The sequence below is a fragment of the Gobius niger genome (genome assembly GCF_951799975.1).
Source record: "Gobius niger genome assembly, chromosome: 5".
NCBI classification, from domain to species: domain Eukaryota; kingdom Metazoa; phylum Chordata; class Actinopteri; order Gobiiformes; family Gobiidae; genus Gobius; species Gobius niger.
Genome location: NC_136856.1, coordinates 86,669 through 229,379, shown reverse-complemented (window position 1 = coordinate 229,379; position 142,711 = coordinate 86,669). Strand labels below are relative to the sequence as shown.

Sequence of the window (142,711 nt, the reverse complement as noted above, 5' to 3'; positions counted from 1 at the left end):
GTCCGACACCTTCATGTTCGGGAGACTCCAGAGCTTTGTAGCAGCTGTTCTCTTAATCTGATGTGTTTGTCTGGCTGAAACCGTCCTCATTGTGCCTTTATCTGCACAAACCAGGGCCTTTATCACAGCTTGCGGCTTTAATTGACTTTTGTTGGAATTGTTGGCCAGTTTTAAGCATAAAGTGCCTCATTTTTATACAAAAACAGGACATTACACAATAGATGCGTATCTACATTGAAATCAAACAACCAAAGTGACGATTATCACTCAAAGCTGCGTGAACAAACTGAAAAACTGAAAAACTGAAATTCTGAAAAACAGTAAAGTACAGATTCTCCATGTAGGTGCACTACTGCAGTAGATGTAGTACTTAGGTGCATTACTGCAGTAGATGTAGTACTTAGATGCATTACTGTAGTAGATGCAGTGCTTAGGTGCATCACTGCAGTAGATGTAGTACTTAGGTGCATTACTGTAGTAGATGTAGTACTTAGGTGCATTACTGCAGTAGATGTAGTACTTAGATGCATTACTGTAGTAGATGTAGTACTTAGGTGCATTACTGCAGTAGATGTAGTACTTAGGTGCATTACTGCAGTAGATGTAGTACTTAGGTGCATTACTGCAGTAGATGTAGTACTTAGGTGCATTACTGTAGTAGATGTAGTACTTAGGTGCATTACTGCAGTAGATGTAGTACTTAGGTGCATTACTGTAGTAGATGCAGTACTTAGGTGCATTACTGTAGTAGATGTAGTACTTTGACCACCTGTAACTAACTCCCGTGTTCCTCCGCCGCCTCTGGTTTTGTCTTTAGTTAAACCCCCTGTTTCCCGGTTCTCTGTTTCAGCCATGTGGAGACCGAGCGCAGCGCCCTCAAGAGGAGAGAGTGGGAACGGCGCACGCAGGAGGTGCAGCAGGACGACGACCTGTTCTCCTCCGACTTCAACCTGTTCGGAGAGCCCTACAAAGTGAGTCAGATGCCCTCCCGCCCTGATGTAGTTAACCTCCTGACCCGCACCTGAACCAGTCTGTCTTTACCCAAATCTAACAGCTTCTTGAAAAAAACCTCAAAAAGCCCCAAAAATGTGACACCACGGCAACAGGCAGGGAAAAGATTGTCTAGATCAGTCTTGGTCTTAGCTTTCAAATGAGGTGTTACACTGGCCTGTAGACTTGGGTTTGGGTAAAGCCAAACTGGAGAAGATGCACTCGGTTAAGGCGGGGGTCAGAGGTTAACTCACGTATAAAGTCATTCATTCATTCAGGCTTCATTAAAGAAACAGAACCTGATCATAGTGTTAAAGAAACAGAAGAATGAACTTAGACCTGATCTGTTCATTAATGATCGTGTTCACTGTGTCTGTGCTGCTAATCCTCAGTAATCCTGTTAGGACCATCACTCCCCACACATGCACTGTCCCCTTATCCTCTCTCTCCCCCTCTCTTCTCTCCTCTCTCTTCTCTCCCCCTCTCTCTTGTCTCCCCCTCTCTCTTCTCTCCCCTCTCTCTTCCCTCCCCCCTCTCTTCTCTCCCCTCTCTCTTCTCTCCCCCTCTCTCTCCTCTCCCCCTCTCTCTTCTCTCCTCCTCTCTCTTCTCTCCCCCTCTCTTCCCTCCCCCGCTCTTCTCTCCCCCCTCTCTTCTCTCTCCTCTCTCTCTTCTCTCCCCTCTCTCTCCTCTCTCTCCTCTCTCTTCTCTCTCCCCCTCTCTTCTCTCACCCTCTCTTCTCTCCCTCTCTCTCCCCTCTCTTCTCTCCCCCTCTCTTCTCTCCCCCCTCTCTCCTCTCTCTTCTCTCCCCCCTCTCTTCTCTCCCCCCTCTCTCTTCTCTCTCTCGTTTATTCATGAGCAGACACAGATAATGTATTCAGTGTGAAGTTTGGTGTGAGCTGTTAGAGTTTTCACAAGTGGCATCTGTTTGGATTCCATCAAATTTCTCTTTTCTGCAAATTCATACTGTGGTCCTTTTTGTCCTGGTTTAGTCCCGGTTTAGTCTGACTTTGGTCTAACTCTGGTTTCTGTCTTTAGTCAGTTTTAGTCAGTTTTTACTGTGTTTTTAGTCTGTTTTTAGTCTGTTTTTACTGTGTTTTTAGTCAGTTTTTACTGTGTTTTTAGTCTGTTTTTAGTCTGTTTTTACTGTGTTTTTAGTCTGTTTTTACTGTGTTTTAGTCTGTTTTTAATGTCTTTAGTCTGTTTTTAACTGTGTTTTTACTGTGTTTAGTCTGTTTTTACTGTGTTTTTACTGTGTTTTTACTGTGTTTTTACTGTGTTTTTACTGTGTTTAGTCTGTTTTTACTGTGTTTTTACTGTGTTTAGTCTGTTTTTACTGTGTTTAGTCTGTTTTTAGTCTGTTTTTAGTCTGTTTTTACTGTGTTTTTACTGTGTTTAGTCTGTTTTTACTGTGTTTAGTCTGTTTTTAGTCTGTTTTACTGTGTTTTTACTGTGTTTTTACTGTGTTTTTAGTCTGTTTTTACTGTGTTTTAGTCTTTTTTCAGTCTGTTTTTAGTCTGTTTTTACTGTGTTTTAGTCTGTTTTTAGTCTGTTTTTACTCTGTTTTTAGTCTGTTTTTACTCTGTTTTTACTCTGTTTTTAGTCTGTTTTTACTCTGTTTTTAGTCTGTTTTTAGTCTGTTTTTACTCTGTTTTTAGTCTGTTTTTAGTCTGTTTTTACTCTGTTTTTACTCTGTTTTTAGTCTGTTTTTACTCTGTTTTTAGTCTGTTTTTAGTCTGTTTTTACTCTGTTTTTACTCTGTTTTTAGTCTGTTTTTAGTCTGTTTTTACTCTGTTTTTAGTCTGTTTTTAGTCTGTTTTTACTCTGTTTTTAGTCTGTTTTTAGTCTGTTTTTACTCTGTTTTTAGTCTGTTTTTACTCTGTTTTTAGTCTGTTTTTAGTCTGTTTTTAGTCTGTTTTTAGTCTGTTTTTACTCTGTTTTTAGTCTGTTTTTAGTCTGTTTTTAGTCTGTTTTTAGTCTGTTTTTAGTCTGTTTTAGTCTGTTTTTACTCTGTTTTTAGTCTGTTTTTAGTCTGTTTTTAGTCTGTTTTAGTCTGTTTTAGTCTTTTTTTAGTCTGTTTTAGTCTGTTTTTAGTCTGTTTTTAGTCTGTTTTTAGTCTGTTTTTAGTCTGTTTTACTCTGTTTTTACTAACTGAACCCTGGTTCTGGCGCAGACGAACAAAGGCGACGCGTTGGCGAGCCGGGTCCAGAACACGCTGGGTTCCTATGAGGAGATGAAGGACCTTCTGACCAACCAGACCAACCAGAGCCATTTAGTGGGAATCCCCAAAGGAACCGGGACGGGAACCCTCCAACCGCCCACGGCCCTCGAGCAAGACACTCCCCCCGCCGACAGGAGACCGGGGAACCCCCCCTCCACCGGCTCCAAGAAGTCCCGGAGCGGCGGCTCGGACTGGAGCAGGAGTCACGCGGCCGGCAGAGGAGGGAGGGCGTCGGGGAGGGAAGAGCCCAAGCATGGACGAGGGGGGAGGGGGTCGGAGGAACAGCCGGGCAGAGGGGGGAGGGTGTCCGAGGAACAGCCAAAGCACGAGGAGCTGTTCAGAGAAGAGGCCAAAGGAGAGTCCAGTCCCTCCTCCTCAGCGTCGTCCACTTCCTCCCGGAGACTCGCCAAGCCCCTCCCACTTTCTGGTGAGAACTTCCTGTTATCTCCTCACAACCACACATTAGAGAAGTGTCCTGCCCCGAGGCACAACAACAGGAACCACACACACATTAGAGAAGTATCCTGCCCCGAGGCACAACAACAGGAACCACACACACATTAGAGAAGAACCTCAGGAGGTCCTCACTGAGACCTGAGTGGAGGGTGTAGAACCTCAGGAGGCCCTCACTGAGGCCTGAGTGGAGGTGTAGAACCTCAGGAGGCCCTCACTGAGGCCTCAGTGGAGGGTGTAGAACCTCAGGAGGCCCTCACTGAGGCCTAATTAATTAATAGGTTGTAGATTAGCCTTAAATTTTAACGGGGCACCAGTTCGAAAAGCGAACAAAATAAAAGTAAGAATAGGAGGCTAAACTACAGATTTATCTGAAGGAAGGAAGATCTTTAACGATACACATGGACCCTTAGTCTGGAATAATAAACACAGACATTACCAAAGCAAACTGTGGTTTATGGAGGTTTAATTATCAGAATCAATTAACAGACGGCATTAAATATTAATATATAAAGTGCAAACAGGATAACCTAGAAGCCTAACAGGATGAATAACCAGATCAAATGTTCTAAAAGTGTATCTGAAAGTCAGTAGGTGATGGTGGTTTGTGTAGACGTTCTGTGAGTCTTATTGATCCAGGTCTGTGAGATGCGCTTACGACCGTGAGAGAAAGGTTTTCCACAGCGCCAACTGTGGTCCGGCGTTCCAAAGTCCTGGTGTCGGCCTGTGGTCGTGGTCTCTCGGGTGGCGATTCTCAAGCTGATGCAGGCGCGGCGGGGAGGGGCCTGTCTCCAGCTCCTCTGGGCCCTGGGCCTTTAGCTTGACAAGCTAGACTCAAAATGGCTGCGCTGAAAGCTCAGCGATCAAAAATGTTGTTGTCTTGTAGGAAAAATGCAAATGTTCTTAAAAGAAGTAACTGATAGGTACAAATCACGTCCAATGACGGCTCAAACTTAAAGATTCTTGTGGTCCATCTGAGACACAGAGAGGTCAGAGTTCAGCGGGGGAGGCGCCATGTGCTCATCCTTCCGTCTCCAAGAGAAACTTCCACTGTCCAGCTCCAACTCAAGTCTTGCATTTCTCACAATTCTCACATTTCCCTTATTTCTGTCTAACTACTTCCTGTACAATTTTTTTGCCTCGTTAAACTTGTCACGCCGTCGTTTTTCACTCACCTCCGTCCTTGTCCAAAACGTCCGCCATTTCTGTCCTCGGCCTCGTCCTCGTAATGTTTCAGGATCGTACAGATGTTCATGTGGACGAACCAGCTGTGCCTCAGAACTCTCATGTCCCGTCTTCTGCACCGACAAGCAAGTCAACATTGGATTCTCCGGCAAATTAACCCCACCCACAAAAAAGCTTTTAGATTGGGGTAAAGCCAAACTGGAGAAACTGTGCTCGGTTCGTCTATGGAATGAGTCGTGTTATGTAAAGAATAAATCCTCCAGTTCAAAACCGCTGTGAGGTCAGTTCATTTCACACAGACCTGGCTCTCGCTCGTCCAGCCAGGAGACATTTGTGAGGCTCCGCCCTCTCATTTTCTGACAGAGAGTCCTCCATGTACTCGGACTTTACTTCCACATCCCCGGGGTCACCTCAGGGTTGTGTCCTCTCGCCGCTGCTGTTCATCCTCCACACAGACGACTGAAGGTCTTCACAGAAAAATGTCCCTGTAGTGACACGGACGACTCTGCGCTCCGGTCTTTTCTCAAGAAGAACCTTAGAGGCAATGTTTACTGAGAAAGTTGTGTTTTCCATCCGTGTGTCGTTTTGGAAACACTAAAGTGAAGGATGTTTGATGGATGTTTTGCTCCTCGCAGTCGTCCGAGTCACTCCCAGATGTTTCCAGATGTTCCACGAGGATTCGCTCCGGTTTTGAAGCCGCACGAGGCTGATCATTAACGTCGTCGTTCTTTCCATCTGTTTCCTCCAATATTTCAGCGTCAAACTCACTAAACAAACAGGTGTTTTTGAAATGAGATCAAGTCTGGGAAACTCTTAAACTTCCACAGACCAGTCGACTAGTTCATGAAATACTTTACAAGTACAGATATTACTGCAGTACAAGTAAAAGCTCAAAATACTACTAAAGTGAACGAGTATCTGCTGTTGAAAATACTTCATCTTTCGCAGTAGATAGTTGTGTTTTTGTGAATAATAACTTGGTTTTATGGCCATGGCTGTGGCCGGGCGGCACGGTGGCACAGCGGTTAGTGCTCGTGCTTAAAGCATGTTCTCCCCGTGTCTGTGCAGGTTTCCCCCGGGTTCTCCGGTTTCCCCAACCACTAAAACATGTACAATAGGCCTGGATGAACGAGAGTGTGTGTGAGAGTGCACATGGGGGACGACGGATGGAAATGAGCCCACGGCTGCGATCCGGCTCGTTTACATGCATGAGACCCATGTGTGTTCATGAACCTGCACTGACCCGAACAAAGAAACCAATAAACAAATAAAACAACACAAAAACATGCCTGAGCAGCGATTGGTCGACTAAAAGGGGGCGTGGCCGATGCTGACAACACGACAAACTGCACTTGAGCTGAAGCGACTGTTTATACAACGTAAACACTTTAATCTCAGACTCCAGCTCCCTCACACGTCCACACATCCATGTAATAAAGAGAAGAGCCGTTCTCCCGCGAGCTTTAGAGCCGCTGACTGAGCCGCTGACTGAGGAGGCGTCACATAATAAAGAAAAGAGTCGTTCTCCCGTGAGCTGTAGAGCCGCTGACTGAGGAGGCGTCACATAATAAAGAAAAGAGCCGTTCTCCCGCGAGCTGTAGAGCCGCTGACAGAGCCGCTAATAACGATAAAGAGCCGCTGACTGAGGAGGCGTCAGACTCACGGGTCATATTTCACTGAAGAACCCGGAGGTTTGAGGTTTAAACAACTGTAGAAGTCTGGCCTATAGAAGGAAACATCGCCGAGACACAGAGCTGCTAATAACGATAAAGAGTCGCTGAATAAAAAACTCTTGACCAATACGACTGAACGACCGGAGTTGGCAGCAATCGTGCAACATGAAACATTAAAGTGGGTAAACAAATAATAAAAAATGAAAAAACATGACATACATTTGCATTTTATTCTAGAAGAAGAAGAAGATCTTTATTTATATAGTGCCTTTCACAGACATGGTCACAAAGCGCTTTACAGACGAGACAGTTGTACATTCACTCCACACTCGGTGTAAACTACGTTTGTAGCTTCAGTTTCCCCTGGGGGAGACTGACAGAGGCGCTGTCGCGACTACACACGTCTGCGCCAACGGACCCTCTGACACCACCATACATTCACTCACACACATCATTCATCCTGGCCTATTGTACATGTTTTTAGTGGTAGGGGAAACCGGAGTGCCCGGAGGAAACCTACGCAGACACGGGAGAACATGCAAACTCCACACAGAAAGGCCCCGTCCAGGTGGGAATCGAACCCGGACCTTCTAGCTGTGAAGCACGATCGCTAACTGCTGCGCTATCATGCCGGCCATTTTCTATTCTATTCTATCTGTGCAAATCACGTGCAACATTTAAACAAATGCAGAGTTTGGCTTTAGTCGAACAAAACCCAAATAAAAAATCTCAGAAATGTATTAAAAGAATATTTTGAAACTGGACTGTGAGCCATAATGATCCACATTATAACAGTGAGTCTTTATCATATATTAGTTTTGCATTTTAAGTTGAATCACAGACTCACTGACCACCTGCAAAAAACTGCTGAAAACCCACCTGTTTCAGCTCAACTACAACAACAGCTCTGCCATCTTTGTCTGTCTCACTTGTAAAGCGTCTTTGTGTCTCCTGAAAAGCGCTATATAAGACTTATGTAATATTATTATTATTGTTAAATAGATGCACTTTTGAATGAGTTCCAGCTGTAAAGTGCAAATATAAAGAGTAATAAAGAGTAATCTTTAACAGTCTTACACCAGTGAGACTTTATTATTAATGTGACGGTTTGAGCCCGTGTGTCCTCACTGTGAGTCAGTGAGTTGCAGAAAAGAGTTCTTTACTTTAGGCTGTTGAGGTTCGGCGAGTGTTTCGGCGATGATGAAATCGGCCTCCACGACCCCGGCTCTAAAGTCTGCTAAAGTCTGCTCACAGATGGAAGTGAGTCTGTAGTTTTACTCTGGTTTGTTTTACTTTGTGACTTCGTACTGATCAGTGTCAGGGCGACGCCTGTATCTACAGGGACTTTATTCATTTGTTCACTCAAAGAAAACGCCACATTAGATCACATTAGATCACATTAGATCACATTAGATGGATGTCGTGGATGTTTTTGTCTTGAGGCTAACGCGGCTAACGCGGCTAACGCGGCTAACGCAGCTAACACAAAATAAAAAACAAAACTAGCGCAAAGCTTTGAACGAGCCTGTGCAAAAAAGGATCGTCCTGTTAGTAGTTTAAATAATATTGACTTGTTTACATGTTATATTATCATTTTTTAACACTAGCCTTTAGCTCTAGGATAAAGCTCCGCCCCTCACGAGCGCTGGCGTTTCCTTTGGGGCAGATTCACAGTGAACATGATGTTTGTGACACGTTTCTGTGACTCCGTCAGTAACTCGTCTTTAACCAGATCCTGAGCTTCTCTGTATTTGTGGGACCTGCTGTGAAAGTAAACGATCGCTGACAGGAAGTCCAGGTCTGACTGTCCAGGAAGACGTCACGTGGGGAAACTGAGCATCAGCCTCTTCTTTATTAACACAGACCTTTGTGGACGTCGTCGACCTTTGCCATAAAAGTCTTCAAACTGGGAAAGTCGCTGCTCCGATGCTCCGTGATAAACACCGAGCACAACAGAGTTTCCTTCCCTTTGCAGGAGGAGCGAAACAGCGCCCCCAACACACTGGTGGCCACAAGGTGTACTGCATGTACTGTCAGGGCTTCCCTTTGAGAATGAATGGGTAACGTTGAGAGTTAGGATTAACCCCTGCATAGACAGTAGAACAGTGCACCTGCACAGCGCCCCCTACTGTTCAGGACGGTGCATTGTTAGGCTTTTAGAAAAAACAAATGTACTGTTTAATTTGGAGCCTTTATATATATATATATATATATAATGTAGTGTTTTTATCAATGTCAACTTTATTTGTGCTGAACATTTACAACAAAGACACAATATAAACAATGCATTTGCTCTTGTTCAGCTTTACCCAAATCTAAAGGCTTTACATTTGGATGATGTGATGATGAGTCTGATTTGAAATGTTTGTTTTTCAGAAGGAGCCGCGTTCCGTTCTTCTTCTTCTTCCGCTCTGGACGTCGGCCATTTTAAGTCTTCCTGTGAAAATGTGGGACTTTTTACCAAAACATCGCCGTTTGAAAACGACTCTCCGCTCGCCTCCACCTCTCTGCTGGCCACGCCCTCTTCTCTGCTGGCCACGCCCTCTTCTCTGCTGGCCACGCCCTCTTCTCTGCTGGCCACGCCCTCTTCCCTGCTGGCCATGCCCGCCCCTGCCCTGACCACGCCCTCGTCTCTGCTGACCACGCCCACCGCGGGCCTGACCACGCCCACCTTCCTGCCCGGCCTCTCGCTGAAGCCGGCGGCGCTGACGCAGAAGCCGACGGCGTATGTGCGGCCGATGGACGGGCAGGACCAGAATCCCAGCGCCTCCCCCCAGCTGAAGCCCCCCCTGCAGGCCGCCGAGGGGTACAACAGCGGGGCCAACGCCAAGAACAGACTGCCCAAACTCAGCCTGGGACACGCTGCGGAGGTAAGAGATCTCCTGCTTCGATCACAGCTCATTTATGTAGAACTTTACAACAACACAGAAGAACAAAGTGCATCACTGGAAGAAAAAACTATAAAACACAACATGACGACGTCTTACACACATTTAAAGCAGAACTCAGTAACGTGTTTACCTTAACAAATCCTCACGCACTTTCATCTCCCCCTGGTGTCTCTGGACAGAAAACCACAAGAAGAAGCTAACAGGCTAACTGTGGGCTAGCACCACTTAAACAGTATTTACAGCCACGTTTGACTGACAAATATCTCCATTGTGTAACTGATGAACAACATCCCTCTGTCCCTTTGTCTTTTCTGTCAGTGTAGGATTTACTCTCACGGACGATTAATGAGTAAAAAACACCACATATACGACACCTGCAGTGGCGCTTACGGCCTCTAGGGGCAGGAGTTACTTAGTTCTGCTTTAAGTGGGAAGTACGTGGGGAGGAGACACATCCAAAGGTCAATGGTCCAACCAGAGCCCACAGCCGGGAAGGGGAGAGGAGGAGGGAGAGGGGGGGGGGACTCGCTCCACAGCGATGCCGGCTGGAGCAACAACTCTTTCTCTGAAGACACAGACACTGTTCAGCTCACGATGGAGTTAATAAAGTGTTCAGTTTGACCTGTGATGCTTAAAGGGACTTTACAGAGTTTAAAACATGTTAAAACCATGTGTTTTCCTCCCATACATGTTCCAGTCATGTTAGAATGAGCTCAGACCTGTTCACCACCACGGCCTCTGAAGTCCTGCAAAGGCAGCGCCATGTAGACCAGCTCTCACTGCTGCTGTAGTAAACCCACCTCTTTGTATAAACCGCGCCCTCTAGTGGCGCCGGCACAGAGCGCACTGTCCCTCTGACCCCCGGCCTTCATGACGCTGCTGCTTCATCACGAGTCAGAGCGTCGTCTTCTAGACAGGGTTCCAGAGGTTAAGACAGTTCAATAAAGGGCTCAGACTGATCTACGTGTAAATAAATCAAGTCAAACTGTACAGACCACACAGGTCCCTCATGTGAGTCACCCAGCGGGGGGGGGGGCAGGTCGTTCACTGTGAAGAACCTGCTCACAGAGCGTGTAAATGATGTTATTGTAATGTTAGTGTTATTGTAATGTTAGTGTTATTGTAATGTTAGGGTTATTGTAATGTTAGTGTTGTTGTAATGTTAGTGTTGTTGTAATGTTAGGGTTATTGTAATGTTAGTGTTGTTGTAATGTTAGTGTTGTTGTAATGTTAGTGTTGTTGTAATGTTAGTGTTATTGTAATGTTAGTGTTGTTGTAATGTTAGTGTTATTGTAATGTTAGTGTTATTGTAATGTTAGTGTTATTGTAATGTTAGTGTTATTGTAATGTTAGTGTTATTGTAATGTTAGTGTTATTGTAATGTTAGTGTTATTGTAATGTTAGTGTTGTTGTAATGTTAGTGTTGTTGTAATGTTAGTGTTGTTGTAATGTTAGTGTTATTGTAATGTTAGTGTTGTTGTAATGTTAGTGTTATTGTAATGTTAGTGTTATTGTAATGTTAGTGTTATTGTAATGTTAGTGTTATTGTAATGTTAGTGTTATTGTAATGTTAGTGTTGTTGTAATGTTAGTGTTATTGTAATGTTAGTGTTATTGTAATGTTAGGGTTATTGTAATGTTAGTGTTGTTGTAATGTTAGTGTTATTGTAATGTTAGTGTTATTGTAATGTTAGGGTTATTGTAATGTTAGTGTTATTGTAATGTTAGTGTTATTGTAATGTTAGTGTTATTGTAATGTTAGTGTTATTGTAATGTTAGGGTTATTGTAATGTTAGTGTTATTGTAATGTTAGGGTTATTGTAATGTTAGGGTTATTGTAATGTTAGGGTTATTGTAATGTTAGTGTTATTGTAATGTTAGTGTTATTGTAATGTTAGTGTTATTGTAATGTTAGTGTTATTGTAATGTTAGTGTTATTGTAATGTTAGTGTTATTGTAATGTTAGGGTTATTGTAATGTTAGTGTTATTGTAATGTTAGTGTTATTGTAATCCGGTTATGTTCCTGTGCTGATCGAGAGCTGGGATGTTTCCGGTATATATCAGGGGAATGGGTCATGTGACGTCACACGCTGACCTGGGACACTTTTCCACAGCTGAGTTGCCGGGAGCTGACCTTTATTATTACATTATAACCTGTTTTGGAACTGAATCATCCATGACGGAGGTGGAGTAACGCTTCACGGAGCTGCTGGGAGTGTCTGGTCCGACTGCAGGTGCACCTTAGGGCAGCTCGGGTTCTGTGAGTAAGCTGGTTAGCGATGGCCACATCGCCGGGTTAATCACATATAAAACCTTTAGTTTTCACGCGCCTCAGTAGGGTTTATGCTTGAGCGTGGGCTGTGTCTAAATACCACCTGTAATATACGGCTTTAAACTAGAGCAGGGGTGCCCAAAGTGGGGCCCGTGGGCCAAATTTGGCCCGCCGAAACAGTTCTGTTGGCCCGCCAGAGAGTGACCTACTTTTGCGCTGTGTGTGGTTAAAACTAACTTACTCTCTTCCATTCATTCTCAATGGTAAATATGGATGCAGTACACTTTTTGACCACCAGCGTCAAATTGGGGGCGCTGTTTCACTCCTTTCACAAAGTTAAGGAAACACTGTTGTGGTGTCTATTTATCAATTACAGAACATTGTAGCAGCAACTTTCCCAGTTTTCCAACTTTTATTGCAAGGGTTGTTGACGTCAACAACAGTATATGTTAAAAATTGACTTATAAAAGAATTGATGCTGAACTGACACTTTCAAAATACTGTAATGTGGCATTTTCTTTGAGTTAACCTCTTAACTCCCGCCTGAACCGAGGGGATTTTTTTCCTCACGTCATCAGATTCTTTTTCCATCATTTTTTTGTTGGGTATTTAACTCATTATTGTAACTTTTTTGTCACATTTTTGTCCTTTTTTCGTCAATTTTTTGTCATTTTTTGTCACATTTTAGTCATTTTTTTCTTCACTTTTTTGACAATGTTTTCTCACTTTTTTCTCACATTTCCATCATTGTTTTCGTCTCAGTTTTGTTACTATTTTCACAGCTTTTTTCCAGAAGCTTTTGGACTGGGGTAAAGCCAAACTGGAGAAACTGTGCTCGGTTCAGGTGGGAGTTAAGGGGTTAACGAATGAGGTAAAGTTACTGTAGGCGCTGCAGATACAGGTGTTTTTTTTTGGCACTAAATGCTACAATTGGCATAGTATACCATTTGTTTTAATATAGCATGTTATTTGCAGTTATATGTGTTTTTCGTGCTTGTCATCGCTGTGTTTGGCCCGCGACTCACAGGCACTTTTTAATTTTGGCCCTCGGAGACAAAAGGTTTGGGCCCCCCTGAACTAGAGCCAAAGTGATTTCATTTGTTTGTTTGTTGGTCGTTCAGCCCTGCTGGTCACAGATCCGCCCGGTACCTAAACGAGCGCAGTCGCTTTATCGCCTTGGAAAAGACAGGTGGATATTTACAACATGGATTTAAAGGATCAGAGAGTCTGGTTATGGGTCGGGCTGGGCACCGTTAAAGAATTGTTGCTCAGACGATTGTGGATTGTTGGTTTTGCTTGATTTTGTGTGGTTTCTGAGCAGCCGATTGTGTTTCCTCTGTGGTGTTGGTACATCCTGTTCTGCAGAGGCTGCTTTGCTTCGGCTCATTGAGTTTTTAATTGCAGTGAATGGAGCACACGCTGGATTCAGGCTGAAAGACTGAATTAAAACCTGATTACCCCGATGACGGGTGTTCTTCAGGTAAATGTGTCTGTGTTTTCTGTGAATCTGCTGAACTGAGCTCTTTCCTAAAATGGTTCCTCCCCCTGAGAGAGCGAGCTGACAGCCGGGGCGCCTCTGTGAGTTTCTGTGAGTTTCCTGTGAGTGTTTGGGCCTAATGAGCTCCTCCGTGTCAAAAACAGCTCACTTTTTAAACAGATTTAAAGTTTGGGGAAAGTCTGGCTGTGAGTTGGGCTGAAGCCGACAGACGAACACTGGGTAATTACCTTCACTCACACGTGTGGATCCAGTGTGTTAAGGCTCTTCTCCTGCTTAAAGGGGCAGGTTTTAATGCTTTGGCAAATATCACTTATTAAGATGGAGAAGGTCTGGTAAAAGTCGTTTATTTCAGTGAAGCAGCAACTGTAATATAGAAATGTTTGGTTATTTGTATTTGAATGTTTAAGCTCCTGAAGGAAGTGACAGATAAAGGTAAAGTTCAGTTTGACTCATTTCCCGTTGACTTCACACGGTCGGCTCGGCAACAGTTTAACGTGGTTTGCCTCTGTGGATGTCACTTCCTGTCAGTCCATGAGGAAGTGAAGCTGTGTGGTCTTCAGTGTCACTTTTTAGGTTGGTTTGTCAGACACTGAGGTCAGAGATGTTAAAGATCTTTTACCTTTACATGTTTCAGCGCCATCTGCAGGCCGTCATCAGAAGTATCACCGGCGTGCGGTGACGTGTCACAGATCAGCTGTTCTTACTTCTGAGGCGTGACCAGTCTGACGGTCCCAACAGGTCCCACAGACTGGCCACGCCCCCTGACGGTCCCAACAGGTCTGACAGACTGACCACGCCCCCTGACGGTCCCAACAGGTCCCACAGACTGGCCACGCCCCCTGACGGTCCCAACAGGTCCCACAGACTGGCCACGCCCCCTGACGGTCCCAACAGGTCCGACAGACTGGCCACGCCCCCTGACAGTCCCAACAGGTCCCACAGACTGGTCCCGCCCCCTGCCACCAGGGGGCGTGGCCAGTCTGACGGTCCAACAGGAGGAGCGTTTCTCCTGTCCCACACCTGGGACCTCCTCCGATGACCACGCCCCCTGTCGCCCTGAATGCACCGGGCGGCAGGGGGCGTGGCCAGTCTGTGGGACCTGCTGGGACCGTCAGACTGGTCACGCCTCAGAAGTTAGAACAGCTGATCAGTGACACGTCACCGCACGCCGGTGATACTTCTGATGACGGCCTGCAGATGGCGCTGAAACATGTAAAGGTAAAAGATCTCTAACATCTCTAACCTCAGTGTCTGACAAAACAACCTAAAGAGTGATACTAGAACACAAGTAACACAACGTTAGGAAGTTATACGTGATGTTCAGTGTCGTCCTGTCACTTCCTTCACGTCCTGACACAGTTTGTCTAAATGAGACGTGAGAGTTTCTGCAGCTGCGGCTTTGACAGTGAAGTTTGTGTCTTAATGAGGCTGAAACATATGGTCTTTCACAGCACAGGGAGAGAGAGAGTTTCAGTGTCTAACAGAGACCGAGCAGAAAGTATCACCTGCTCCCTTACAGTGGAGGCAATGTGAGTGCTGTTCCAAAACCACCGGGAAGCAGCAGCAGTGTTTGCGCTTGACCATCGTGCACGTTTAACCCTTAACTCCCGCCTGAACCGAGCACAGTTTCTCCAGCTTTACCCCAATCCAAAAGCTTCTGGAAAAAAGGTGGGAAAATAGCAACAAAACTGAGACGAAAACAATGATGAAAACTTTGACCAAAAAGTGAGAAAACTTTGACCAAAAAGTGAGAAAACTTTGACAAAAAAGTGAGAAAACTTTGACCAAAAAGTGAGAAAACTTTGACCAAAAAGTGAGAAAACTTTGACCAAAAAGTGAGAAAACTTTGACCAAAAAGTGAGAAAACTTTGACCAAAAGTGAGAAAACTTTGACCAAAAAGTGACGAAAAAATTGACCAAAAAAATGACTATAAATGTATTTTAAAAAATGACAAAAAAGCTACAAAATGAGTTGAAAACCCCCCCCAAAAAAGATGGAAAAAAATGTGATGACGTGAGGAAAAAGATCTATTTAGATGAGTGTTTTGTAGATCTTAGCTTTCAACTGAGGCGTTACACTGGCCACAGGATTTGGGTAAAGCTGAACTGGAGAAAATGCCCTGAGTTCAGGCGGGAGTTAAGAGGTTAACTGGAGAATCAGGGTCTTCTTCCTCCTGTTTAATCCCTGTCTTTATTTTAGACAGAGGAATCACCCACGGCCCCATTGGCGGCTTGAGAAAAGTCAAATGAGCCCGTGTAATGATCGGTTTCCTCCTCTTCGTGTTCGCTCAGGTCTGCACGCTGTGGAAATGGAGTTGATGCCACGAATGTCTAACTAAATCTTGACTAAAACTCTTGACATTAAAAGTCCAACTGTGGTTTGATGCCACGAATGTCTAACTAAATCTTGACTAAAACTCTTGACATTAAAAGTCCAACTGTGGTGAAAACAAACACTGTGAGAATGAGAAAGGACAAAGGTGTGTCTGAGTCTGGGTTTGGGAACAGAGTCTCGGTTTAACAGGGGACACAGACCAAGGACAAAAGCATCATTTTCATATTTGGAGCGGCTCGATTAGCTTCAAACGCCGGTGATAAATCTGACAGAGCGACGGCGTAAACTCCACATGGACCTTCAACTTCCTCAGACTCTCAGGGCCGACCTCAGAGCTCACTTCAGCAAAGGCTTTACCAACACTTTCAAGAAGGAGACTTGACTTTGTCGTAGTTTAGGGTGAACATCTCACTCACTGCTGGGAGAATCTACATGAAACAAAACGTGGAAGTGAAACTATAAACATCTCAGAGTCAAAACAGTATTAATGAATTTGTCCAAAAACGTATGAATATTTGGCTCTGCTGGTCATTTCTCAGTGAAGTCTGGTTTCTCCAACAGCTGACTCATTTACATATCATGGCGCGGGCTGGTCTGCAGATTACCCACAATGCCGTAGCGCAGGGGTGCCCAAAGTGGCCCGCCGAAACAATTCTGTTGGCCCGACAGAGAGTGACCTACTTTTGCGCTGCGTGTGGTTAATATAACTCTCTTCTATTCATTCTCAATGGTAAATATGGATGCAGTACACTTTTTGGCCACCAGCGTCAAATTGGGGGCGCTGTTTCACTCCTTTCACAAAGTTAAGGAAACACTTGTGTCTTGGTGTTTATCAATCACAGAGCTTTGTAGCATCAACTTTCACAGTTTTTCAACTTTTATTGCAAAGGTTGCTGACATTAACAAAGGCACATGTTAAAAACTGACTTATAAAAGAATTGATGCCGAACTGACAGTTTCAAAATGATCTAATGTGGCGTTTTATTTGAGTTAAATGAATGAGGTAAAGTCACTGTAGGTGCTGCAGATACAGGTGGTGTTGTTGTTTACATTTTGCACTAAATTGCTACAATAGTTGATTTTGTTTGACTAAAACTAGGCTTTTGCCATAGTTAACATTTGTTTTAATGTAGCATGATATTTGCATAGATAGAATCAAATGCAAATGTATATCAAAAAATAAAATAAAGTAACTATTATTATTTGCAGTTATATGTGTTTGGTCCGCGACTCACAGGCACATTTTCATTTTGGCCTCGGAGACCAGAAGTTTGTGCCCCCCTGCCGTAGCGGATCACACTTTACCCCGGCCTTAAACGACGCTGTGTCCGGCTGCAGACACACTTCCTGTCGGGGCATCTGGACTTATATCTGCTGGTGTTTCCTTTGCTCCTCGTCCTCATCGTTCTCATTGAATAAAAAGCGCGTCTTCGTTTTGAAACAGAATAACCAATGATCAAATGGCACACGGATTCTTCAGTGAGAATCTTAAAGTAGGAGAAAAACCAACAGGAAGAAAAGCCTCTCCAGACTCTGACCTGAACATGAATAAATCTAAACAAAGTCAAACCACGATGATCAGTGAGACATTATTCATCGTAGAGGATTTTAAACCCTCATGTGTCCCGTGATGGAAGGGCATCAGGCTCAGCAGAGAACAGGAGTGACGGGATCCTCCAAACACACGTGTCTCTGAGACGCTTTAATTGGACTGTAAGTCACAGCTTATCTGCAGAGCACAGCTGTGAGCGAGAGGAGGAGGAGGAGGAGGAGGAGGAGGGAGAGGGAGAGGAGGAGGAGGAGGAGGAGGGAGAGGAGGAGGAGGAGGAGGAGGAGGAGAGGAGGAGGAGGAGGAGGAGGAGGAGGAGGAGGAGGAGGAGGAGGAGAGAGAGAGGAGAGGAGGAGGAGGAGGGAGAGGAGGAGGAGGAGAGAGAGGAGGAGGAGGAGGAGGAGGAGGAGAGAGAGAGGAGAGGAGGAGGAGGAGGGAGAGGAGGAGGAGGAGGAGGAGGAGGAGGAGGAGGAGGAGAGAGAGAGGAGAGGAGGAGGAGGAGGGAGAGGAGGAGGAGGAGAGAGAGGAGGAGGAGGAGGGGGAGGAGGGGGAGGGAGAGGAGGAGGAGGAGGAGGAGGAGGAGGGAGAGGAGGGAGAGGAGGGAGAGGAGGAGGAGGAGGAGGAGGAAGAGGAGGAGGAGGAGGAGGAGGGAGAGGAGGAGGAGGAGGGAGAGGAGGAGGAGGAGGAGGAGGAGGAGGAAGAGGAGGAGGGAGAGGAGGAGGAGGAGGAGGAGGGAGAGGAAGAGGAGGAGAGAGGAGAGGAGGAGGAGGAGGAGAGAGAGAGGAGGAGGAGGAGGAGGAGGAGAGAGAGAGGAGAGGAGGAGGAGGAGGGAGAGGAGGAGGAGGAGAGAGAGGAGGAGGAGGAGGGGGAGGAGGGGGAGGGAGAGGAGGAGGAGGAGGAGGAGGGAGAGGAGGGAGAGGAGGGAGAGGAGGAGGAGGAGGAGGAGGAGGAGGAGGAGGAGGAGGAGGATCACTGTGTCAGACTGTTTGTAATGCAGGCTATATGTTACCATAGACATGCACTAGCCTAGCACTAGCCTAGCACTAGCCTAGCACTAGCCTAGCACTAGCCTAGCACTAGCCTAGCACTAGCCTAGCACTAGCCTAGCACTAGCCTGGCACCAGTAAACTCTTCAAATATAAGGACTGCAGGAATTTGAAAATAGATATATCTCCATGATCAGCAACACTCTGGAAAACTAGGAAATGAAAGTCCTGAAACCCTTTAAGCTCTAAACCCCAGCACACTTTCTCCAGGTCGGCTTTACCCAAGCCTGAAAGATTCTTTATAAAAAGCGTCAAGTTAGCGTCGAAAAGGACTTTTTCAGACGTGTTTTGGATCTGGTTTAGTTTGAAGGTTTTAAGGGTTTGGAGTCGAGTCTCTCTTAAACTCCTGTAAATGAGCGTCGCTGTTATTTATTCCTCTGCTCTTTTCCAGGTGGGTCTTCAGAGCGATCCCAGCTGCGTGGAGGAGATCTTACGGGTGAGTCAGATCGTGAATGAATCCATGAATGAGTTTGTGACCTCATCACGCTCCCATCGCCGTAGAAACGGCGTCAGAGCGAGCACGGTGATGTCATAGGGCTGTATCCTAGCAACGCTGCATCCTCTCCTCAGCACCAGACACACACACACACACACACACACACACACACACACACACACACACACACACACACACACACACACACACACACACACACACACACACACACACACACACACACACACACACACAGAGAGAGAGAGAGAGGACCAGGAGAGTTTATCATTATTATTAAAACAAAGACAGGAAATCACATCAATCCATGTTTTCATTCATTCACCTTTTTTCCAAAACGGTCACTGTCCAACTCCAGTGAAGACGCTCTACCCTAACGTGGCAGCTACAGGTTCATCCGTTTCATGGTTTAAGGCGAGACACTGCAGGTGAAGAGGAAAAAAAATGTATATTAACAGATATTCATTTGAAACTGTTGCTGTCGATCACTGGCATAAATGTGAGAAAAAAATCCATTGCAAGTTTTCTGTGATTTTATCTTTTCATATAAGAACAAGGTGTTTTATGCCTAAAAATGCCCCAAATTTCCCATTTTTTTGGCAACGAAATCTGAATAATGGACAGAGCTACATTCAGATTTATTGCTTCATTTTATTGATGAATGAGTTGCCGAGACTTTCTCAGAGGGGATTCAGGATTTCTTGTTTAGTTTTAAAATAAGCTGTTTTTTAGTGTAAAAATGTGTAAAAATGTAATTTTCGCCTCATTTTTTGACATTGAAAACTCAATAAATGGGGCTTAAGGGATTAAATAATAAAAAATCCCTCTGAAAAAATCTTCCAAATATAGTTCAGTCCAAGGCTGGAAAATGTGAAGTCTTTAGGTCCGACTGACGTGGACATAGTGTCGCCGCAATGACAGAAACATGTGTTTGGAGAAAAAGGCCCTTGAAATTGTGTTCTCCCATATAAGTCTATGGGGGAACATTGAATCAGCGCAATATTTAAACATGTTATTGTGAAGATTAGGCATGTTTTCTGTTTCCGGGTGAAGCTTGTATGTTCAGGGACCAATGTGGCCCAAAACCTGAAAACTGAAAAAAATAGAGTTTTGCATCAACAAAGTATCGTTCAGGCACCGGTTTCAAAAACGCCGTGTGGTTAAAGTCCTGGTATCTAATAAACACCAGTCCCGGCCCAGACGTGATGACTCCACTTCTCTGAGCCACACCTGAGCACTGGACTAATGTGTCTTCACTCACATGATGGTGACGATGACGTGTGTTTCCAGGAGATGACTCACTCGTGGCCTCCTCCTCTCACGGCCATCCACACCCCGGTCAAAGCCGAGCAGACCAGGTTCCCCATCCCCTACAAGGTACTCCCTCACAGTGCACATCTGTATGTCCTCCAGTTACACATCTGTCCTCCAGTCACACATCTGTCCTCCAGTCACACATCTGTCCTCCTCCAGTTACACATCTGTCCTCTAGTCACACATCTGTCCTCCTCCAGTCACACATCTGTCCTCTAGTCACACATCTGTCCTCCTCCAGTCACACATCTGTCCTCCTCCAGTCACACATCTGTCCTCCTCCAGTTACTGTACACATCTGTCCTCCTCCAGTTACTGTACACATCTGTCTGTTCCTGCAGGAGCCGCTCGTGTCCAGCACCGGGTTCAGCGCTCAGAGTGAGTACCCGTCCTCCTGAAGACGCTCACTGTTGTTGTGCCCTTGGGCCTCAGTGTGTGTGTCCTGTTGTTGTGCCTTTGGGCCTCAGTGTCTGCGTCCTGTTGTTGTGCCCTCGGGCCTCAGTGTGTGTGTCCTGTTGTTGTGCCCTTGGGCCTCAGTGTCTGCGTCCTGTTGTTGTGCCCTTGGGCCTCAGTGTGTGCGTCCTCTGGTGTACGAGCTGAATGAAGGAGAAAAGCTCTGTATAAGTTGCCATGAACTCTGAGTTATCCAGACTGGTCCGAGTTCAGACACAGATGAAACTGTTGCTTTTGATTCTTCAACATTACGTTTGTTGCATGTTTTTAATTAGTTTAGTTTTTGTCACATTTTACTTTTTTCATTAAAAAAGTCAGAAAGCTCTTTCCGCGCCCAGGGGCGTCCAGCGCGGCCGACGCTAGAGTTGGAAATGTTGAACTTTTTGGCGAAATTGGCGAGTGTCGACCAATCAGGAGCTTCCCCCACAGTGACGCAGCTGAGCCCCCGGGGCAGATGTTCAGCCGGCCCCACAGATGTAAACAAGTCACGGAGGTTTAGCTTCATCATGAACCGGAGCTACAGCAGCTCTGGGACTTTCACAAAGACACATCAGTGTTTCTTTACCGAAACACCAGGATTAAAAGACAAGTTATATCAGAGGCTGAATCTGCACTAGGAATGTGTTTGGGCCTCGAGGAGCCTGTTGTAGCATTAGCACCAGGGAAAGCTAATGCTAAGCTAAACCTCCGGTCCTCACGTGAAAACAAGAAATATGCACAAACAAAAGCACCATCTACGTAAAGAACTGTTTAACAATGATCACACACTGAGCTGGGCTGAGTTTGTAGTTTATTACTCACATCATCTACTGTTAGCTCCGGGAGAAAACCATAGCTTGTTAGCTCAGTTAGCTCAGTTAGCTCAGTTAGCTCAGTTCCCTCACTTAGCTCAGTTAGCTCAGTTCGCTCACTTAGCTCAGTTAGCTCAGTTAGCTCAGTTAGCTCAGTTCGCTCAGTTCGCTCAGTTAGCTCAGTTAGCTCAGTTAGCTCAGTTAGCTCAGTTAGCTCAGTTAGCTCAGTTAGCTCAGTTCGCTCAGTTCGCTCAGTTCGCTCAGTTGGCTCAGTTGGCTCAGTTAGCTCAGTTAGCTCAGTTAGCTCAGTTAGCTCAGTTCGCTCAGTTCCCTCAGTTCCCTCAGTTCCCTCAGTTCCCTCAGTTCCCTCAGTTCCCTCAGTTCGCTCAGTTAGCTCAGTTGGCTCAGTTAGCTCAGTTAGCTCAGTTAGCTCAGTTCGCTCAGTTAGCTCAGTTAGCTCAGTTGGCTCAGTTAGCTCAGTTAGCTCAGTTCGCTCAGTTGGCTCAGTTAGCTCAGTTCCCTCAGTTCCCTCAGTTCGCTCAGTTCCCTCAGTTCCCTCAGTTCCCTCAGTTCCCTCAGTTCCCTCAGTTCCCTCAGTTCGCTCAGTTAGCTCAGTCAGCTCAGTTAGCTCAGTTGGCTCAGTTAGCTCAGTTAGCTCAGTTAGCTCAGTTCGCTCAGTTAGCTCAGTTAGCTCAGTTGGCTCAGTTAGCTCAGTTAGCTCAGTTCGCTCAGTTGGCTCAGTTGGCTCAGTTAGCTCAGTTAGCTCAGTTAGCTCAGTTAGCTCAGTTCGCTCAGTTAGCTCAGTTAGCTCAGTTCGCTCAGTTCCCTCAGTTCCCTCAGTTCCCTCAGTTCGCTCAGTTAGCTCAGTTAGCTCAGTTAGCTCAGTTCGCTCAGTTAGCTCAGTTCCCTCAGTTCCCTCAGTTAGCTCAGTTAGCTCAGTTAGCTCAGTTCGCTCAGTTAGCTCAGTTCGCTCAGTTCGCTCAGTTAGCTCAGTTCGCTCAGTTCCCTCAGTTCCCTCAGTTCCCTCAGTTCGCTCAGTTAGCTCAGTTAGCTCAGTTAGCTCAGTTCGCTCAGTTCGCTCAGTTAGCTCAGTTAGCTCAGTTAGCTCAGTTCGCTCAGTTCGCTCAGTTAGCTCAGTTAGCTCAGTTAGCTCAGTTAGCTCAGTTCGCTCAGTTCGCTCAGTTAGCTCAGTTCCCTCAGTTCCCTCAGTTCGCTCAGTTCCCTCAGTTCGCTCAGTTAGCTCAGTTCCCTCAGTTCCCTCAGTTCCCTCAGTTCGCTCAGTTAGCTCAGTTCGCTCAGTTCCCTCAGTTCCCTCAGTTCCCTCAGTTCGCTCAGTTAGCTCAGTTAGCTCAGTTAGCTCAGTTCGCTCAGTTAGCTCAGTTCGCTCAGTTAGCTCAGTTAGCTCAGTTAGCTCAGTTAGCTCAGTTCGCTCAGTTCGCTCAGTTAGCTCAGTTAGCTCAGTTCCCTCAGTTCCCTCAGTTCCCTCAGTTCCCTCAGTTCGCTCAGTTAGCTCAGTTCGCTCAGTTAGCTCAGTTCGCTCAGTTCCCTCAGTTCCCTCAGTTCCCTCAGTTCGCTCAGTTAGCTCAGTTAGCTCAGTTAGCTCAGTTCGCTCAGTTAGCTCAGTTCGCTCAGTTAGCTCAGTTAGCTCAGTTAGCTCAGTTAGCTCAGTTCGCTCAGTTCGCTCAGTTAGCTCAGTTAGCTCAGTTCGCTCAGTTCCCTCAGTTCCCTCAGTTCCCTCAGTTCGCTCAGTTAGCTCAGTTCGCTCAGTTAGCTCAGTTCGCTCAGTTCCCTCAGTTCCCTCAGTTCCCTCAGTTCGCTCAGTTAGCTCAGTTAGCTCAGTTAGCTCAGTTAGCTCAGTTAGCTCAGTTCGCTCAGTTCGCTCAGTTAGCTCAGTTAGCTCAGTTCCCTCAGTTCCCTCAGTTCCCTCAGTTCGCTCAGTTAGCTCAGTTCGCTCAGTTCCCTCAGTTCCCTCAGTTCCCTCAGTTCGCTCAGTTAGCTCAGTTAGCTCAGTTAGCTCAGTTCGCTCAGTTAGCTCAGTTAGCTCAGTTCGCTCAGTTCGCTCAGTTAGCTCAGTTCGCTCAGTTCCCTCAGTTCCCTCAGTTAGCTCAGTTCCCTCAGTTCCCTCAGTTCGCTCAGTTAGCTCAGTTAGCTCAGTTCGCTCAGTTCCCTCAGTTCCCTCAGTTCCCTCAGTTCGCTCAGTTAGCTCAGTTCGCTCAGTTCCCTCAGTTCCCTCAGTTCCCTCAGTTCGCTCAGTTAGCTCAGTTAGCTCAGTTAGCTCAGTTCGCTCAGTTAGCTCAGTTAGCTCAGTTCGCTCAGTTAGCTCAGTTAGCTCAGTTCGCTCAGTTCCCTCAGTTCCCTCAGTTAGCTCAGTTCCCTCAGTTCCCTCAGTTCGCTCAGTTAGCTCAGTTAGCTCAGTTCGCTCAGTTCCCTCAGTTCCCTCAGTTCCCTCAGTTCGCTCAGTTAGCTCAGTTCGCTCAGTTCCCTCAGTTCCCTCAGTTCCCTCAGTTCGCTCAGTTAGCTCAGTTAGCTCAGTTAGCTCAGTTCGCTCAGTTAGCTCAGTTAGCTCAGTTCGCTCAGTTCGCTCAGTTAGCTCAGTTCGCTCAGTTCCCTCAGTTCCCTCAGTTCGCTCAGTCAGCTCAGTTAGCTCAGTTAGCCCAGTTAGCTCAGTTAGCTCAGTTAGCTCAGTTCGCTCAGTTCCCTCAGTTCCCTCAGTTCCCTCAGTTCGCTCAGTTAGCTCAGTTCGCTCAGTTCGCTCAGTTAGCTCAGTTAGCTCAGTTAGCCCAGTTAGCTCAGTTAGCTCAGTTAGCTCAGTTCGCTCAGTTCCCTCAGTTCCCTCAGTTCCCTCAGTTCGCTCAGTTAGCTCAGTTCGCTCAGTTCGCTCAGTTAGCTCAGTTAGCTCAGTTAGCTCAGTTAGCTCAGTTAGCGGTGTGGACGCAGCATTAGAGTTGGGATGCTCAGGTTGTGCTGAGCTTTCGACAGATTTCTCCACAAACGGCAAAACAACACGGCCTTTCTCGAGAGCGGCCGCTGATCGTTGCTTCGTCTGCACATTCGTTCATCTACACGTGTTCAAACTGCTGCAGTCTCCAGTTACGTTAGCCACTTTATCGTCATTAGAATAACCTAATGATCTTTTTAAAATAGCCGCTGGTGTGACCTGAACATGTTGCTTTGATCTCGGGTCAGGAAACGACTTTAGCTTTAGCACCATTAGCTTTGTCCCTGACCTGGTCCTCTGTGCAGACGCTCTGCTTGGGGATTATGCAAAAGCAGAAAGTAGAAATGAAGCTGTTGGGTTAGAACCAGGACAAAGGAGTGAAAACACATGTGTGCAGCTGCAGTCAGAGTTTCCACAGCGTTTAAACGCTGACACACAAACTCCACACACTCTGGATGATTCACTGCTTTGGAAAGAAATGTCCACAAATGTTACAGATTAGCTCCACAAACCTGCCGCATTATTCTTCTGTTTCACAAATACTGTGGAGTCGCTGATTCTCACGAGGCACCGGCGGCTTCATGGTGGTTTTATGATGAAATGATGAAAGTGTTTTTACGAAATACAGGAGGATAAAATTCATTTACAACTTAGAAACATCAACCAGTCGTACATTTCATTCACTGACCACAGCTGCACCTGGGACTAAATATTGTTTTGGGATAATAATAGTTAGGGATGCACTTATACCAATACCAGTATCGGGCCGATACCACGTGCTTGTACTTAATAAAACAGGAGCAGCTCCAGGAGAGAAAATAAAACAAACTGGAGAATAGTTTAGTGTAAATCCAATATTCCACATAGAGCTGACTTTATTACAGACGACACTCCCTAAACCAGAGTCTGAGCTGGATTTAACCAGAGCTAAACGTCTGCAGAATTTACAACATACAGGCTAATGATGCTAATGATGCTAACTAGCCACTAACTCACGGCTAGCAGTTCTGGTGATTCTTACTCCAGGGGTTTATTCATCTGAAAAACTAACCCTGCGACTAAAAAGTCCGTAATAAAGAGATCCAGCATGTTTATATTGAGCCAAAATGAGCAAAACAATGAAAATGCTGAAGCTCCTGGATAAGTTACTATAAACACAGGAGAAAATCCACACGGAGCTGAAGTAAAGGAGAAAAGAGAGCATTTATCTGCAGTAATAAGTAACATCTCAATACTATTGTTCAATACAAATACATAAATGAATAAAGCACAAGCACTGAGGAGCTTTAGGACATGAGCTGTTCTGAGACATAAGAATAAAATGTCATCTGTTCCATTCTGATATAAGGAAATGTAACTGAGTAAATTCACTAATTACAAACCGATCTGTGTGAAAAAGTCTGATGAAGAAAATGCCTCGTACTCGTGTCAGTATTCGGTATCGGCGAGTACTTTAATCCAAGTACTCGTATGTGTTTTATAGAAAGTGGTGTCGGTGCCTCTGATAATAATAACATGACCTCAGACTGACCTCAGACTGACCTCAGACTGACCTCAGCCTCAGACTGACCTCAGCCTCAGACTGACCTCAGACTGACCTCAGACTCAGACTGACCTCAGACTGACCTCAGACTCAGACTGACCTCAGCCTCAGACTGACCTCAGACTCAGACTGACCTCAGACTGACCTCAGACTCAGACTGACCTCAGCCTCAGACTGACCTCAGCCTCAGACTGACCTCAGCCTCAGACTGACCTCAGCCTCAGACTGACCTCAGACTGACCTCAGACTGACCTCAGCCTGACCTCAGACTCAGACTGACCTCAGACTGACCTCAGACTGACCTCAGACTGACCTCAGCCTCAGACTGACCTCAGACTCAGACTGACCTCAGACTGACCTCAGACTCAGACTGACCTCAGCCTCAGACTGACCTCAGACTGACCTCAGCCTCAGACTGACCTCAGACTGACCTCAGCCTCAGACTGACCTCAGCCTCAGACTGACCTCAGCCTCAGCCTGACCTCAGCCTCAGACTGACCTCAGCCTCAGACTGACCTCAGCCTCAGACTGACCTCAGCCTCAGCCTGACCTCAGCCTCAGACTGACCTCAGCCTCAGACTGACCTCAGCCTCAGACTGACCTCAGACTGACCTCAGCTCCAGTTTGGGTAAACGTTGTGTTGTGTTTCCAGAGCGCTGCAGCGTCGCCGCGAACAAGCCGTCGACCAAAGCTCCTCAGAAATCGTGAGTTTTCTGTCTTTTTCTGTCTTTTTCTGTCTTTTTCTGTCTTTTTCTGTCTTTTTCTGTCTTCTCCTTATTCCACAACTTGCGTTGGTTATAAAAGTTAATCCACTTTGATTCAGGCGAAGGTTCCCCAAACATCAGAGACAGTCACAGAAAAACACTATTTTGGCTAATAGTCGCTAGTTACGACAGAAATAATGAAAAAGCTGTTTTACAAATTAAAATCAGGCTGTAAGACATTACATTACAGACGTGGAGCACTTCTGTTCCGCTGTGACGACACAACTGAGCAGGTCAGTCGTTCACCAGGAGAGGGCGGAGCCTCAGAGAGCAGGAGGGAGGAGCCTCAGAGAGCAAGAGGGCGGAGCCTCAGAGAGCAGGAGGGCGGAGCCTCAGAGAGCAGGAGGGCGGAGCCTCAGAGAGCAGGAGGGCGGAGCCTCAGAGAGCAGGAGGGCAGAGCCTCAGAGAGCAGGAGGGCGGAGCCTCAGAGAGCAGGAGGGCGGAGCCTCAGAGAGCAGGATTCAGGAGGATTACTGAGAGCTGCGTGAATGAAGCCACAAACCACTCTGGGGGTGTTTTTGATGAGGAAATAGCAGAACAACATGGCTAAAAGCTCCAAAAAGTGGATTTTGCAGGATATAGGACCTTTAATAATGACACAGAACTAGTGTTGTTTCTGACAGATCTTAGTTTGAGTCTTTTGAAGATTCCTTTTAGATTTAGTCACATTTTGGTAATTTTGGAATGAGTTTGTTGCAGCGCCAGATGACAAAGAAAAGAAGGAACGGGAAAAAAAGAGAAATTAAAACGAACGTCAGCCGAGCACAAACAGATCAGAGTTAGGTGGGCAAACAAGCTAATACTAGCCTGAAGTTAGCAGCGCAAACAAGCTAATATTAGCCTGAAGTTAGCAGCACAAACAAGCTAATATTAGCCTGAAGTTAGCAGCACAAACAAGCTAATATTAGCCTGAAGTTAGCAGCACAAACAAGCTAATATTAGCCTGAAGTTAGTAGCACAAACAAGCTAATACTAGCCTGAAGTTAGCAGCACAAACAAGCTAATATTAGCCTGAAGTTAGCAGCACAAACAAGCTAATACTAGCCTGAAGTTAGTAACACAAACAAGCTAATATTAGCCTGAAGTTAGTAGCACAAACAAGCTAATATTAGCCTGAAGTTAGTAGCACAAACAAGCTAATATTAGCCTGAAGTTAGTAGCACAAACAAGCTAATACTAGCCTGAAGTTAGTAGCACAAACAAGCTAATACTAGCCTGAAGTTAGCAGCACAAACAAGCTAATATTAGCCTGAAGTTAGCAGCACAAACAAGCTAATATTAGCCTGAAGTTAGCAGCACAAACAAGCTAATATTAGCCTGAAGTTAGCAGCACAAACAAGCTAATATTAGCCTGAAGTTAGCAGCACAAACAAGCTAATATTAGCCTGAAGTTAGCAGCACAAACAAGCTAATATTAGCCTGAAGTTAGCAGCACAAACAAGCTAATATTAGCCTGAAGTTAGCAGCACAAACTTATATCAGTTCAAAGGTTGTGTGAAACTATGAAATGATTCTGACCCTTGAGTAAAACTGTAGAAAATTAACAGGACTTTTTATAACTTTAACTTTGTCCAGTTTCATCAACATTAACCAGCACAAGTGTTCAGTGTTTCAGTTACAAACAGCTTTGTCATTATTTAGACTTTGTCATTGTTTAGACTTATTATCTAGACTTTGTCCCGTGTGTGAATGTGTGTTTCCTGCAGGATGCTGGAGGACGACCTGAAGATCAGCAGTGATGAAGAGGAGCCAGAGCAGCAGGTGAGCGCCCCCTACTGGCCCAGAACATATTCAGTTGTATGTCACAGTCTCTGATGGGGCCGACACTCCTGACTGTACATGTCCGGTCCTGAAGTTAGTCCTGGGGCAGTAGTTATGTGGACTTCAGAGTGTGTGTGAAAGTAAATATAGCTCCAGGTACAAATCATCTCAGAAAAAAGTATTTGAAATTAACTTTATTTAATTGTACTAAACATTTAATCGTTAATTGCTATTGTTTGCTATTTGTTTTGTAAAATCAATGATAAAAGACTTTAGACTTATTCTTTGAAAAGAATGAATAGTAGCTAGAGGGATATATTATATTGTATCACATAAACGTGCGTCTCTGGGGCTGTTTTTAACTGTTATTTTCTTGAGCAATGATTATGAAAACATAAAAATGTCAATCAGTTGTTTTTCATCTTCATCCTGAGGAGAGATATTACTACCTGTTGTAGTACTGCATAATTCTGCTTCGGTATCAAAACTACTTTGTGTGATGTCATTGGTAGCGTATGTATAGAGTGCAAAGAGAGCTTTGTCCGAGTCGTGACATGAAAGGCGTTATTTATATAACAAGCAGCACCTCCCTCTCTCTTGGTACAGCTGCGTTTTACCTTACTCTGCGACCACATTGTTTTACTGGATACTTTCGTCCGCCTTTGCCGTGTTTTTGTGGAGGTTATGAGCAAAAGACATTTGAGACACAGCTGCAGCACAGAGGAGGCGTCACAAGAGGAGCTACAGGAAACGAGGAGGTATCCGGGCGAGACTCACAGCTGAGCCACACATGCCCCTATTGTTCGGGCTGATGGACGTTCACTGGAGAATAAAACAGATGAACTGCTAAGCTCTTCAGAAGATGGTGAGAGACTGTTGTGGAGCGGAGGGAGCTGCACAGGAGGAAGGAGGAGGAGCTGACCAGTGCAGGACACCACGCTCAGAAACAGGCACAGACCCAGGAGGCGGAGTTTCAGAGGATCAGAGGAGAACTCTACAATGACAAATAAAGCACTTCCTTATCATTATTTCAGAAAGTTGAATGGATGGAATCCTCACGTGCCTCAGAACTCTCTGACTTCAGTTCATTTGAAGCATGTTTAGACCTTTGGGGCTGAGGGTCTGGACTCGGGGAGTGAGAGCAGAACTTCAGGAGCAAAGTCTGGTTCCTCCACGGTTCCTCCTCGGCCTCGGTGAGCGGATAATGACTGTAATTAACAACAGTGTAATTAAGAGTGAACCTGCTGTAATTAGACTGATCTGACACACAGGAATCCTTCAGTGCATTTGAACTAAACAACAGTACTCACACCAGCAGCAGCAGCAATGGTAGTAGTAGTAGTAGTAGTAGTAGCAGCAGTAGTAGTTGTAGTAGTAGTAGTAGTAGTAATCATATAATCATCCAGTGTTTCGGGTGATTACTATCAGTGATTATCAGTGACTTTCTGCTGCTTCAGAATCCGTTCTCTGTGTTTGTCATGGATTCATTGATTAATTGAACCCATAAAAGGATCTGACACTTTAATCAGTGCAACAGTGTTTTAATGTTTTAATTAGACATTACTGTGGGTTTAGATCAGGTTCAGGCCTGGAGTTTACTCATGTTTATTATATATTGGATTAGTGGATTAGTCTAAGTGTTGGGTTAGTTTGGGTTAGTTTGGGTTAGTTTGGGTTAGTTTGGGTTAGTTTGGGTTAGTTTGGGTTAGTTTGCTAATGCTAACTTTGATCTGAAGCAGTGGTTCCCAAAGTGAGGGGATTGATGTATTAATGAAAACAGTGATATTAGGCCAAATGACAAAATAATCCAAACTAACATCATTAAAGCAGATTTTATTATTATAATTCATATAAATCTACACATTTGACAGAAGTAAAAAGAGTTGGTTGAGTGATGTGGAGCTCGCGGCCTGGAAAGTCTTAAAGTACTGAAATCACACAGTTTAAGGCTGACTTCTGGAGCGGCCCAGGGTTTGTGTTTTAGTTTATGAAACGCTCAGATAACATAATAATACATGTTTTAATACATGAACGTGATCAGTGTTTTTCCATTAGTTTCTTAATCGATATAATTGTGATGTAAAAGATTAGACGTTCAGCCACTTTAAAGAAAGTCTCTTGGTATCGGTTAATATCGAATATCGGTCGATTCTCAAAACGCTATGGGCCCGATCTTGTGCATCAAAACGGAGACGATAGCCTGACATTTTGCCTCAGTAGGAGCGCTTTGTGATCTTGCCACTCCAGACTTAGTGCTTTTAAGTGGGTTGAGACATATACATTTTCCTTCAACCAGATGGACTCCGCCTCCAGGAGAGTGGTTGTGTGGGAGTGGGGGGTGAACATGTGCTTTTGTTTTGCTTCGCGTTCACGCCGAGCGCGGCCGATCCGCACCACAGCGGACACTGTAGCTCTTTTTCTCTGAGACGTGAACATGGTTTAGCTCACGATGGTTTAGCTCACCATGGTTTAGCTCACGATGGTTTAGCTCACGATGGTTTAGCTCACGATGGTTTAGCTCACGATGGTTTAGCTCACGATGGTTTAGCTCACGATGGTTTAGCTCACGATGGTTTAGCTCACGATGGTTTAGCTCACGATGGTTTTGCTCACGATGGTTTAGCTCACCATGGTTTTGCTCACGATGGTTTAGCTCACGATGGTTTAGCTCACGATGGTTTTGCTCACGATGGTTTAGCTCACGATGGTTTAGCTCACGATGGTTTAGCTCACGATGGTTTAGCTCACGATGGTTTAGCTCACGATGGGGTAAATACAGTTTTTAGTTTGAGCTGTGAGAGCCTAAGGCTTAAGAAAGAAGCAAGACAGCGCAATGTAAACCAGGAAGTGAATGTCAGCCGTGTTTCCATCAGTGCAGTCGCCTCCTCTTGTGACGCCCCCTGCAGGTGGCGGAGGCGAATGGCACATATAGTGCCACCACTCAGAAAATAATCCGCCAAGAGCCTGCGCCGCCACAAGATCTGGCCCAAAGGCTGGAAAAAACAAACTGAACTAACTTGGAATTTCTACAGACTTTTTTTTTGCTAATAATTAGTTTATTCTAAAACTAAACGAGCTTGGAAATAGAGACGATTCTGTCCATGTCTTAGAATGTGTCATCATCTCCAGCCCGTTTGTTCACAGTCTGTTCACCTGCAGCGTCTCCGGTGAATCATTAGTTTCTCTAAAGGCTCCAAACCCAGATCTGAGGGAGTGACTGATGATCCTGTCACACCAGAGTCGGCTTTAAAGCTCTGTGTTTTTAAAATAGCTCCAAACGGAGACAAATGTCCCTGAACTCAGTCATGGAGGAATAAACAAAGCACAGAGCGACTTTTCTATGAAGGTTCTCCAGGTCTGGTTCTGCTCTGGCTGGAGATCTACCATCATTACACACATCTTTTCTATGAAGGTTCTCCAGGTGTGGTTCTGCTCTGGGTGGAGATCTACCATCATTACTCACATCTTTTCTATGAAGGTTCTCCAGGTCTGGTTCTGCTCTGGCTGGAGATCTACATCATTACACACATCTTTTCTATGAAGGTTCTCCAGGTCTGGTTCTGCTCTGGGTGGAGATCTACCATCATTACTCACATCTTTTCTATGAAGGTTCTCCAGGTCTGGTTCTGTTCTGGCTGGAGATCTACCATCATTACTCACATCTTTTCTATGAAGGTTCTCCCGGTCTGGTTCTGCTCTGGCTGGAGATCTACCATCATTACTCACATCTTTTCTATGAAGGTTCTCCCGGTCTGGTTCTGCTCTGGGTGGAGATCTACCATCATTACTCTGTTTGTTCTATGAAGGTTCTCCAGGTCTGGTTCTGCTCTGGGTGGAGATCTACCATCATTACTCACATCTTTTCTATGAAGGTTCTCCAGGTCTGGTTCTGCTCTGGGTGGAGATCTACCATCATTACTCACATCTTTTCTATGAAGGTTCTCCAGGTCTGGTTCTGCTCTGGCTGGAGATCTACCATCATTACTCTGTTTGTTCATGACTGTGTTTGTTTTCACAGGCGTCTGAAAAGCCCAAAGGCAGAAGCTCCGCCTTAAGGTAAGACTCCAGTCTCATACACGTGTGTCAGATGCCCTCCCCTGCTGACGCTGCACTGTTAAAGTGACAGTCTGTAAGTGGACGGGGACATCAGTGTCAAGAGCGGGTCACACAGGCAGGAAGCAGAGTCACAGAGTCAGGGATCTGCTGTGGTAACATCGGATTATGAATAAAGCAACAGAACAAGTTCAAGTGTCTGGTGTCTCAGTGAGGGACGGAGGGAGCTGAGATGGAAGGACGGGTCAGTGCGGGGTCAGCAGTGATGCGGCATCGGACTGTCGTGGTGACGAGGGAGTCGACCCCGCCCTCACCTATGGTCATGTGACCCTCACCTGTGGTCATGTGACCCTCACCTGTGGTCATGTGACCCTCACCTGTGGTCATGTGATCCTCACCTGTGGTCATGTGATCCTCACCTGTGGTCATGTGATCCTCACCTGTGGTCATGTGATCTTCACCTATGGTCATGTGATCCTCACCTGTGGTCATGTGATCTTCACCTATGGTCATGTGATCCTCACCTATGGTCATGTGATCTTCACCTATGGTCATGAGATCCTCACCTATGGTCATGTGATCCTCACCTGTGGTCATGTGATCTTCACCTATGGTCATGTGATCCTCACCTGTGGTCATGTGATCTTCACCTATGGTCATGTGATCCTCACCTATGGTCATGTGATCTTCACCTATGGTCATGAGATCCTCACCTATGGTCATGTGATCCTCACCTGTGGTCATGTGATCCTCACCTATGGTCATGTGATCTTCACCTATGGTCATGAGATCCTCACCTATGGTCATGTGATCCTCACCTGTGGTCATGTGATCCTCACCTATGGTCATGTGATCCTCACCTGTGGTCATGTGATCCTCACCTATGGTCATGAGATCTTCACCTATGGTCATGAGATCCTCACCTATGGTCATGTGATCCTCACCTATGGTCATGTGATCCTCACCTATGGTCATGTGATCCTCACCTATGGTCATGTGATCCTCACCTATGGTCATGTGATCCTCACCTGTGGTCATGTGATCCTCACCTATGGTCATGAGATCTTCACCTATGGTCATGAGATCCTCACCTATGGTCATGTGATCCTCACCTATGGTCATGTGATCCTCACCTGTGGTCATGTGATCCTCACCTATGGTCATGTGATCCTCACCTGTGGTCATGTGATCCTCACCTATGGTCATGTGATCTTCACCTATGGTCATGAGATCCTCACCTATGGTCATGTGATCCTCACCTATGGTCATGTGATCCTCACCTATGGTCATGTGATCCTCACCTGTGGTCATGTGATCCTCACCTGTGGTCATGTGATCTTCACCTATGGTCATGAGATCCTCACCTATGGTCATGTGATCCTCACCTGTGGTCATGTGATCTGGGTAATGACCGAAAGGACAAGATCGTGGATGCAGATACTTCGCAGGGGGGGGTGAGGAGCTCGGTTACCCGGGAGGAGCTCGGAGTAGAGTCGCTGCTCCTTCACAGCTGAGGTGGCTCGGGCATCTGTTCTGGATACCTCCTGGTCGCCTCCCGCGGGAGGTGTTCCAGGCATGTCCTAGTGGGACAAGGCCTCGTGGAAGGCCCAGAACAGCTGTAGGAGGTCGAGGTCCCCCCCAGGAGGAGGTCGGGGTCAGAACAGCTGTAGGAGGTCGAGGTCCCCCCCAGGAGGAGGTCGGGGTCAGAACAGCTGGAGGAGGTCGAGGTCCCCCCCAGGAGGAGGTCGGGGTCAGAACAGCTGGAGGAGGTCGGGGTCAGAACAGCTGGAGGAGGTCGTGGTCCCCCAGAACAGCTGGAGGAGGTCGTGGTCCCCCAGAACAGCTGGAGGAGGTCGGGGTCAGAACAGCTGTAGGAGGTCGAGGTCCCCCCCAGGAGGAGGTCGTGGTCCCCCAGAACAGCTGGAGGAGGTCGGGGTCAGAACAGCTGGAGGAGGTCGTGGTCCCCCAGAACAGCTGGAGGAGGTCGGGGTCAGAACAGTTGGAGGAGGTCGTGGTCCCCCAGAACAGCTGGAGGAGGTCGGGGTCAGAACAGCTGGAGGAGGTCGTGGTCCCCCAGGAGGAGGAGGTCGGGGTCAGAACAGCTGGAGGAGGTCGGGGTCAGAACAGTTGGAGGAGGTCGGGGTCAGAACAGTTGGAGGAGGTCGGGGTCAGAACAGCTGGAGGAGGTCGGGGTCCCCCAGGAGGAGGAGGTCGGGGTCAGAACAGCTGGAGGAGGTCGGGGTCAGAACAGCTGGAGGAGGTTGGGGTCAGAACAGCTGGAGGAGGTCGGGGTCAGAACAGCTGGAGGAGGTCGAGTTCCCCCAGAACAGCTGGAGGAGGTCGTGGTCCCCCAGGAGGAGGAGGTGTGCGTGGATCGGGGAGTCTGGGCTGATAAATGGATGAAATCACAAAACTCCTGTCGATGTGTCACAAATGTTCACCTGGAAACAAAAACATGTTGCACTGATTCCATGTTTCGCGATGCATTTATTTGGGGAATAAAACAGAAAATGAGCCATTTTCTCACATTGTGGCGCGATTATCTGCACTTTAGTGTCTCCGACAGACTTTAAACTTTCCAGCCTTGGAATGAGCAATATTCTGAGGGATTATTTATTATTTAATTCCTAACCTGATTCATGCATTTTAACCTGGCTGCATTCATTACATGTAGTTCATCACCAAAACTATGGGTAAATTGGGGGAAAGAATATTCAGGACAACAATGTTTTTACAAAGCGATTCTTCATCATTATCCAGATGTTGATGTTTTGCACTAATTGCGATGTTTTCTCTCGTCGTTCGGCTCTTTCCAAACCCTCTGTGTCTCTGCCGAGTCGGAGCCGCTTCTGCCTCAGGCTAAAACACTGCTGTAGATAATGATGCTCCTCTGTTAGCACTTCTGTTAGCGTGTGCGTGTTAGCGTGTGCGTGTTGGCGTGTGCGTCTGCAGCTAACGAGCCTCTGCTCCTCGGAACAACATCCACACTCCTCTCACACATTAAACACGGCTATTTCCATTCTTTCTTTCTTTATTTAGTGTTTTCTCCGTCTCCGGGAGAAGAGCTGAACTCTGACAGTTTGGAAATGTTCAAAATAATGAGACGGAAGCGGCATGAGTTTCATTGTTGAAAGAGGAAGGAGTCGCCCATATATGGTCACGTTGGAAGCAGCCAGAGAGGAAACAAACACGCCCCTCCCTCCCTCAGTCTGTCTCACTCACTACCTGGACACAGACATAAAGGTTTAGCCTGTAGTGCCTCCCCTTAATCACTAGCGTTAGCTTTAGCCTGAGCTGTTGATCGATAACTTTCTCTCAGGCTAAAGGAAACGATCCCAGATGAATTTATCTGACGAACATTTACCCATAAATATGAAACTGTCCCTCATGGTCCATGTTTATCACAGAAATCCATCATTATCCACGTTTACTCGAGACGAGGAGTTAGAGACAACTAACTATCCACATGTTCATCCTTTAACCTGCTGTAATTCCTCTCCTGTCCAGTGGGGGGTCAGGGAGCAGCAGTGAGTCCGAGAGCAGCTCAGAGTCTGACACCGACGAATCAGAATCCAGCTCCAGCGACACCACCACACCCGAGGTACGGCTAACACAGATGCTAATATGAGCGTTTAGCCTACAGAGCTGCAGAACATCCAGAACCAGGAAGCACCACCACATTAGTCCAGTGCTCCGGCCTCTGCACTGGCTTCAGTCGCTCAGAGAACAGAGTTTAAAACAAGTCTCTTTATGATCGGGCTGCCCTGGTACAGCCGTATACAGGGGTCTCCTGGTGGTTCCTAGAGTCAGGACTAAACATGGTGAGGCTTCATTTCAGTTTCACGCAGCAAAGGTCTGGACCAGCCTCAGTATGACTCTGTTTAGGTCCAGGCAGAAAACCTGCCTCTTCACTGCTGCCTGTGGCAATTAATGGTATTTTAACTACTTTTAATATATAGTTTTATTTTATACATATTTGTATTTTTGTATATTTTCATTAGTTGTATTGCTTTGTTGTGTTTTTGTTGTGTTTTTATTGTGGTTTTGCTGTGACACACATTGAGTTGCTTTATGTATGAAATGAGCTGTATAAATACATTTGCCTTGCCTAGTACTGCTACTAATACTTACTACTTATACTTATACTAATACTACACTTACTACTACTAATACACAGACAAATCAGAATCCAGCGAAACCACCACACCCGAGGTTCTGCTAATACTTATACTTACTCCTTAAAGGGGCTGGAAGCAAGTTCGCCATTTTATACTCACTACTGCCACCTCTGGCCATATATGTAACTGCACCTTCTATATTAAGCTCGTGCATGACGGCAATTCGGGCCGAAGTGATACATTTTTGAGTGACCGTACAGGATTTTAGAGGCAGTTGTGGTGAACAGATCTGAGCTCATTCTACACATTAGGACATGGCTGGAACATGTAGGTGGAAGAAAATACTTAATTTTAACATTTTTAAACTCCTTATAGTCCCTTTAAACTTACTAATACTTTTACTTACTTAAAGATACTACGTGTTCCTACAGTTTCTCTGCAGAGTCTGAATGAGCAGAAGTTTCATTCTGTTTGTTTTTCTTCAGCCAGAGCCGCCGTCCTCCAACAAGTGGCAGCTCGACAGTTGGCTCAAAGTCCAGGCCCAGCCCAGACCTGCAGCGCCCCCGCAGGACGAGCCGCACACTGCAGGTCAGAGTCTGTGCTTCATCTTTATTCTGGCTGTTCAGTGACTTATTGATCTGTTTCCTGTCAGGCTCCGCCCCTCAGGCCCTGGAGCCGCCCTCCCCAGAGGCTGAGGCTCCCACCCCAGAGACTAAGACCAGGCCGTGTGGGTCCAGCAGCCCCGGAGCCGCGGAGCACAAGGACCGAGCAGCGTTTAGGTGAGAGAGTCACGTAATGTTACACAAAGTACAGGATTATATCAGTCGTTACAATTAATAGTTTCAAAGTAACTCGAGTTACGAGTGCATTTAAATGAACCAACAAAGAATCCCCTCAAACGCAGCTGGACCCTGGTGTGTAAGATCTGTATTTACAAAACACAAGAGAATCTCCTACTGAACCTTTGCTCAGTGACTTTATCACTACTTTCAGTTTATATTTTGCCAAAAGTAACTCAAAGTAGTGTAACTCAGCTACATTTTTAGAGCTGTAATCACTTAAATAAAATATATTACAGTTTTTAAGTAGCTTGCCCTGGTCACAGAGGCGAGTTAAAGTCTTTAGATGGATGATTGATCATATCTCACCTTGTTCCTCTGCTGGAGCTGCTCCACATGAACAAAGCTCAGAGGATTGAAAGGATCTGAGGCTCTTTCAGACTGACTTTAGAAGCTTGGATGAGTTTAGTCTTTTTATTTAGTCTTATTTGAGTCGACTAAAATATCTGGACATTTTAGTCTCATGAAAAACTTTAAATGAAGTTTCAGTGGAAATGTGACTTTGACTAAAATGATGGGTTAGGGTAATAACACATTTGAGTTTTGTCTTGTTGGTGGAAGGTGATTCCAAACCCAGTCTGTTTCCTCAGTTCGTCGGTGAGAGAGAAGTACAAGTCCCGGCTCGGCCAGAAGGGGGCAGCGGATTCCCAGAGGGCCAAGGTCAGGCTGTCTCCGGGCGTCGTGTCAGGGTCGGAGGTCACGACCCCGAGGAGAGCGACGACAGGGCGGAAGCAGCCGCGCCGGGACGAGGGCGCCCCCGCTGGAGAGGAGCAGGAGCGCAGCTGGAGCAGGAGCGACCAACAGAGGTGTAAATCAGAGCAACGTTTATGTTTCATCTTTAGGCAACAGACGCTAATGATTAAATACTGTATATACAAAATGTGCAATATCTACAGGGAGACGTATACTCAAGTACAAAGGAAGTGGTTTAGAAAGACAGGCCGTAACCATAACAACAGCATAAACAAATGAGTGGCTGTGATGGGCACACAGAGGGCACAGGCACTGGCATTACCCTCTGTCCCTTTAAGAGCTGGGAGGTGGTGAGGGGCGGGCCTGGAGAGAGCTGGAGGCGGAGTCAGAGGGGACTGGGATTAAGGGGCTTTGTTTGTCTGTTTGTCCCCTACGTTTCTGCTTATTTATACCTTGGTGTGGTCCGAGCTGTATGTAAGTTGCCTTATGTCTCATTTGAGGAGGTTATTCAGCAGGGGTTTTGTACTGCCCAAAATCACACAGGAGTTTCCCCACAGCTGCCCTGAACATCAAGGTAATGAAACAGAGCAGTATATAAGACAATGTAAAGTCATGAATTAAGTACCCAGGCAAACATTAAGTCCATAGAAGTGTCTGCAGCAGGTGGTGACGAGCTGCATGGGCGTCCCCCCCGTCCCCCGTCCTCTCAGCACGGTGAGGAAAAACTCCAAAGGCATTGAGAGCAGTTTCCACTTCGTTGGGACGGCCGAGTGTTTAGTTCAGGCATAGGCAGAGAAGGTTTCACTAGATGATCCTTCAGTGTGGGAGCTCTCCTGTAGTGAAAACATCATATGAATGTCTTTTGTAAAGATCCAGAACGATGTGTATGTGTCTCCTCAGTCCGGTCTCCAGAGACGTGCCCCGCCCTCCGGAGCACCTGGCCCCCCATAAGCCCCGCAGCAGCAGACCCCCTGGAGGGAAGACCGCGCCCAGGAAGGAGCCGTGGACCACAGCTAACCACGCGGCTAATGCTACGCTGCAGGCCACGCCCCTCACACCTGCGTCCAGCACAGGCCAGGTGACGCCGCACACTTTGTTTTACTTCAGTAGAGCTGCTTCATTGTGTGTTTGAGTGGCTTTAATCTGTGATCCTGCGTGTGATGCTTCAAACCTGTGTCTCTCATGTTTCTGAAATTATAAGCAAAAGTCTGCAACAGAAAATATACAAAGATCCTTCAGTTGAAGTAGATTTGGCTTTAAAGGAACAGGCCAGCGTTTTTCCACACTGAGATATGTTCTTACCTGAGCTGTGACGAGTTCTTTAGGACCTGTCTGATCTTCAGTCACGTAAACACAGCGCAGACGGCGTTAGCATTTAGCCTCTCCCTCTCTCCTCTATAGCGTTAGCATTTAGCCTCTCCCTCTCTCCTCTATAGCGTTAGCATTTAGCCTCTCCCTCTCTCCTCTATAGCGTTAGCATTTAGCCTCTCCCTCTCTCCTCTATAGCGTTAGCATTTAGCCCCTCCCTCTCTCCTCTATAGTGTTAGCATTTAGCCCCTCCCTCTCTCCTCTATAGCGTTAGCATTTAGCCCCTCCCTCTCTCCTCTATAGCGTTAGCATTTAGCCCCTCCCTCTCTCCTCTATAGCGTTAGCATTTAGCCTCTCCCTCTCTCCTCTATAGCGTTAGCATTTAGCCTCTCCCTCTCTCCTCTATAGCGTTAGCATTTAGCCCCTCCCTCTCTCCTCTATAGCGTTAGCATTTAGCCTCTCCCTCTCTCCTCTATAGCGTTAGCATTTAGCCTCTCCCTCTCTCCTCTATAGCGTTAGCATTTAGCCTCTCCCTCTCTCCTCTATAGCGTTAGCATTTAGCCTCTCCCTCTCTCCTCTATAGCGTTAGCATTTAGCCTCTCCCTCTCTCCTCTATAGCGTTAGCATTTAGCCTCTCCCTCTCTCCTCTATAGCGTTAGCATTTAGCCTCTCCCTCTCTCCTCTATAGCGTTAGCATTTAGCCTCTCCCTCTCTCCTCTATAGCGTTAGCATTTAGCCTCTCCCTCTCTCCTCTATAGCTCCAAAACAGGTCAAGATAGAAGCTACCAAGCTCTTCCACGTTTTCCCTATTTAAATATGGTTACGTGAAGTGTTCCACTACAAAGTATAATTACACACAATTAAACAATGTGGATTTTCTAAGCGGATAAAAGGGGGGACTATATTGTAAGGCGTAATAATATCAGGAGTAGTTCGAAATCCGCGCAGTAAAGTGAAGATTACTGCGCGGGTGAAGACCAGACAGGTCCTAAAGAACTCGTCAAAGCTCAGGTAAGAACATATCTCAGTATGGAAAACGGTGGCCTGTTCCTTTAAGAGGGTGATCTGGGGGTCGAGCCATTAGTCCAACATCTCTTTAGTCAGACCATAAACAGCGGGGATGTGCTCGGAGTTAATAAACTGTTTAAATGTATTAATAATTATCATAAAAATATATGGATTATTTCAACGTTAAAGAAGTTCATATTATTTATTTCTAAACTTTGAAATTTAAATAAATGTCATGTGAAATAGCTCTTCTCTTGGAGTGCGTGCGTGGTCGGACCAACGGGACTGTTGGAGACGTGGGACCAATGGCATGATCTCTATATATCACAGTGTGAAGGCGGCACCGCTGTGACATCATGGCCCCGCCCCCGAACACAGACAGTGTCAGGGTTCTGAACATTGTTGTTTATATTCACTGTCACTGAACTTAACTCCCCTTTTGTGTCTGTTTCTGCTCACCAGGAGCGGAGGAAACACCGCGGCCCGAGCGCCAAGACCACGCCCAAATCCCGCGAGTTCATCGAGACCGAGTCGTCCACGTCGTCGTCCGAAAGTCAGTCCGACTCTGAGGAACACGGCCTCAAACCCCAGCCCTGTGCGCCCGCCTCCCGTGCCCACCCCTGCATCAGCTCCGCCCCCTGCATCAGCTCCGCCCCCTGCATCAGCTCCGCCCCCTGCATCAGCTCCACCTCCAGCAGCGCTTCAGGCGGGAAAGGCCTTCGAGCCAAAGACAATGGGGCAGTCGCTAACGGCGCGGTCGCTAACGGCGTGGTCGCTAACGGCGTGGTCGCTAACGGCGTGGTCGCTAACGGCGTGGTCGCTAACGGCGTAATGGTTAGCTCCAGCGCTAACAGCGTGAGCGCTAACGGCCACACTCACCCGCTCGGCGTGGCCAGCATCAGCGGCTCGTTCGGGATCTCCGTGCCCGACCCGGGGGGGTTCGCCGGCAGGAACCACTTTTCCCCGGCGTCCCTGGCGAACGACGCGGCGCCCTCTCCTCACAGGGAGGAAACCCGGAGTCTGTGGGTGAAGATCGAGCTGAGCTTGCTGAGCAGAGCCCCGGCCGACAGGCTCCAGAACGGCTCCAGACCGGACGACTGGGCGGGAGAGCCAAACGCCCGGAGCTTTGTGAAGGTGGAGAGCGAAGGAGAAGAAGAGGAGAGAGTGGAAAACAGGGCGGAGCCAAGCAGGACGAGAGGAGACAAGTCCAAAAGCAGCCGCCGACGAACCAACGGCACCAACCAGAAACACAAGAGCAAGAGGAGGCACAAGGTACGGCTTTAATATTATAGATTTATCCACAAACTGAACTAAACCAGAAACACAAGAGCAAGAGGAAGCACAAGGTACGGCTTTAATATTATAGATTCATCCACAAACTGAACTAAACCAGACACACAAGAGCAAGAGGAAGCACAAGGTACGGCTTTATTATTATAGATTCATCCACAAACCAGAACTAAACCAGAAACACAAGAGCAAGAGGAGGCACAAGGTACGGCTTTAATATTATAGATTCATCCACAAACAGTAACTGAACTAAACCAGAAACACAAGAGCAAGAGGAGGCACAAGGTACGGCTTTAATATTATAGATTTATCCACAAACCAGAACTGAACTAAACCAGAAACACAAGAGCAAGAGGAGGCACAAGGTACGGCTTTAATATTATAGATTTATCCACAAACAGTATTTGAACTTAAGTCATGAATGAAAACACGCTGTAGGTCAGAGGTGGGAGACTAAAACAGTCTAGACTTAGGACTTGATGTTTGTGACTTGAGACTCGACTTTATTTATTTATCTAAAATGGGACGGTGCACATGAATCAACATGAGTCCTCAAAGTCCACATGTAAATATGCCGGAGTTTCCACCATGGCTGATGTTCCTCTGTCGTCCCAGGGCACAAGCACAACAGACATGAACAAAAGACAATATGTCGTAATGTAGTAAAAAAAACAATGATAAACAAGACGACACAGACAAAATAAACTAGAAATGCAATGGCCGCGCCATTGCGATTGACTGAGGAAATGCGGGAAGCGAATGCAGAAATTGCATAAACTCTTCAAATTGCATAATCAAATTTGCATAAACTGGTAAAATGCATCAAATGTCATGTTGCATAAACTGCATAAACTGCATAAAGTGGTAAAATGCATGAATGGGATAATTCGCATAAATTATGTAAATTGCATAAACACTTTAAAATGCATTAACTGGTTAAATCCCATAAAGTGGTTAATTTGCATAAGTTGTTAATGTTGCATAAACGTTTATATTCCATAAACTGGTCAAACTGTTGAAATGGCCTCAGTGCTTGATTGGCAGAAGCACAAACGGCTGAAAGTCCTGGAGTCTCCCCATTGGCTGGATTCCCAACCCCCCCCCCCTGTCCCGTGTGGACCTGATGTTCTCCAGGAGCATGTTGTCTCTGTGGAGGGAGTTCTCATGACTTGAGGCTCATGACTCTCAATGACTCACTGAAACATTATGTTTATTATTGACTTGAGTGAAACTGTTTAAAGACCAGGATTCAGTCAGATCTATGTTTCATTATGGTGATCAGCCACGTGCTTTTTGGTTTCATGACACAGTGTGAAAGGGCAGGAGGAAATGTGTGTTTCTGTGGATGCGTTAAACGTTTTCTACAGTGAGTGATGAGATGAAGACGTTTATTAAGGACAGGAAAATGTTTGAAACAATAAGAGCTGGATTAACTGATGGAAATCTTGCCTACTTTTTCAAAATGTCTAAATCTTGAGAAAGCACTGACACATTTTCAAGTCGATTATAAGACATTTTGAAAAAAGGCGCTGCAGCTACAGCGAGACTTCGTCTTCCCTCTGCTGAACATGAAGTGTTGATGGTCTGGACTCATGAATCCTTCAGCCGCGGTGACTGTAATATTCAGATACATGATGATTGTTTCCATGTTTCCTGTTTGCAGTCGGATCACTGTGAAATAAACAGCAAGAAGCTCAGACTGGAGAAAGAGCTGCCGCCCTGTATCTCCCCCATACACTCCCACCGGAACGAGTGAGTACTGCTACTACTACTGATGTGTGTACTGCTACTACTACTGATACTTATGTATGTACTTCTACTACTACTGATGTGTGTACTGCTACTACTACTGATTCATGTACTTCTACTACTACTGATGCTTATATATGTACTTCTACTACTACTGATGCATGTACTGCTACTACTACTACAACTGATGTATGTACTGCTACTACTACTGATGCATGTACTGCTACTTCTACTGATACTTATGTATGTACTTCTACTACTACTGATACTTGTGTATGTACTTCTACTACTACTGATACTTATGTTTGTACTTCTACTACTACTGATACTTATGTATGCGCATTGAGTTGCCTTGTGTACGAAATGCGCGGTATAAATAAAGTTGCCTTGCCTTGTAGGTACTTCTACTACTACTTATGTATGTACTTCTACCGATACTTATGTATGTATTTCTACTGATACTTTAGTATGAACTTCTACTACTACTTTGTGTTCTTGCTTTAGTATTCTATTCAAGATACAAGATTTCTTTTATTTGTCCAGAAGGAAGTTGGTCTTGGCCTCACAGGTTGCCACATTAAACAGTTCAACACAAAGCACTCTAGGGGTTATATATGGGTTTTATATGGGTTATATATGGGTTTTATATACTCACAGCTCTTTGGTTCAGGAGATCCGCTGAAACTGGGAGGAGTTCTTCAATCTGTTTCTCTTCTTGTTTTTAATTGGAGCTCTTCTATAGCGTCGGCCAGAGAGGCTCATGCTGAGACTGCAGCGTGATGATGTGTTCTGTAATGATATTATTGTGTTGAGGTGTTAGAGCTGGTCAGAACACAAACAGGTTCTTCGAGAACAGTCAGTGCTTCCTATTGGCTCATAGCACAGGCACCAAGTCTCTGAGGGGCCGAACACTGAGGCCAGTGAAAAATGGCTGATGATGCAGCGCCCGGAGGAATCTCTGCACGACCCGTTCCAGTTCAGATCCTGACTAAAGTTTGAGGTCATGTGGTGTCCTCTGGAGTGGAGAGTGAGGAAGGACAGAGATCTCCTGCCTTTCCCCTAGTACAATAGTTTCTTTTCGTGCTCTTCTCTCCCTCTGGTGGTAGAAAGTAAAACGACCGGTATTGTTGGTTCAAACCTTCAGCTCTATAACCTCCTCTCTCCGTTCTGCTGCAGGAGCTCATTATCCCTGAGCACCGGAATCGTCATTATTATTTTCTAATGTCAAAGCCGGGGCTGTTTTTGTGAACTCAGCATCTTCTGAAGCGTCCGAACCTCCAGAGAAACACGAACTGTTCAGCAGCACAAGGAGACACTCACTGAGGAGAGGAGGACTTTCAGAGGAAGACTCCGGTTTACTCCGGTTTCAGACTCGCTTCATTACGGCTTATTCAAACGTCTTTGTGAGGAAGAAGATTCCTTTTGAAGGTCTTGGCTTACGAGCTAGTCGCTGTAATGCTCAAATGGAGAAAATGCACTTGGTTAAGACGGGGGTTAAGAGGTTAAAGGGTGCACTATAAACCCAATCACTAATCCAATTACAAGCAGCTCTTTGTCTTCAGCCTGGTTCACACAGGAAGGTTTTTTACCCCACACACGCAGATAAAAACAGTTTTGGTCGTGTGTCGAGTGTTTGATGCAGCCACACAGCAAAATCATCTCACCGAATTCACTAAGGAGGGTGAAGTGTCTTGCCCAAGGACACAGCGACAGTCTGCTCCTGAACTATCCGTGGTTTCTGAAACGTGTTGTTCTTGTGTCAGGTCCGTGAGCAGGAAGCAGCCTGGTCCTCGTGATGAGACGCTCCTGCCTCCGCTGCTCTCTCCGCTGTCGGACGAGCCGCCCAGAGGTCACTCCTGTGAGGGCGGTGCAGGAGGGTCCACCGCGGCCCCGCCCTCCATCACCTCCATCACCTCCATCACCTCCATCACCTCCTGCTCCTCCAGCTCCTCCAGCTCCTCCAGCTCCCACCGGCACCGGCGAGCGGAGGGCGCTGCCACAGGGGTGAGGCTCATGCACTTAACACATGTGGTTGAGGGGCAGCTCGGTGGCACAGTGGTTAGCGCTCGTGCTTGAAGGTCCCGGGTTCGATTCCCACCTGAACGTGGCCTCCACCTGAACGTGGCCTTTCTGCATGTTCTCCCCGTGTCTGTTCCTCCGGGGTTCTTCGGTTTCCCCTTCCACTAAAAACATGTACAATAGTCAAGGATGAATGAGAGTGCACATGGGGGACGACAGATGGAAGTTACCCAAGGTCTCAGCCCAGTCTGTTATACACATTGTGCGGAAGGTCAGGGGTTCAAATCCCACCTCCTGAAAGTGCACATTGTCGTTGTGTCCTTGGGCAAGACACTTCACCCACATTGCCCCAGTGTCTGCGTACACTGGTGTATGAATGAGAGCATGAATGGGTGAGTGGATCCTTGCTGTAAAGCGCTTTGAGAGCCTAATGTAGGTTTTTAAGTTGAGACCATTTACCATTTACATAATATCTGTCAGTGATGCAGCGTTAATTTCGTCGACTAAAATATTTAGTCTTAATTTTAGTCAAAGTGATATTTTGCCGACTAAAATTGGAATAAAACTAAATTCAAGCTTTCTCATGAGACTAAAACTATGACTAAAATGTCCAGATATTTTAGTCGACTGAAATAAGACTAAATGAAAAGGAGAGACTAAAATCATCCAAACTTCTATTGACCGTCTGAAAGAGCCTCAGATCATTTAAATTCTCTGCCAAATGAACAGGTTTGTGCTTTATTCATGTGGAAGCAGCTCCATGAAGTCGAGGACCACGATTAAATATGAAGATAATGAATATTATCAATATAAGTCGACTAAATTAGTCTTCATTTTAGTCGACTAAATTGACATGCAATTTAGTCGACTAAAACTAGACTAAAATTTGAAAAGTTTTTTTGACTAAATCTTGACTAAAATTAAATTACATTTTCATTGTCTTTTTAGTCAAAAGACTAAGACTAAAACTAAAATAAAAAATGTTGTCAAAATTAACACTGCAGTGATGTGTTTCTCCTTTTTGCTCAGGTCCACACACTGAGCCCTGCTTAGTCCAGGTTTAGTCCAGGCTTAGTCCAGGGTTAGTCCAGGTTTAGTCCAGGCTTAGTCCAGGTTTAGTCCAGGTTTAGTCCAGGTTTAGTCCAGGTTTAGTCCAGGTTCAGACCTGCTCTCTGCCGATTGCTAAACAACTGCACTAACAGGCACATTATGATCACGGGTGCATATTTAATTAGGGCGTCCTGTCATTCCGAAGTGTCGTGGAGATCAGATGTACGACTGTCTCTTTCTGCTCATCTGGCTGTAGTTTCCCGCTCTGTACTTTGCTTCTCGTTGATGTGAAGCTCTGATCCTGAATTTCCAGGATGTCCCAGTGTCTCGCTCTCTTTCATTGCGAACGCCTCCATGTTGTTTTGAAGGAGGCCGTGGCCGGAGCCGAGCGTCTGAACGGAGGAGCTCAGTCCGACTCCGAGACTTTGACCGAGGCTCCAGATCCGCCCAGACCCAGACTGAGCTTCAGCGACACGTGAGGAAACATCATGATCCACAGTGTGAAGATGATGTAAACTCCTGTGTTCTCCGTCCTCAGGGTCCACGGTGCAGACTTCTACATGCAGGAGGCCAAGAGGCTCAAGCACAAGGCCGACAAACTGGTGAGGCTGACGGACCGTTAGTGCTAAACCTGGCAGCTCGGGAGACTCGGGGAGACTCGGGGAGACTCGGGTAGACTCGGGGAGACTCGGGGAGACTCGGGGAGACTCGGGGGGACTCGGGGAGACTTGGGGAGACTCTGGGAGACTCTGGTGGACTCGGGTAGACTCTGGTAGACTCGGGGAGACTCGGGGAGACTCTGGTGGACTCGGGTAGACTCTGGTAGACTCGGGGAGACACGGGGAGACACGGGGAGACTCGGGGAGACTCGGGGAGACTCGGGGAGACTCGGGGAGACTCGGGGAGACACGGGGAGACTCGGGGAGACTCTGGTGGACTCGGGTAGACTCTGGTAGACTCGGGGAGACTCGGGGAGACTCGGGGGGACTCGGGCAGACTCGGGGGGACTCGGGTGGACTCGGGTAGACTCTGGTAGACTCGGGGAGACACGGGGAGACTCGGGCAGACTCGGGGAGACTCGGGTGGACTCGGGGAGACTCGGAGAGACTCTGGTAGACTCGGGGAGACTCGGGGAGACTCGGGGAGACTCGGGTGGACTCGGGGAGACTCTGGTAGACTCGGGGAGACTCGGGGAGACTCGGGTAGACTCTGGTGGACTCGGGTAGACTCGGGTAGACTCTGGTGGACTCGGGTAGACTCGGGGGGACTCGGGGAGACTCTGGTAGACTCTGGTAGACTCTGGTAGACTCTGGTGGACTCTGGTGGACTCGGGTGGACTCTGGTAGACTCTGGTGGACTCTGGTGGACTCGGGTGGACTCTGGTAGACTCTGGTGGACTCTGGTGGACTCTGGTGGACTCTGGTAGACTCTGGTGGACTCGGGGAGACTCGGGGAGACTCGGGTAGACTCTGGTAGACTCGGGTGGACTCTGGTAGACTCGGGTAGACTCTGGTAGACTCGGGTAGACTCTGGTGGACTCGGGGAGACTCGGGGAGACTCGGGGAGACTCGGGGAGACTCGGGGAGACTCGGGGAGACTCGGGGAGACTGTTCTGACAGCTCTGCTCTGACAGACGGTTTGGAGACGTCCTAAGATCGGTTTTCTTCTTCTATGGCGTGTTGCAGCTGGATAAGTTTGGGAAAGCAGTGAACTACGCGGACGGCGCCCTCTCCTTTATCGAGTGTGGAACTGCGATGGAGCGAGACCCTCTGGAGGCCAAGTCCCCGTACACCATGTACTCGGAGACCGTGGAGCTCATACGGTGACATATTATTATTTTATATTATTACTTTTGCTCCATTTGAAAGATAAACATGATACTTCCTACTCCACTACATGTCCGTGCGTTTGGTTAATTTAGCCGAGTAATGCAGACCTGCAGACGAACAGCAGGGGGTGCTGTGCAGTTTAAAACACACTGACTCACAACAAGGAGGATGTTTTGTCCCCATAGTCTGATCGTACGGGCACTGAATTCAGGCGCAAGTTTTGTGTTTTTGAAGCCACACTTATTTTCCATTATATTATATTACTTATTTAAACAGATTTGTACTTTCTGTTTTGATTACTGATGTTTTACACATGTTTTTACTGTGTTTGATGGAATCATTGGACACAAAGGCCAAACCTACAGCGATTACAGTGTTTTTATGTGAAGCACTTTGGTCTCTCAGTGTGTTGTTGTAAAGTGCTATAGAAATAAACTTTGATGTAAATTTTGTGAATTCATATCAAAAATGAATGTGTATGATTGTATTAAACTTATTTAGTCATGTTTGTTCTTCCACATGAACAAACCTGTTGTTTTTGCAGTGAATGTAAATGATAAGAGGCTCTTCCAGTGTCACTGAAGTTCACATGTTTTTAGTCCCTTCTTTTACTTTTTATTCCGTTTTAAGGAGTTGATCAAAACATACTGTATATATAAAGCATATTTTACTATAATTTCCCTTTTGTCTAATATGAATCATCACTGAGTGAAATGATGAGTAAACATGTTCCTGGACTGAAGCCTGTGCCTGTTGTTCACAGATACGCCATGAGGCTGAAGAACTTCAGCAGCAGCTCCTCGTCCACCAACGAGAAGAAGCTGTCCGTGCTCTGGTACTGTCTGCCCTGGGTTAGGGTTAGGTACTGACCCTCTGGTACCGTCTACCCTGGGTTAGGGTTAGGTACTGACCCATCCCCTCAGGTACTGTCTGCCCTGGGTTAGGGTTAGGTACTGACCCATACCCTCTGGTACTGTCTGCCCTGGGTTAGGGTTAGGTACTGACCCATCCCCTCTGTTACTGTCTGCCCTGGGTTAGGGTTAGGGTTAGGTACTGACCCAAACCCTCTGGTACTGTCTGCCCTGGGTTAGGGTTAGGTACTGACCCATCCCCTCAGGTACTGTCTACCCTGGGTTAGGGTTAGGTACTGACCCTCTGGTACCGTCTACCCTGGGTTAGGGTTAGGTACTGACCCATCCCCTCAGGTACTGTCTGCCCTGGGTTAGGGTTAGGTACTGACCCATACCCTCTGGTACTGTCTGCCCTGGGTTAGGGTTAGGTACTGACCCAAACCCTCTGGTACTGTCTGCCCTGGGTTAGGGTTAGGTACTGACCCATCCCCTCAGGTACTGTCTACCCTGGGTTAGGGTTAGGTACTGACCCTCTGGTACCGTCTACCCTGGGTTAGGGTTAGGTACTGACCCTCTGGTACTGTCTCCCCTGGGTTAGGGTTAGGTACTGACCCTCTGGTACTGTCTGCCCTGGGTTAGGGTTAGGTACTGACCCTCTGGTACTGTCTCCCCTGGGTTAGGGTTAGGTGCTGACCCTCTGGTACTGTCTCCCCTGGGTTAGGGTTAGGTACTGACCCTCTGGTACCGTCTACCCTGGGTTAGGGTTAGGTACTGACCCTCTGGTACTGTCTACCCTGGGTTAGGGTTAGGTACTGACCCTCTGGTACTGTCTCCCCTGGGTTAGGGTTAGGTACTGACCCTCTGGTACTGTCTACCCTGGGTTAGCGTTAGGTACTGACCCTCTGGTACTGTCTACCCTGGGTTAGGGTTAGGTACTGACCCTCTGGTACCGTCTACCCTGGGTTAGGGTTAGGTACTGACCCTCTGGTACTGTCTACCCTGGGTTAGGGTTAGGTACTGACCCTCTGGTACTGTCTACCCTGGGTTAGGGTTAGGTACTGACCCTCTGGTACTGTCTACTCTGGGTTAGGGTTAGGTACTGACCCTCTGGTACTGTCTACCCTGGGTTAGGGTTAGGTACTGAACCTCTGGTACTGTCTACCCTGGGTTAGGGTTAGGTACTGACCCTCTTACTGTCTACCCTGGGTTAGGGTTAGGTACTGACCCTCTTACTGTCTGCCCTGGGTTAGGGTTAGGTACTGACCCTCTTACTGTCTACCCTGGGTTAGGGTTAGGTACTGACCCTCTGGTACCGTCTACCCTGGGTTAGGGTTTGCGGCTCAGACACTTATTTAGTTTCTTTTCTCTTGCAGATGTTGCTATTTTATTTAAATATTTAAATATTTTACTGTCACACTTGTTTATTCACACAGTTAAGCCAAAACATAAACATGTTTAAGATCATTCTCCAAAATAAATCCAGCTGCTTCTGTCATTGTTTGAAACGATCTCACATCTCCACAAAATCTGCTCGAATGGAGGAAAATACAAAGAAGCGTCTAGAATATAAGTCTAAAGGTAAATACAACCCCTGAATAATCATGTTTAACACGGCGGGTGAAAGTATTTATTTTTCATCTGGAGATTTTTATCGAGTTTCCTCCCGTTACATTTTAGTTTTCATGTATGAAGTTTATTTTATGATGATGTTTCCGTGAGTGAGGCGGAGATAACCCGGATGAAGCAGCTCAGTCTTTCCCGCGGGTATTTATTCACTAATACATCCACGTGTCCTGCGAAGGTTCCCCGTGATGACGCTATAATCCAAATATAGCATATAGTCTATATATATACATATACATATATATATGTATATTCCTTCTGGGAGTACGGATGAGTGAAGGAAGATGGCGTGTATGAAACTCCAGGGCTGGTTTTCCCTGAAGGATCAGACATGAGCCCTCACAGTCGCTCATACACTCCAAACTTTCCAGTCTTGAAGTGAACAATATTAAAAGTATTGGTCTTATTGAGTTGATATATTAGTTACAGTTATTATTTCAGAGGTTCTGTATTTAGATGTGTGTAAATGACGACAGGGAACATGGTGATAGTTGTTTTTGATTTATTAACTCAGAAAGTCTAAAGCTTTTTCTTCCAAAGTTCCAGTGTAGTTTCATTTCTTTTCAAGCTGTTCCTCAAAGCTCTGGGTGAATGTGACTTTTCTCCTGTTTGAAGTTTATGAATAAAAAGTGAAGTTTTGTCTCCGCAGTAACCGCTGCCTGTCGCTGCTGTATCTGCGGATGTTTCAGCTCAAGAAGGACCACGCCGTGAAATACTCGCGCTCACTCATGGAGTACTTCAAGGTAAACCAATGCTAGTGATTCCAGAGAGATTGATATTTATTACGCGTCTTTGTTCCCCAGAGCTCAGCCAAGGGTTCTCAGCAGGCTCCGTCTCCCTGGAGGACCAACGGGAAGTGAGTCCCCGTCCCACAGGGTTCCAGCCGCCGCTCATGTGTACTCACGCCTCTGTGGTGTTTCAGGGTCAACGGAGCGCCTTCTCCCCTCGCCCTCAGCCCCTCCCCCATGGGAGGCTCAGGGGCGGGGCCAGGGGGCGGGGCGTTGGGGCCAGGGGGCGGGGCATCGGGGAGCGTGTCGATCCCACAGAAAATCCACCACATGGCGTCGAGTCACGTGAGCATCACCAACCACATCCTGCGCAGCTACGAGCACTGGGAGAGCGCCGAGCGGCTGAGCCTGGACTGTACAGGTGAGACCGAGACCGAGACTAGACCGAGACCAGACCGAGACCAGACCGAGACTACACCGAGACCAGACCGAGACCGAGACCGAGACCGAGACTAGACCGAGACCGAGACTGTACAGCTACGAGCACTGGGAGAGCGCCGAGCGGCTGAGCCTGGACTGCACAGGTGAGACCGAGACCGAGACTAGACCGAGACTAGACCGAGACCGAGACCGAGACCGAGACTGAGACTGGGACTGAGCCTGGACTGTACAGCTACGAGCACTGGGAGAGCGCCGAGCGGCTGAGCCTGGACTGCACAGGTGAGACCGAGACCGAGACTAGACCGAGACCAGACCGAGACCAGACCGAGACCAGACCGAGACCGAGACCGAGACCGAGACCAGACCGAGACCGAGACCGAGACCGAGACCAGACCGAGACCGAGACTGGACCGAGACCGAGACCGAGACCGAGACTGTACAGCTACGAGCACTGGGAGAGCGCCGAGCGGCTGAGCCTGGACTGTACAGGTAAGACCACCCGGTCTTACCCGGTCTACAGGACCGAGACTAGACCAGACCGAGACCAAGACCGAGACCAGACCGAGACTACACCGAGACCGAGACTGAGACTGTACAGCTACGAGCACTGGGAGAGCGCCGAGCGGCTGAGCCTGGACTGTACAGGTGAGACCAAGACCGAGACCGAGACTAGACCGAGACCAGACCGAGACTAGACCGAGACTAGACCGAGACCAGACCGAGACCTGACCGAGACCAGACCGAGACCGAGACTGAGACTGTACAGCTACGAGCACTGGGAGAGCGCCGAGCGGCTGAGCCTGGACTGTACAGGTGAGACCAAGACCGAGACTAGACCGAGACCAGACCGAGACTAGACCGAGACCAGACCGAGACTAGACCGAGACTAGACCGAGACCAGACCGAGACTAGACCGAGACCAGACCGAGACCGAGACCGAGACCAGACCGAGACCGAGACCGAGACTGTACAGCTACGAGCACTGGGAGAGCGCCGAGCGGCTGAGCCTGGACTGTACAGGTGAGACCGAGACCGAGACTAGACCGAGACCAGACCGAGACCTAGACCGAGACCAAGACCGAGACCGAGACTAGACCGAGACTAGACCGAGACTAGACCGAGACCAGACCGAGACCAGACCGAGACCAGACCGAGACCAAGACCGAGACCGAGACTAGACCGAGACTAGACCGAGACTAGACCGAGACCAGACCGAGACCAGACCGAGACTAGACCGAGACCTAGACCGAGACCAAGACCGAGACCAGACCGAGACTAGACCGAGACCTAGACCGAGACCGAGACCGAGACTAGACCGAGACCAGACCGAGACCTAGACCGAGACCAAGACCGAGACCGAGACTAGACCGAGACTAGACCGAGACTAGACCGAGACCAGACCGAGACCAGACCGAGACCAGACCGAGACCAGACCGAGACCGAGACCGAGACTGTACAGCTACGAGCACTGGGAGAGCGCCGAGCGGCTGAGCCTGGACTGTACAGGTGAGACCGAGACCGAGACTAGACCGAGACCAGACCGAGACTAGACCGAGACCGAGACCGAGACTAGACCGAGACCAGACCGAGACCAGACCGAGACTAGACCGAGACCGAGACCGAGACTGTACAGCTACGAGCACTGGGAGAGCGCCGAGCGGCTGAGCCTGGACTGTACAGGTGAGACCGAGACCAGACCGAGACTAGACCGAGACCGAGACCAGACCGAGACTAGACCGAGACCGAGACCGAGACCAGACCGAGACTGTACAGCTACGAGCACTGGGAGAGCGCCGAGCGGCTGAGCCTGGACTGTACAGGTGAGACCGAGACCAGACCGAGACTAGACCGAGACCGAGACCAGACCGAGACTAGACCGAGACCGACACCGACACCGAGACCGAGACTGTACAGCTACGAGCACTGGGAGAGCGCCGAGCGGCTGAGCCTGGACTGTACAGGTACGACCGGGTACAGGACCGAGACGAGACCGAGACGAGACCAGACCGAGACCGAGACCGAGACTAGACCGAGACCAGACCGAGACTACACCGAGACCGAGACCGAGACTGAGACTGTACAGCTACGAGCACTGGGAGAGCGCCGAGCGGCTGAGCCTGGACTGTACAGGTGAGACCACCCGGTCTTACCCGGTCTACAGGACCGAGACTAGACCAGACCGAGACCAAGACCGAGACCGAGACTGGGACTGAACCACATCCTGCGCAGCTACGAGCACTGGGAGAGCGCCGAGCGGCTGAGCCTGGACTGTGCAGGTACGACCGGGTACAGGACCGAGACTAGACCGAGACCAGACCGAGACCAGACCGAGACTGAGACCGAGACCGAGACTAGACCGAGACCAGACCGAGACTGAGACCGAGACCGAGACCGAGACCGAGACCGAGACCGAGACCGAGACCGAGACCGAGACCGAGACCGAGACCGAGACTGAGACCAGACCGAGACTAGACCGAGACCAGACCGAGACTAGACCGAGACTAGACCGAGACTAGACCGAGACCAGACCGAGACCAGACCGAGACTGGGACTGAGCCTGGAATGTACAGCTACGAGCACTGGACTCGTTAGTTCTTGGTCTCGCTCTGACTTGTTTCTGTCTCGTTCCACAGAGTTCTTGGAGCAGCTGGACTCGTTAGTTCTTGGTCTCGCTCTGACTTGTTTCTGTCTCGTTCCACAGAGTTCTTGGAGCAGCTGGACTCGTTAGTTCTTGGTCTCGCTCTGACCTGTTTCGTCTCGTCCCACAGAGTTCTTGGAGCAGCTGGACTCGTTAGTTCTTGGTCTCGTCTGACCTGTTTCGTCTCGTCCCACAGAGTTCTTGGAGGAGCTGGACTCGTTAGTTCTTGGTCTCGCTCTGACTTGTTTCTGTCTCGTTCCACAGAGTTCTTGGAGGAGCTGGACTCGTTAGTTCTTGGTCTCGTCTCACCTGTTTCGTCTCGTCCCACAGAGTTCTTGGAGCAGCTGGACTCGTTAGTTCTTGGTCTCGTCTGACCTGTTTCGTCTCGTCCCACAGAGTTCTTGGAGGAGCTGGACTCGTTAGTTCTTGGTCTCGCTCTGACTTGTTTCTGTCTCGTTCCACAGAGTTCTTGGAGGAGCTGGACTCGTTAGTTCTTGGTCTCGCTCTGACCTGTTTCCTCTCGTTCCACAGAGTTCTTGGAGGAGCTGGACTCGTTAGTTCTTGGTCTCGCTCTGACTTGTTTCTGTCTCGTTCCACAGAGTTCTTGGAGGAGCTGGACTCGTTAGTTCTTGGTCTCGCTCTGACTTGTTTCTGTCTCGTTCCACAGAGTTCTTGGAGGAGCTGGACTCGTTAGTTCTTGGTCTCGTCTCACCTGTTTTGTCTCGTTCCACAGAGTTCTTGGAGGAGCTGGACTCGTTAGTTCTTGGTCTCGCTCTGACCTGTTTTGTCTCGTCCCACAGAGTTCTTGGAGGAGCTGGACTCGTTAGTTCTTGGTCTCGCTCTGACCTGTTTTGTCTCGTCCCACAGAGTTCTTGGAGGAGCTGGACTCGTTAGTTCTTGGTCTCGCTCTGACCTGTTTCCGTCTCGTCCCACAGAGTTCTTGGAGGAGCTGGACTCGTTAGTTCTTGGTCTCGCTCTGACCTGTTTTGTCTCGTCCCACAGAGTTCTTGGAGGAGCCGGACTCGTTAGTTCTTGGTCTCGCTCTGACCTGTTTTGTCTCGTCCCACAGAGTTCTTGGAGGAGCTGGACTCGTTAGTTCTTGGTCTCGTCTCACCTGTTTTGTCTCGTTCCACAGAGTTCTTGGAGGAGCCGGACTCGTTAGTTCTTGGTCTCGTCTCACCTGTTTTGTCTCGTTCCACAGAGTTCTTGGAGGAGCCGGACTCGTTAGTTCTTGGTCTCGCTCTGACCTGTTTTGTCTCGTCCCACAGAGTTCTTGGAGGAGCTGGACTCGTTAGTTCTTGGTCTCGTCTGACCTGTTTTGTCTCGTCCCACAGAGTTCTTGGAGGAGCTGGACTCGTTAGTTCTTGGTCTCGCTCTGACCTGTTTCCGTCTCGTCCCACAGAGTTCTTGGAGGAGCTGGACTCGTTAGTTCTTGGTCTCGCTCTGACCTGTTTTGTCTCGTCCCACAGAGTTCTTGGAGGAGCCGGACTCGTTAGTTCTTGGTCTCGCTCTGACCTGTTTTGTCTTGTCCCACAGAGTTCTTGGAGGAGCCGGACTCGTTAGTTCTTGGTCTCGCTCTGACCTGTTTTGTCTCGTCCCACAGAGTTCTTGGAGGAGCTGGACTCGTTAGTTCTTGGTCTCGTCTCACCTGTTTCCGTCTCGTCCCACAGAGTTCTTGGAGGAGCCGGACTCGTTAGTTCTTGGTCTCGCTCTGACCTGTTTCCGTCTCGTTCCACAGAGTTCTTGGAGGAGCTGGACTCGTTAGTTCTTGGTCTCGCTCTGACCTGTTTTGTCTCGTCCCACAGAGTTCTTGGAGGAGCTGGACTCGTTAGTTCTTGGTCTCGCTCTGACCTGTTTTGTCTCGTCCCACAGAGTTCTTGGAGGAGCTGGACTCGTTAGTTCTTGGTCTCGCTCTGACCTGTTTCGTCTCGTTCCACAGAGTTCTTGGAGGAGCTGGACTCGTTAGTTCTTGGTCTCGTCTGGCTCTGACCTGTTTTCCTCTCGTCCCACAGAGTTCTTGGAGGAGCTGGACTCGTTAGTTCTTGGTCTCGCTCTGACCTGTTTCCGTCTCGTTCCACAGAGTTCTTGGAGGAGCCGGACTCGTTAGTTCTTGGTCTCGCTCTGACCTGTTTTGTCTCGTTCCACAGAGTTCTTGGAGGAGCTGGACTCGTTAGTTCTTGGTCTCGTCTCACCTGTTTTGTCTCGTCCCACAGAGTTCTTGGAGGAGCTGGACTCGTTAGTTCTTGGTCTCGCTCTGACCTGTTTCCTCTCGTCCCACAGAGTTCTTGGAGCAGCTGGACTCGTTAGTTCTTGGTCTCGCTCTGACCTGTTTTCGTCTCGTCCCACAGAGTTCTTGGAGGAGCTGGACTCGTTAGTTCTTGGTCTCGCTCTGACCTGTTTTGTCTCGTCCCACAGAGTTCTTGGAGGAGCTGGACTCGTTAGTTCTTGGTCTCGCTCTGACCTGTTTCCTCTCGTTCCACAGAGTTCTTGGAGGAGCTGGACTCGTTAGTTCTTGGTCTCGCTCTGACCTGTTTCCGTCTCGTCCCACAGAGTTCTTGGAGGAGCTGGACTCGTTAGTTCTTGGTCTCGCTCTGACCTGTTTCCTCTCTTCCCACAGAGTTCTTGGAGCAGCTGGACTCGTTAGTTCTTGGTCTCGCTCTGACCTGTTTCCGTCTCGTCCCACAGAGTTCTTGGAGGAGCTGGACTCGTTAGTTCTTGGTCTCGCTCTGACCTGTTTTGTCTCGTTCCACAGAGTTCTTGGAGCAGCTGGACTCGTTAGTTCTTGGTCTCGCTCTGACCTGTTTTGTCTCGTCCCACAGAGTTCTTGGAGGAGCTGGACTCGTTAGTTCTTGGTCTTGTCTCACCTGTTTTCCTCTCGTCCCACAGAGTTCTTGGAGGAGCCGGACTCGTTAGTTCTTGGTCTCGCTCTGACCTGTTTCCGTCTCGTTCCACAGAGTTCTTGGAGGAGCTGGACTCGTTAGTTCTTGGTCTCGCTCTGACCTGTTTCCGTCTCGTTCCACAGAGTTCTTGGAGGAGCCGGACTCGTTAGTTCTTGGTCTCGCTCTGACTTGTTTCCGTCTCGTCCCACAGAGTTCTTGGAGGAGCCGGACTCGTTAGTTCTTGGTCTGGCTCTGACCTGTTTTGTCTCGTCCCACAGAGTTCTTGGAGGAGCTGGACTCGTTAGTTCTTGGTCTCGTCTCACCTGTTTTGTCTCGTCCCACAGAGTTCTTGGAGGAGCTGGACTCGTTAGTTCTTGGTCTCGCTCTGACCTGTTTTCGTCTCGTTCCACAGAGTTCTTGGAGGAGCTGGACTCGTTAGTTCTTGGTCTCGTCTGACCTGTTTCCTCTCGTCCCACAGAGTTCTTGGAGCAGCTGGACTCGGCGCTGGAGCCTCTGACCCAGCAGAGCAGCATGAGCGCCTTGGTGCGATACGTCCGACAGGGCCTGCACTGGATTCGACTGGACGCTGACCTGATCTGAGCCACAAACATCTAGAACTTTAAACTTGAGGAGGAAAAGACTTCCCATCACCGCCCGAGCACTCGACTCAAAATCCAAAACTGTTTTAAAGCCGGAACTTGTGCCAAATTTTGCGACAAATGTGAAGCATGTCAAAGCTGGGACTACAAAAGTGAGGACACCACAAACCCCAGGAGCCATTTACGTTCAGCCAAAAAGTATCGGAGAAACAAACCAATCATCGAGAAGGAAAAGTCTCGGGCTACAAATGGAAAAACTACAACTCCCAGCACAAAACCTCCGCTCCGCTGTGAGGACTACAAGGACTCGATGGAGCTAAAGACCAACAGTCGAACTACAAAGAGAGAAAGGACTACAATTCCCATCAGCCCTGCCACAAACGCACAGTGTGACAGAAACAGCCGTCCTGAGATTTCAAATATTCTCCAAAAACTGCTTTATTCCAGCTCCGCGTCGCACCAACCAGGCCTGACTGTGGAGGAGCGTGTCCAGGAGGTCATGGGTTCGACTCCCGAGGTGTTTGTGTGTGTGTGTGTGTGCGTGTGTGTGAAACAATGTGACAGTGAGAGAAACAGCTGCGTCTGAAGAAGCAGATCTGCCTTTAGTTCCTGCTGTTGTCCCCCACGGTGAAGCCAGGCCCGGTGTTGAAGTACGGCGAGGGACGACAGGTCAGATTCATGGCAGTTATTTACTTTCTGTAGTTTCTTTATCATTAATGGATGTGTTTAGATGTGTGTCAGACCCACAAAAGCAGAAACTAGCTCAGAGAAACTTTACATTTGTATCTAAAGTCACATCTCAAAGGTCTGAACACTCATTACAACAGCTGAAAACATCTGGATCACTAATAATCTGCGATGTTTAGTGACTAATGTGACCAACGCTCTGAGTCTGCATATGTTTGGATCCAACGGTTTGGACGGCCTAAAGTGGGCCGGACTAAAGTGGGCCGGCCCACTCAGACTCAGATCTTTTGGGCCTCTGATCTGGAAGGCTCTGTTTTGCTGGTCGGTTGTTGGACTGGTTTCGGGGTCGGGGGACGGGACTGATCAGTGTTGTCCAGAACTCGCTTCTCCTCTTCTTCACTGAGACGCGTTTCTTTCGTTCCCGATGGGCGTGGCCAACGAGCTTATTAACCAATAAGAGAAAAGCAGGATATGACGCAGGCGGCGTAGTTTGTAAACAAGGAAGTGAGTCATGAGCAACTCGATTAAACGGCCCGGTGGCACAGTGGTTAGCGCTCATGCTTCACAGCAAGAAGGTCTCGGGTTGAAGTCCCACCTGGACAGAGCCTTTCTGTGGAGTTCATGTTCTCCCTGTGTCTGTGTAGGTTTCCTCCAGTTTCCCCTACCACTAAAACATGTACAATAGGTTCCGCTCTGGGGTCAGGACTGGCCTGAAAAAGAGATTCTTGATCTGGGACTTTCCTGGTTAAATAAAGGTGAAGTAAAAGGAGGAGAATGTCCTTAGAGAAGTGGAATGCATCGCAGCACTGTAGCCCCACAGCGCCACCCATTGGTCACTTCCATAATGGTCTGGACTGCATTAAGTCTATAAGCCACTGGGGGCGCTGTTCCCCTCCCTTAGTGTGTTAGAGGAAACTCCAGCTCTGGATGTGGATCTTCAGACGCAGCTGTGGAATGTGTGCAGACGATGTGAAGCTGAAACTCTCCAAGTGCCTTTGTGTGTTCTGTATTTATTGATTTACAAACTGTACCATATTGGTATAACTGCCGTGTCCATGAGCCTCTGCGGGTGCAGCGCTCGCTTAACTCGTCCGTGATCGTTTTACTGTGGTTTTAACGTTTTGTAAGAGCTGAGTTTCTATCAAAGCGTTTGCATGCAATAACTGAAGCTTCAGAGCAGTGTGGGAAACTGAAGCACTGGGTTTCTGTGAGCGTGTGGAGCCCAGAAACAAACCCCAATAACTGAAGCTTCAGACCAGTGTGGGAAACTGAAGCACTGGGTTTCTGTGAGCGTGTGGAGCCCAGAAACAAACCCCAATAACTGCAGCTTCAGACCAGTGTGGGAAACTGAAGCACTGGGTTTGTGTGAGCGTGTGGAGCCAGAAACAAACCCCAATAACTGAAGCTTCAGACCAGTGTGGGAAACTGAAGCACTGGGTGAGCGTGTGGAGCCCAGAAACAAACCCCAGTAACTGAAGCTTCAGACCAGTGTGGGAAACTGAAGCACTGGGTTTCTGTGAGCGTGTGGAGCCAGAAACAAACCCCAATAACTGAAGCTTCAGACCAGTGTGGGAAACTGAAGCACTGGGTTTCTGTGAGCGTGTGGAGCCCAGAAACAAACCCCAATAACGGAAGCTTCAGACCAGTGTGGGAAACTGAAGCACTGGGTTTCTGTGAGCGTGTGGAGCCAGAAACAAACCCCAGTAACTGAAGCTTCAGACCAGTGTGGGAAACTGAAGCTCTGGGCTTATGTGAGCGTGTGGAGCCCAGACCCCTGATGTCCATGTGGGACAGACTTCAGTGTTCGGGGAGAGGACCATCGAGCGCTCGTTTTCTACAGTTCAGCTTCACCCAGATCTAAACACTTCTTGACTGGAGAGCGACAGAGCAACGCCTCATTTGAAAGCTAAGACCGACAAAACTGATTGTAGCTTTTTTGTTGCGCTGTTAAATTATATATTATATAAATCGTGTTTTTGTCACTTTTTTTATTGTTTCATTGTTGCTTCATCATCACTTTTTTGTCGTGTTTTTCATCCTCGTTTTCGTCGCTGTTTCTTTTTAAGAAGATTTTTAGATTTGGGTCGAACCAAACTGGAGAAAATGTGCCTTTTGCTTCTTCAATAAAGAGAAAACAGGCCCTGTGAAGCTGTGGCGAGTGTTTTCACTCCGCCATGAGAGGTCTAAGCAGAAGATGGAAAACTTACTAAGGAGAAACAAAGAACAAAACCAACCTTGTAACTGGGTGAAAGGTGAAAGCTCTAATGACCCCCCCTTGATAAACAGTGAGTCTGTAGCAGCAGCTCTTTCTGACGAGCAGATCAAGCATAAAACGGCCACACGATCGGCACCTATGGATCCGTTTGATGTGAGTCCCTAATGTTGCGACACAGATCCAGCTTTCTTTGCTTCCGATACCGATCGGTCGATATTATTATATTAACCGATACAAGAGACTTCCTTAAAAGTGGATCAATTAAAGCTATTTATGAAGAAACTGTAATAAAAAAAACATTAACCAAGAATATTTTTTCTTCATTCAAATGTAGGACCAGCTTTTAAGGATTTATTAATACGAACAGTGGATCTGATCTTTACCATGTGCATCATAAATATGTTAAATATGTGATTCTGTAACAGTGTTTCAGTCACTACATACTAACCCTGGCGGATTTTATTCATTTTGGCGACTTTAGGTTTGATCCAATCAGTGTTTCTGTCCCAGCTTTGATTAGTTTCCACTAGCTTTAGCATGTTCTTTCTAGCCTCACCCCTCAGGACTCTCCCCTCAGGACTCACCCCTCAGGACTCACCCCTCAGGACTCACCCCTCAGGACTCACCCCTCAGGACTCACCCCTCAGGACTCACCCCTCAGGACTCACCCCTCAGGACTCACCCCTCAGGACTCACCCCTCAGGACTCACCCCTCAGGACTCACCCCTCAGGACTCTCCCCTCAGGACTCACCCCTCAGGACTCACCCCTCAGGACTCACCCCTCAGGACTCACCCCCTGCATGTTCACCTCACCCCTCTGCCCTCAGGACTCTCCCCTCTGCCCTCAGGACTCACCCCTCAGGACTCTCCCCTCTGCCCTCAGGACTCACCCCTCAGGACTCACCCTCTACATGTTCACCTCACCCCTCTGCCCTCAGGACTCACCCCCTGCCCTCAGGACTCTTTTTTACTCAAATAGAGTAAAGCCTGGAGAATAACTGGACAACATCAGTAGTTGGGGGTAAAGAGGTTAAAGTGATATCGTCTCCGATATCCGATACCAGAATCAGATCGATCTGTACGAGTCCGTTCTGGGGGTTCGAGCCAATCACGTGACAGCATGAGCCGTCAGTCAATGATCAACAGAACTGGCAGCTCGTCCATGTCTGTTACACTAACCCAACAGTCTTTGAACTCATCCCTGTGATAGAAACGGATTGTTCAGGGTCAGGATGAGTTTGGAGGGTGAGGTTCAGGTTCAGGATGAGTTTGGGTCAGGGTTAGGTTCAGGTTCAGGATGAGTTTGGGTCAGGGTTAGGTTCAGGTTCAGGATGAGTTTGGGTTAGGGTTAGGGTTTGGGTTAGGTTCAGGTTCAGGATGAGTTTGGGTCAGGGTTAGGTTCAGGTTCAGGATGAGTTTGGGTTAGGGTTAGGGTTTGGGTTAGGTTCAGGTTCAGGATGAGTTTGGACACGAAGGACAGTTTAAAATGTTGGAGCTTCTTGTTCCATCGTCAGATCAGGTGAAGAGTCTTTATCTGATGTTTGCTGCTACAGACTTAACACCACAAACACCTTTCATTGTTACTGCTTTGCCCGGGACTGAGCCAGCTAATAATAATAATAATAATAATAATAATAATAATGATAATAATGATAATGATAATAATCCGTCCTCTTCTCCAACACTTTGGACAGAAGTCGTTCCCTGGAAAAATAATGTTCACTCAAAAGTTCCAACTCTCCCGTCAACATCTAAACTGAATCTAAAGTCCCCAAACCAGAGCCCAGATGTTCGATGTTGTTTTACAGTGAAACCGTGATGTCTTTAAACGCACCGTCTGCATCACACGCTGCGCTTTTACTTTACACTTTTACAACAACGACAAACGTCCAGTCTCATCGTCCAGTTTTTGCACAGTTTCCACTTCCAGCTTCACGATGAACAGGTTTCTCCTTCCGCTCGAGCCTCGTCACCATAGCAACCAGAATAACGATGATAATAACGATGATAATAACGATAAGGATCTGTTATAACGAGACGGAAGAGTCGCCGAGCGCCTGGTTTCATGAATGTGTCACTGCCTCATGTTGGTTTGGCCTTTTCTATGTTTCTATCAAGTGTTTCCTTTCAAATATTTATTGTGGAAAAACCAAGAGAATAAAAAGTGTTTTAACCAAATGCTGCTGCTTTTCTTCCACATGAACAACATTAGGATTAAATAAACCAGTCAAAGGTTTTTACATTAATCATGTTATGTTTCAGAGTTTGTTGGGAAGTGACGTTCCTCGACAAAAATATTCATCTCCTCTTTTACTTTTACTTACTCTTTTAGCACATGTAGTATGCGTGTACAGTATTTGCGTGTACATGCAGTATTTCTTTAGAAGTATTCAGGAGGTTTTAGGCCAGGGGTGTCCAACGTGTGGCCCAGGAGTCAAATGCGGCCCTCGGTTTTGTTGTTGAATAAGCTGAATGCCCATGTTGGGTCGCCCGTTGCATTATGGGTAATGGAAGTTCTTTTTGCTACCAAACAGTATTGATATTTAGCGTAAAGCAACAAAGAAGCTCTGATTTGGACCGTTTTAGCAGCTGGAACGTTGATGATATAAAGTGTTCTTGTCGTCGTTGTGGAGCTTGTTACAATATTGGCTTAAAGAGTATTTTTACACCAGGGCTGTGAACGGAGATACACAAACTGAAAGAACTGTTCATATGTAGAGATGTGACGTCCAGTCTTGTTCACATCGTTGGGAAAACTAAAAACATTTCTGACCCTTAAAGGCGACTGTTGGACAAAGTCCAGGGTTTGAAACTGTGCCTCATGTCGCTGATATTCACAACATTTAAACTGGAATGAGAAATAAAGATTTTTTTATTGTGACCAGAGATCCACATTTAGGTTATGCCTCTAAATGTACTTTATTTGTATTATTTACGAGTGATCTGATGGTTCAACAGAGCTAATCAATTTACCCACAATATTTAACATCAACACCGTTTTGAAACTTTGTCCTGTTGTTCCCCTGCCCCCCATAGCCGGCCATGGTCCGCCATGGTCACCCATGACCCGCCACGGTCCGCCACGGCCCGCCATGGTCCCCCATGGTCCCCCAAGGACCATGGTCCCCCATGGTCCTCCATGGTCCCCCATGGTCCTCCATGGTCCCCCAAGGACCATGGTCCCCCATGGTCCTCCATGGTCCCCCATGGTCCTCCATGGTCCACTACGGCTATGCAGTTTCTTTGTTTCTGGTCATGTCGAGAGGACAATCGGGCTCCGATGACTCACAAACGCTGACGCTCCAGATCCTCAACTCGTTTAAAGCAGTGTTTCCCAACCAGGGGTGCGCGGGTTTATGTCAAAGGAAAGTTAGTGTTAATTATGTTCTTCAGTAAAAGATTCTGAGAGTATTTTAGCTTCATTTTGATCATTACGCTCTATTAAATATAAAGTAATCTTAGTTTAGTTTGTCACTTTGTAATAATATTGTCAGGACCCTGGAGGTCGGGGACTCAAAGCGTCCGCCCGACAGAGAAGTTTGGGAACCACTGGCTTAAAGGACAGTTCTGTAGCTTCTCCAATCGGTTTTGAGGATGGGTTAAATACACTTGATTACTCCATTAATAACTGCTAAAAGTCATTTCCCATTTCAGCAACGTCCAGACTGTGAATCAGATGAACGAGTTCATCAATGCTTTTGTGAAACGGCAGTTTATCTCCAGAGATGGTGCTGGTCACGGAAGTTTAATAATGTCACATGGTTAAAACCAGCCGGGATGAGGATCAGCTCCTCCAGGTCCTCCTCCTCCTCCTCCTCCAGGTTCTCCTCCTGAGGTCAGTGGAGAGTCCTCTCGGGCCGTGTCCTCAGTGAGGGAGGGATGGAGTGTGAGATGGAGGGAGCCGAGTCCATGGACGTTCCTCACCTTTGGTCAGAAGATCTGGACAACGACCGAAAGGACGAGATCGTGGATACAAGCGCCGGAATGTCCTCAAACAGACTGTTAGCAAGAAACATTTCATAATGAGCCCAAATAAAGGTGTGGGAAGGATTTGAACCACTCCATGCTTTAAACACGGTAAAGAGAAAGATTCAGGCACAGAAATCCGCACTGCTCCTGAACACAAGGTCAGTTCCGCTCTTTCATTTGTTTGATGGAATATGAAGAAATCAGTAAACAGACTTTTTATTTACATTTGTGACGTTGATAACATAGAATTTATCCATAAACTGTATTTTTCCATCTGTTGGAAAAAGTGCAAAAGCTAAGTGTGTTTTCCCATTCCCTTTGAAAGCACCTTCAGAGAACAAAGCACCTCACTACTGCCACCTGCTGATGAAGAAGTGCCATAAAAGAGAGTTTCCTGGTCCTTTCTTTCCCTTTGACTTTAAAGTTCGTGAGTTTCTGTTTCCTCAGGTTTTCTTTCGCTGAGTCTGAATTTGTTCTGAGAGAAAAAGCAGCTGCAGCTTCAGTCGATCCTGAACGTTCCAGTTCTGAAGAAGAAACAAACTCTTTAGGATCTGAAGTAAACTCTTCAATACTGGAGATCAATGTGAAACAAGAAGAAATACAGACTAAGAGTAAAAGTACTGACTATAGTTAATGAGTAAAAGTACAGAGTATAGTTAATGAGTAAAAGTACAGAGTATAGTTAATGAGTAAAAGTACAGACTATAGTTAATGAGTAAAAGTACAGACTATAGTTGATGAGTAAAAGTACAGACTATAGTTAATGAGTAAAAGTACAGACTATAGTTGATGAGTAAAAGTACAGACTATAGTTAATGAGTAAAAGTACAGACTATAGTTAATGAGTAAAAGTACAGACTATAGTTAATGAGTAAAAGTACAGACTATAGTTAATGAGTAAAAGTACAGACTATAGTTAATGAGTAAAAGTACAGACTATAGTTGATGAGTAAAAGTACAGACTATAGTTAATGAGTAAAAGTACAGACTATAGTTAATGAGTAAAAGTACAGACTATAGTTAATGAGTAAAAGTACAGAGTATAGTTAATGAGTAAAAGTACAGAGTATAGTTAATGAGTAAAAGTACAGACTATAGTTAATGAGTAAAAGTACAGAGTATAGTTGAGTAAAAGTACAGACTATAGATAATGAGTAAAAGTACAGACTATAGATAATGAGTAAAAGTACTGAATATAGTTGATCAGTAAAAGTAATGACTATAGTTAATGAGTAAAAGTACAGACTATAGATAATGAGTAAAAGTACTGAATATAGTTGATCAGTAAAAGTAATGACTATAGTTAATGAGTAAAAGTACAGACTATAGTTAATGAGTAAAAGTACAGACTATAGTTAATGAGTAAAAGTACAGACTATAGTTGATGAGTAAAAGTACAGAGTATAGTTAATGTGTAAAAGTACAGACTATAGTTAATGAGTAAAAGTACAGACTATAGTTAATGAGTAAAAGTACAGACTATAGTTAATGAGTAAAAGTACAGACTATAGTTAATGAGTAAAAGTACAGAGTATAGTTAATGTGTAAAAGTACAGAGTATAGTTAATGAGTAAAGTATGGATGTGTATATATTGGACTGACCGGTGTGGCCCGCGCTGCCTTCAGGAGCGCCCCCTTGTGGACGTCTGCCTCATAAACGTTATGGTCCTGCCCTGGGTCCGAGTCCGTCAGATACAGCTCTCCCGCGTGGACGTCCGTCAGGTTCACCTAAAACATGTGCAACAGGGTCAAAGAGGAACTGAGGGAGAAGGAAACACCGAGTCCACCGCGAAGCAGACGCCCCCCCCCCCTCTTTCTCTCAGAGGGAGGGGGCGAGGGGGAGATGGATGGGGCTGTCAGGGCGGATATTACTGAGGAACTCCCTCTGAATACAGATGTGGTCTGTGCTGCAGGGTCAGGCGTGTCAGGAGTCGGGACACAGCTTTAACGGGAAAACTCAAACCACTTCAGGCAACAGAGATTTGACTTTGATTGGACTGAGCTTTAACCCTTAATGAGAGGAACTCTTAACGGGCCACGCCTTCTCCAACGCAGAGCTCATTCAGTTTCAGTCCAGATTGAGTCTCTTCTCTCTCTGTCTCTGGCGTTCATGCTTGTTCCAGCCTCTGCGAGTGTTTGACTTTTGTTGTTCCTCTTGGACCTGCTGCTCTCTGTCCTCACGAGCCGGAGGAGGTCGTCTTCCTGACCGGTCTGCCTCGCGGTCCTGTCGGTCAGACACCTCGAAGATATTTACTTATTTGGACTCTTGATAAAAAGGGACCTGCTTATGGGATGGGCCCCCCTGCTGTCGATGGAAATGAACAAGCACTTTGGAGCAGGGAGTGACCGAGTGACTGAATTCTCTGGGTCGTACTTTGCATAACACTGACTGTAAACAACTGCACACACATGCCCCCCCCCTCACCACGCCCCCCTGCGTCTGCCTCAACACGTTCTTCAGCCCCGCCTCCCAGTCAATGGCCGGTCATCGTGTATTTCCCATGTTTCTATATGTGTGCTTTTCCTGAACATAACCTGATTCATGAATGATCTTTTGTCCTGTGTACGAAACGCCAAATCATTCTCTTCAATTTTAGTCTAGATTTAGTCGAATAAAACTAAGATTCATTTCATCAACTATAATATTTATCATCCATTCCTTTTATCCGGGGCCGGGTCGGGGACCAGACTTCCCGATCCACCTCCAGCGTGTCCTGGGTCTTCCACGAGGCCTCCTCCTAAGAGGACAGGCCCGGAACCCCCCCTGAGGGAAGCGACCTGGAGGCTCCTCAGCTGCTCCTCTCCACGTGAAGGAGCAGCGACTCCACTCCGAGCTCCTCCTGGGTGACTGAGCCCCCCCCCCCCGTGAAGGACACTCATATCGGCCGCCTGTATCCGCCATCTTGTCCTAATATTGATCATAATGGTATTTAATGGAGGTCGTCTGCTTCATGTTTGTCCTCATGGTCAGTTCAGAGCTGATCCTTTAGCAGAGGATTTAAAACCAAGAGTTTGGATGAGTTTATTCTCTTCTTTTCACTTATATATATATATATATATACATATTTAATCATGTTTTAGTCGACAAAGCGGTTTCTTTGACTGAACTGATGATGAAATGTTTTTGTTTGGTTTCTGACCTGGAAAGTGCGAGGGTTGAAGCCGAGCCACAGCGTGAACCTGTAATCCCAGGAGCGCATGGAGTACCCCATCACCGTGATGTCCCTGAGGTCCGGCAGGTCCGAGTTCACCTGCCACAAAACACACAACACAACCTGCTCAAACACAAACACAACCAGCTCAAACACAACCAGCTCAGACACAAACACAAACAGCTCAGACACAACCTGCTCAGACACAATCACAACCTGCTCAGACACAACCAGCTCAGACACAAACACAAACAGCTCAGACACAATCACAACCTGCTCAGACACAACCAGCTCAGACACAACCAGCTCAAACACAACCTGCTCAGACACAACCTGCTCAAACACAACCTGCTCAAACACAACCTGCTCAGACACAACCTGCTCAAACACAACCTGCTCAAACACAACCTGCTCAGACACAACCTGCTCAAACACAACCTGCTCAAACACAACCTGCTCAGACACAAACACAACCTGCTCAGACACAAACACAACCAGCTCAGACACAAACACAACCTGCTCAGACACAAACACAACCAGCTCAAACACAAACACAACCAGCTCAAACACAACCTGCTCAAACACAACCTGCTCAAACACAAACACAACCTGCTCAAACACAACCTGCTCAAACACAACCAGCTCAAACACAACCTGCTCAAACACAACCTGCTCAGACACAACCAGCTCAGACACAAACACAACCTGCTCAAACACAACCAGCTCAGACACAAACACAACCAGCTCAAACACAACCAGCTCAAACACAACCAGCTCAAACACAACCAGCTCAAACACAACCAGCTCAAACACAACCAGCTCAGACACAAACACAACCAGCTCAGACACAAACACAACCTGCTCAGACACAACCAGCTCAGACACAAACACAACCAGCTCAGACACAAACACAACCAGCTCAGACACAACCTGCTCAAACACAACCTGCTCAAACACAAACACAACCTGCTCAAACACAAACACAACCTGCTCAGACACAACCAGCTCAAACACAACCTGCTCAAACACAAACACAACCTGCTCAAACACAACCTGCTCAAACACAAACACAACCAGCTCAGACACAAACACAACCAGCTCAAACACAACCTGCTCAGACACAAACACAACCAGCTCAAACACAAACACAACCAGCTCAAACACAACCTGCTCAAACACAAACACAACCTGCTCAAACACAACCTGCTCAAACACAACCTGCTCAAACACAACCTGCTCAAACACAACCTGCTCAAACACAAACACAACCTGCTCAAACACAACCTGCTCAAACACAACCAGCTCAAACACAACCTGCTCAAACACAACCTGCTCAAACACAAACACAACCAGCTCAAACACAACCAGCTCAGACACAACCTGCTCAAACACAACCAGCTCAGACACAACCTGCTCAAACACAACCTGCTCAAACACAACCTGCTCAAACACAAACACAACCAGCTCAAACACAACCAGCTCAAACACAACCAGCTCAGACACAACCTGCTCAAACACAACCTGCTCAAACACAACCTGCTCAAACACAACCTGCTCAAACACAAACACAACCAGCTCAAACACAACCAGCTCAGACACAACCTGCTCAAACACAACCTGCTCAAACACAAACACAACCTGCTCAAACACAAACACAACCTGCTCAAACACAACCTGCTCAAACACAACCAGCTCAAACACAAACACAACCTGCTCAAACACAACCTGCTCAAACACAACCAGCTCAGACACAACCAGCTCAAACACAACCTGCTCAAACACAACCTGCTCAGACACAAACACAACCAGCTCAAACACAAACACAACCTGCTCAAACACAACCAGCTCAGACACAAACACAACCTGCTCAAACACAACCTGCTCAAACACAACCTGCTCAAACACAACCAGCTCAGACACAACCTGCTCAAACACAACCAGCTCAAACACAACCTGCTCAAACACAACCTGCTCAAACACAAACACAACCTGCTCAAACACAACCTGCTCAAACACAACCTGCTCAAACACAACCTGCTCAAACACAACCTGCTCAAACACAACCAGCTCAGACACAACCTGCTCAAACACAACCAGCTCAAACACAACCTGCTCAAACACAACCAGCTCAGACACAAACACAACCTGCTCAAACACAACCTGCTCAAACACAACCTGCTCAAACACAACCAGCTCAGACACAACCTGCTCAAACACAACCAGCTCAAACACAACCTGCTCAAACACAACCTGCTCAGACACAAACACAACCTGCTCAAACACAACCAGCTCAAACACAAACACAACCTGCTCAAACACAACCTGCTCAGACACAACCTGCTCAAACACAAACACAACCAGCTCAGACACAAACACAACCTGCTCAAACACAACCTGCTCAAACACAACCTGCTCAGACACAAACACAACCAGCTCAGACACAACCAGCTCAGACACAAACACAACCTGCTCAGACACAAACACAACCAGCTCAGACACAACCAGCTCAGACACAACCAGCTCAGACACAACCTGCTCAAACACAACCAGCTCAGACACAAACACAACCTGCTCAGACACAAACACAACCAGCTCAGACACAACCAGCTCAGACACAAACACAACCTGCTCAAACACAACCAGCTCAGACACAAACACAACCTGCTCAGACACAAACACAACCAGCTCAGACACAACCAGCTCAGACACAAACACAACCTGCTCAAACACAACCTGCTCAAACACAACCTGCTCAAACACAACCTGCTCAAACACAACCAGCTCAGACACAAACACAACCAGCTCAGACACAACCAGCTCAGACACAAACACAACCTGCTCAAACACAACCAGCTCAGACACAAACACAACCAGCTCAAACACAACCAGCTGAAACACAACCTGCTCAAACACAACCTGCTCAAACACAACCTGCTCAGACACAACCAGCTCAAACACAACCTGCTCAAACACAACCAGCTCAAACACAACCTGCTCAGACACAACCAGCTCAAACACAACCTGCTCAAACACAACCAGCTCAAACACAACCTGCTCAAACACAACCTGCTCAAACACAACCAGCTCAAACACAACCTGCTCAGACACAACCAGCTCAAACACAACCTGCTCAAACACAACCTGCTCAAACACAACCAGCTCAAACACAACCTGCTCAAACTCAACCTGCTCAAACACAACCAGCTCAAACACAACCTGCTCAAACACAACCAGCTCAAACACAAACTCAACCTGCTCAAACACAAACACAACCTGCTCAAACACAACCTGCTCAAACACAAACACAACCTGCTCAAACACAACCTGCTCAAACACAACCTGCTCAGACACAACCTGCTCAAACTCAAACACAACCAGCTCAAACACAAACTCAACCTGCTCAAACACAAACACAACCTGCTCAAACACAACCTGCTCAAACACAAACACAACCTGCTCAAACACAACCTGCTCAAACACAACCTGCTCAGACACAACCTGCTCAAACTCAAACACAACCAGCTCAAACTCAACCTGCTCAAACACAACCTGCTCAAACACAACCTGCTCAAACACAAACTCAACCAGCTCAAACACAACCTGCTCAAACACAACCAGCTCAAACACAAACACAACCTGCTCAAACACAAACACAACCTGCTCAAACACAACCTGCTCAAACACAACCTGCTCAGACACAACCTGCTCAAACTCAAACACAACCTGCTCAAACACAACCTGCTCAGACACAACCTCCTCAAACACAACCTCCTCAAACACAACCTCCTCAAACACAACCTGCTCAGACACAAACACAACCTGCTCAGACACAACCTGCTCAAACACAACCTGCTCAAACACAACCAGCTCAAACACAACCTGCTCAAACACAACCAGCTCAAACACAACCTGCTCAAACACAACCTGCTCAAACACAACCTGCTCAAACACAACCTCCTCAAACACAACCTCCTCAAACACAACCTGCTCAGACACAAACACAACCTGCTCAAACACAACCTGCTCAAACTCAAACACAACCTGCTCAAACACAACCAGCTCAGACACAACCTGCTCAAACTCAAACACAACCTCCTCAAACACAACCTCCTCAAACACAACCTGCTCAGACACAAACACAACCTGCTCAAACACAACCTGCTCAAACACAACCTGCTCAAACACAACCTGCTCAAACACAACCAGCTCAAACACAACCAGCTCAAACACAACCTGCTCAAACACAACCTGCTCAAACACAACCAGCTCAGACACAACCTGCTCAAACACAACCTGCTCAAACTCAAACACAACCTGCTCAAACACAACCTGCTCAAACACAAACTCAACCAGCTCAAACACAACCTGCTCAAACACAACCTGCTCAAACACAACCTGCTCAAACACAACCTGCTCAAACACAACCTGCTCAAACACAACCTGCTCAGACACAACCTGCTCAAACACAACCTGCTCAAACACAAACACAACCTGCTCAAACACAACCTGCTCAAACTCAAACACAACCTGCTCAAACACAACCTGCTCAAACTCAAACACAACCTGCTCAAACTCAAACACAACCAGCTCAAACACAACCTGCTCAAACACAAACACAACCTGCTCAAACACAAACACAACCAGCTCAAACACAACCAGCTCAAACACAAACACAACCAGCTCAAACACAACCTGCTCAAACACAACCTGCTCAGACACAACCTGCTCAAACACAACCTGCTCAAACACAACCTGCTCAAACACAACCAGCTCAAACACAACCTGCTCAAACACAACCTGCTCAAACACAACCAGCTCAAACACAACCTGCTCAGACACAACCTGCTCAGACACAAACACAACCTGCTCAAACTCAAACACAACCTGCTCAAACACAACCTGCTCAGACACAACCTGCTCAAACACAACCTGCTCAAACACAAACACAACCTGCTCAAACACAACCTGCTCAGACACAAACACAACCTGCTCAGACACAAACACAACCTGCTCAAACACAACCTGCTCAAACTCAAACACAACCTGCTCAAACACAACCTGCTCAGACACAAACACAACCTGCTCAGACACAAACACAACCTGCTCAAACACAACCTGCACAAACACAACCTGCTCAGACACAACCTGCTCAGACACAACCTGCTCAGACACAACCTGCTCAAACACAACCTGCTCAAACACAACCTGCTCAAACACAACCTGCTCAGACACAACCTGCTCAAACACAACCTGCTCAGACACAAACACAACCTGCTCAAACACAACCTGCTCAGACACAAACACAACCTGCTCAAACACAACCTGCTCAAACTCAAACACAACCTGCTCAAACACAACCTGCTCAAACTCAACCTGCTCAAACACAACCTGCTCAAACACAACCTGCTCAAACACAACCTGCTCAAACTCAAACACAACCTGCTCAAACACAACCTGCTCAAACTCAACCTGCTCAAACTCAACCTGCTCAAACACAACCTGCTCAAACACAACCTGCTCAAACTCAACCTGCTCAAACACAACCTGCTCAAACACAACCTGCTCAAACACAACCTGCTCAGACACAACCTGCTCAGACACAAACACAACCTGCTCAAACTCAAACACAACCTGCTCAAACACAACCTGCTCAAACACAACCTGCTCAAACTCAAACACAACCTGCTCAAACACAACCTGCTCAGACACAAACACAACCTGCTCAGACACAAACACAACCTGCTCAAACACAACCTGCTCAAACACAACCTGCACAAACACAACCTGCTCAGACACAAACACAACCTGCTCAAACTCAAACACAACCTGCTCAAACACAACCAGCTCAAACACAACCTGCTCAAACACAACCTGCTCAAACACAGACACAACCTGCTCAAACACAACCTGCTCAGACACAACCTGCTCAAACACAACCTGCTCAAACACAACCTGCTCAAACTCAAACACAACCTGCTCAAACACAACCTGCTCAGACACAAACTCAACCTGCTCAAACACAACCTGCTCAAACACAACCTGCTCAAACTCAAACACAACCTGCTCAAACACAACCTGCTCAAACACAACCTGCTCAAACTCAAACACAACCTGCTCAAACACAACCTGCTCAAACACAACCTGCTCAAACACAACCTGCTCAGACACAACCAGCTCAGACACAAACACAACCTGCTCAAACACAACCTGCTCAAACACAACCTGCTCAGACACAACCTGCTCAGACACAACCTGCTCAAACACAACCTGCTCAAACACAACCTGCTCAGACACAAACACAACCTGCTCAAACACAACCTGCTCAGACACAACCTGCTCAAACACAACCTGCTCAAACACAACCTGCTCAAACACAACCTGCTCAAACACAACCTGCTCAAACACAACCTGCTCAAACACAACCTGCTCAAACACAACCTGCTCAAACACAACCTGCTCAAACACAACCTGCTCAGACACAAACACAACCTGCTCAAACACAACCTGCTCAAACACAACCTGCTCAAACACAACCTGCTCAAACACAAACACAACCTGCTCAAACACAACCTGCTCAAACACAACCTGCTCAAACACAACCTGCTCAAACACAACCTGCTCAGACACAACCTGCTCAAACACAACCTGCTCAAACACAACCTGCTCAGACACAAACACAACCTGCTCAAACACAACCTGCTCAGACACAACCTGCTCAAACACAACCTGCTCAAACACAACCTGCTCAAACACAACCTGCTCAAACACAACCTGCTCAGACACAAACACAACCTGCTCAAACACAACCTGCTCAAACACAACCTGCTCAAACACAACCTGCTCAAACACAACCTGCTCAAACACAACCTGCTCAAACACAACCTGCTCAAACTCAAACACAACCAGCTCAAACACAACCTGCTCAAACACAACCTGCTCAAACACAACCTGCTCAGACACAAACACAACCTGCTCAAACACAACCTGCTCAAACACAACCTGCTCAAACACAACCTGCTCAAACACAACCTGCTCAAACACAACCTGCTCAAACACAACCTGCTCAAACACAACCTGCTCAAACACAACCTGCTCAGACACAAACACAACCTGCTCAAACACAACCTGCTCAAACACAACCTGCTCAGACACAACCTGCTCAAACACAACCACAACCTGCTCAGACACAAACACAACCTGCTCAGACACAACCTGCTCAAACACAACCTGCTCAAACACAACCTGCTCAGACACAACCTGCTCAAACACAACCTGCTCAAACACAACCTGCTCAAACACAAACACAACCTGCTCAAACACAAACACAACCTGCTCAAACACAACCTGCTCAAACACAACCTGCTCAAACTCAAACACAACCTGCTCAGACACAACCTGCTCAAACACAACCTGCTCAAACACAACCTGCTCAAACACAAACACAACCTGCTCAAACACAAACACAACCAGCTCAAACACAACCAGCTCAAACACAACCTCCTCAAACACAACCTGCTCAAACACAACCTGCTCAAACACAAACACAACCTGCTCAAACACAAACACAACCAGCTCAAACACAACCAGCTCAAACACAACCTGCTCAAACACAACCTGCTCAAACACAACCTGCTCAAACACAAACACAACCTGCTCAGACACAAACACAACCTGCTCAGACACAACCTGCTCAAACACAACCTGCTCAAACACAACCAGCTCAAACACAACCTGCTCAAACACAACCTGCTCAAACACAACCTGCTCAGACACAACCTGCTCAAACTCAAACACAACCTGCTCAAACACAACCTGCTCAAACACAACCTGCTCAAACACAACCTGCTCAAACACAAACACAACCTGCTCAAACACAAACACAACCAGCTCAAACACAACCTGCTCAAACACAACCTGCTCAAACACAACCTGCTCAAACACAACCTGCTCAGACACAACCTGCTCAAACACAACCTGCTCAAACACAAACACAACCTGCTCAAACACAACCTGCTCAAACACAACCAGCTCAAACACAAACACAACCTGCTCAAACACAACCAGCTCAAACACAACCTGCTCAAACACAACCTGCTCAAACACAACCTGCTCAGACACAACCTGCTCAGACACAACCTGCTCAAGCTCAAACACAACCTGCTCAAACACAACCTGCTCAAACACAACCTGCTCAAACACAAACACAACCTGCTCAGACACAACCTGCTCAAACACAACCTGCTCAAACACAAACACAACCTGCTCAAACACAACCTGCTCAAACACAAACACAACCTGCTCAAACACAACCTGCTCAAACACAACCTGCTCAAACACAACCTGCTCAAACACAAACACAACCTGCTCAGACACAACCTGCTCAAACACAACCTGCTCAGACACAAACACAACCTGCTCAAACACAACCTGCTCAGACACAAACACAACCTGCTCAAACACAACCTGCTCAAACTCAAACACAAACACAACCTGCTCAAACTCAAACACAAACACAACCTGCTCAAACACAACCTGCTCAAACACAAACACAACCTGCTCAAACACAACCTGCTCAAACACAACCTGCTCAAACACAAACACAACCTGCTCAAACTCAAACACAAACACAACCTGCTCAAACACAACCTGCTCAAACTCAAACACAACCTGCTCAAACACAACCTGCTCAAACACAACCTGCTCAAACACAACCTGCTCAAACACAAACACAACCTGCTCAAACTCAAACACAACCTGCTCAAACACAACCTGCTCAAACACAACCTGCTCAAACACAACCTGCTCAAACACAACCTGCTCAAACACAACCTGCTCAAACACAAACACAACCTGCTCAGACACAAACACAACCTGCTCAAACACAACCTGCTCAGACACAACCAGCTCAAACACAACCAGCTCAAACACAACCTGCTCAAACACAACCTGCTCAAACACAAACACAACCTGCTCAAACACAACCTGCTCAAACACAACCTGCTCAAACACAACCTGCTCAAACACAAACACAACCTGCTCAAACTCAAACACAAACACAACCTGCTCAAACACAACCAGCTCAAACACAAACACAACCTGCTCAAACACAACCTGCTCAAACACAACCTGCTCAAACACAACCTGCTCAAACACAACCAGCTCAAACACAAACACAACCTGCTCAAACTCAAACACAAACACAACCAGCTCAAACACAAACACAACCTGCTCAAACACAACCTGCTCAAACACAACCTGCTCAAACACAAACACAACCTGCTCAAACTCAAACACAAACACAACCAGCTCAAACACAAACACAACCTGCTCAAACACAACCTGCTCAAACACAACCAGCTCAAACACAAACACAACCTGCTCAAACACAACCTGCTCAAACACAACCTGCTCAAACACAACCTGCTCAAACACAACCTGCTCAAACACAACCAGCTCAAACACAAACACAACCAGCTCAAACACAACCTGCTCAAACACAACCTGCTCAAACACAAACACAACCTGCTCAAACACAAACACAACCTGCTCAAACACAACCTGCTCAAACACAACCTGCTCAAACACAAACACAACCTGCTCAAACACAAACACAACCTGCTCAAACTCAAACACAAACACAACCTGCTCAAACACAAACACAACCTGCTCAAACACAAACACAACCTGCTCAAACACAAACACAACCTGCTCAAACACAAACACAACCAGCTCAAACACAACCAGCTCAGACACAAACACAACCTGCTCAAACTCAAACACAACCTGCTCAAACACAAACACAACCTGCTCAAACACAAACACAACCTGCTCAAACTCAAACACAACCTGCTCAAACACAACCAGCTCAAACACAACCTGCTCAAACACAACCAGCTCAAACACAACCTGCTCAAACACAACCAGCTCAAACACAACCTGCTCAAACACAACCTGCTCAAACTCAAACACAACCAGCTCAAACACAAACACAACCTGCTCAAACACAAACACAACCTGCTCAAACTCAAACACAACCTGCTCAAACACAAACACAACCTGCTCAAACTCAAACACAACCTGCTCAAACACAACCTGCTCAAACACAACCAGCTCAAACACAAACACAACCTGCTCAAACACAACCTGCTCAAACACAACCTGCTCAAACACAACCTGCTCAAACACAACCTGCTCAAACACAACCTGCTCAGACACAAACACAACCTGCTCAAACACAACCTGCTCAGACACAAACACAACCTGCTCAAACACAACCTGCTCAAACACAACCTGCTCAAACACAACCAGCTCAAACACAACCAGCTCAAACACAAACACAACCTGCTCAGACACAAACACAACCAGCTCAAACACAACCTGCTCAGACACAACCAGCTCAAACACAACCTGCTCAGACACAAACACAACCTGCTCAAACACAACCTGCTCAAACACAACCTGCTCAAACACAACCAGCTCAGACACAACCTGCTCAAACACAAACACAACCAGCTCAAACACAAACACAACCTGCTCAAACACAACCAGCTCAAACACAAACACAACCTGCTCAAACACAAACACAACTGACTGACTTAGTGACGTACCTGGGGGGTGTCGGGGGTATTGACTGACTTAGTGACGTACCTGGGGGGGGGCGGGGGTATTGACTGACTTAGTGACGTACCTGGGGGGTGTCGGACGGGCGGGGGTATTGACTGACTTAATGACGTACCTGGGGGGTGTCGGACGGGCGGGGGTATTGACTGACTTAATGACGTACCTGGGGGGTGTCGGACGGGCGGGGGTATTGACTGACTTAGTGACGTACCTGGGGGGTGTCGGACGGGCGGGGGTATTGACTGACTTAGTGACGTACCTGGGGGGTGTCGGACGGGCGGGGGTACTGACTGAAGGCGATCGACTCCCTGCTCCTCTTCTTCTCTTTGAGAGTGAAGAGCTTTGCACGGTTCCTGCCCTCTCTGCACAGCTCCACCTACAGGCCAACGCACACATACACACATATATACACCCAGGGTCGGCCATGTTGGATCTGTTTCCTGGTTTACAATGTGCTTTGGGGTAAAGACCTTGAAGGAGACATCAGGGCAGGGCTTGGGGACCTTCAGTCCGCTCACGTGGGCCAGAGTGGGGAAGACGTCCACAAGCTCCACCGGATCCTGCGTCTCCTGAGCGTCTGAAACAAATACTCAAAACCTAAACCACACATTTACGTCTAAGTGGGTTAGTCTGACTGGTAAAGCTCGGTGTGGGTTAGTCTTACTGGTGAAGCTCGGTGTGGGTTAGTCTTACTGGTAAACCTCGGTGTGGGTTAGTCTTACTGGTGAAGCTCAGTGTGGGTTAGTCTTACTGGTGAAGCTCGGTGTGGGTTAGTCTTACTGGTGAAGCTCAGTGTGGGTTAGTCTTACTGGTAAAGCTTGGTGTGGGTCAGTCTTACAGGTAAAGCTCGGTGTGGGTTAGTCTTACAGGTAAAGCTCGGTGTGGGTTAGTCTTACTGGTGAACCTCGGTGTGGGTCAGTCTTACTGGTGAAGCTCGGTGTGGGTTAGTCTTACTAATAAAGCTCGGTGTGGGTTAGTCTTACTGGTGAAGCTCGGTGTGAGTTAGTCTTACTGGTGAAGCTCAGTGTGGGTTAGTCTTACTGGTGAAGCTCGGTGTGGGTTAGTCTTACTGATAAAGCTCGGTGTGGGTCAGTCTTACTGGTGAAGCTCGGTGTGGGTTAGTCTTACTAATAAAGCTTGGTGTGGGTTAGTCTTACTGGTGAAGCTCGGTGTGAGTTAGTCTTACTGGTGAAGCTCAGTGTGGGTTAGTCTTACTGGTGAAGCTCGGTGTGGGTTAGTCTTACTGATAAAGCTCGGTGTGGGTTAGTCTTACTGGTGAAGCTCGGTGTGGGTTAGTCTTACTGGTGAAGCTCGGTGTGGGTTAGTCTTACTGGTAAAGCTCGGTGTGGGTTAGTCTTACTAATAAAGCTCAGTGTGGGTTAGTCTTACTGGTGAAGCTCGGTGTGGGTTAGTCTTACTGGTGAAGCTTGGTGTGGGTTAGTCTTACTGGTAAAGCTTGGTGTGGGTTAGTCTTACTGGTGAAGCTCGGTGTGGGTTAGTCTTACTGGTGAAGCTCAGTGTGGGTTAGTCTTACTGGTGAAGCTCAGTGTGGGTTAGTCTTACTGGTGAAGCTCAGTGTGGGTTAGTCTTACTGGTAAACCTCGGTGTGGGTCAGTCTTACTGATAAACCTCGGTGTGGGTTAGTCTTACTGGTAAAGCTTGGTGTGGGTTAGTCTTACTGATAAACCTCGGTGTGGGTCAGTCTTACTGGTGAACCTCGGTGTGGGTTAGTCTTACTGGTAAAGCTCGGTGTGGGTTAGTCTTACTGGTAAAGCTTGGTGTGGGTTAGTCTTACTGGTAAAGCTCGGTGTGGGTTAGTCTTACTGGTAAAGCTCAGTGTGGGTTAGTCTTACTAATAAAGCTCAGTGTGGGTTAGTCTTACTGGTGAACCTCGGTGTGGGTTAGTCTTACTGGTAAAGCTCGGTGTGGGTTAGTCTTACTAATAAAGCTCAGTGTGGGTTAGTCTTACTGGTGAAGCTCAGTGTGGGTTAGTCTTACTGATAAAGCTCGGTGTGGGTTAGTCTTACTGATAAAGCTCGGTGTGGGTTAGTCTTACTGATAAAGCTCGGTGTGGGTTAGTCTTACTGGTAAAGCTTGGTGTGGGTTAGTCTTACTGATAAAGCTCGGTGTGGGTTAGTCTTACTGATAAAGCTCGGTGTGGGTTAGTCTTACTGGTAAAGCTTGGTGTGGGTTAGTCTTACTGATAAAGCTCGGTGTGGGTTAGTCTTACTGGTAAAGCTCGGTGTGGGTTAGTCTTACTGATAAAGCTCGGTGTGGGTTAGTCTTACTGATAAAGCTCGGTGTGGGTTAGTCTTACTGGTAAAGCTTGGTGTGGGTTAGTCTTACTGGTAAAGCTCAGTGTGGGTTAGTCTTACTGGTGAAGCTCGGTGTGGGTTAGTCTTACTGGTAAAGCTCGGTGTGGGTTAGTCTTACTGATAAAGCTCGGTGTGGGTTAGTCTTACTGGTAAAGCTTGGTGTGGGTTAGTCTTACTGGTGAAGCTCGGTGTGGGTTAGTCTTACTGGTGAAGCTCAGTGTGGGTTAGTCTTACTGGTAAAGCTCAGTGTGGGTTAGTCTTACTGGTGAAGCTCGGTGTGGGTTAGTCTTACTGGTGAAGCTCAGTGTGGGTTAGTCTTACTGGTAAAGCTCAGTGTGGGTTAGTCTTACTGGTGAAGCTCGGTGTGGGTTAGTCTTACTGGTGAAGCTCAGTGTGGGTTAGTCTTACTGGTAAAGCTCGGTGTGGGTTAGTCTTACTGGTAAAGCTCGGTGTGGGTTAGTCTTACTGGTGAAGCTCGGTGTGGGTTAGTCTTACTGGTGAAGCTCGGTGTGGGTTAGTCTTACTGGTAAAGCTCGGTGTGGGTTAGTCTTACTGGTGAAGCTCGGTGTGGGTTAGTCTTACTAATAAAGCTCGGTGTGGGTTAGTCTTACTGGTAAACCTCGGTGTGGGTTAGTCTTACTAATAAAGCTCGGTGTGGGTTAGTCTTACTGGTAAAGCTCGGTGTGGGTTAGTCTTACTGGTGAAGCTCGGTGTGGGTTAGTCTTACTAATAAAGCTCGGTGTGGGTTAGTCTTACTGGTAAACCTCGGTGTGGGTTAGTCTTACTGGTGAAGCTCGGTGTGGGTTAGTCTTACTGGTAAACCTCGGTGTGGGTTAGTCTTACTAATAAAGCTCGGTGTGGGTTAGTCTTACTGGTGAAGCTCGGTGTGGGTTAGTCTTACTGGTAAAGCTCGGTGTGGGTTAGTCTTACTGGTGAAGCTCGGTGTGGGTTAGTCTTACTAATAAAGCTCGGTGTGGGTTAGTCTTACTGGTGAAGCTCGGTGTGGGTTAGTCTTACTGGTGAAGCTCGGTGTGGGTTAGTCTTACTGATAAAGCTCAGTGTGGGTTAGTCTTACTGGTAAAGCTCAGTGTGGGTTAGTCTTACTGGTAAAGCTCAGTGTGGGTTAGTCTTACTGGTAAAGCTCAGTGTGGGTTAGTCTTACTGGTGAAGCTCGGTGTGGGTTAGTCTTACTGGTGAAGCTCGGTGTGGGTTAGTCTTACTAATAAAGCTCGGTGTGGGTTAGTCTTACTGGTAAACCTCGGTGTGGGTTAGTCTTACTAATAAAGCTCGGTGTGGGTTAGTCTTACTGGTGAAGCTCGGTGTGGGTTAGTCTTACTGGTAAACCTTGGTGTGGGTCAGTCTTACTGGTAAACCTTGGTGTGGGTCAGTCTTACTGGTGAAGCTCGGTGTGGGTTAGTCTTACTGGTGAAGCTCGGTGTGGGTTAGTCTTACTGGTGAAGCTCGGTGTGGGTTAGTCTTACTGATAAAGCTCAGTGTGGGTTAGTCTTACTGGTAAAGCTCAGTGTGGGTTAGTCTTACTGGTAAAGCTCAGTGTGGGTTAGTCTTACTGGTAAAGCTCAGTGTGGGTTAGTCTTACTGGTGAAGCTCAGTGTGGGTTAGTCTTACTGGTAAACCTTGGTGTGGGTTAGTCTTGCTGGTGAAGCTCGGTGTGGGTTAGTCTTACTGGTAAAGCTCAGTGTGGGTTAGTCTTACTGGTGAAGCTTGGTGTGGGTTAGTCTTGCTGGTGAAGCTCGGTGTGGGTTAGTCTTACTGGTAAACCTCGGTGTGGATCCGAAAACGTTGATGAAGGGGAAGGTTTTGGTCGTCTTGGTTTCCGTGGTGACACCAGGGACGTAGAACATGAGCGGGACCCGAGTCGCCACATCGAAGTTCGAGTATTTGGCCCATTCTCCATGTTCTCCCAGAGACCAGCCTGAGTAAGACATCACACAGGAGGCAGAAACAGCTGAAACACTAAAACTCTCATAGACCAGCCTGAGTAAGACATCACACAGGAGGCAGAAACAACTGAAACACTAAAACTCTCATAGACCTGCCTGAGTAAGACATCACACAGGAGGCAGAAACAGCTGAAACACTAAAACTCTCATAGACCAGCCTGAGTAAGACATACACAGGAGGCAGAAACAACTGAAACACTAAAACTCTCATAGACCAGCCTGAGTAAGACATCACACAGGAGGCAGAAACAGCTGAAACACTAAAACTCTCATAGACCTGCCTGAGTAAGACATCACACAGGAGGCAGAAACAACTGAAACACTAAAACTCTCATAGACCAGCCTGAGTAAGACATCACACAGGAGGCAGAAACAGCTGAAACACTAAAACTCTCATAGACCAGCCTGAGTAAGACATCACACAGGAGGCAGAAACAGCTGAAACACTCAAACTCTCATAGACCAGCCTGAGTAAGACATCACACAGGAGGCAGAAACAGCTGAAACACTAAAACTCTCATAGACCTGCCTGAGTAAGACATCACACAGGAGGCAGAAACAACTGAAACACTAAAACTCTCATAGACCAGCCTGAGTAAGACATCACACAGGAGGCAGTAACAGCTGAAACACTAAAACTCTCATAGACCAGCCTGAGTAAGACATCACACAGGAGGCAGAAACAGCTGAAACACTAAAACTCTCACAGACCAGCCTGAGTAAGACATCACACAGGAGGCAGAAACAGCTGAAACACTAAAACTCCCATAGACCAGCCTGAGTAAGACATCACACAGGAGGCAGAAACAGCTGAAACACTAAAACTCTCATAGACCAGAATGAGTAAGACATCACACAGGAGGCAGAAACAGCTGAAACACTAAAACTCTCATAGACCAGCCTGAGTAAGACATCACACAGGAGGCAGAAACAGCTGAAACACTAAAACTCTCATAGACCAGCCTGAGTAAGACATCACACAGGAGGCAGAAACAGCTGAAACACTAAAACTCTCATAGACCAGCCTGAGTAAGACATCACACAGGAGGCAGAAACAGCTGAAACACTAAAACTCTCAGACCAGTCTGAGAAAGACATCACACAGGAGGAAGAAACAACTGAAACACTAAAACTCTCATAGACCAGCCTGAGTAAGACATCACACAGGAGGCAGAAACAACTGAAACACAAACTCTCATAGACCAGCCTGAGTAAGACATCACACAGGAGGCAGAAACAACTGAAACACTAAAACTCTCATAGACCAGCCTGAGAAAGACATCACACAGGAGGCAGAAACAGCTGAAACACTAAAACTCTCATAGACCAGCCTGAGTAAGACATCACACAGGAGGCAGAAACAGCTGAAACACTAAAACTCTCATAGACCAGCCTGAGTAAGACATCACACAGGAGGCAGAAACAGCTGAAACACTAAAACTCTCAGACCAGTCTGAGAAAGACATCACACAGGAGGAAGAAACAACTGAAACACTAAAACTCTCATAGACCAGCCTGAGTAAGACATCACACAGGAGGCAGAAACAACTGAAACACAAACTCTCATAGACCAGCCTGAGTAAGACATCACACAGGAGGCAGAAACAGCTGAAACACTAAAACTCTCATAGACCAGCCTGAGTAAGACATCACACAGGAGGCAGAAACAGCTGAAACACTAAAACTCTCATAGACCAGCCTGAGTAAGACATCACACAGGAGGCAGAAACAACTGAAACACTAAAACTCCCAGAGACCAGAATGAGTAAGACATCACACAGGAGGCAGAAACAACTGAAACACAAACTCTCATAGACCAGCCTGAGTAAGACATCACACAGGAGGCAGAAACAACTGAAACACTAAAACTCTCATAGACCAGCCTGAGTAAGACATCACACAGGAGGCAGAAACAACTGAAACACAATCTCTCATAGACCAGCCTGAGTAAGACATCACACAGGAGGCAGAAACAACTGAAACACTAAAACTCCCATAGACCAGCCTGAGTAAGACATCACACAGGAGGCAGAAACAACTGAAACACAATCTCTCATAGACCAGCCTGAGTAAGACATCACACAGGAGGCAGAAACAACTGAAACACTAAAACTCTCATAGACCAGCCTGAGTAAGACATGACACAGGAGGCAGAAACAACTGAAACACTAAAACTCTCATAGACCAGCCTGAGTAAGACATCACACAGGAGGCAGAAACAACTGAAACACTAAAACTCTCATAGACCAGCCTGAGTAAGACATCACACAGGAGGCAGAAACAACTGAAACACTAAAACTCTCATAGACCAGCCTGAGTAAGACATCACACAGGAGGCAGAAACAGCTGAAACACTAAAACTCTCATAGACCAGCCTGAGTAAGACATCACACAGGAGGCAGAAACAGCTGAAACACAAACTCTCATAGACCAGCCTGAGTAAGACATCACACAGGAGGCAGAAACAACTGAAACACTAAAACTCTCATAGACCAGCCTGAGTAAGACATCACACAGGAGGCAGAAACAGCTGAAACACTAAAACTCTCATAGACCAGCCTGAGTAAGACATCACACAGGAGGCAGAAACAACTGAAACACTAAAACTCTCATAGACAAGCCTGAGTAAGACATCACACAGGAGGCAGAAACAGCTGAAACACTAAAACTCTCATAGACCAGCCTGAGTAAGACATCACACAGGAGGCAGAAACAGCTGAAACACTAAAACTCTCATAGACCAGCCTGAGTAAGACATCACACAGGAGGCAGAAACAGCTGAAACACTAAAACTCTCATAGACCAGCCTGAGTAAGACATCACACAGGAGGCAGAAACAGCTGAAACACTAAAACTCTCATAGACCAGCCTGAGTAAGACATCACACAGGAGGCAGAAACAACTGAAACACTAAAACTCTCATAGACAAGCCTGAGTAAGACATCACACAGGAGGCAGAAACAGCTGAAACACTAAAACTCTCATAGACCAGCCTGAGTAAGACATCACACAGGAGGCAGAAACAGCTGAAACACTAAAACTCTCATACACCAGCCTGAGTAAGACATCACACAGGAGGCAGAAACAACTGAAACACTAAAACTCTCATAGACCAGCCTGAGTAAGACATCACACAGGAGGCAGAAACAACTGAAACACTAAAACTCTCATAGACCAGCCTGAGTAAGACATCACACAGGAGGCAGAAACAGCTGAAACACTAAAACTCTCATAGACCAGCCTGAGTAAGACATCACACAGGAGGCAGAAACAGCTGAAACACAAACTCTCATAGACCAGCCTGAGTAAGACATCACACAGGAGGCAGAAACAACTGAAACACTAAAACTCTCATAGACCAGCCTGAGTAAGACATCACACAGGAGGCAGAAACAGCTGAAACACAAACTCTCATAGACCAGCCTGAGTAAGACATCACACAGGAGGCAGAAACAACTGAAACACTAAAACTCTCATAGACCAGAATGAGTAACACATCACACAGGAGGAAGAAACAACTGAAACACTAAAACTCTCATAGACCAGCCTGAGTAAGACATCACACAGGAGGCAGAAACAGCTGAAACACTAAAACTCTCATAGACCAGCCTGAGTAAGACATCACACAGGAGGCAGAAACAACTGAAACACTAAAACTCTCATAGACCAGCCTGAGTAAGACATCACACAGGAGGCAGAAACAGCTGAAACACTAAAACTCTCATAGACCAGCCTGAGTAAGACATCACACAGGAGGCAGAAACAGCTGAAACACTAAAACTCTCATAGACCAGCCTGAGTAAGACATCACACAGGAGGCAGAAACAGCTGAAACACTAAAACTCTCATAGACCAGCCTGAGTAAGACATCACACAGGAGGCAGAAACAACTGAAACACTAAAACTCTCATAGACCAGCCTGAGTAAGACATCACACAGGAGGCAGAAACAGCTGAAACACTAAAACTCTCATAGACCAGCCTGAGTAAGACATCACACAGGAGGCAGAAACAGCTGAAACACTAAAACTCTCATAGACCAGCCTGAGTAAGACATCACACAGGAGGCAGAAACAACTGAAACACTAAAACTCTCATAGACAAGCCTGAGTAAGACATCACACAGGAGGCAGAAACAGCTGAAACACTAAAACTCTCATAGACCAGCCTGAGTAAGACATCACACAGGAGGCAGAAACAGCTGAAACACTAAAACTCTCATACACCAGCCTGAGTAAGACATCACACAGGAGGCAGAAACAGCTGAAACACTAAAACTCTCATAGACCAGAATGAGTAAGACATGACACAGGAGGCAGAAACAACTGAAACACTAAAACTCTCATAGACCAGCCTGAGTAAGACATCACACAGGAGGCAGAAACAGCTGAAACACTAAAACTCTCATAGACCAGCCTGAGTAAGACATCACACAGGAGGGAGAAACAACTGAAACACTAAAACTCTCATAGACCAGCCTGAGTAAGACATCACACAAGGAGCTACACAAATAAAGCTCTTCTTCTTATTATTTTTCTTCTTCTTGAAATAACTCCAAATCTGTTTAATATTTTAAATTCTCTTCATTCTTGGCCTTTTCTCCATGAGCTTCATCAGGTCCTTGTCCCTGAAATGGTTTAATGTCTGAAGTGAAGCTCAAGGAGAAAATGTCAAAAGTGCAAAGCAGTAATAAACACATAATTCCATCTGTGTTCATTCTTAAATGAGGCGTTCAGTGAGAATCTACAAAGCAAATCGTCATAAACTTACTGTGCAGTATTAGAGACAGGTTCGTGATTATGACTCACTTTGATCTTCTGATTATAAATCATAGTTTTACATCAGAGACATTTTAATGGGAGAAAAGTGTGGGAGGGCTTTTTGCTTTGGGTTTTTTGTCGGCGTCATCGATGGAGGTTCAGGTTGATTCATACAGGCAGCATTGTATTAATATTTACAACATTTCATCAAACAGAGGAATGAGTGAAATGTCAGTATTCAAAAGCAAATTGGACACAACAGGAAAAACCTTTGAGTGAAGAAAACAAAACTGCAGCTCATTGGGTTTTGGACGATACTTTTTGTATTTTTGACAAAATTATGCAGTAAAAATACTTCAGCAATATTACTATTTCCCAAGTAATGTACATTTAATCCTAGTTTGATTCCAATGTAATGCTTTTTAATGACATTTAAGGCCTTCATTTTGACAGTTTACTTTTATTGCTTGTCCCGCGGAAAAGAGTCTCATCTCAAATATCACTTCGTTTTAGTAAGATTTGGTCTTGTATTGTTTTCATTTTGATTAATTAATTTAGTTAAAGTATAGCTGAAAGAAAAGGAGCAGTGAAGAGTCTGCCCCTTTTACAATTACTCAATTAATACATGTTTTATGCCAAATATGTTCATTAAAGAAATAAATGTTCCACCTCGACACTAAACTCTGCTTTTCCCCGAGTCTTTAAACGTGAGCAAGTTGGTGTCTGAGACCGAGAGCTCCGGAGCCAAAGGGAAGGCACATAATTATGTTTAGTCACAGTTTTTCTGGCGACAGAAGCTGTTTTTAATGAGGCGTTTACAGAGAATCCTCCTCAGCCTCACTGCAGCATCACTGAGAAAAACAAGCACATATTTATTTATTCTTTTACAGGAGCGAGGGACCACACTGCCCTCTGCTGGAGGACCAGTAGTGCAGCCGCAGGAGAATGTGCACACTGTCGCTGTGCCCTTGGGCAAGACACTTCTCTCCTTCAGTGTCTGCACTGCTGTATGAATGTATGAGGGACAGGCCTGTGTCTGAATAAGAGAGTGAAAGAGTGAGTGGTTCCATGATGTAATTCGCTTTGAGCCGACTGTAGGTGGAAAAAAGACCATTTACTAGAATTAAAAACAGGGTTTATAGAGGCAGAAGCAAGTTTAATTTTAATGTAATGCGTTTTAATGCCATTTTCAATGCCCAAGTAACTATATTTTAATAACACATTCGCAGAAAAAGAAAAAAAATATATCGCTGCATGTTTCATTTCAAACAGACATAACTGGGAAACTTTAAAGCAGAAAAATTGGGTCAATTTGAGCCCAACCGTAGCTGAACATGTTTTAGATTTTAAATAAAAAATGTTTAGCAATTTCGTAATTTTCCAATAAATGTAGATTTAATGCCAATTTGAATCCACTTGAATGTTTTTCATTTCATTTATCACATGTTCATAAAAAGACTAAATGACTCTGCTCTGCCAGGGTCCTCCATAAACCTCCTGTTCAGGACTGACCTATCAATGAGTGTACGGCACCTCTGTGAACTTATCAACAGTCACAAACCGACCCAACATCCAGGGCCTGGGCATAGGCGACAGAGGCAGCCGCCTAGGGCACCAACTGCTGGAGGGGGCGCCAAATAGTCTCGGGCTGGCCCTGCAGACAAATCTCCTCTGACAGAAACCAACTCCAGGCCCCAGACAAGCCTGCATGATAGGAGACCCTCCCCACCACCTGAGGGCGCCACAGTCGACTCAGGCTTTAAAGTCAACTTGAAGACCTTTTGCAGACGAGCGGTCACGATGTCGTCACATCCGTTGGCCGTGGTCGGCATTTTACATTTTCATATTTGATAAACATTTTATTAAAATCCTTTAATCAGCAAAAACAATGTCCATAAACAGGGCTTTGCTTCTCTTGCGCTGTAACAGATCTATCATTTTATAAAACCGAGTTAGACCTGATGCATCAGCCGCCCATAACCAAAACCTCCGGCCAAAATGGCAGAGTAAACAACAACAGCGATCGCTCGTATTGCTTTTTCTTCTTTTACTGTGTCTATGTTTGTGTTCTACCTGTAGCACTTTGAGCTGTTTTACAGTGTGAAGTGCATAACATGTATAATTATTACTACATTCAGAATAACACCACAGTCGTGTTGTGTACTTGTACTGCAGTATTCTGTAGTATTCTCACCGTGGTCGGAGCTGAACACCACAGTCGTGTTGTGTACTTGTACTGCAGTATTCTGTAGTATTCTCACCGTGGTCGGAGCTGAACACCACAGTCGTGTTGTGTACTTGTACTGCAGTATTCTGTAGTTTTCTCACCGTGGTCAGAGCTGAACACCACAGTCGTGTTGTGTACCTGTACTGCAGTATTCTGTAGTATTCTCACCGTGGTCGGAGCTGAACACCACAGTCGTGTTGTGTACTTGTACTGCAGTATTCTGTAGTATTCTCACCGTGGTCGGAGCTGAACACCACAGTCGTGTTGTGTACTTGTACTGCAGTATTCTGTAGTATTCTCACCGTGGTCGGAGCTGAACACCACAGTCGTGTTGTGTACTTGTACTGCAGTATTCTGTAGTATTCTCACCGTGGTCGGAGCTGAACACCACAGTCGTGTTGTGTACTTGTACTGCAGTATTCTCACCGTGGTCGGAGCTGAACACCACAGTCGTGTTGTGGCTGAGTCCCAGACGGTCGAAGGCGCTGAGCAAACGTCCGACCTGAGAGTCCAGGTACGACACGGCAGCGAAGTAATGCTGACGGATCCGTAACTGAAACAAGGAAACAGGTTCTCTCTGAGGGTCTCACCTGGAAGTCTTTAAGGAAGAGTCTCACCTGGAAGTCTTTAAAGGAACAGGCCAGCGTTTTTCCACACTGAGATATGTTCTTACCTGAGCTTTGACGAGTTCTTTAGGACCTGTCTGATCTTCAGTCACGTAAACACAGCGCAGACGGCGTTAGCATTTAGCCTCTCCCTCTCTCCTCTATAGCTCCAAAACAGGTCAAGATAGAAGCTACCAAGCTCTTCCACGTTTTCCCTATTTAAATATGGTTACGTGAAGTGTTCCACTACAAAGTATAATTACACACAATTACACAATGTGGATTTTCTAAGTGGATAAAAGGGGGAACTATATTGTAAGGCGGAATAATACCAGGAGTAGTTTGGCATCCGCACAGTAAAGTGAAGATTACTGCGCGGATTTCAAACTACTCCTGGTATTATTACTTCACGTAACCATATTTAAATAGGGAAAACGTGGAAGAGCTTGGGAGCTTCTATCTTGACCTGTTTTGGAGCTATAGAGGAGAGAGGGAGAGGCTAAATGCTAACGCCGTCTGTGCTGTGTTTACGTGACTGAAGATCAGACAGGTCCTAAAGAACTCGTCAAAGCTAAGGTAAGAACATATCTCAGTGTGGAAAAACAGTGGCCTGTTCCTTTAAGGAAGAGTCTCACCTGGAAGTCTTTGGGGAAGAGTCTCACCTGGAAGTCTTTGGGGAAGAGTCTCACCTGGAAGTCTTTAAGGAAGAGTCTCACCTGGAAGTCTTTGGGGAAGAGTCTCACCTGGAAGTCTTTGGGGAAGAGTCTCACCTGGAAGTCTTTGGGGAAGAGTCTCACCTGGAAGTCTCTGGGGAAGAGTCTCACCTGGAAGTCTTTGGGGATGGGTCCGAAGGGAAAGCTGAGGTTGAGGCTCTGCACGTCCTCCCTCAGCCTGACGTCTGTCCAGGGGTTATAGGCCACCAGGGGGAGCCGTTCAGGCACGTCAGGGTCCGGGGCCAGAGACATGCGCTCCACAGGGTACAGGCTCAGAAACTCCTGAACACAAACGACTCATCAGGCTGTAGAAATGTGGGAAAACTCCTATTACCTCCCCTACATCTATCAGTTATTAGTTTGTAACTCACTCACACTTGTCCATCCGACCCGCCCAAGCACTGAAAGCCCCGTCAGCGCAGTTCTGGACTTTTGTGCTTTCTGATTTCTCTGCTACTGTACCTGCTTTCACCATAAGCTTTGATCTGACCGATAAAAGGTGCAGGCGCGTTCGCGTTAAGTGCTTTCTTGCAACGTAGTTTTTAGAACAATGCTGTTGAACTGTTGGACGAAGCAGCAATGCACGACATAAACCGGGCGTCATATCTTCTGTTCTCATAGGCTTTTTCAAGGCTTTATTTTACCCATGAATCCATGGAGGAAAGGCTCTGAGCGGCAGGTGCCCGTTTGCCCTGCCCACTGCCTCAGCTGAGCGGGGGGCAGGGGGGAGGCACAGCTCTAGATATCAGCCTGCCCACTGCCTCAGCTGAGCGGGGGGCAGGGGGAGGCACAGCTCCAGATATCAGCCTGCCCACTGCCTCAGCTGAGCGGGGGGCAGGGGGAGGCACAGCTCCAGATATCAGCCTGCCCACTGCCTCAGCTGAGCGGGGGGCAGGGGGAGGCACAGCTCCAGATATCAGCCTGCCCACTGCCTCAGCTGAGCGGGGGCAGGGGGAGGCACAGCTCCAGATATCAGCCTGCCCACTGCCTCAGCTGAGCGGGGGGCAGGGGGGAGGCACAGCTCTAGATATCAGCCTGCCCACTGCCTCAGCTGAGCGGGGGGCAGGGGGAGGCACAGCTCTAGATATCAGCCTGCCCACTGCCTCAGCTGAGCGGGGGGCAGGGGGGAGGCACAGCTCCAGATATCAGCTTTAAGCGACTATTGTATTCACCACAGCCCCCTTTGTTAAAACTGCAGTAAAATGCAAAGAAAAGTTGCAGGGGGTGTAGTACCTGTGGGATCCTAAAGGGGGTGTACAGGGTGTAGTACCTGTGGGATCCTAAAGGGGCTGTAGTACCTGTGGGATCCTGAAGGGGCTGTAGTACCTGTGGGATCCTGAAGAAGGCTGTAGTACCTGTGGGATCCTGAAGAAGGCTGTAGTACCTGTGGGATCCTGAAGGGGCTGTAGTACCTGTGGGATCCTGAAGGAGGCTGTACAGAGTGTAGTACCTGTGGGATCCTGAAGGAGGGTGTAGTACCTGTGGGATCCTGAAGGGGCTGTAGTACCTGTGGGATCCTAAAGGGGATGTAGTACCTGTGGGATCCTGAAGGAGGTGTAGTACCTGTGGGATCCTAAAGGGGCTGTAGTACCTGTGGGATCCTGAAGGAGGCTGTAGTACCTGTGGGATCCTGAAGGGGCTGTAGTACCTGTGGGATCCTAAAGGGGATGTGTGGTTTGTGGAAGCCGACTGCGAGGAAAAAGGGCTGATCTGGATCCGGTCGTGACTTGAGGAAACTCAGCGCTTCGTCCGTGCTCTCGATGTCGGGAAGAGTCGCCATCGGCTGCAGCTTCACGTCCACGGCGCACAGCAGGTTCTCGTGGAGCCGCCCGTCTGGGCCGCGGCACATCTGGGGAAGAAGAAGAACGTTCACAGATGTGGTGTTTATTCTGGAGCAACTTTTACAGCAGAAACAGTCAGTGGATTGAATGCACGTTTGAGTCGTGTCCAGTGTATGAACGGTACCTTCTTCTTCTCGAAGGCGAAGGACGCTGGGTGGTAGGCGGGCACAGACCAGCTGAAGGGGAAGTCGTCCGTGTGGTTCGAGGCGATGCCTGAACACAGACGAGACTCCATGTTACTGCTGCTTTCAAGTGACGTCATTGTCGGTTTGTGTCCGTTTTTATGTCGGAAAGTGGGTTTTAATGACACACTTGTATCACTGATTAGTGTTTAACGGAGCAAACCATTGAAATCTGGCGTTAGCGTCGCAAAAGCTAAAATTGGTTTGTTAGTTTTATAAAATATCACGTACATTTTCCTCTCACAATTGTGTTTCTCCAAAGACAGCGGCCGCTCACACTAAAGTACAGAAAGTTTAACTAAAGAGTTTTACTAAAAAGCTCACATTAGGCGATAAATGAACAAATCACATACAAATTAATCTGTTATGTTTTTTTTTCAGTATTATTATTACATGTTCAGGTTCCATTTCGGTGTAAAGTATTGGTGACGTCATCGTAAATGTGCAGTACATCAGGGACAAATCAAGGCTAAGTTTAAACTATAATAATCCTGTGTAAGCTCCGCTGTGTTTGACTGAAGGTGATACTTTAAGGAAGCACCTGGGTGGAAGACTTTGCCCACGGACTTGGTGAAGTATCCGTTCTGTTTGAAGTACTGTGGCAGTGTGGAGTAGTTCCCCGCGTGAGTCCTCCAGTAGGACTTAAAGTCGTAAAGGCGAGTGGTGTCGGGGCGGCGGCTCGTCAGGAGAGACGTGCGGCTCGGGGCGCACACGGCCTGCTACAAGAAGAAGAAGAAGATATTTATATTTTTATATATTTATAAAGAAGAGATATTTACATTGAAACTGCTCTACTGTTTTCAGCTAACGTTATGTGGTGTTTGACTCCAAACTTCTCAAAAACGGGAGGCTAATATAATATAATATATGTATATACATATATATTTATAAATATATATCAGCACAGACACACAGCTCAGATGAGCGTGTGCACTAAGAGTAAACCACTCCCACGGTGCCACCATCACCGCGTGCACGTACCCCCTCACACGCCGTTCATCCACAGGAGAAACCACCTGAACCCTGCATGGCTCCTACATTAGTCCATGAACCTCCTCTGTCATGTTGTACCTGGGCGAAAGCGTTCAGAAACACGTGGCTGTGCGAGGCCAGCTGGTCGATGTTCGGAGACTTTACCACGGAGTCGCCATAGCAACCGAGAGACGTCCTCAGGTCGTCGGCGATGATGAACAGCACATTCCTCTGATCTGGGAAAAACAAATCCTCCATCAGCAGAGTTACAAGGCCCACATCTACCGTGGCCTAGTATGGCCCTCTCACACTATGGACCACATCTGCCATGGGCTAAGTATGGCCCCCTCACACTATGGACCACATCTACCGTGGGCTGAGTATGGCCCCCTCACACTATGGCCCACATCTACCGTGGGCTAAGTATGGCCCCCTCACACTGTGGACCACATCTACCATGGGCCAAGTATGGCCCCCTCACACTATGGACCACATCTGCCATGGGCTAAGTATGGCCCCCTCACACTGTGGACCACATCTACCATGGGCCAAGTATGGCCCCCTCACACTATGGACCACATCTGCCATGGGCTAAGTATGGCCCCCTCACACTATGGCCCACATCTGCCGTGGGCTGAGTATGGACCCCTCACACTATGGCCCACATCTGCCGTGGGCTAAGTATGGCCCCCTCACACTATGGACCATATCTGCCGTGGGCTGAGTATGGCCCCCTCACACTATGGACCATATCTACCGTGGGCCAAGTATGGCCCCCTCACACTATGGACCACATCTACCGTGGGCCAAGTATGGCCCCCTCACACTATGGACCATATCTGCCGTGGGCCTAGTATGGCCCCCTCACACTATGGACCATATCTACCGTGGGCCAAGTATGGCCCCCTCACACTATGGCCCATATCTACCGTGGGCCAAGTATGGCCCCCTCACACTATGGCCCACATCTGCCGTGGGCTGAGTATGGCCCCCTCACACTATGGCCCATATCTACCGTGGGCCAAGTATGGCCCCCTCACACTATGGCCCATATCTACCGTGGGCCAAGTATGGCCCCCTCACACTATGGCCCATATCTACCGTGGGCCAAGTATGGCCCCCTCACACTATGGCCCACATCTACCGTGGGCCAAGTATGGCCCCCTCACACTATGGACCATATCTGCCGTGGGCTAAGTATGGCCCCCTCACACTATGGCCCACATCTACCGTGGGCCAAGTATGGCCCCCTCACACTATGGCCCACATCTACCGTGGGCCAAGTATGGCCCCCTCACACTATGGACCACATCTGCCGTGGGCTAAGTATGGCCCCCTCACACTATGGACCACATCTGCCGTGGGCTGAGTATGGCCCCCTCACACTATGGCCCACATCTGCCGTGGGCTGAGTATGGCCCCCTCACACTATGGACCACATCTGCCGTGGGCTGAGTATGGCCCCCTCACACTATGGACCACATCTGCCGTGGGCTGAGTATGGCCCCCTCACACTATGGACCACATCTGCCGTGGGCTGAGTATGGCCCCCTCACACTATGGACCACATCTGCCGTGGGCTGAGTATGGCCCCCTCACACTATGGACCACATCTGCCGTGGGCTGAGTATGGCCCCCTCACACTATGGACCACATCTACCGTGGGCCAAGTATGGCCCCCTCACACTATGGACCACATCTGCCGTGGGCCAAGTATGGCCCCCTCACACTATGGACCATAAACATAAATATATTTAATACATATATATATATATATATATATATATATATATATATATAATATATATATTAATATCCCACACACTCAGTGACACAGTCATGAAGTGAAATGAAGTTCATACATGATTTACATTCTTTTGTTATAAATAAAAAAAACTGTAAAGTGTGATGTGCATAAGTCCCGCCCCCTTTCCTTTTAGTGACACAAGTGCCTTCAGAAGTTTCCTGATGATTCTGAATGATCACATGTTAGAGTCGACCTGTGTGTTTCTAATGTCAGCTCAGATGCAGCTGCTGTGATGGTCTCAGGTCTGTGATGGTCTCAGGTCTGTGATGGTCTCAGGTCTGTGATGGTCTCAGGTCTGTGATGGTCTCAGGTCTCAGGTCTGTGATGGTCTCAGGTCTGTGATGGTCTCAGGTCTGTGATGGTCTCAGGTCTGTGATGGTCTCAGGTCTGTGATGGTCTCAGGTCTGTGATGGTCTCAGGTCTGTGATGGTCTCAGGTCTGTGATGGACTCAGGTCTGTGATGGTCTCAGGTCTGTGATGGTCTCAGGTCTGTGATGGTCTCAGGTCTGTGATGGTCTCAGGTCTGTGATGGTCTCAGGTCTGTGATGGTCTCAGGTCTGTGATGGTCTCAGGTCTCAGGTCTGTGATGGTCTCAGGTCTGTGATGGTCTCAGGTCTGTGACGGTCTCAGGTCTGTGATGGTCTCAGGTCTGTGATGGTCTCAGGTCTGTGATGGTCTCAGGTCTGTGATGGTCTCAGGTCTGGTCTCAGGTCTGTGACGGTCTCAGGTCTGTGACGGTCTCAGGTCTGTGATGGTCTCAGGTCTGTGATGGTCTCAGGTCTGTGATGGTCTCAGGTCTGTGATGGTCTCAGGTCTGTGATGGTCTCAGGTCTGTGATGGTCTCAGGTCTGTGATGGTCTCAGGTCTGTGATGGTCTCAGGTCTGTGATGGACTCAGGTCTGTGATGGTCTCAGGTCTGTGATGGTCTCAGGTCTGTGATGGTCTCAGGTCTGTGATGGTCTCAGGTCTGTGATGGTCTCAGGTCTGTGATGGTCTCAGGTCTCAGGTCTGTGATGGTCTCAGGTCTCAGGTCTGTGATGGTCTCAGGTCTCAGGTCTGTGATGGTCTCAGGTCTCAGGTCTGTGATGGTCTCAGGTCTGTGATGGTCTCAGGTCTGTGATGGTCTCAGGTCTGTGATGGTCTCAGGTCTGTGATGGTCTCAGGTCTGTGATGGTCTCAGGTCTGTGATGGTCTCAGGTCTGTGACGGTCTCAGGTCTGTGATGGTCTCAGGTCTGTGATGGTCTCAGGTCTGTGATGGTCTCAGGTCTGTGATGGTCTCAGGTCTGTGATGGTCTCAGGTCTCAGGTCTGGTCTCAGGTCTGTGATGGTCCCAGGTCTGGTCTCAGGTCTGTGACGGTCTCAGGTCTGTGACGGTCTCAGGTCTGTGATGGTCTCAGGTCTGTGATGGTCTCAGGTCTGTGATGGTCTCAGGTCTCAGGTCTGGTCTCAGGTCTGTGATGGTCTCAGGTCTCAGGTCTCAGGTCTCAGGTCTGTGATGGTCCCAGGTCTGGTCTCAGGTCTGTGACGGTCTCAGGTCTCAGGTCTGTGATGGTCTCAGGTCTGTGACGGTCTCAGGTCTGTGATGGTCTCAGGTCTGTGACGGTCTCAGGTCTGTGACGGTCTCAGGTCTCAGGTCTGTGATGGTCTCAGGTCTCAGGTCTGTGATGGTCTCAGGTCTGTGACGGTCTCAGGTCTGTGACGGTCTCAGGTCTGTGACGGTCTCAGGTCTGTGATGGTCTCAGGTCTGTGATGGTCTCAGGTCTGTGATGGTCTCAGGTCTGTGATGGTCTCAGGTCTGTGACGGTCTCAGGTCTGTGATGGTCTCAGGTCTCAGGTCTGTGACGGTCTCAGGTCTGTGATGGTCTCAGGTTTGTGATGGTCTCAGGTCTGTGATGGTCTCAGGTCTCAGGTCTGTGATGGTCTCAGGTCTGTGATGGTCTCAGGTCTGTGATGGTCTCAGGTCTGTGATGGTCTCAGGTCTGTGATGGTCTCAGGTCTGTGATGGTCTCAGGTCTGTGATGGTCTCAGGTCTGTGATGGTCTCAGGTCTGTGATGGTCTCAGGTCTGTGATGGTCTCAGGTCAGTGATGGTCTCAGGTCTGTGATGGTCTCAGGTCTGTGATGGTCTCAGGTCTGTGATGGTCTCAGGTCTGTGATGGTCTCAGGTCTGTGATGGTCTCAGGTCTGTGATGGTCTCAGGTCTGTGATGGTCTCAGGTCTGTGACGGTCTCAGGTCTGTGACGGTCTCAGGTCTGTGATGGTCTCAGGTCTGTGATGGTCTCAGGTCTGTGATGGTCTCAGGTCTGTGATGGTCTCAGGTCTGTGATGGTCTCAGGTCTGTGACGGTCTCAGGTCTGTGACGGTCTCAGGTCTGTGATGGTCTCAGGTCTCAGGTCTGGTCTCAGGTCTGTGACGGTCTCAGGTCTGTGATGGTCTCAGGTCTGTGATGGTCTCAGGTCTGTGATGGTCTCAGGTCTGTGACGGTCTCAGGTCTGTGACGGTCTCAGGTCTCAGGTCTGTGATGGTCTCAGGTCTGTGATGGTCTCAGGTCTCAGGTCTGTGATGGTCTCAGGTCTGTGATGGTCTCAGGTTTGTGATGGTCTCAGGTCTGTGATGGTCTCAGGTCTGTGATGGTCTCAGGTCTGTGATGGTCTCAGGTCTGTGATGGTCTCAGGTCTGTGATGGTCTCAGGTCTGTGACGGTCTCAGGTCTGTGATGGTCTCAGGTCTGTGATGGTCTCAGGTCTGTGACGGTCTCAGGTCTGTGATGGTCTCAGGTCTGTGACGGTCTCAGGTCTGTGATGGTCTCAGGTCTGTGATGGTCTCAGGTCTGTGATGGTCTCAGGTCTGTGATGGTCTCAGGTCTGTGATGGTCTCAGGTCTGTGATGGTCTCAGGTCTGTGATGGTCTCAGGTCTGTGATGGTCTCAGGTCTGTGATGGTCTCAGGTCTGTGACGGTCTCAGGTCTCAGGTCTGTGATGGTCTCAGGTCTCAGGTCTCAGGTCTGTGATGATGGTCTCAGGTCTGTGATGGTCTCAGGTCTGTGATGGTCTCAGGTCTCAGGTCTCAGGTCTGTGATGGTCTCAGGTCTGTGACGGTCTCAGGTCTGTGATGGTCTCAGGTCTGTGACGGTCTCAGGTCTGTGATGGTCTCAGGTCTGTGATGGTCTCAGGTCTGTGATGGTCTCAGGTCTGTGATGGTCTCAGGTCTGTGATGGTCTCAGGTCTGTGATGGTCTCAGGTCTGTGACGGTCTCAGGTCTCAGGTCTGTGACGGTCTCAGGTCTGTGACGGTCTCAGGTCTGTGATGGTCTCAGGTCTGTGATGGTCTCAGGTCTGTGATGGTCTCAGGTCTGTGATGGTCTCAGGTCTGTGATGGTCTCAGGTCTCAGGTCTGTGATGGTCTCAGGTCTGTGACGGTCTCAGGTCTGTGATGGTCTCAGGTCTCAGGTCTGTGATGGTCTCAGGTCTGTGATGGTCTCAGGTCTGTGATGGTCTCAGGTCTGTGATGGTCTCAGGTCTGTGATGGTCTCAGGTCTGTGATGGTCTCAGGTCTGTGATGGTCTCAGGTCTGTGATGGTCTCAGGTCTGTGAGAGACTATTGTGGAGCAGAAGCTTCATGAAGGCCAAGAACACAGACAGGTCCAGGATAAAGTGACTGAAGTGTAAAGCTGGGTTATGTTATAAAAACATCTCAAAGTACTGAGAAAGGACTGACCACAGCTGTTTCCAAGAGCCCTGGATGAACGGAGAGCTGCAGCTCAGGTGGGGGAAACTGTCCACAGAACAAGTATTAGTCGTAACTGCACAACTCTGGCCTTTATGGCAGATTTTTAAAAGAAAACCAGAAGAAGTCCCGAGGCCTCCATGTGGTTCTGCTCCGGCTTTGGCTCAGGCCACAATGGGACAGGTTATCAGATAAATGTGGATGAGTTTAACCTGGTTTACCCAATTCTACATTGTTCTGTTCTGCGTTTTTCACACTTTATTGTGGCCCAATTTTGTGTCACTTTTTCATCCCTTTTTTTGCTGCGTTTCCCTCATGCTATGTTCAAGACGTTTCTAGATTTGGGTAAAGCTGAACTGGGGAAAATGTGCTCAGGTCAGGCGGGTGTTAAGAGGTTAAACAAAGGTCAAATACATTAATTCAAGTGTCATTATGATTACAGAACATTAGGGTTCTGTTAAAGTGCCTTCCTCTCTGGCTCACTACTCAGAGCAGCCCTTGTTCGCCCCCTAGTGGCGGCTCTAACCTGAACAAACAATATTATTACATATTGTTACAGGTTATAACTCATAGAAAACAGTTCATATTTATTCATGCCAGAGATGAATGTTAAGAAATCCTGATAATGACATTTTCCTTCAAACTAAAGCACTTTCCTCTGAATCACTGTTTTGTATAAAGTGTAAATCACAGTCTTCACTAAAGCCTAAAACAATGAATAATCAAATGCATTAAATCAAACATAAGTTAAGTTTAAGTTCACCTCTCCTCGCGCCCGCGCTCAGCAGCAGCACAAACAAAACACAAACATTTAGATCCGAGAGCGACATTTTCCTCTGGTCTAAACTTCCCACGTTCACCTGTTTGTTTTGTTTCCTTAAAAACACTTCCGGGTTGACATCCTATTGGTCCGTGCTGCAGACGCCCCGCCCCCCGGATATCAGATTAAAATCAAGTTAATGACTTCGGTTTAATTCACTTACTTTATTAGATTAACGCGTTAGTCACAGATGTTTCACTGGATTAAACCAAAGGAGCTCAGTCTGTAAAAGGACTAATTACATTATGTCATTAAACTATAATAGCATTATAATAGAACAGTACTAACAGTAATACAACAGTAATATAACAGTAATACAACAGTAATATAACAGTAATACAACAGTAATATAACAGTAGTATAACAGTAATACAACAATATAACGAACAGCGTCATTATTTATTTCACGGTTAAACGTATGACGTCAGGCGCGTTGCCAGGTCTACACGAGAAATTCCAGCACAAAGTCATACAGGCTTTTATTTACGTCAGAGGAGTTGTTTTATTAACCTCTTAACCCCCGCCTGAACCGCGCGCATTTTCTCCAGTTCGGCTTTACCCAAATCTTAAACGAGGATGAAAATACAACAAAGAAGTAGGGCTGGGGGGGCCGGGGGGGGGGGAGAAGGTCCTGCTGCACAAATGTGCCTCAGTTCCCTCAGGATTGTTTGTTGTTTTATTAGTTCAATCCAAACACAGAATAAATAATGTTGTTTAATCTTTGTTGCTCAGTGACTTTTTGCCTTTACAATGTTGTTTATGTTGATGCACTTTATTAAATACAATAAAAACATATATTTCAAATATTTACAGTCCGCAGGTATTTTGTTTTAAATTCAGGGGAAAAAAATCGTACGTCGAGTTTTTTAGAAAAGTCCAGCTCTACAATGACGTGACATAAACGTCCTTTTGTTTTCAGCATTATTTTCGCTCCAGAAAAAACGTCAAACGACAAAAATGCAGCAAAAAAAATAAAATAAACACACCCACAAAGAGCGACACAAACCGACACAAACCGACTCGGAAACGCAACAAAAACATGACAAAGGCCGACGAACAGTTCGGATCATTTTTGTAGGCCTTAGCTTTCAAATGATGCGCTACTTTCAGATTTGAGTAAAGCCGAACTGGAGAAAAGGCGGGGCTGAAGAGGTTGATATCCAGCTGTTCATCCTGATGCAGATGTTTCCTGTAAATCCAGAGGATAAATGACTCTAAACGTCCTTTCCACGCTTTAAACCACGCGCAGGTGGATTTACTCTAATCCAGGGGAAATCATCGACCGTTACTGCGTTATTTCTAAAAACGAGATAAACCGTGTTTCTGATCTGGCAACCCGCGCGGCCCAAACAAAGATGGCGGAGTTCGGAGCTAAACGTGAACCGGGAGACGGAGAAGAAAAAGACTTTTCTCCTAAAGTGAAGAAGCCCAAAGCGGAGGCGAAGTGCGGGAACGGCGGAGGAAAAGAGGAAGAGTCCGGAGAGGAAGAGCAGAGGCAGAACGTGTTATCAGAGTTCGAAACATGCGCAGTGCTGAGCGAGTCTGCGCGAGACAAAACCATCTTTGTGCACGGGAAGGTAATTCATTCATTCACTCTACAGATACATGTGCACGTGAGGGTCATTCATTCACTCTACAAACAGATACATGTGCACGTGAGGGTCATTCATTCATTTACTCTACAAACAGATACATGTGCACGTGAGGGTCATTCATTCATTTACTCTACAAACAGATACATGTGCACGTGAGGGTCATTCATTTACTCTACAAACAGATACATGTGCACGTGAGGGTCATTCATTCACTTACTCTACAAACAGATACATGTGCACGTGAGGGTCATTCATTCACTTACTCTACAAACAGATACATGTGCACGTGAGGGTCATTCATTCACTTACTCTACAAACAGATGCATGTGCACGTGAGGGCAACTCTACTGACGGTTCATTCATTCATTCATGAGTTCAGGTCAGAAAAGCCTGAACATCTTTGTGCAAAAGTAACTCGTTCATTCGTTTACATGTAGGAGATTTCCCTCTGAATCCAGGCCCACATGTTTAGTTGTTTCTGGATCTTCAGGTGGACGGATTGAAACATCCCAGTAGCAGTTTTACTATTATTAATGAGTTAAACTATAATACTTATTAATGAGTTAAACTATAATACTTATTAATGAGTTAAACTATAATACTTATTAAAGAGACAGTTCATACAAACACTGCGCGTGTGTCACATGATCAACAGAGGTAACGAGTTCCTCATTAATGCTGAGTTTGTAACAGCTGTTCCAACACATTTTTTTTTACTGCACATTTGTACATAAATAATATAATGACAATCAGTGTGAGAGTATCTAAAGTATTAAAAGTATTCAGAATACAGTACTCTGATTAGAACAAAGTAACAGAATACGTTACAAATACATTATGAGGCAAGTATTCAGTAACTAAATACACTGTATCGATAGAACCGTGTGACGGTTTGCTCTGAGAGGGAGCAACGCACAGGTCTTAAATAATAATAAATAATATAATAGATCATGATAGTTCTATGGTGGATTAAAACAATGTTAAAAAACAGAGCAGCGCTTCTGTTCAAAGATCTTAATCAGCTGTTCAAGCCTGGAAGAATCAGATGTTTTCCCACCGTTCACAAAAACGATTTGATCTAAACTCTCTGTCCTCAGATCAGTGTCTGGATATTGATCTAAACTCTCTGTCCTCAGATCAGTGTCAGGATATTGATCTAAACTCTGTCCTCAGATCAGTGTCAGGATATTGATCTAAACTCTGTCCTCAGATCAGTGTCAGGATATTGATCTAAACTCTCTGTCCTCAGATCAGTGTCTGGATATTGATCTAAACTCTCCTCTGTCCTCAGATCAGTGTCTGGATATTGATCTAAACTCTCTGTTCTCAGATCAGTGTCTGGATATTGATCTAAACTCTCCTCTGTCCTCAGATCAGTGTCTGGATATTGATCTAAACTCTCTGTCCTCAGATCAGTGTCAGGATATTGATCTAAACTCTGTCCTCAGATCAGTGTCAGGATATTGATCTAAACTCTCTGTTCTCAGATCAGTGTCTGGATATTGATCTAAACTCTCCTCTGTCCTCAGATCAGTGTCAGGATATTGATCTAAACTCTCTGTCCTCAGATCAGTGTCTGGATATTGATCTAAACTCTGTCCTCAGATCAGTGTCAGGATATTGATCTAAACTCTCTGTCCTCAGATCAGTGTCTGGATATTGATCTAAACTCTCCTCTGTCCTCAGATCAGTGTCTGGATATTGATCTAAACTCTGTCCTCAGATCAGTGTCAGGATATTGATCTAAACTCTCTGTCCTCAGATCAGTGTCTGGATATTGATCTAAACTCTCCTCTGTCCTCAGATCAGTGTCTGGATATTGATCTAAACTCTCTGTCCTCAGATCAGTGTCAGGATATTGATCTAAACTCTCTGTCCTCAGATCAGTGTCAGGATATTGATCTAAACTCTCTGTCCTCAGATCAGTGTCTGGATATTGATCTAAACTCTGTCCTCAGATCAGTGTCTGGATATTGATCTAAACTCTCTGTCCTCAGATCAGTGTCTGGATATTGATCTAAACTCTCTGTCCTCAGATCAGTGTCAGGATATTGATCTAAACTCTCTGTCCTCAGATCAGTGTCAGGATATTGATCTAAACTCTCTGTCCTCAGATCAGTGTCTGGATATTGATCTAAACTCTCTGTCCTCAGATCAGTGTCAGGATATTGATCTAAACTCTCTGTCCTCAGATCAGTGTCTGGATATTGATCTAAACTCTCTGTCCTCAGATCAGTGTCTGGATATTGATCTAAACTCTCTGTCCTCAGATCAGTGTCTGGATATTGATCTAAACTCTCTGTCCTCAGATCAGTGTCTGGATATTGATCTAAACTCTCTGTCCTCAGATCAGTGTCAGGATATTGATCTAAACTCTCTGTCCTCAGATCAGTGTCAGGATATTGATCTAAACTCTCTGTCCTCAGATCAGTGTCTGGATATTGATCTAAACTCTCTGTCCTCAGATCAGTGTCTGGATATTGATCTAAACTCTCTGTCCTCAGATCAGTGTCTGGATATTGATCTAAACTCTCTGTCCTCAGATCAGTGTCTGGATATTGATCTAAACTCTGTCCTCAGATCAGTGTCTGGATATTGATCTAAACTCTCTGTCCTCAGATCAGTGTCTGGATATTGATCTAAACTCTGTCCTCAGATCAGTGTCTGGATATTGATCTAAACTCTCCTCTGTCAGATCAGTGTCTGGATATTGATCTAAACTCTCTGTCCTCAGATCAGTGTCTGGATATTGATCTAAACTCTCTGTCCTCAGATCAGTGTCTGGATATTGATCTAAACTCTCTGTCCTCAGATCAGTGTCTGGATATTGATCTAAACTCTCTGTCCTCAGATCAGTGTCTGGATATTGATCTAAACTCTCTGTCCTCAGATCAGTGTCTGGATATTGATCTAAACTCTCTGTCCTCAGATCAGTGTCAGGATATTGATCTAAACTCTCTGTCCTCAGATCAGTGTCTGGATATTGATCTAAACTCTCTGTCCTCAGATCAGTGTCAGGATATTGATCTAAACTCTCTGTCCTCAGATCAGTGTCTGGATATTGATCTAAACTCTCTGTCCTCAGATCAGTGTCTGGATATTGATCTAAACTCTCTGTCCTCAGATCAGTGTCTGGATATTGATCTAAACTCTGTCCTCAGATCAGTGTCTGGATATTGATCTAAACTCTCTGTCCTCAGATCAGTGTCTGGATATTGATCTAAACTCTCCTCTGTCAGATCAGTGTCTGGATATTGATCTAAACTCTCTGTCCTCAGATCAGTGTCTGGATATTGATCTAAACTCTGTCCTCAGATCAGTGTCTGGATATTGATCTAAACTCTCTGTCCTCAGATCAGTGTCTGGATATTGATCTAAACTCTGTCCTCAGATCAGTGTCTGGATATTGATCTAAACTCTCCTCTGTCAGATCAGTGTCTGGATATTGATCTAAACTCTCCTCTGTCCTCAGATCAGTGTCAGGATATTGATCTAAACTCTCTGTCCTCAGATCAGTGTCTGGATATTGATCTAAACTCTGTCCTCAGATCAGTGTCAGGATATTGATCTAAACTCTCTGTCCTCAGATCAGTGTCTGGATATTGATCTAAACTCTCTGTCCTCAGATCAGTGTCTGGATATTGATCTAAACTCTCCTCTGTCAGATCAGTGTCTGGATATTGATCTAAACTCTCCTCTGTCCTCAGATCAGTGTCTGGATATTGATCTAAACTCTCTGTCCTCAGATCAGTGTCTGGATATTGATCTAAACTCTGTCCTCAGATCAGTGTCTGGATATTGATCTAAACTCTCCTCTGTCAGATCAGTGTCTGGATATTGATCTAAACTCTCCTCTGTCCTCAGATCAGTGTCAGGATATTGATCTAAACTCTCTGTCCTCAGATCAGTGTCTGGATATTGATCTAAACTCTCTGTCCTCAGATCAGTGTCTGGATATTGATCTAAACTCTCCTCTGTCAGATCAGTGTCAGGATATTGATCTAAACCCTCTGTCCTCAGATCAGTGTCAGGATATTGATCTAAACTCTCTGTCCTCAGATCAGTGTCAGGATATTGATCTAAACTCTCTGTCCTCAGATCAGTGTCTGGATATTGATCTAAACTCTCCTCTGTCCTCAGATCAGTGTCAGGATATTGATCTAAACTCTCCTCTGTCAGATCAGTGTCTGGATATTGATCTAAACTCTCTGTCCTCAGATCAGTGTCTGGATATTGATCTAAACTCTCTGTCCTCAGATCAGTGTCAGGATATTGATCTAAACTCTCCTCTGTCCTCAGATCAGTGTCTGGATATTGATCTAAACTCTCTGTCCTCAGATCAGTGCCTGGATATTGATCTAAACTCTCTGTCCTCAGATCAGTGTCTGGATATTGATCTAAACTCTCTGTCCTCAGATCAGTGTCTGGATATTGATCTAAACCCTCTGTCCTCAGATCAGTGTCAGGATATTGATCTAAACTCTCTGTCCTCAGATCAGTGTCTGGATATTGATCTAAACTCTCTGTCCTCGGATCAGTGTCTGGATATTGATCTAAACTCTGTCCTCAGATCAGTGTCTGGATATTGATCTAAACTCTCTGTCCTCAGATCAGTGTCAGGATATTGATCTAAACTCTCTGTCCTCAGATCAGTGTCAGGATATTGATCTAAACTCTCTGTCCTCAGATCAGTGTCTGGATATTGATCTAAACTCTCTGTCCTCAGATCAGTGTCTGGATATTGATCTAAACTCTCTGTCCTCAGATCAGTGTCTGGATATTGATCTAAACTCTCTGTCCTCAGATCAGTGTCTGGATATTGATCTAAACTCTCTGTCCTCAGATCAGTGTCAGGATATTGATCTAAACTCTGTGTCCTCAGATCAGTGTCTGGATATTGATCTAAACTCTCTGTCCTCAGATCAGTGTCTGGATATTGATCTAAACTCTCTGTCCTCAGATCAGTGTCTGGATATTGATCTAAACTCTCTGTCCTCAGATCAGTGTCAGGATATTGATCTAAACTCTCTGTCCTCAGATCAGTGTCTGGATATTGATCTAAACTCTCTGTCCTCAGATCAGTGTCTGGATATTGATCTAAACTCTCTGTCCTCAGATCAGTGTGAGGATATTGATCTAAACTCTCCTCTGTCTTCAGATCAGTGTCTGGATATTGATCTAAACTCTCTGTCCTCAGATCAGTGTGAGGATATTGATCTAAACTCTCCTCTGTCTTCAGATCAGTGTCTGGATATTGATCTAAACTCTCTGTCCTCAGATCAGTGCCTGGATATTGATCTAAACTCTCCTCTGTCCTCAGATCAGTGTCTGGATATTGATCTAAACTCTCTGTCCTCAGATCAGTGCCTGGATATTGATCTAAACTCTCTGTCCTCAGATCAGTGTCTGGATATTGATCTTAACTCTCTGTCCTCAGATCAGTGTCTGGATATTGATCTTAACTCTCTGTCCTCAGATCAGTGTCAGGATATTGATCTAAACTCTCTGTCCTCAGATCAGTGTCAGGATATTGATCTAAACTCTCCTCTGTCCTCAGATCAGTGTCAGGATATTGATCTAAACTCTCTGTCCCCAGATCAGTATCAGGATATTGATCTAAACTCTGTCCTCAGATCAGTGTCTGGATATTGATCTAAACTCTCTGTCCTCAGATCAGTGTCTGGATATTGATCTAAACTCTCTGTCCTCAGATCAGTGTCTGGATATTGATCTAAACTCTCTGTCCTCAGATCAGTGTCTGGATATTGATCTAAACTCTCTGTCCTCAGATCAGTGTCTGGATATTGATCTAAACTCTCTGTCCCCAGATCAGTGTCTGGATATTGATCTAAACTCTCTGTCCCCAGATCAGTGTCTGGATATTGATCTAAACTCTCTGTCCCCAGATCAGTGTCTGGATATTGATCTAAACTCTCTGTCCCCAGATCAGTGTCTGGATATTGATCTAAACTCTCCTCTGTCCTCAGATCAGTGTCAGGATATTGATCTAAACTCTCTGTCCCCAGATCAGTGTCTGGATATTGATCTAAACTCTCTGTCCCCAGATCAGTATCAGGATATTGATCTAAACTCTCCTCTGTCCCCAGATCAGTGTCTGGATATTGATCTAAACTCTCCTCTGTCCTCAGATCAGTGTCTGGATATTGATCTAAACTCTCTGTCCTCAGATCAGTGTCTGGATATTGATCTAAACTCTCTGTCCTCAGATCAGTGTCAGGATATTGATCTAAACTCTCTGTCCTCAGATCAGTGTCTGGATATTGATCTAAACTCTCTGTCCTCAGATCAGTGTCTGGATATTGATCTAAACTCTGTCCTCAGATCAGTATCAGGATATTGATCTAAACTCTGTCCTCAGATCAGTATCAGGATATTGATCTAAACTCTGTCCTCAGATCAGTGTCTGGATATTGATCTAAACTCTCTGTCCTCAGATCAGTGTCAGGATATTGATCTAAACTCTCTGTCCTCAGATCAGTGTCTGGATATTGATCTAAACTCTGTCCTCAGATCAGTATCAGGATATTGATCTAAACTCTGTCCTCAGATCAGTGTCTGGATATTGATCTAAACTCTCTGTCCTCAGATCAGTATCAGGATATTGATCTAAACTCTGTCCTCAGATCAGTATCAGGATATTGATCTAAACTCTCTGTCCTCAGATCAGTGTCTGGATATTGATCTAAACTCTCTGTCCTCAGATCAGTGTCTGGATATTGATCTAAACTCTCCTCTGTCCCCAGATCAGTGTCTGGATATTGATCTAAACTCTGTGTCCTCAGATCAGTGTCTGGATATTGATCTAAACTCTCTGTCCTCAGATCAGTGTCTGGATATTGATCTAAACTCTCTGTCCTCAGATCAGTGTCTGGATATTGATCTAAACTCTCCTCTGTCCCCAGATCAGTGTCTGGATATTGATCTAAACTCTCTGTCCTCAGATCAGTGTCTGGATATTGATCTAAACTCTCTGTCCTCAGATCAGTGTCTGGATATTGATCTAAACTCTCTGTCCTCAGATCAGTGTCAGGATATTGATCTAAACTCTCTGTCCTCAGATCAGTGTCTGGATATTGATCTAAACTCTGTCCTCAGATCAGTGTCTGGATATTGATCTAAACTCTCTGTCCTCAGATCAGTGTCTGGATATTGATCTAAACTCTCTGTCCTCAGATCAGTGTCTGGATATTGATCTAAACTCTCTGTCCTCAGATCAGTGTCAGGATATTGATCTAAACTCTCTGTCCTCAGATCAGTGTCAGGATATTGATCTAAACTCTCCTCTGTCAGATCAGTGTCTGGATATTGATCTAAACTCTCCTCTGTCCTCAGATCAGTGTCTGGATATTGATCTAAACTCTCTGTCCTCAGATCAGTGTCAGGATATTGATCTAAACTCTCTGTCCTCAGATCAGTGTCTGGATATTGATCTAAACTCTCTGTCCTCAGATCAGTGTCTGGATATTGATCTAAACTCTCTGTCCTCAGATCAGTGTCAGGATATTGATCTAAACTCTCTGTCCTCAGATCAGTGTCAGGATATTGATCTAAACTCTCTGTCCTCAGATCAGTGTCTGGATATTGATCTAAACTCTCTGTCCTCAGATCAGTGTCTGGATATTGATCTAAACTCTCTGTCCTCAGATCAGTGTCTGGATATTGATCTAAACTCTCTGTCCTCAGATCAGTGTCAGGATATTGATCTAAACTCTCCTCTGTCCTCAGATCAGTGTCTGGATATTGATCTAAACTCTCTGTCCTCAGATCAGTGTCTGGATATTGATCTAAACTCTCTGTCCTCAGATCAGTGTCTGGATATTGATCTAAACTCTCTGTCCTCAGATCAGTGTCTGGATATTGATCTAAACTCTCTGTCCTCAGATCAGTGTCAGGATATTGATCTAAACTCTCTGTCCTCAGATCAGTGTCAGGATATTGATCTAAACTCTGTCCTCAGATCAGTGTCAGGATATTGATCTAAACTCTCTGTCCTCAGATCAGTGTCTGGATATTGATCTAAACTCTCCTCTGTCCTCAGATCAGTGTCTGGATATTGATCTAAACTCTCTGTCCTCAGATCAGTGTCTGGATATTGATCTAAACTCTCCTCTGTCCTCAGATCAGTGTCTGGATATTGATCTAAACTCTCTGTCCTCAGATCAGTGTCTGGATATTGATCTAAACTCTCTGTCCTCAGATCAGTGTCTGGATATTGATCTAAACTCTCTGTCCTCAGATCAGTGTCAGGATATTGATCTAAACTCTCCTCTGTCCTCAGATCAGTGTCTGGATATTGATCTAAACTCTCTGTCCTCAGATCAGTGTCAGGATATTGATCTAAACTCTCTGTCCTCAGATCAGTGTCTGGATATTGATCTAAACTCTCTGTCCTCAGATCAGTGTCTGGATATTGATCTAAACTCTGTCCTCAGATCAGTGTCTGGATATTGATCTAAACTCTGTCCTCAGATCAGTGTCAGGATATTGATCTAAACTCTGTGTCCTCAGATCAGTGTCTGGATATTGATCTAAACTCTCTGTCCTCAGATCAGTGTCTGGATATTGATCTAAACTCTCTGTCCTCAGATCAGTGTCAGGATATTGATCTAAACTCTCCTCTGTCCTCAGATCAGTGTCAGGATATTGATCTAAACTCTCTGTCCTCAGATCAGTGTCTGGATATTGATCTAAACTCTCTGTCCTCAGATCAGTGTCTGGATATTGATCTAAACTCTGTCCTCAGATCAGTGTCAGGATATTGATCTAAACTCTCTGTCCTCAGATCAGTGTCAGGATATTGATCTAAACTCTGTCCTCAGATCAGTGTCTGGATATTGATCTAAACTCTCCTCTGTCAGATCAGTGTCTGGATATTGATCTAAACTCTCTGTCCTCAGATCAGTGTCTGGATATTGATCTAAACTCTCTGTCCTCAGATCAGTGTCTGGATATTGATCTAAACTCTCCTCTGTCCTCAGATCAGTGTCTGGATATTGATCTAAACTCTGTCCTCAGATCAGTGTCAGGATATTGATCTAAACTCTCTGTCCTCAGATCAGTGTCTGGATATTGATCTAAACTCTCTGTCCTCAGATCAGTGTCTGGATATTGATCTAAACTCTCTGTCCTCAGATCAGTGTCTGGATATTGATCTAAACTCTCCTCTGTCCTCAGATCAGTGTCTGGATATTGATCTAAACTCTCCTCTGTCCTCAGATCAGTGTCTGGATATTGATCTAAACTCTCCTCTGTCCTCAGATCAGTGTCTGGATATTGATCTAAACTCTGTCCTCAGATCAGTGTCAGGATATTGATCTAAACTCTCTGTCCTCAGATCAGTGTCTGGATATTGATCTAAACTCTCTGTCCTCAGATCAGTGTCAGGATATTGATCTAAACTCTCTGTCCTCAGATCAGTGTCAGGATATTGATCTAAACTCTCTGTCCTCAGATCAGTGTCTGGATATTGATCTAAACTCTCTGTCCTCAGATCAGTGTCTGGATATTGATCTAAACTCTCCTCTGTCCTCAGATCAGTGTCTGGATATTGATCTAAACTCTCTGTCCTCAGATCAGTGTCTGGATATTGATCTAAACTCTCTGTCCTCAGATCAGTGTCTGGATATTGATCTAAACTCTCTGTCCTCAGATCAGTGTCTGGATATTGATCTAAACTCTCTGTCCTCAGATCAGTGTCAGGATATTGATCTAAACTCTCTGTCCTCAGATCAGTGTCTGGATATTGATCTAAACTCTCTGTCCTCAGATCAGTGTCTGGATATTGATCTAAACTCTCTGTCCTCAGATCAGTGTCTGGATATTGATCTAAACTCTCTGTCCTCAGATCAGTGTCTGGATATTGATCTAAACTCTCTGTCCTCAGATCAGTGTCTGGATATTGATCTAAACTCTCTGTCCTCAGATCAGTGTCTGGATATTGATCTAAACTCTCTGTCCTCAGATCAGTGTCTGGATATTGATCTAAACTCTCTGTCCTCAGATCAGTGTCTGGATATTGATCTAAACTCTCCTCTGTCCTCAGATCAGTGTCTGGATATTGATCTAAACTCTCTGTCCTCAGATCAGTGTCTGGATATTGATCTAAACTCTCTGTCCTCAGATCAGTGTCTGGATATTGATCTAAACTCTCCTCTGTCAGATCAGTGTCTGGATATTGATCTAAACTCTCTGTCCTCAGATCAGTGTCTGGATATTGATCTAAACTCTCTGTCCTCAGATCAGTGTCTGGATATTGATCTAAACTCTCCTCTGTCCTCAGATCAGTGTCTGGATATTGATCTAAACTCTGTCCTCAGATCAGTGTCAGGATATTGATCTAAACTCTCTGTCCTCAGATCAGTGTCTGGATATTGATCTAAACTCTCTGTCCTCAGATCAGTGTCTGGATATTGATCTAAACTCTCTGTCCTCAGATCAGTGTCTGGATATTGATCTAAACTCTCCTCTGTCAGATCAGTGTCTGGATATTGATCTAAACTCTCTGTCCTCAGATCAGTGTCTGGATATTGATCTAAACTCTCTGTCCACAGATCAGTGTCTGGATATTGATCTAAACTCTCTGTCCTCAGATCAGTGTCTGGATATTGATCTAAACTCTCCTCTGTCCTCAGATCAGTGTCAGGATATTGATCTAAACTCTCCTCTGTCAGATCAGTGTCTGGATATTGATCTAAACTCTCTGTCCTCAGATCAGTGTCAGGATATTGATCTAAACTCTCTGTCCTCAGATCAGTGTCAGGATATTGATCTAAACTCTCTGTCCTCAGATCAGTGTCTGGATATTGATCTAAACTCTCCTCTGTCCCAGATCAGTGTCTGGATATTGATCTAAACTCTCCTCTGTCAGATCAGTGTCTGGATATTGATCTAAACTCTCTGTCCTCAGATCAGTGTCTGGATATTGATCTAAACTCTCTGTCCTCAGATCAGTGTCAGGATATTGATCTAAACTCTCCTCTGTCAGATCAGTGTCTGGATATTGATCTAAACTCTCTGTCCTCAGATCAGTGTCTGGATATTGATCTAAACTCTGTCCTCAGATCAGTGTCTGGATATTGATCTAAACTCTCTGTCCTCAGATCAGTGTCTGGATATTGATCTAAACTCTCCTCTGTCCTCAGATCAGTGTCTGGATATTGATCTAAACTCTCCTCTGTCCTCAGATCAGTGTCTGGATATTGATCTTAACTCTCTGTCCTCAGATCAGTGTCTGGATATTGATCTTAACTCTCTGTCCTCAGATCAGTGTCTGGATATTGATCTAAACTCTCTGTCCTCAGATCAGTGTCAGGATATTGATCTAAACTCTCTGTCCTCAGATCAGTGTCTGGATATTGATCTAAACTCTCTGTCCTCAGATCAGTGTCAGGATATTGATCTAAACTCTGTCCTCAGATCAGTGTCTGGATATTGATCTAAACTCTCTGTCCTCAGATCAGTGTCTGGATATTGATCTAAACTCTCCTCTGTCCTCAGATCAGTGGTCAGGAGGCGGTGGTGATTCTGGAAAAGACTCCGATCCAGAAGGAGGCGCTGTCTGAGCTCTTCTCTGAGTCCCGTCTGAAGCTGCAGATGAAGAACGACATCTACAGGACGTACCAGCTCCTCGCTCCACCGCAGCTCAATGGTAACACTTTCAGGAAACGTTCACTGAAAACTGTTGTTCTCCTAAAGGAACAGGCCACCATTTTTCCATGTTGAGATATGTTCTCACCTGAGCTTAGAGGAGTTGATACGTACCTGTCGGATGTTTGTGTGTGCCCTCAGTCACTTAAAACGGTCGGTCTCGGATTTGGATGAATTTATTTCAGTTCCTACACGTGTGTAATTAACACATGCAAAGGTAGTTGCTCTAACTCAATGTTTGATTTGTTAAAACAATTTACAAAACAGTGTGAAAACCACCTTTCTTTTAAAGAGCTGTAGCTCAGCAATGGAAACATGTATTCGGCTATACTTTGGTCTGTGTTGTCTCTACTAAAGATATGTCCAGGAACATCACAAATGTTCTAGATTGTAAACTTTTAGGTTGCTAAAAATGGCAATTTCTAGATTTCTGAACTTTTCCCCAAAAATTATATTATATTTCACAGAGATTAAGGCCACAGTGGTTTGTCCGGCGACGCAGAAGCACATCCAGAAGTACCAGCGTCAGGAGAGCTTCCTGCTGCAGGAGACGCCTGACGACTATCAGTCCATCACTCTGCCTCATCTGCAGGAGCAGAGCTTCAGTCTGCAGGTCAGTGAGGCCTGAGGGGGCGCTGCAGGTCAGTGTGAGGCCTGAGGGGGCGCTGCAGGTCAGTGTGAGGTCTGTGTGAGGCCTGAGGGGGCGCTGCAGGACAGTGTGAGGTCAGTGTGAGGCCTGAGGGGGCGCTGCAGGTCAGTGTGAGGCCTGAGGGGGCGCTGCAGGTCAGTGTGAGGTCAGTGTGAGGCCTGAGGGGGCGCTGCAGGTCAGTGTGAGGTCAGTGTGAGGCCTGAGGGGGCGCTGCAGGTCAGTGTGAGGCCTGAGGGGGCGCTGCAGGTCAGTGTGAGGCCTGAGGGGGCGCTGCAGGACAGTGTGCGGCCTGAGGGGGCGCTGCAGGTCAGTGTGAGGCCTGAGGGGGCGCTGCAGGTCAGTGTGAGGACAGTGTGAGGCCTGAGGGGGCGCTGCAGGTCAGTGTGAGGCCTGAGGGGGCGCTGCAGGTCAGTGTGAGGTCAGTGTGAGGCCTGAGGGGGCGCTGCAGGTCAGTGTGAGGCCTGAGGGGGCGCTGCAGGACAGTGTGAGGTCAGTGTGAGGCCTGAGGGGGCGCTGCAGGTCAGTGTGAGGCCTGAGGGGGCGCTGCAGGTCAGTGTGAGGCCTGAGGGGGCGCTGCAGGTCAGTGTGAGGACAATGTGAGGCCTGAGGGGGCGCTGCAGGTCAGTGTGAGGCCTGAGGGGGCGCTGCAGGACAGTGTGAGGCCTGAGGGGGCGCTGCAGGTCAGTGTGAGGCCTGAGGGGGCGCTGCAGGACAGTGTGAGGCCTGAGGGGGCGCTGCAGGTCAGTGTGAGGCCTGAGAGGGGGGGCTGCAGGTCAGTGTGAGGCCTGAGGGGGCGCTGCAGGTCAGTGTGAGGCCTGAGGGGGCGCTGCAGGTCAGTGTGAGGTCAGTGTGAGGTCTGAGGGGGCGCTGCAGGTCAGTGTGAGGTCAGTGTGAGGTCTGAGGGGGCGCTGCAGGTCAGTGTGAGGCCTGAGGGGGCGCTGCAGGTCAGTGTGAGGTCAGTGTGAGGCCTGAGGGGGCGCTGCAGGACAGTGTGAGGCCTGAGGGGGCGCTGCAGGACAGTGTGAGGCCTGAGGGGGCGCTGCAGGTCAGTGTGAGGACAGTGTGAGGCCTGAGGGGGCGCTGCAGGTCAGTGTGAGGCCTGAGGGGGCGCTGCAGGACAGTGTGCGGCCTGAGGGGGCGCTGCAGGTCAGTGTGAGGCCTGAGGGGGCGCTGCAGGTCAGTGTGAGGACAGTGTGAGGCCTGAGGGGGCGCTGCAGGTCAGTGTGAGGCCTGAGGGGGCGCTGCAGGTCAGTGTGAGGTCAGTGTGAGGCCTGAGGGGGCGCTGCAGGTCAGTGTGAGGCCTGAGGGGGCGCTGCAGGTCAGTGTGAGGCCTGAGGGGGCGCTGCAGGACAGTGTGAGGTCAGTGTGAGGCCTGAGGGGGCGCTGCAGGACAGTGTGAGGTCAGTGTGAGGTCAGTGTGAGGTCAGTGTGAGGTCAGTGTGAGGTCAGTGTGAGGCTTGAGGGGGCGCTGCAGGACAGTGTGAGGTCAGTGTGAGGTCAGTGTGAGGTCAGTGTGAGGTCAGTGTGAGGTCAGTGTGAGGTCAGTGTGAGGCTTGAGGGGGCGCTGCAGGACAGTGTGAGGCCTGAGGGGGCGCTGCAGGTCAGTGTGAGGTCAGTGTGAGGCCTGAGGGGACGCTGCAGGTCAGTGTGAGGCCTGAGGGGGCGCTGCAGGTCAGTGTGAGGTCAGTGTGAGGCCTGAGGGGGCGCTGCAGCTCAGTGTGAGGCCTGAGGGGGCGCTGCAGGTCAGTGTGAGGTCAGTGTGAGGTCTGAGGGGGCGCTGCAGGTCAGTGTGAGGTCAGTGTGAGGTCAGTGTGAGGTCTGAGGGGGCGCTGCAGGTCAGTGTGAGGTCAGTGTGAGGTCTGAGGGGGCGCTGCAGGTCAGTGTGAGGCCTGAGGGGGCGCTGCAGGTCAGTGTGAGGTCAGTGTGAGGCCTGAGGGGGCGCTGCAGGTCAGTGTGCGGCCTGAGGGGGCGCTGCAGGTCAGTGTGAGGCCTGAGGAGGCGCTGCAGGTCAGTGTGAGGTCAGTGTGAGGCCTGAGGGGGCGCTGCAGGTCAGTGTGAGGCCTGAGGGGGCGCTGCAGGTCAGTGTGAGGCCTGAGGGGGCGCTGCAGGTCAGTGTGAGGTCAGTGTGAGGCCTGAGGGGGCGCTGCAGGTCAGTGTGAGGTCAGTGTGAGGCCTGAGGGGGCGCTGCAGGTCAGTGTGCGGCCTGAGGGGGCGCTGCAGGTCAGTGTGAGGTCAGTGTGAGGCCTGAGGGGGCGCTGCAGGTCAGTGTGAGGTCAGTGTGAGGCCTGAGGGGGCGCTGCAGGACAGTGTGAGGTCAGTGTGAGGCCTGAGGGGGCGCTGCAGGTCAGTGTGAGGTCAGTGTGAGGCCTGAGGGGGCGCTGCAGGTCAGTGTGAGGTCAGTGTGAGGCCTGAGGGGGCGCTGCAGGTCAGTGTGAGGTCAGTGTGAGGCCTGAGGGGGCGCTGCAGGTCAGTGTGAGGTCAGTGTGAGGTCAGTGTGAGGTCAGTGTGAGGTCAGTGTGAGGCCTGAGGGGGCGCTGCAGGTCAGTGTGAGGTCAGTGTGAGGCCTGAGGGGGCGCTGCAGGTCAGTGTGAGGTCAGTGTGAGGTCTGAGGGGGCGCTGCAGGTCAGTGTGAGGCCTGAGGGGGCGCTGCAGGTCAGTGTGAGGCCTGAGGGGGCGCTGCAGGTCAGTGTGAGGCCTGAGGGGGCGCTGCAGGTCAGTGTGAGGTCAGTGTGAGGTCAGTGTGAGGTCAGTGTGAGGTCAGTGTGAGGTCAGTATGAGGCCTGAGGGGGCGCTGCAGGTCAGTGTGAGGTCAGTGTGAGGCCTGAGGGGGCGCTGCAGGTCAGTGTGAGGTCAGTGTGAGGCCTGAGGGGGCGCTGCAGGTCAGTGTGAGGCCTGAGGGGGCGCTGCAGGACAGTGTGATGACTGAGGGGGCGCTGCAGGTCAGTGTGAGGCCTGAGGGGGCGCTGCAGGTCAGTGTGAGGCCTGAGGGGGCGCTGCAGGACAGTGTGATGACTGAGGGGGCGCTGCAGGTCAGTGTGAGGCCTGAGGGGGCGCTGCAGGTCAGTGTGAGGTCAGTGTGAGGTCAGTGTGAGGCCTGAGGGGGCGCTGCAGGTCAGTGTGAGGTCAGTGTGAGGTCAGTGTGAGGTCAGTGTGAGGCTTGAGGGGGCGCTGCAGGTCAGTGTGAGGCCTGAGGGGGCGCTGCAGGACAGTGTGAGGCCTGAGGGGGCGCTGCAGGTCAGTGTGAGGTCAGTGTGAGGCCTGAGGGGGCGCTGCAGGACAGTGTGAGGCCTGAGGGGGCGCTGCAGGACAGTGTGATGACTGAGGGGGCGCTGCAGGTCAGTGTGAGGTCAGTGTGAGGTCAGTGTGAGGCTTGAGGGGGCGCTGCAGGTCAGTGTGATGACTGAGGGGGCGCTGCAGGTCAGTGTGAGGTCAGTGTGAGGCCTGAGGGGGCGCTGCAGGACAGTGTGAGGCCTGAGGGGGCGCTGCAGGACAGTGTGAGGTCAGTGTGAGGTCAGTGTGAGGCCTGAGGGGGCGCTGCAGGACAGTGTGAGGCTTGAGGGGGCGCTGCAGGACAGTGTGAGGCCTGAGGGGGCGCTGCAGGACAGTGTGATGACTGAGGGGGCGCTGCAGGTCAGTGTGAGGCCTGAGGGGGCGCTGCAGGTCAGTGTGAGGCCTGAGGGGGCGCTGCAGGACAGTGTGATGACTGAGGGGGCGCTGCAGGTCAGTGTGAGGCCTGAGGGGGCGCTGCAGGTCAGTGTGAGGCCTGAGGGGGCGCTGCAGGACAGTGTGAGGTCAGTATGAGGCCTGAGGGGGCGCTGCAGGTCAGTGTGAGGCCTGAGGGGGCGCTGCAGGTCAGTATGAGGTCAGTGTGAGGCCTGAGGGGGCGCTGCAGGTCAGTGTGAGGCCTGAGGGGGCGCTGCAGGTCAGTGTGAGGCCTGAGGGGGCGCTGCAGGTCAGTGTGAGGTCAGTGTGAGGTCAGTGTGAGGCTTGAGGGGGCGCTGCAGGACAGTGTGAGGCCTGAGGGGGCGCTGCAGGACAGTGTGAGGCCTGAGGGGGCGCTGCAGGACAGTGTGAGGCCTGAGGGGGCGCTGCAGGTCAGTGTGAGGTCAGTGTGAGGTCAGTGTGAGGCTTGAGGGGGCGCTGCAGGACAGTGTGAGGTCAGTATGAGGCCTGAGGGGGCGCTGCAGGTCAGTGTGAGGCCTGAGGGGGCGCTGCAGGTCAGTATGAGATCAGTGTGAGGCCTGAGGGGGCGCTGCAGGTCAGTGTGAGGCCTGAGGGGGCGCTGCAGGTCAGTGTGAGGCCTGAGGGGGCGCTGCAGGTCAGTGTGAGGTCAGTGTGAGGTCAGTGTGAGGCTTGAGGGGGCGCTGCAGGACAGTGTGAGGCCTGAGGGGGCGCTGCAGGACAGTGTGAGGCCTGAGGGGGCGCTGCAGGACAGTGTGAGGCCTGAGGGGGCGCTGCAGGTCAGTGTGAGGTCAGTGTGAGGTCAGTGTGAGGCTTGAGGGGGCGCTGCAGGTCAGTGTGAGGTCAGTGTGAGGTCAGTGTGAGGCTTGAGGGGGCGCTGCAGGACAGTGTGAGGTCTGAGGGGGCGCTGCAGGACAGTGTGAGGTCAGTGTGAGGCCTGAGGGGGCGCTGCAGGTCAGTGTGAGGCCTGAGGGGGCGCTGCAGGTCAGTGTGAGGCCTGAGGGGGCGCTGCAGGTCAGTATGAGGCCTGAGGGGGCGCTGCAGGTCAGTATGAGGCCTGAGGGGGCGCTGCAGGTCTGTATGAGGACAGTGTGAGGCCTGAGGGGGCGCTGCAGGTCAGTGTGAGGCCTGAGGGGGCGCTGCAGGTCAGTGTGAGCTCTACTGTTTTACCGCAGGAAGTACAGACGTAGTTTATTGGTTAACAGACCGTTAAGTCCTTTGTCTCCTGTTTGTGTAGAAAGTATTTGAAGTGTAAAGTCCGTCTTGTTGCTCTGTTTACAGTGGGTGTATAACATCCTGGAGAAGAAGGCCGAGGTGGACAGGATCGTATTTGAAGATCCAGACCCAAACACAGGCTTCATCCTGCTGCCAGACTTCAAATGGAACCAGCAACAGGTGAAAGACTAAACCTGCTGTGGGCGGGATTAGTCCTGCTGTCTCTCTGACTCTGTCTCTCTCTTTATCTCTGTCTCTCTGACTCTGTCTCTCTGACTCTGTCTCTGTTTCTCTGTCTCTCTGACTGTCTCTCTCTGACTCTCTGACTCTGTCTCTCTGTCTCTCTGACTCCCTGTCTCTCTGTCTCTCTGACTCTGTCTCTCTGACTCCCTGTCTCTCTGTCTCTGACTCTGTCTTTGACTCTGTCTCTTTGACTCTGTCTCTCTGTCTCTCTGACTCTGTCTCTCTGTCTCTGTTTCTCTGACTCTCTGTCTCTCTGTCTCTCTGACTCTGTCTCTCTGACTCTGTCTCTCTGACTCCCTGTCTCTCTGTCTCTCTGACTCTGACTCTGTCTCTCTGTCTCTCTGTCTCTCTGACTGTCTCTCTCTTTATCTCTGAGACTCTGTCTCTCTGTCTCTGTCTCTGTCTCTCTCTCTCTCTGACTCTCTGTCTCTCTGTCTCTCTGACTCTCTGTCTCTCTGTCTCTCCGTCTCTCTGACTCTCTGTCTCTGTCTCTCTCTCTCTGACTCAGGTGGACGACCTATACCTCATAGCGATCTCTCATCAGCGTGGGATAAAGAGTCTTCGTGACCTGAAGTCGGAGCACCTCCCTCTGCTCCGTAACATCCTGCACAAAGGAACGGTGAGGCCAGAACTGCTCTGATAACTGTATCACAAAGGAAGAGTCCCAAAAGAACCTCTGATAACTGTATCACAAAGGAAGAGTCCCAAAAGAACCATGTGCATAGGTACCTTTAAAGCAGAATCCTTTCCCTCGTCCATGTGGGGGTAATACAACAGGGCGTCTGCGGGGTCTTTAAAAGTCTAACATTCAGCCTATTTGGTCTTAAATCCAGGGTAAACTGGTCTTAAAAATGAACGTTCAACGACTCAATTATTTGGGCACAATTTAGTTTAAAAAGTCGACAAATAAAGTCCCAGAAGCAGCGATGAGGAGCCGCCCGGTGCCGCTCATGGTCCGAGAGGGCGAAGCCACGCTGACGCTCTGGCCGCAAACAACAAAAACTCAGCGATAGTGGAGCGAGGCAGAAGGACTCTCCTTCAGAGCTTTATCCTCCCAAACAAACCACTGAAACAACGTAAACTCAGTGATAGTGGAGGCAGAAGGACTCTCCTTCAGAGCTTTATCCGCCCAAACAAACCACTGAAACAACGTAAACTCAGTGATAGTGGAGGCAGAAGGACTCTCCTTCAGAGCTTTATCCACCACAAACAAACCACTGAAACAACGTAAACTCAGCGATAGTGGAGGCAGAAGGACTCTCCTTCAGAGCTTTATCCACCACAAACAAACCACTGAAACAACGTAAACTCAGTGATAGTGGAGCGAGGCAGAAGGACTCTCCTTCAGAGCTTTATCCTCCCAAACAAACCACTGAAACAACGTAAACTCAGCGATAGTGGAGGCAGAAGGACTCTCCTTCAGAGCTTTATCCACCACAAACAAACCACTGAAACAACGTAAACTCAGCGATAGTGGAGGCAGAAGGACTCTCCTTCAGAGCTTTATCCACCACAAACAAACCACTGAAACAACGTAAACTCAGTGATAGTGGAGCGAGGCAGAAGGACTCTCCTTCAGAGCTTTATCCACCACAAACAAACCACTGAAACAACGTAAACTCAGTGATAGTGGAGCGAGGCAGAAGGACTCTCCTTCAGAGCTTTATCCGCCCAAACAAACCACTGAAACAACGTAAACTCAGTGATAGTGGAGCGAGGCAGAAGGACTCTCCTTCAGAGCTTTATCCTCCCAAACAAACCACTGAAACAACGTAAACTCAGCGATAGTGGAGCGAGGCAGAAGGACTCTCCTTCAGAGCTTTATCCTCCCAAACAAACCACTGAAACAACGTAAACTCAGCGATAGTGGAGGCAGAAGGACTCTCCTTCAGAGCTTTATCCTCCACAAACAAACCACTGAAACAACGTAAACTCAGCGATAGTGGAGACAGAAGGACTCTCCTTCAGAGCTTTATCCTCCACAAACAAACCACTGAAACAACGTAAACTCAGTGATAGTGGAGGCAGAAGGACTCTCCTTCAGAACTTTATCCTCCACAAACAAACCACTGAAACAACGTAAACTCAGCGATAGTGGAGCGAGACAGAAGGACTCTCCTTCAGAGCTTTATCCTCCCAAACAAACCACTGAAACAACGTAAACTCAGCGATAGTGGAGGCAGAAGGACTTTCCTTCAGAGCTTTATCCTCCCAAACAAACCACTGAAGTCAGCAGAGTTTAGGATCCAGAACATGACTGAGGTGTCGCTGATGGATCCGTAATGCTGCTGTCGGTGAAAGATACGTCCAATATGAAACAACGTGGAGATAATCCTTCACTGTAAATATCCAACTCAAGGTCATAAAGTTTGTCCAAATGTTGGGAAACACAAAGCGAACGCTCCTCTGCTCAGGGACAGAAGGAAAGAGAAAGTTCTGTTACTTTAGAAACACGTTTCTCACTTTGTTCATCAAAACATCTGATAAACAAGTTTAGAAAACAGGAAACCAAGACTAGATTCTGGCCTCATAATAATATCATTAAAATAATTATGATAATAATTAGTTGTAAAGTTGACAGTGTTTTGTTCTTTGCAAACGAGTGGAAAAGCTGCTTTTATTTTTAGAAACCGTGAATGTTTAGCAGCTCAAGTATTACAAAGCATTTTAAATATCTGTTGTTTTCTTTCATTCAGTCGATAATTGTGAGTAATTATTCAATCTCAATATTCTTATTATGGGATGAGGTTGTTCAAACTTGAATGGTTAAAATGCCTAATGTGAAAAACGAAGTTCTTACATTTGTACATCCCACTGTGAAATCAGAAACAACAGTTTGACACTTGGAGTGATTTTCTTTACAGTCCATTCATATATTGCGCGTTCAAAAACAGGTCTTATTTTTTAGATTTTGTCGTCTTAAAAAGGTCTTAAATTTGACTTGTCCAACTCTGCAGACGCCCTGTACAAGTGTTAATGGGATGATTGGGGGATCTTTCATCGCCCCCTGGTGTCTCTGGCCAGAAAACCACATTTGCACCTTTCTCTGCCTCCGACCCAAAGGTCCCAATACACACTAATGGAATCACGAATAACCCTGTAATAACCCTGTAATAACCCTGTAATGACTGATCTGTCCTCAGGAGTCGATCTCGGAGCGCTACAGCGTCCCCAGCTCTAAACTCCGCGTGTATCTGCCTGTAATAACCCTGTAATAACCCTGTAATGACCCTGTAATAACCCAGTAATAACCCTGTAATGACCCTGTAATAACCCTGTAATAACCCTGTAATAACCCTGTAATAACCCTGTAATAACCCTGTAATAACCCAGTAATAACCCTGTAATAACCCTGTAATAACCCTGTAATAACCCAGTAATGACTGATCTGTCCTCAGGAGTCGATCTCGGAGCGCTACAGCGTCCCCAGCTCTAAACTCCGCGTGTATCTGTCTGTAATGACCCTGTAATGACCCTGTAATGACCCTGTAATGACCCTGTAATGACCCTGTAATGACCCTGTAATAACCCTGTAATAACCCTGTAATAACCCTGTAATAACGGATCTGTCCTCAGGAGTCGATCTCGGAGCGCTACAGCGTCCCCAGCTCTAAACTCCGCGTGTATCTGTCTGTAATAACCCTGTAATAACCCAGTAATAACCCTGTAATGACCCTGTAATAACTGATCTGTCCTCAGGAGTCGATCTCGGAGCGCTACAGCGTCCCCAGCTCTAAACTCCGCGTGTATCTGCACTACCAGCCCTCGTATTTCCACCTCCACGTGCACTTCACCCGCCTGGGCTTCGATGCTCCGGGCTGCGGGGTGGAGCGAGCGCATCTGCTGCAGGACGTGATCCAGAACCTACAGACCGACCCGCTGCACTACAGCACCCGCACGCTCTACTGCCCCCTGCGGGCCGACGACGCTCTGCTGCAGAAGTTCAGGGAGGCCGGGAGGCTCTGAGCGCCTCTCTGCTGCCCCCTGCAGGCCGACAGGGAGGCCGGGAGGCTCTGAGCGCCTCTGCTGCCCCCTGCAGGCCGACCACAGGCTGCTGCAGGGGGTCAGGGAGGCCGGGAGGCTCTGAGCGCCTCTCTGCTGCCCCTGCAGGCCGACAGGGAGGCCGGGAGGCTCTGAGCGCCTCTCTGCTGCCCCTGCAGGCCGACCACAGGCTGCTGCAGGGGGTCAGGGAGGCCGGGAGGCTCTGAGCGCCTCTGCTGCCCCCTGCAGGCCGACAGGGAGGCCGGGAGGCTCTGAGCGCCTCTCTGCTGCCCCTGCAGGCTGACCACAGGCTGCTGCAGGGGGTCAGGGAGGCCGGGAGGCTCTGAGCGCCTCTCTGCTGCCCCCTGCAGGCCGACCACAGGCTGCTGCAGGGGGTCAGGGAGGCTCTGAGCGCCTCTCTGCTGCCCCCTGCAGGCCGACCACAGGCTGCTGCAGGGGGTCAGGGAGGCTCTGAGTGCCTCTCTGCTGCCCCCTGCAGGCCGACCACAGGCTGCTGCAGGGGGTCAGGGAGGCCGGGAGGCTCTGAGCGCCTCTCTGCTGCCCCCTGCAGGCCGACCACAGGCTGCTGCAGGGGGTCAGGGAGGCTCTGAGCGCCTCTCTGCTGCCCCTGCAGGCCGACCACAGGCTGCTGCAGGGGGTCAGGGAGGCTCTGAGTGCCTCTCTGCTGCCCCTGCAGGCCGACCACAGGCTGCTGCAGGGGGTCAGGGAGGCCGGGAGGCTGTGAGCGCCTCTCTGCTGCCCCCTGCAGGCCGACCACAGGCTGCTGCAGGGGGTCAGGGAGGCTCTGAGTGCCTCTCTGCTGCCCCTGCAGGCCGACCACAGGCTGCTGCAGGGGGTCAGGGAGGCCGGGAGGCTCTGAGCGCCTCTCTGCTGCCCCTGCAGGCCGACAGGGAGGCCGGGAGGCTCTGAGCGCCTCTCTGCTGCCCCCTGCAGGCCGACCACAGGCTGCTGCAGGGGTTCAGGGAGGCCGGGAGGCTCTGAGCGCCTCTCTGCTGCCCCCTGCAGGCCGACCACAGGCTGCTGCAGGAGTTCAGGGAGGCTCTGAGCGCCTCTCTGCTGCCCCCTGCAGGCCAACAGGGAGGCCGGGAGGCTCTGAGCGCCTCTCTGCTGCCCCTGCAGGCCGACCACAGGCTGCTGCAGGGGCTTTTATAGTCAGACTTTTCCACATGTTTTAGCAGAACTGTTTTTCTTTTCCTCCATCAGTTTCTGTCGAGATTCACTGGTTAAATGAACGACGGAAACATGTTTTTATGAATTTGACCTTTTGCCTCGTCATTAACAGATGTCAGGACGTGGCGTTTCAACGATATTGGAGTAACTTGTGATGTTGTGATATTTCACAGAGGTGGGAGATATATCGTTTGATGATAATATCCAAACTGTTGTCTGGGCGATGTGCAAAATTAGGATATCGGATATTTCATCATTTGTACAATCCGACGCCCAAACACTTATTGTTTTTCACCAGTTTTTTCAGACTATGTGTCGCGTTGTCCCTGTGAGTTACCGTAGTTAGCGTAGTTCCCGTAGTTAGCGTAGTTAGCGTAGTTAGCGTAGTTAGCGTAGTTAGCGTAGTTAGCGTAGTTAGCATAGTTAGCGTAGTTAGCGTAGCGCGGTGTGAACCAGCCCCCCCTCCCCTGCGTAACACAGTCAAAACAACAACACGGCAACGTTGAGCCATTAAACTAATGATATGAATGAAGTTTGTCACTTGAGTCGCTCATATTTGCGAGGAACGGGCTCAGGACAAGTTGTAGCACTGCCTTGCTAGCTAGCTAACTTTCGTAACTTTTAGCCTGGCGCTAACTAACAACATGGTGAAGAAAACCACGACGATACAAACGCGGTTCAGGCTAATAATATCTCACCAGTTAACTTCAGATCTCACGTAAGTCTCGGGACAAACTCGTCTCCCTCTGTCTGTGTATCTGTGAGTCCCCCCCCCCCGCAGGCCCCGCCCTCCGCAGGCCCCGCCCCCCCGCAGGCCCCACCCGCCCCATATGGCCCTGCCCTAATGTTTAAATCAATAATGTCTAATATTTTATGTAGTAATTCTGTACAATATGGACCTTCTTTGCCAGTTTGCACATTTCTTTTGAACGATTGCAAAAATATCGTCTGAATATCGACATCGAGATATTAAAGGAATAGGCCAGCGTTTTTACATACTGACATATGCTCTTACCTCACTTTAGACGTGTTAATATATCCCCGTCTGGTCTTTGTCCGTGCGCTCACACATACGCAGCCTCTCCCACATGTCACATAGCTCCAAAAAAGCTCACGATAGAAGCTACCAAGCTCTTCCACGTGTTCCCTATTTAAATAAAGTTACGTGAAGTGTTTTCATGCGAAGTATATTTACACAGAAATATAACGTGTCGATTTTATAAGCAGATAAAAAGGGGGACTATATTGTGAGGCGTAATGATACGAGGAGCACAGCGTCCGCGCAGTAACTCCTAAAGACTTCCCCCGCTCACTTCCGTCAATAACCTTTAGGAGTTACTGCGCGGACGTTTTACTCCTCGTATCATTACGCCTCACAATATAGTCCCTCTTTTTATCTGCTTATAAAATCGACACGTTATATTTCTGTGTAAATATACTTCGCATGAAAACACTTCACGTAACTTTATTTAAATAGGGAACACGTGGAAGAGCTTGGTAGCTTCTATCGTGAGCTTTTTCGGAGCTATGTGACATGTGGGAGAGGCTGCGTATGTGTGAGCGCACGGACAAAGACCAGACGGGGATATATTAACACGTCTAAAGTGAGGTAAGAACATATTTTAGTATGTAAAAACGGTGGCCTATTCCTTTAAAAAAAACATTGAGATATTCATTTTTGTCAATATCTCCCACCCCATCACTAAACCATTCCAACACGACATGTTCTGATCGTAAGTAACTTGTTTTTTAACTGAACGTTTACACCTTTCATAAGTTCTGTTCGTTTAGTTTGGATCAGTGATGTCATTTATCGTGGCCGGTTCTTCTGTCCAGGCTTTAGAAAAGTCCTGAAAACGTCCAGCTTTTACTGCATTATCAATGGTTTTTCTTTAAAAGTGTCATTTCTCCATTTTCTTCCCTGATTTATAAACTGTAACATGAAATAAAGCCTGTTTTTTTTTTAGTATTTGTCCTTTCCCGTTATTTTACAGTGACATTGGCACGTTCTGAACACTGGGTGGCGCCACTGGCCCATCGTTCCTCTTGTCTCTTTCTAATTGCAGTGTTTACATTCACACAGAGCTCCGCCCTCTCCGGCTCTGAGTAACTGAGCCAAAAAGTCTCATTTATTTTCTTTTCAATGACGCCATGAATCGTGTGAAACAAAACAGAAAATCCAGTGGAAAACGTGACATTTACAAATAAAACATCAGAAAAACTAAATAAATGTAAAGAACGACATGTTTTATTAAAATGAGCTGAAATATTTACTCACAAGGAAAAGTAACTTATTTTGACTCGAGTAAGAAACGGATACTTCAAAAAGTTACTTAAGTATGTACTTGAGTAAAATGTAATTGTTCTTTTTTATATAGTACTTTACTTGTACTTGTGTAAAAAAGATGTAGTTTGTGTTTGTTACTTCATTCATTAATTCTTTTTAAATGTTTTTATTTCCTGTTTGTCGCGACTGAAACATAAATCTGCCTTTTTTTCACTCGAGCTACATTTTCGGAAAATGTGGCACAAACGACAAAAACGATGACTTTTGAAGGTCTTAGCTTTCAAATGGGGCGTTACTCTGGCTTATAGGCTGTGAGCTCTCCGGTCAGAAGCTTTTAGATTTGGGTAGAGTCGAACTGGAGAGAATGTGCTCGGTTCAGGCGGGGGTTAAGAGGTTAAATCCGGCCTGCTGCCTTTTTTTGGTTTTCCTGAGTTTCCTCCTTTAACTCTCGGCCTCTGTCCCGCCCCCGGGGGGGAGACCGAGGAGGACAGAGCCGGGGAGAGGAGGACAGAGCCGGGAGAGGAGGACAGAGCCGGGGGAGAGGAGGACAGAGCCGCGGAGAGGAGGACAGAGCCGGGAGAGAGGACGACAGAGCGGAGGAGAGGAGCGTATCCGCTGTAATCCGCTCGTGCCGTGACTCCGCTGCGCAGGCCGAGGATCATGCCCTGGTTTCGGCCCCTTCGAGAACCAGCCGTGAGTCTTTTCTTTCACTTTGTCTTAGTTTTATCTGCGGGTGTGTCGGTCTGCGCGCGCCTTTACGTACGCGCTTTTACGCACGCTCTGCACGCGCCTTTACGCACGCTCTGCACGCGCCTTTACGCACGCTCTGCCGCGTCGGCTTCACTTTCGTGCGTCTTGTTTTAGCCGGTCATGTTTTACTCGTGTGTGTTTGTGTTGTTGATGTTTTTACCCCATGATGGAAATGAGTTCAGAGAAACCCGCACATTTACAGCGTCTGTTCAGTGTCGGCGCGTGTCCAGGTTTGGGTCACTCTGTGTCCAGGTTTGGGTCACTCTGTGTCCAGGTTTGGGTCACTCTGTGGTCAGGTTTGGGTCACTCTGTGGCCGGGTTTGGGTCACTCTGTGTCCAGGTTTGGGTCACTCTGTGTCCAGGTTTGGGTCACTCTGTGTCCGGGTTTGGGGCGCTCTGTGTCCAGGTTTGGGTCACTCTGTGTCCAGGTTTGGGTCACTCTGTGTCCAGGTTTGGGGCGCTCTGTGTCCAGGTTTGGGGTGCTCTGTGTCCAGGTTTGGGTCACTCTGTGTCCAGGTTTGGGTCACTCTGTGTCCAGGTTTGGGGTGCTCTGTGTCCAGGTTTGGGTCGCTCTATGTCCAGGTTTGGGGCGCTCTATGTTCAGGTTTGGGGTGCTCTGTGTCCAGGTTTGGGTCACTCTGTGTCCAGGTTTGGGTCACTCTGTGTCCAGGTTTGGGTCACTCTGTGTCCAGGTTTGGGGTGCTCTGTGTCCAGGTTTGGGTCGCTCTGTGTCCTGGTTTGGGTCACTCTGTGTCCAGGTTTGGGGTGCTCTGTGTCCAGGTTTGGGGCGCTCTGTGTCCAGGTTTGGGGTGCTCTGTGTCCAGGTTTGGGGCGCTCTGTGTCCAGGTTTGGGGCACTCTGTGTCCAGGTTTGGGGTGCTCTGTCTCCAGGTTTGGGGTGCTCTGTGTCCAGGTTTGGGTCACTCTGTGTCCAGGTTTGGGGTGCTCTGTGTCCAGGTTTGGGTCACTCTGTGTCCAGGTTTGGGTCACTCTGTGTCCAGGTTTGGGTCACTCTGTGTCCAGGTTTGGGTCACTCTGTGTCCAGGTTTGGGTCACTCTGTGTCCAGGTTTGGGTCACTCTGTGTCCAGGTTTGGGGTGCTCTATGTTCAGGTTTGGGGTGCTCTGTGTCCAGGTTTGGGGTGCTCTGTGTCCAGGTTTGGGTCGCTCTGTGTCCAGGTTTGGGTCACTCTGTGTCCATGTTTGGGGTGCTCTGTGTCCAGGTTTGGGTCGCTCTGTGTCCAGGTTTGGGGTGCTCTGTGTCCAGGTTTGGGTCACTCTGTGTCCAGGTTTGGGGTGCTCTGTGTCCAGGTTTGGGTCACTCTGTGTCCAGGTTTGGGTCACTCTGTGTCCAGGTTTGGGGTGCTCTGTCTCCAGGTTTGGGTCACTCTGTGTCCAGGTTTGGGTCACTCTGTGTCCAGGTTTGGGGCGCTCTGTGTCCAGGTTTGGGGTGCTCTGTGTCCAGGTTTGGGGCGCTCTGTGTCCAGGTTTGGGTCGCTCTGTGTCCAGGTTTGGGGCGCTCTGTGTCCAGGTTTGGGTCACTCTGTGTCCGGGTTTGGGGTGCTCTGTGTCCAGGTTTGGGGTGCTCTGTGTCCAGGATTGGGGCGCTCTGTGTCCAGGTTTGGGGTGCTCTGTGTCCAGGTTTGGGGTGCTCTGTGTCCAGGTTTGGGGCGCTCTGTGTCCAGGTTTGGGGCGCTCTGTGTCCAGGTTTGGGGTGCTCTGTGTCCAGGTTTGGGGTGCTCTGTGTCCAGGTTTGGGGCGCTCTGTGTCCAGGTTTGGGGTGCTCTGTGTCCAGGTTTGGGGTGCTCTGTGTCCAGGTTTGGGGCGCTCTGTGTCCAGGTTTGGGGCGCTCTGTGTCCAGGTTTGGGGTGCTCTGTGTCCAGGATTGGGGCGCTCTGTGTCCAGGTTTGGGGTGCTCTGTGTCCAGGTTTGGGGCGCTCTGTGTCCAGGTTTGGGGCGCTCTGTGTCCAGGTTTGGGGTGCTCTGTGTCCAGGTTTGGGGTGCTCTGTGTCCAGGTTTGGGGCGCTCTGTGTCCAGGTTTGGGGTGCTCTGTGTCCAGGTTTGGGGTGCTCTGTGTCCAGGTTTGGGTCACTCTGTGTCCGGGTTTGGGGTGCTCTGTGTCCAGGTTTGGGGTGCTCTGTGTCCAGGATTGGGGCGCTCTGTGTCCAGGTTTGGGGTGCTCTGTGTCCAGGTTTGGGTCACTCTGTGTCCAGGTTTGGGTCACTCTGTGTCCAGGTTTGGGTCGCTCTGTGTCCAGGTTTGGGGCGCTCTGTGTCCAGGTTTGGGGCGCTCTGTGTCCAGGTTTGGGGTGCTCTGTGTCCAGGTTTGGGTCACTCTGTGTCCAGGTTTGGGTCACTCTGTGTCCAGGTTTGGGTCACTCTGTGTCCAGGTTTAGGGTGCTTTGTGTCCAGGTTTGGGTCACTCTGTGTCCAGGTTTGGGTCACTCTGTGTCCAGGTTTAGGGTGCTTTGTGTCCAGGTTTGGGTCACTCTGTGTCCAGGTTTGGGTCACTCTGTGTCCAGGTTTGGGTCACTCTGTGTCCAGGTTTGGGGCGATCTGTGTCCAGGTTTGGGGTGCTCTGTGTCCTGGTTTGGGTCACTCTGTGTCCAGGTTTGGGTCACTCTGTGTCCAGGTTTGGGGTGCTCTGTGTCCAGGTTTGGGTCACTCTGTGTCCAGGTTTGGGTCACTCTGTGTCCAGGTTTGGGTCACTCTGTGTCCAGGTTTGGGTCACTCTGTGTCCAGGTTTGGGGCGATCTGTGTCCAGGTTTGGGTCACTCTGTGTCCAGGTTTGGGTCACTCTGTGTCCAGGTTTGGGTCACTCTGTGTCCAGGTTTGGGGTGCTCTGTGTCCAGGTTTGGGTCACTCTGTGTCCAGGTTTGGGTCGCTCTGTGTCCAGGTTTGGGGCGCTCTGTGTCCAGGTTGTGTCCGGGTTTGGGGCGCTCTGTGTCCAGGTTTAGGGTGCTCTGTGTCCAGGTTTGGGTCACTCTGTGTCCAGGTTTGGGGTGCTCTGTGTCCAGGTTTGGGGCGCTCTGTGTCCAGGTTTGGGTCACTCTGTGTCCAGGTTTGGGTCACTCTGTGTCCAGGTTTGGGGCGCTCTGTGGCAGGTTTGGGTCACTCTGTGGCCGGGTTTGGGTCACTCTGTGTCCAGGATTGGGGCGCTCTGTGTCCAGGTTTGGGTCGCTCTGTGTCCAGGTTTGGGGCGCTCTGTGTCCAGGTTGTGTCCAGGTTTGGGGCGCTCTGTGTCCAGGTTTAGGGTGCTCTGTGTCCAGGTTTGGGTCACTCTGTGGCCGGGTTTGGGGCGCTCTGTGTCCAGGTTTAGGGTGCTCTGTGTCCAGGTTTGGGTCACTCTGTGTCCAGGTTTGGGTCACTCTGTGTCCAGGTTTGGGTCACTCTGTGTCCAGGTTTAGGGTGCTTTGTGTCCAGGTTTGGGTCACTCTGTGTCCAGGTTTGGGTCACTCTGTGTCCAGGTTTGGGTCACTCTGTGTCCAGGTTTGGGGCGCTCTGTGTCCAGGTTTGGGTCACTCTGTGTCCAGGTTTGGGGTGCTCTGTGTCCAGGTTTGGGGTGCTCTGTGGCAGGTTTGGGTCACTCTGTGGCAGGTTTGGGGCGCTCTGTGTCCAGGTTTGGGTCACTCTGTGTCCAGGTTTGGGGCGCTCTGTGTCCTGGTTTGGGTCACTCTGTGTCCAGGTTTGGGTCACTCTGTGTCCAGGTTTGGGTCACTCTGTGTCCAGGTTTGGGTCACTCTGTGTCCAGGTTTGGGGCGCTCTGTGTCCAGGTTTGGGGTGCTCTGTGTCCAGGTTTGGGGTGCTCTGTGTCCAGGTTTGGGTCACTCTGTGTCCAGGTTTGGGGCGCTCTGTGTCCAGGTTTGGGGCGCTCTGTGTCCAGGTTTGGGGTGCTCTGTGTCCAGGTTTGGGGTGCTCTGTGTCCAGGTTTGGGTCACTCTGTCTCTAGGTTTGGGTCGCTCTGTGTCCAGGTTTGGGTCACTCTGTGTCCAGGTTTGGGGCGCTCTGTGTCCTGGTTTGGGTCACTCTGTGTCCAGGTTTGGGGTGCTCTGTGTCCAGGTTTGGGGCGCTCTGTGTCCAGGTTTGGGGTGCTCTGTGTCCAGGTTTGGGGTGCTCTGTGTCCAGGTTTGGGGCGCTCTGTGGCAGGTTTGGGTCACTCTGTGGCCGGGTTTGGGTCACTCTGTGTCCAGGATTGGGTCGCTCTGTGGCAGGTTTGGGTCGCTCTGTGTCCAGGTTTGGGGTGCTCTGTGTCCAGGTTTGGGGTGCTCTGTGTCCAGGTTTGGGGTGCTCTGTGTCCAGGTTTGGGGCGCTCTGTGGCAGGTTTGGGTCACTCTGTGGCCGGGTTTGGGTCACTCTGTGTCCAGGATTGGGGCGCTCTGTGGCCGGGTTTGGGTCACTCTGTGTCCAGGTTTGGGGTGCTCTGTGGCAGGTTTGGGGCGCTCTGTGTCCAGGTTTGGGTCACTCTGTGTCCGGGTTTGGGGCGCTCTGTGTCCAGGTTTGGGTCACTCTGTGTCCAGGTTTGGGTCACTCTGTGTCCGGGTTTGGGGCGCTCTGTGTCCAGGTTTGGGTCACTCTGTGTCCAGGTTTGGGTCACTCTGTGTCCAGGTTTGGGGTGCTCTGTGTCCAGGTTTGGGTCACTCTGTGTCCAGGTTTGGGTCACTCTGTGTCCAGGTTTGGGGTGCTCTGTGTCCAGGTTTGGGTCACTCTGTGTCCAGGTTTGGGGTGCTCTGTGTCCAGGTTTGGGTCACTCTGTGTCCAGGTTTGGGTCACTCTGTGTCCAGGTTTGGGTCACTCTGTGTCCAGGTTTGGGTCACTCTGTGTCCAGGTTTGGGGTGCTCTGTGTCCAGGTTTGGGTCACTCTGTGTCCAGGTTTGGGTCACTCTGTGTCCAGGTTTGGGTCACTCTGTGTCCAGGTTTGGGTCACTCTGTGTCCAGGTTTGGGTCACTCTGTGTCCAGGTTTGGGTCACTCTGTGTCCAGGTTTGGGTCACTCTGTGTCCAGGTTTGGGGCGCTCTGTGTCCAGGTTTGGGTCACTCTGTGTCCAGGTTTGGGTCACTCTGTGTCCAGGTTTGGGGTGCTCTGTGTCCAGGTTTGGGTCACTCTGTGGCAGGTTTGGGGCGCTCTGTGTCCAGGTTTGGGTCACTCTGTGTCCAGGATTGGGGTGCTCTGTGTCCAGGTTTGGGTCACTCTGTGGCAGGTTTGGGGCGCTCTGTGGCAGGTTTGGGGCGCTCTGTGGCAGGTTTGGGTCACTCTGTGTCCTGGTTTGGGGTGCTCTGTGTCCAGGATTGGGGTGCTCTGTGTCCAGGTTTGGGGCGCTCTGTGGCCGGGTTTGGGTCACTCTGTGTCCAGGTTTGGGGTGCTCTGTGTCCAGGTTTGGGGCGCTCTGTGTCCAGGTTCGGGTCACTCTGTGTCCAGGTTTGGGTCACTCTGTGTCCAGGTTTGGGTCACTCTGTGTCCAGGTTTGGGGTGCTCTGTGTCCAGGTTTGGGGCGCTCTGTGGCCGGGTTTGGGGTGCTCTGTGGATGTTTGTGTTATCAGAGCATAACCATCACAAACAGGAAACACTGAAAAGAGAGAAAGGGCTAATGATGCAGAGTGAAGTGAGTGTTGATCATTTCAGCTCTCAAATAGCCTTCACGCTCATATTTCTCCTCTCGGTGCAGCAGAGGCTGAGCTAAAGTTTATTGAGGAGAAAAACCCTCCTTTGCTCTAAAAGTGTATCTGACACTTTAGACACAAACATAAGATTTTATAAAAACTTTACACAGTTTTCTTTAGTTTGACCATTTTTGTGTTTATAGTTTCACTTCCTTATTCGACATGGACAGGAAGTGACATAGGTAGAGGTAAACACTGACAGGAAGTGACATATATAGAGGTAAACACTGACAGGAAGTGACATATATAGAGGTAAACACTGACAGGAAGTGACATATATAGAGGTAAACACTGACAGGAAGTGACATATATAGAGGTAAACTCTGACAGGAAGTGACATAGGTAGAGGTAAACACTGACAGGAAGTGACATATATAGAGGTAAACACTGACAGGAAGTGACATATATAGAGGTAAACTCTGACAGGAAGTGACATATATAGAGGTAGACGCTGACAGGAAGTGACATATATAGAGGTAGACGCTGACAGGAAGTGACATAGGTAGAGGTAAACACTGACAGGAAGTGACATAGGTAGAGGTAAACACTGACAGGAAGTGACATATATAGAGGTAGACGCTGACAGGAAGTGACATAGGTAGAGGTAAACACTGACAGGAAGTGACATAGGTAGAGGTAGACGCTGACAGGAAGTGACATAGGTAGAGGTAAACGCTGACAGGAAGTGACATATATAGAGGTAAACACTGACAGGAAGTGACATAGGTAGAGGTAAACACTGACAGGAAGTGACATATACAGAGGTAAACACTGACAGGAAGTGACATATACAGAGGTAAACACTGACAGGAAGTGACATATACAGAGGTAAACACTGACAGGAAGTGACATAGGTAGAGGTAAACACTGACAGGAAGTGACATAGGTAGAGGTAAACACTGACAGGAAGTGACATATATAGAGGTAAACACTGACAGGAAGTGACATATACAGAGGTAAACACTGACAGGAAGTGACATATATAGAGGTAAACACTGACAGGTAGTGACATAGGTAGAGGTAAACACTGACAGGAAGTGACATATATAGAGGTAAACACTGACAGGAAGTGACATAGGTAGAGGTAAACACTGACAGGAAGTGACATATATAGAGGTAAACACTGACAGGAAGTGACATAGGTAGATGTAGACACTGACAGGAAGTGACATAGATAGAGGTAAACACTGACAGGAAGTGACATATACAGAGGTAAACACTGACAGGAAGTGACATATACAGAGGTAAACACTGACAGGAAGTGACATAGGTAGAGGAAAACACTGACAGGAAGTGACATATACGGAGGTAAACACTGACAGGAAGTGACATATACAGAGGTAAACACTGACAGGAAGTGACATATACAGAGGTAAACACTGACAGGAAGTGACATAGGTAGAGGTAAACACTGACAGGAAGTGACATATACAGAGGTAAACACTGACAGGAAGTGACATATACAGAGGTAAACACTGACAGGAAGTGACATATACAGAGGTAAACAGTTTAAAACCATGTCAATGAGAAATATGCACTTCAACTTAAAGTTAAATAAACATTTTACCTGGAAACAAATGAAAGTATAATCTTCACAACAATTGGCAATATTGGTAATATTGGTAATAATGGCAATATTGGTAATATTGGTAATATTGGTAATAATGGTAATGTTGGTAATATTGGTAATATTGGTAATATTGGTAATAATGGTAATATTGGTAATATTGGTAATAATGGTAATATTGGTAATATCGGTAATAATGGTAATATTGGCAATATTGGTAATAATGGTAATATTGGTAATATTGGTAATAATTGTATTATTGGTAATATTGGTAATATTGGTAATATTGGTAATATTGGTAATAATTGTATTATTGGTAATAATGGTAATATTGGTAATATTGGTAATAATTGTATTATTGGTAATATTGGTAATATTGGTAATGTTGGTAATATTGGTAATAATTGTATTATTGGTAATAATGGTAATATTGGTAATATTGGTAATAATGGTAATATTGGTAATATTGGTAATATTGGTAATATTGGTAATATTGGTAATATTGGTAATAATGGTAATATTGGTAATAATGGTAATATTGGTAATATTGGTAATAATGGTAATATTGGTAATAATGGTAATATTGGTAATATTGGTAATATTGGTAATATTGGTAATAATGGTAATATTGGTAATAATGGTAGGCAAGGCAAGGCAAGTTTATTTGTAGAGCACAATTCATACACAAGGCAATTCAAAGTGCTTCACAGTTGCATAAATATAAGAAAACAAATACAATCAATAAAAACATCAACATAGAATTAATCAATTACAGTAAGAGGCAAGAGTGTAGATAAAATACCTTCAGTTATGCATTTTTAAGTCTTGTTTGGACTCACTCTGTCTTGAACACTATTTTTCTTGCTCGTTCACACAAAGTTACCTAACCTCTGTTTTTGTCGCTCCTTCTCCTCTGGACATCAACATAAAATTAATCAATTACAGTAAAAGGCAGGAGTGCAGATATAATACTTTCAGTCATATGCTCGGGCAAACAGAACTGTTTTCAGCCTGGATTTGAACATTGTCAGAGTTGAGGCCTGTCTCACATCCTCGTGAAGACTGTTCCAGATTTTAGCTGCATGAAACTGAAACGCAGCCTCACCGTGTTTAGTCCTGACTCTGGGAACCACCAGGAGGCCCTTCCCTGAAGTTCTCACTGTGTTTAGTCCTGACTCTGGAACCACCAGGAGGCCCCTCCCTGAGTTCTCAGGGCCCGAGATGGTTCATACGGCTCTAACATGTCAGAGATGGACTTTGGAGCTAAACCATGAAAAGACTTGTAACAAGCAGAGCTGTTTTAAAGTCTATTCTCTGAGTGACAGGAAGTCAGTGCAGAGACCGGAGCACTGGACTAATATGGTCGTATTTCCTGGTTCTTGTCAGGACTCGAGCAGCAGCGTTCTGGATGTTCTGCAGCTCTGACAGCTCGTTTAGAGAGGCCAGTGAGCAGCCGTTACAGTAGTCTAACCTGCTGGTAATATTGGTAATATCGGTAATATCGGTAATAATGGTAATATTGGCAATATTGGTATTAATGGTCATATTGGTAATATTGATAATAATTGTAATAATGGTAATAATTGTAATAATGGTGATTCCACTTTCCTCACTCTGGTCTTTTCACTTTTGTGGCTCCTAAAGACTTTTGGACTCTTCTACCTCAGTATTGAACTCCTGAATTATTGAGCTTTGAACCGTGAAAAAGACTTGGGGCAGGACGATTCATCATTTTATTCTTTCCCTGATAAATAGATGGTTTGACCTGATTCATGAACTTAAACCTTTGATTCAAGCCTGAGCTCAAACAAAAACAAATGTTTTCTTTCAGTTCCATTAAAAGATCTTCATCGTCTGGTCCTAAAACAGTTTCTGTTTCTGCCAAAGAAACATCTGTAAACCTGAGCATTTTAAAGAACAGGAACAAAACAGAAATTGCGATTTTCGAGACTTTTACAGCTCTTTCCCTAAAAAAAAACAAAAAACAAACAAATCCAAAATCCCTCTGAGCAAATCTTTATGAACAATATGTCACAAAATATAATCATTTAAAGCTGGGCTCGAAACGAGGTTTGGATTTGGTTGATGAAAAAAATCAGAAAATCCACGATTTCTGTCGAACGTTTAAACGTTTAAACTCATAATTCTACATTTTTATTTCTACATTTAATATGTCCCGTCTTTCACCTGCAGCGTCTTCGAGCCTTGAGATGCTGAGTCCAGGTCTGGTCCAGGTCTGGTCCAGGTCAAGGACAGATTAAAGTCTAATCCTCATTCACTTTTACTCTCTAAATTCTTACGGTGTTTGAGCCACAGGAGCCGCAGCAGCAACAGCTTAACAGTAGTAACAACTACTACTGTAGTAACAGCAGTAACAGCAGTAACTGTAGTAAAAGTAATAAGTAGATATTGCGATACATTGTGTAGCCCAGTAGCTACACATTGTGAATGATCTTTTCTCACAAAAGTTCAAGACCAACTCCTTTGTTTTCGTTTGGTTCAAACTCTGCAGAAACAGAAAAGTTTAAAGTCACTTTTTCCTCCAAAATCTGCAGCAGCAACGAAAGAAACGACAGATTCAGACTGAGGGATCGAGTTTCAGCCGAGGCCAGAGACGAGTGTTTGTGATTACACACTGTTTACATTAGAGAGGGAGGGGGGAGGGGGGGGCAGGGAGGAGGGGGGGGGGGGGGGGGGGGGGGGGGGGGGGGGGCAGATAGCTTCCAGATGTGACTCTGTGGCTGCATCTAAAAAGTATAAATAATCTTAGGAACCTCCTTCTCCTCATCGTTCACCATGAGGAGGATCACAAAGTATCACTGCAGAGGGAGTTAAAGGAGGAGTTAAAGGAGGAGTTAAAGGAGGAGTTAAAGGAGGAGTTAAAGAGGAGTTAAAGAGGAGTTAAAGAGGAGTTAAAGAGGAGTTAAAGAGGAGTTAAAGGAGGAGTTAAAGAGGAGTTAAAGAGGAGTTAAAGAGGAGTTAAACAAGGAGTTAAAGAGGAGTTAAAGGGGTGATCGCGCGATCAGCTGTAGTTCAGCTAGAGGCTCGGTGCGCGGGGGAGGGGCCGGTGAGCCACGTGCTCAAAACCAAACGGATTGTGGGAAATATAGCTGGTGGAGAACGCACAAGTCTACTCTGATGCATCCTGGGTAAAACGGGCGGAGCAAGTTCTCATCCGGGGATTTACAGCGAACTTGCTGCGAAGCGAACTGTGAATGTGAACAGGACTTGTGCCGCGTGATGACGTTTCACGAGTCCACGAGCACAGAAGTCCACACAAGTGCACAGACTGAGAAATATCTCCTTTAGCATCAGCCCATAAGGAGCTGCGAACACTCCACTGCTCCTCCTGAAGGTTCTGAATTCTCCCATCTCTGCATGAGTGTGACATGATGGACAGTTTTGAGCTTTGTCCTGAATCTGAAAGAATAAAGCCGCTCATGCAGCGTCAGAAAGGTTCATGAAGTTATGGCAACGTGGCACAACTGAAGCTTTATGATCATTTACATGAGATTGGTTAATGTCTGTGTGAACCAGGTACACCTTTATAAGACTTTGTATTCCTTTATCAAACCTCACACTTTACTGTGTGAGTGTCCTTATATATGTCATTACTTTCTTGTTCTCTGTACCAACCATTATTAAACATCATTAACCCCTGAGGTCGGTGAAAGAGACGATAATGTGGACGTGTGGACGTCATGTCTTTGTCTCCTCTGCGTCTCCACTCGTGACTTAATCCCTGAAGTCGGTGAAAGAGACGATAATGTGGACGTCATGTCTTTGTCTCCTCTGTGTCTCCACTCGTGACTTAATCCCTGAAGTCGGTGAAAGAGACGATAATGTGGACGTCATGTCTCTGTCTCCTCTGTGTCTCCACTCGTGACTTAACCCCTGAAGTCGGTGAAAGAGACGATAATGTGGACGTCATGTCTTTGTCTCTCTGCGTCTCCACTCGTGACTTAATCCCTGAAGTCGGTGAAAGAGACGATAATGTGGACGTCATGTCTCTGTCTCTCTGTGTCTCCACTCGTGACTTAATCCCTGAAGTCGGTGAAAGAGACGATAATGTGGACGTCATGTCTTTGTCTCCTCTGCGTCTCCACTCGTGACTTAATCCCTGAAGTCGGTGAAAGAGACGATAATGTGAACGTCATGTCTTTGTCTCCTCTGCGTCTCCACTCGTGACTTAACCCCTGAAGTCGGTGAAAGAGACGATAATGTGGACGTCATGTCTCTGTCTCTCTGCGTCTCCACTCGTGACTTAATCCCTGAAGTCGGTGAAAGAGACGATAATGTGGACGTCATGTCTCTGTCTCTCTGTGTCTCCACTCGTGACTTAATCCCTGAAGTCGGTGAAAGAGACGATAATGTGGACGTCATGTCTTTGTCTCCTCTGCGTCTCCACTCGTGACTTAATCCCTGAAGTCGGTGAAAGAGACGATAATGTGAACGTCATGTCTTTGTCTCCTCTGCGTCTCCACTCGTGACTTAACCCCTGAAGTCGGTGAAAGAGACGATAATGTGGACGTCATGTCTTTGTCTCCTCTGCGTCTCCACTCGTGACTTAACCCCTGAAGTCGGTGAAAGAGACGATAATATGGACGTCATGTCTTTGTCTCCTCTGCGTCTCCACTCGTGACTTAATCCCTGAAGTCGGTGAAAGAGACGATAATATGGACGTCATGTCTTTGTCTCCTCTGTGTCTCCACTCGTGACTTAATCCCTGAAGTCGGTGAAAGAGACGATAATGTGGACGTCATGTCTCTGTCTCCTCTGTGTTTCCACTCGTGACTTAATCCCTGAAGTCGGTGAAAGAGACGATAATGTGGACGTCATGTCTTTGTCTCCTCTGCGTCTCCACTCGTGACTTAACCCCTGAAGTCGGTGAAAGAGACGATAATGTGGACGTCATGTCTTTGTCTCCTCTGTGTCTCCACTCGTGACTTAATCCCTGAAGTCGGTGAAAGAGACGATAATGTGGACGTCATGTCTTTGTCTCTCTGCGTCTCCACTCGTGACTTAATCCCTGAAGTCGGTGAAAGAGACGATAATGTGGACGTCATGTCTCTGTCTCCTCTGTGTCTCCACTCGTGACTTAAACCCTGAAGTCGGTGAAAGAGACGATAATGTGGACGTCATGTCTCTGTCTCCTCTGCGTCTCCACTCGTGACTTAATCCCTGAAGTCGGTGAAAGAGACGATAATGTGGACGTCATGTCTTTGTCTCCTCTGCGTCTCCTCTCGTGACTTAATCCCTGAAGTCGGTGAAAGAGACGATAATGTGGACGTCATGTCTTTGTCTCCTCTGCGTCTCCACTCGTGACTTAAACCCTGAAGTCGGTGAAAGAGACGATAATGTGGACGTCATGTCTTTGTCTCCTCTGCGTCTCCACTCGTGACTTAATCCCTGAAGTCGGTGAAAGAGACGATAATGTGGACGTCATGTCTCTGTCTCCTCTGCGTCTCCACTCGTGACTTAATCCCTGAAGTCGGTGAAAGAGACGATAATGTGGACGTCATGTCTCTGTCTCCTCTGTGTCTCCACTCGTGACTTAATCCCTGAAGTCGGTGAAAGAGACGATAATGTGGACGTCATGTCTTTGTCTCCTCTGTGTCTCCACTCGTGACTTAATCCCTGAAGTCGGTGAAAGAGACGATAATGTGGACGTCATGTCTTTGTCTCCTCTGCGTCTCCACTCGTGTCTTAATCCCTGAAGTCGGTGAAAGAGACGATAATGTGGACGTCATGTCTTTGTCTCCACTGTGTCTCCACTCGTGACTTAACCCCTGAAGTCGGTGAAAGAGACGATAATGTGGACGTCATGTCTTTGTCTCTCTGCGTCTCCACTCGTGACTTAATCCCTGAAGTTGGTGAAAGAGACGATAATGTGGACGTCATGTCTTTGTCTCCTCTGCGTCTCCACTCGTGACTTAATCCCTGAAGTCGGTGAAAGAGACGATAATGTGGACGTCATGTCTTTGTCTCCTCTGCGTCTCCACTCGTGACTTAATCCCTGAAGTCGGTGAAAGAGACGATAATGTGGACGTCATGTCTCTGTCTCCTCTGTGTCTCCACTCGTGACTTAATCCCTGAAGTCGGTGAAAGAGACGATAATGTGGACGTCATGTCTTTGTCTCCTCTGCGTCTCCACTCGTGACTTAATCCCTGAAGTCGGTGAAAGAGACGATAATGTGGACGTCATGTCTCTGTCTCTCTGCGTCTCCACTCGTGACTTAATCCCTGAAGTCGGTGAAAGAGACGATAATGTGGACGTCATGTCTTTGTCTCCTCTGCGTCTCCACTCGTGACTTAATCCCTGAAGTCGGTGAAAGAGACGATAATGTGGACGTCATGTCTCTGTCTCTCTGCGTCTCCACTCGTGACTTAATCCCTGAAGTCGGTGAAAGAGACGATAATGTGGACGTCATGTCTCTGTCTCCTCTGCGTCTCCACTCGTGACTTAATCCCTGAAGTCGGTGAAAGAGACGATAATGTGGACGTCATGTCTCTGTCTCCTCTGTGTCTCCACTCGTGACTTAAACCCTGAAGTCAGTGAAAGAGACGATAATGTGGACGTCATGTCTCTGTCTCCTCTGTGTCTCCACTCGTGACTTAAACCCTGAAGTCGGTGAAAGAGACGATAATGTGGACGTCATGTCTTTGTCTCCTCTGCGTCTCCACTCGTGACTTAAACCCTGAAGTCGGTGAAAGAGACGATAATGTGGACGTCATGTCTTTGTCTCCTCTGCGTCTCCACTCGTGTCTTAATCCCTGAAGTCGGTGAAAGAGACGATAATGTGGACGTCATGTCTTTGTCTCCTCTGTGTCTCCACTCGTGACTTAATCCCTGAAGTCGGTGAAAGAGACGATAATGTGGACGTCATGTCTTTGTCTCCTCTGCGTCTCCACTCGTGACTTAATCCCTGAAGTCGGTGAAAGAGACGATAATGTGGACGTCATGTCTTTGTCTCCTCTGCGTCTCCACTCGTGACTTAATCCCTGAAGTCGGTGAAAGAGACGATAATGTGGACGTCATGTCTCTGTCTCTCTGCGTCTCCACTCGTGTCTTAACCCCTGAAGTCGGTGAAAGAGACGATAATGTGGACGTCATGTCTTTGTCTCCTCTGCGTCTCCACTCGTGACTTAATCCCTGAAGTCGGTGAAAGAGACGATAATGTGGACGTCATGTCTTTGTCTCCTCTGCGTCTCCACTCGTGACTTAATCCCTGAAGTCGGTGAAAGAGACGATAATGTGGACGTCATGTCTCTGTCTCCTCTGTGTCTCCACTCGTGACTTAACCCCTGAAGTCGGTGAAAGAGACGATAATGTGGACGTCATGTCTCTGTCTCTCTGCGTCTCCACTCGTGACTTAAACCCTGAAGTCGGTGAAAGAGACGATAATGTGGACGTCATGTCTTTGTCTCTCTGCGTCTCCACTCGTGACTTAATCCCTGAAGTCGGTGAAAGAGACGATAATGTGGACGTCATGTCTTTGTCTCTCTGCGTCTCCACTCGTGACTTAAACCCTGAAGTCGGTGAAAGAGACGATAATGTGGACGTCATGTCTCTGTCTCTCTGCGTCTCCACTCGTGACGTCCTGAACAAGTCCAGGCCAAAACTGTGTCAGGAAATTCCAACCTGTCGTTGTTTTTATTGTTGTGAAGTTTCTTCTGGCTCCGGATCAACACTTTCAGAGTCAGTTCATGTTAAACGCGTCACTTTTCATGTTGAAAACTGCCAAACTGAAGTGAGGCATCATTAATCAGGAGTTTAGGTCATTTCCCTTAAACTGAAGGTGTGGCTGAGACTCGTGTA

General features: G+C 47.6%; 3 protein-coding genes across 5 annotated transcripts in view; 2 read left to right on the top strand and 1 right to left on the bottom strand.

The window, feature by feature from the left end:
- aff2 (AF4/FMR2 family, member 2) overlaps positions 1-58,048 on the top strand; it is a gene marked incomplete at its 5' end in the record, with an annotated part of 62,581 nt that extends 4,533 nt beyond the window's left edge. Inside the window, 25 exons of the mRNA XM_079557088.1 lie at positions 851-971; positions 3,161-3,635; positions 8,896-9,389; positions 18,502-18,546; positions 19,855-19,941; positions 20,220-20,256; positions 26,256-26,307; positions 28,074-28,128; positions 32,147-32,184; positions 35,689-35,782; positions 36,785-36,887; positions 36,952-37,078; positions 37,729-37,944; positions 38,732-38,909; positions 40,610-41,419; positions 43,101-43,189; positions 44,950-45,190; positions 46,624-46,730; positions 46,794-46,857; positions 47,941-48,077; positions 48,848-48,919; positions 51,208-51,301; positions 51,362-51,414; positions 51,481-51,707; positions 57,723-58,048. Coding sequence (XP_079413214.1) covers positions 851-971; positions 3,161-3,635; positions 8,896-9,389; positions 18,502-18,546; positions 19,855-19,941; positions 20,220-20,256; positions 26,256-26,307; positions 28,074-28,128; positions 32,147-32,184; positions 35,689-35,782; positions 36,785-36,887; positions 36,952-37,078; positions 37,729-37,944; positions 38,732-38,909; positions 40,610-41,419; positions 43,101-43,189; positions 44,950-45,190; positions 46,624-46,730; positions 46,794-46,857; positions 47,941-48,077; positions 48,848-48,919; positions 51,208-51,301; positions 51,362-51,414; positions 51,481-51,707; positions 57,723-57,844 — 4,138 coding nt within the window. The 3' untranslated portion in view covers positions 57,845-58,048. The remainder of the gene's footprint in view (positions 1-850; positions 972-3,160; positions 3,636-8,895; positions 9,390-18,501; positions 18,547-19,854; positions 19,942-20,219; positions 20,257-26,255; positions 26,308-28,073; positions 28,129-32,146; positions 32,185-35,688; positions 35,783-36,784; positions 36,888-36,951; positions 37,079-37,728; positions 37,945-38,731; positions 38,910-40,609; positions 41,420-43,100; positions 43,190-44,949; positions 45,191-46,623; positions 46,731-46,793; positions 46,858-47,940; positions 48,078-48,847; positions 48,920-51,207; positions 51,302-51,361; positions 51,415-51,480; positions 51,708-57,722) is intronic.
- Positions 58,049-65,109: 7,061 nt separating this feature from the next.
- Positions 65,110-100,924, bottom strand: ids (iduronate 2-sulfatase). Of its 2 annotated transcripts, none has more exons than XM_079556981.1 (13): positions 100,837-100,924; positions 94,162-94,293; positions 93,632-93,809; positions 93,033-93,121; positions 92,716-92,916; positions 91,179-91,349; positions 90,176-90,302; positions 82,574-82,735; positions 78,958-79,064; positions 78,747-78,863; positions 67,856-67,966; positions 66,318-66,443; positions 65,110-65,239 (listed from the first exon to the last, which is right to left on the bottom strand). In XM_079556981.1, the coding sequence occupies exons 1-13, from the start codon at positions 100,882-100,884 to the stop codon at positions 65,159-65,161; spliced, it is 1,650 nt and encodes a 549-aa protein (XP_079413107.1). In that variant the 5' UTR covers positions 100,885-100,924; the 3' UTR covers positions 65,110-65,158. The 2 variants fall into 2 exon arrangements, with proteins under 2 accessions (XP_079413107.1, XP_079413106.1); XM_079556980.1 differs by lacking the exon at positions 100,837-100,924 and adding an exon at positions 100,357-100,450 and having other exon boundaries at positions 94,162-94,298.
- An 808-nt stretch (positions 100,925-101,732) lies between these two features.
- Positions 101,733-124,248, top strand: dcps (decapping enzyme, scavenger). 2 transcript variants are annotated; one of them, XM_079556844.1, is made up of 7 exons: positions 101,733-101,990; positions 113,526-113,676; positions 114,143-114,288; positions 119,287-119,400; positions 119,972-120,082; positions 123,163-123,422; positions 124,183-124,248. In XM_079556844.1, the coding sequence occupies exons 1-7, from the start codon at positions 101,769-101,771 to the stop codon at positions 124,187-124,189; spliced, it is 1,011 nt and encodes a 336-aa protein (XP_079412970.1). In that variant the 5' UTR covers positions 101,733-101,768; the 3' UTR covers positions 124,190-124,248. The 2 variants fall into 2 exon arrangements, with proteins under 2 accessions (XP_079412970.1, XP_079412969.1); XM_079556843.1 differs by lacking the exon at positions 124,183-124,248 and having other exon boundaries at positions 123,163-123,455.
- The last annotated feature ends 18,463 nt before the right edge of the window (positions 124,249-142,711 follow it).

Excerpts from the sequence above, each read along its gene's own strand:
- ids (XM_079556980.1), bottom strand. The coding sequence starts at position 100,423 with ATGTCGCTCTCGGATCTAAATGTTTGTGTTTTGTTTGTGCTGCTGCTG. Across the intron at positions 79,065-82,573 it reads ATCCACACCGAGGTTTACCA|ACGCTCAGGAGACGCAGGAT; the intron begins GTAAGACTAACC and ends TATTTGTTTCAG. Across the intron at positions 66,444-67,855 it reads TCAACCCTCGCACTTTCCAG|GTGAACCTGACGGACGTCCA; the intron begins GTCAGAAACCAA and ends CACATGTTTTAG.
- dcps (XM_079556844.1), top strand. The coding sequence starts at position 101,769 with ATGGCGGAGTTCGGAGCTAAACGTGAACCGGGAGACGGAGAAGAAAAA. Across the intron at positions 101,991-113,525 it reads CCATCTTTGTGCACGGGAAG|ATCAGTGGTCAGGAGGCGGT; the intron begins GTAATTCATTCA and ends CTCTGTCCTCAG. Across the intron at positions 119,401-119,971 it reads TCAAATGGAACCAGCAACAG|GTGGACGACCTATACCTCAT; the intron begins GTGAAAGACTAA and ends TCTCTGACTCAG.